The sequence below is a fragment of the Thunnus thynnus genome, chromosome 9, assembly GCF_963924715.1.
Source record: "Thunnus thynnus chromosome 9, fThuThy2.1, whole genome shotgun sequence".
Lineage (NCBI taxonomy): Eukaryota > Metazoa > Chordata > Actinopteri > Scombriformes > Scombridae > Thunnus > Thunnus thynnus.
This window is the reverse complement of record NC_089525.1, coordinates 2,598,313-2,742,491: the sequence shown is the minus strand read 5'-3', so window position 1 is coordinate 2,742,491 and position 144,179 is coordinate 2,598,313. Positions and strand designations below refer to the sequence as shown.

The 144,179-nt window shown below is 39.3% G+C and overlaps 1 protein-coding gene, 2 long non-coding RNA genes and 1 pseudogene across 7 annotated transcripts; 3 read left to right on the top strand and 1 right to left on the bottom strand.

Annotated features, from left to right (window-relative positions):
- The first annotated feature begins 66,419 nt into the window (after positions 1–66,419).
- Positions 66,420–78,415, top strand: LOC137188926 (uncharacterized). Of its 4 annotated transcripts, XR_010929554.1 has the most exons (7): positions 66,420–67,101; positions 67,263–67,380; positions 67,467–67,548; positions 67,650–67,767; positions 77,494–77,568; positions 77,801–78,033; positions 78,303–78,415. It is a non-coding gene; the product is annotated as an uncharacterized lncRNA (long non-coding RNA). The 4 variants fall into 4 exon arrangements; XR_010929553.1 differs by having other exon boundaries at positions 77,801–78,415; XR_010929555.1 differs by lacking the exon at positions 77,494–77,568 and having other exon boundaries at positions 77,801–78,415.
- A 15,067-nt stretch (positions 78,416–93,482) lies between these two features.
- On the top strand, positions 93,483–121,964 carry slc7a11 (solute carrier family 7 member 11). Of its 2 annotated transcripts, XM_067598511.1 has the most exons (13): positions 93,483–94,451; positions 97,082–97,208; positions 99,841–99,956; positions 103,034–103,159; positions 105,467–105,566; positions 105,690–105,734; positions 112,290–112,413; positions 117,157–117,260; positions 118,082–118,178; positions 118,678–118,827; positions 119,019–119,196; positions 120,422–120,479; positions 121,390–121,964. In XM_067598511.1, exons 1-12 carry the CDS (start codon positions 94,163–94,165, stop codon positions 120,475–120,477), a joined length of 1,512 nt encoding a protein of 503 aa, XP_067454612.1. In that variant the 5' UTR covers positions 93,483–94,162; the 3' UTR covers positions 120,478–120,479; positions 121,390–121,964. The 2 variants fall into 2 exon arrangements, with proteins under 2 accessions (XP_067454612.1, XP_067454611.1); XM_067598510.1 differs by lacking the exon at positions 121,390–121,964 and having other exon boundaries at positions 93,490–94,451; positions 120,422–120,688.
- LOC137188925 (uncharacterized) lies at positions 96,264–118,166 on the bottom strand. Its single transcript, XR_010929552.1, has 2 exons — positions 118,079–118,166; positions 96,264–96,559 (listed from the first exon to the last, which is right to left on the bottom strand). It is a non-coding gene; the product is annotated as an uncharacterized lncRNA (long non-coding RNA).
- A 17,070-nt stretch (positions 121,965–139,034) lies between the features above and the next one.
- LOC137188859 (ribosyldihydronicotinamide dehydrogenase [quinone] pseudogene) lies at positions 139,035–139,604 on the top strand (annotated as a pseudogene).
- The last annotated feature ends 4,575 nt before the right edge of the window (positions 139,605–144,179 follow it).

The window sequence follows — 144,179 nt, the reverse complement described above, 5'->3', positions numbered from 1 at the left end:
TGTGGAGCTCCTTGTTACTGATTTTTAACCATTTTTAAAATTATTATCATTTTTGACATCATTGTGCGTTGATTAGACAATGCCAGTAGAGATATCACAGAAAATGAGGAAGAGAGAGATGCAACAAAGTTCCCCAGCTGGACTCGGACACGGGACATTGTGGTTGATGTTCTTAAACCCTAAGAAACCAGGAAACCCCCAAGAGTAAAGTTTTTAAAATTCTAACATTCAACATATTGTAGCACATGACAGATACTGTATGGTTGAAAGCCCCATGAAATGAAAGTTAGAGTGTCTTGAGCTTCTGTACTGTGATGTATTTTCCAGTGAAACAGAATATTTTAGCTTTGTAAAGTTACAAGAGAGATTTAAATATCCTTCACATTTGATTGGACTGCTAAAAAATGGGTGGGGCTTAGAGTTTAGTGCCATACAGAGCTACAGAGCACTGTTGGCTCCACACACACCTCCCTCACCTGTTGTTAGATGAGGAGAAGGAAAATGGAGAGATGAATGAATTGGACCTCAGTCACATTGTTTTGGAACTGAAAACAAGTCTTTGACCAGTGATATCCAAACACACATCTCTTCCTATCTCTCCATATTGCTCTGTTAGCTACTATGACCCATAAACAGAGAAGTGTGGTTTTATATGACCAGTGTGGCTAGCTACTTGCCCAAAGTCACATTTGATTGGATGAACTTTTGTAAACGCCCCTGAGAGCAGGATGAATCATCAAACATTTGAAACTGTTTTACAGGAAGAGAAAAGACAGGGATTTTGATGTAAGAATACTCTGATACTGATTTTTTTGACATATTTGGCATATAACAAGAGATAGATTAACAATTAACACAGAGACAAAGGAATAAAAGTGGGTATTTCTCATTTCACATGGCCTTTAAGGTTAGCTATTTTGTGGTTAAGGCAAATAAAGTGGTTAAGAGGAAAAACACACTGGGGCAAACTGATCGATTGATATTATTTATTTAGGGACAACTTAGGTTGGCTAAATATTTATTTGCTGTATGTCTTTGTCCTTTCTGACTCTGATGAAGACACGGTAGTGTTGAAACATTGGTCTGTTTGCACTATTAAATGCTTCAGATCTTTCAGTTTGTCCCAGTCTTTTTCCTCTCAAGTATGATGGCCTTGTTCTGAGAAGCACCTGATTCAGCTAATGCTTAGAGATGCACAGAGAAGCCCTTTTCAAGCTTCCAAGCTGGCCCTGGATGTATCATATTTTAACATTCATACTTCAACAAGATGACAATGATGTAATGTAATGTAATCTACAATGTTACCCATCTCTTCATTAACACAGCTTTGCTCAAAATTCAGCGATTCTAGCATCCACAGTCTTTTCCATTGCTTTAAATTATAATAAAGAGGTTATATTCTCCTGCAGGGGGCACTGTTGCACCACAGGTAACACTCTAGTTGCTGGTACCTAGAGAGGCTCACAGAATGTCAGTGTACACACACACACATACACACACACACACACACGTTCAAACAAAGTCTTCTTGATTACCATTCAAAAGCAGTGTGGGTATGACCAATCATTTAACACCATCAAATAAACAAAACAAAGATTCAGATCAAAACACAGCCAAACAAGGAAGCCAGGTTGCAACACCCACTTCCACATGCATGTACACACACACACACACACACACAAACACACACACACACACACACACACACACACACATACACACACACAAAGCAACAACCCTTTCTGCTTGCTTGGGTAAAAGCAACAGCAAAATTAGAGCGCTGTGAGGTGCGAGAGCACACACGCATACACATTATGAAGGCTTAGTTTAAGAGGAAGGCAGCCACTGCTCTTTGGGCAAATAGCATCTCTGATGACTGACATCACTGGTGCTTAGAGATGACGCATGCTTGGGGTACAGTCGCTACAGTAACCCTGGAGGCATCCAAGAGTCACCACGGTTATCGTGATTCATTAACCCCTCAAAGCAGAGTCGCGGTGCCTGATTGGTTGGCTGAAGGCGAGGAGCATTAACAGAGGTACAGGTGGATGGGGTTGGCATAGAACACGCCTGTGTGACCGGGAGAGGTCACAGCCATTATTATGGATCAGTCTGCATTGCAAGAGGAACAAAGAAATGCTTATTGTTCTGTTTTCCCTTGATCTCAGGCAATTATTTTCAATGAGAGAGGAACAATCATAGGCACACAGCCAGGATTAGACTGATATTGTGTCCAGTCAGTGCAATCTGTTTGTGAAAGTTCCTCTTTGACCACAACTGATCAATATGTTTTGATGATTACTGTTTTTCTTTCACATGTCTGACTGGAGGTATGATTCCTGTGTAGTGTAGGAGGATTTTACTCAAGAGTCCAACAATTTTTGTAACATTTTTTGTAACTTTACAAACATTTTATGCAGTGATAGGCCAGGTGTGCAGTGGTATCAAAATAGGTAGATGTGAGAGACTGTTTAGAAGTGTACGATTATCCCCATCCCCAACTACACAGACACAGAGTTGTTGGAGAGAGATCAGGGATGCAGCATGATGCAGCCAGGAAGAGGCGATGGCTGAATCCAAATGTCTATCCTTGCGGACTGAGCCATTGCGGACCTCAGTCGTACATAGCGTGACGTGTTTACCATCATCATATCAAGTTTGCAAGGATGCCGGGCCGTGAGGGGATAAAATGCGCTCTGAGATGGGACTTAAGACCTCAAGTGTTTCCACAGAGATAAAGTGAAATTTCTGACCCTGCAACTTATTTTGAAGTGTTTTTCTGAGGAGTTCTTAAAGGTTATATTGGCAACTTAAGCATATGTGTAGGTCTGCTGCTTAACAAAGTTCAGTGAGATTTTCCCTTTACATGAACTGCTAAATGCTGCTAATGTTATATTCAGATTAAATCCTCAACAGATGTCCGTCACATTGTAGATGGACAAAACCGCTATTTTGGTGTGTTGTTATTTAGCCAATGTTTCATATGTTTTCAAGGCACATTTTGTTTGATTTGTATGTTAATTCAATAATTTATTTTATTTATTATTTATTTTATTTTCATGCAAGTTATGTTAATGTTATGCTAGATTTATAATGGGCTGGGGCTTCTAATGCATATGTGATTAAGGTTAATTACAGACTAATGTTAGTAAGTTAGCTAAACTGAGTTAATACCCTATACAAATTAACTCTGAGCCTGTTAGCTAACATTATGTAATGTAATCTACAGTTTTTGATATGGTGACCAGGTGGACAGCAGGGCACCAGACAAATGGGATTACAGGCCATATGTGGATTTTATCATGGCAGAGATTGCTTCATTCATAATTATGATGAGTTATTTTCTGATGATCAAGTTTGTTTAAAGTTTTTCTGAAAGTTTCTGATGAAATGTATGTCTTTGTTATTTTATAGTTAAGAGTTAGTTTATAGCCTACCAATGCACAGTTAATTATCAGAGGATGTTTGTCTGAATACATGATATTCCCATAACATTAGCTGTTATTAGCCCTGTCAATCATTGAAATAAAAGAGAGATGGAATGAAGAATACAGATTTTGCTGACAATATTTATTTATCCTAAATTCAATCAAGATACACTTCACTTGCAACTTCTTTTAAATTTGTCATGGTGAGCATTTTAATTTGACTTGCTATGATTGTTAAGTATGCATACAATCATTTTTGGATACAATTTGGAGACCAACAGCAAATAAACGAATACACACAATTTGAAAAATCAGTCAGTAGACAATTCTCTGAAGTGAGTTCTTTCATTTGGTAGAAGCATTTCTTCATCAAAGGTCATACGATGTAGATATGTTGGGTTTTAGTGTGTTTCTCTATGCATCTCTCTTTTTTTTTTTTTTTTTTAAATCTCAAATTCATTTTCTTAAGGTAATTGAACAAAAATAGATAACATTAATTTCCTGAATTTCTGTGCAAACTATCTCTTTTATCAAAGTTGACTTTAACCTCTGAGGCATGAATCAGGCATCTCCTTTCAGCTTCACATTTCTGACAATAAATCATTACATGATCTAGTGTTTCTTGTCCACAAAAGTTGCACCTTCCCGTATCATGTTTCCCTATTTTGTAGTGTATTATTTAGTCCAGAACCTTAATATTGTCGCCTTGCTCCTGTTTCTTCCTGTACATCTCATTTCTCCAACTTTTCTTTAAATACTGTAAAACCACTGTCTCCTCCTCTCTTCCTCCCATTGCTTTTGCCACCTTTCCTTCAGTCTCATCTTAATTATACTCTAAACTTCTGTCGATGCAGTGGAGATGCAAACAGAAATCTGCAAAAGGGAGCTTTTACTTCCTTTAAGTTCCTCAGGCTTCATAGTTACATAAAATAATGAATTCACGGTCCAGAAATTACTGTTAGCCTCAGTTAGCAGGTAGACTTACACTTAAGCAGCCAACAGTGACAGAACAGTAAGCCAGTGACAACAGCTGGACTGTGTTAGCGACCATACTGAAACACAAAGTGAACAATCCCAGAGAGCCAGAGGGGATGAACAGAGGTGTAACTTGCTGAGACCAGGGGCCAGATGTACAATCGTTTGTTTAGGTTGATAACCCACTGTACTAATGCCAATCAAAGGTGCATTTATAAACTTAATATTGATTAATTACTTTTGTGTGATCAATGTCATAATAGTTTGAATTTACATAGGAGGTGTTGTTCTATTTCACTAGTAATATTCTTTTCATTTTATCCTCAATTGTGACACCCTGTAAAGTCAGTTTCAATATGAGCTTGAAGCAGATGATGATGGTTTACAGGTCTATGTGATGAATTAATGATATGGATGCTGTAAATAGCCACAGCCATGCATAATGGTCACACAGTGACAGCTGTTCTGGCTGTTAGAGAACCTTGCTGATGCAACACAGGGGGTGAAACAGCACGTCTTCCTTCCTGTCTGTTTCAGTGACATTCTTTGGGGGGGTTGTGTCTCCCCCCCACAATATTGAGACTGTCTCTTGTTACTTCCTATTTATTTTCAATGTATTTCAATTTGTTAAGGAACACAAGTGTGTTGTACCCCAATGGTACACTTGGTTGCACCCATGGTTAGCTAGCACACAGAGCTTGGTTGTCTCATTAAGTGTGTTGTTGCTGCTATTAATGTTAACTAAAGAAGCTCAGAATCAGATCTCCTAATGTTGTAATCCACCTCACGTTGTTCTGTGCTGTGATGTAATCTGACGGGTTTTTCTGGTCAGGCAGTGGAGGAACAAATGGAGGAAGTAACATTATCTAAAAAAGTGGAGAAAGCAGCACCTGCAGCTAGACATACAAGTTTCTTTTTAGACAGTAAGTAACTAGATACCTGAACAGGTAACATTAGCTTAGTAGATGAGGCAATAGCTAATATTTCATAACTGTTACTAATGTGAATTGTACACTGTTCTTTTTATGCTTACTATATAGCTAGCTAAACAGCATGATAACATTAAAGCAAACTAATACAAGCAGAATATTCACTGTATCAAATTAAAATGATCACCAAGTCATTGTTTTTCTGGTAAAATAATAATATCTGGTCACAATGCAGGCAGCACAGAGAGACAGGGAGAGGGAGAGGCCTGCCTCCCTGGCCAGACAGGGACATGCTCTGGAGATATAGATGATCAGGTGAGAAACTGGAATCCAAGACTAAACAGCTTGATAGCAGATTTATACTAGGCTGGAGCATTTGCACCTAGTTCCATGATGACTGAGATTTATAAAACAGAACCATGTGCATGCACGACTTTATAAATCTGACAAAAAGAATGTGCCTACATATTTCTTTGTGTGCAAACAGTTTTAGTCATGAAGAGTTTTATGCACTTAGCCCAGAGTGGAACCACCAGCCATGTTCATTAAATATCATATCCATCCAACTCGACCCCTTACCAGATGGGGAATAGTTTTGGTGCTTGAGCAAATAGCAACAAAATTCTTTGTTGTAGAATTTTGAGATGTTTTTCTATGGGCTTTGGTGTTTCGGTGCAGACAGGAACAGAGAACGTACTGTATGCTGCATTTTAAAATGTATCCACATGAGGTTGAACATACTAAGCCTTCTATTTACTTTCTCTGCCTGCAGTAGAGATTCTCAGTGAATTAACCCATCTCCTCCTCCCCTACCAACTGATATCAACCTTCAAAAAGACATCTTGGTGGAACCTGCCATGCAGACACTGTTATCACCATGCAGTCTCTGTATTACAGTGTACAGTATGTGCTTCCAGGAATATAGCTTGTGTGTGTGTGTGTGTGTGTAAGTGCCTCTGGTGAATGGATTAGCGTTATTGCGTCTTTAAAACAGGGCACGGCTCAGCCCTGTGCACGCGTTAAAACTAAACGCTAACACAGCATACTGTCAGTGCTCGGCTTTGTAAAGAAATCCTTCATAGAAGACAAGAGAAGGTGGAGGAACGCGGGGATCAGAGGGAATGAGACAGGAGAGAGGAGGGAGAGGAGAGGGAGGTGTAAAATAAAATATGATATTTATTCTCACTGAGAGAGAACAGAGAACCCTGCCTATGAATTATGTATCTGCAGGAATGGGCATCTCTTTGTGAACGACAAAATGTTTATTAAAGATGAGAGCCCTTTTTTTTCTATCACACTTGCTTTACTAGCGTCTTCAGCTGTGATGTGAATGGAATGTGAAGAGGAGGAAGGAAATGAGTGGACAGAGGGAGGAGGCGAGACCATGGGGGATTTAAAGGGAATAGGAAAGAATGACAAAGTGGGAAGAAAATGAGAAAAAAGGGATTAGAAAGTAAAAGTTAGAAGATGACAAAGTTAGGGACCGCGTAAAAAGTACATACAAAATGGCAGAGTGTGTTTCAGATTTTTCCAATACAGCTGTTATTTATTTATTCTACTTGTGTAGACTGGCTTCCTTCATTTTTTGGAGGTTGGGTTAAAATAAAGTCCATGTTTTATTATTTGATTAATTTAGGTACTTGTTTTGAATATTATATCTTCTGTGCAGCTTATGTCATACGCATATTAAAGTCCAAATGAACAGAGATTTCCAGAAGTGCCAGCTGTCGGCCAAACAGCCAACTACTCATTTAAGTCCAGCTGGCCACTTTAGTATATTCATTTTTTATTCTAATAAAATATTTTTGAGTAACAAGTTGCCATTCGCTGTGTGTGTAGATTTATGACCTTTAGCCTCTGCTTCAAACCAATGTGAGCATGATGATAGAGAAATGTGTCTATTTGTCTGTATCAGTCCCACATGCTCTATATGAATGTGTGAGACGTTGTGTCCTGCCGAGCAGAGAGCGGAGAGTTGTCTTCAGTGTTAACAAATATTAGCAAAATAATTGATGACAAAACACATTAAAAACTGCATTGATTGCACAGACAGGGGACAGACAGCATATACACCACACAGAAGTTTATGGGCTTAATAAATGAATGAATGATTGAATTATCTTTATTTACACTGTGCTTTTTTACAGCATCTCTAATTACAATGCAAACACTAGAACAGGCAATACTGTCAAAGTAACAGGCCTGTGTCACATGAGGAAAATGTAGACTGTGCCTCAGCCTCACACTGAGGATGATAGTGAAGATGAAGATGATGTTGGTGAAGTTGAGTTGATTCGTAGATTCACATGATCAGAGTCAAGTGATTCACATGTTTTGTTATTGTAGAGTTATTTTGGCATAGATTTATTGTATAAATAATTGAATTTAAAACCAACACATAGGCTTGATAAGACATGGGATTAAAAACATGTTCCCTCTTAAAATAACCTTATTTCTAGTAACACAATACATTAAACATCATTGTGGCATGTATTAATAAACCTTACAGTGCAGGTGTCAATAAATAAATAAAAAATTCTTATTCTTATTCTTAATTACAAAAGTTCCAATCAGTCAGGAATAGATGGTGTTTCAAATATCAACAGCTATTAACAGACTGTGTGGGCAGAACGCACAAGAAGTCTAATTCTACTTTACGATAATTCACTACACGTTTACAACTAGGTAGGCAAACTCATTAAAATATGCAATAAGTAAGATCAGTGTATATGATGGAATGGTGGCATTAGAATGTGCCAGAGGCCACCAAAGTTGGGTTTTTACGATCAGTTTTTCTCCGGGGGGGCATACCCACGGGCCCCCCTAGCTGGCTACTTTTTCCCACTGGCCGACTACTCCATCTCCTTTTGGAAAGCCCTGGATGAAATGGCATTTCAAGAGTATCTAACTTCTGTATTTCTGAGTGAAACACAATAGACAGGCGGGACATAACACTGGGAGGAATTTGATTCAAATGTTGAAAAGTGGGCAGGCCATAGCAAACATTGAGAACTACAGTGATTCAGAGTTGGATGTTAGCCTCCATTCAAGTGTAGATGACTACTTGCCTCCTTCAACACCCAGGATTTGAAGCTGTATGCCTCAACCCATTGGTTCTTCAAGTGGAATTTGCATCCATGGTCCAGTACTATGGTGACTTTGACCAGGACCAATTCACAGAGGAGGAGTTAGTAAAAAATGTATGAATGTATGTATGTCTGTAGCCATTGTTGTCATTGTTTGTAAGTTTTATACACAGGTTCTATTGTGTAACTTACTCTATGTGGGAGCAGTCTTCACATAGTAGAGAGAATATTCTCCCTTTTCGTACTTCGGCCATCTGACCCTGACCACAGCTTCCCCATCCAAATTGCACGCCTAACCATGGTCCGCATGTGTGAATTAGCTGGGCGGGAGTCAATCTTGTGACCCTTCTGTTTCCAGGCAGTATAAGCTAGAACATAAACTAACTGGCACTGAATTTGGTGTGATCTTTACTTTCCCGATTGGATCTTAAAAAAAGGTATGTGACAAAAGCAAAGCTATTTTTAAGGTGGTAAATTGTGTGTTGCCACAAACATGAGCTGAACCTGACATTAACCATTTCCCAGAATAGACTGTATTTCACTACATCAAAGTAATAAAACAAATAATTTACAAACTTGTCTAACCTGCACAACATTCCCATGAATGGGAATACCCCATTCTTGGGAGCAAATTTCAAGATCAGGCCATAAAAACTTTTAATTGAGGAGGTCTAGTGGTGAGGACTCAGATGTGAGATGTCCTTGAGAAGTTGACCCTGCAGCATCAAGTCACAAAACTTCTCACAAGCTTTGGTGCCTGTGTATCAGATCAACCAAACAAGCAAAGACAGGACAATGAGTATGTAAATTTTGAAGTACTGGTCTAATAAGAAATAATAAAAACGTTGGTTTTATATGATTGGCAAAGAGGCATCCCAATATCAATAACATCATAGGTGCCTCATTGTTTACAATCACATTATATCCATTGTAGACTGTCAGATTATTGAAACACACTTCCTCTCATGGTCCATCGCTTAATTAACACATTTTTATTATCACTGAAAAACTATTTTCCTTTTTTGATTACGCCCATCTCATCATACACATGTACTAATCATTCATATTATTATTTAAATACGGAAATCTATGCTTACTTGGCTTCAACCATTCGTTAAGGTGTAGGTGGGCACAATCAGGAAACATCTCACTCTCATGATGGTGGCCATTCTGGACATGGTTGGTAACAGACCTCCACTTCACCACAGCTTCTCCTGTCTTGCAGGAGGAGGTGCACCAGTGGAGGTGGTTTACAGTACTCTTCCTCCAGCACCGAACCTCTCCACAGTTCCGCTCCTTCCCACAATCATCTATCTTCTTGGAGAGACATTATTCAATAAGCAGAAGAGAGAAAATGAATGAAACCTTTTAAGCATATGTTATTCCACCCCCTTGACTTCACAACACAATGGTAAAAGACATATCCTGACTTTGAAATCATAGCTACCATTTCCCCAAAACTTTGACATAAGATCATGTTTTGAGTGTGTGCTTTGACTGTAACTAGTTACAGTGTAGTTAGGCAAAGGTGAAATACCATTTATGATCAAGGTAGTTTCTTGTGTTAATGCTTAGTATGGAATATTTACAAAACAGTGAGTATTGTGTAAACCTTTGCTTTTTCCATAAACAGTTGCTATTACATGGCTACATAGCAAGTGCTGAAAAGGAAAGTACCTTTAAACACATGCCAAATGTCAAAGTAATACTGTATCTCAGGTTGCTGCTCCCTCAGGACCCAAACTTGGCACTATGTCCTAAGGGGAAAATGAAGACAGGTAAGTGAAAGGCACTGTTGCATAGGTGTGCGTTGATAAATCAATTCAAAATCAATTTACTGTACAAATAAAAGCAGAGCTGGATAAAAAAAAGCACTCTCAACCCAATTTTTAGTTGCATGCATTTATGATTTGACAGAGATGTAACAGGATTGTGTTTGTATGTTCAATCACAATATATAGTGTGATATTGCTCATATGTTACTGAATTGATTTGTATCATAGCAAAATTTATGATATCACCAGCTATGCACTCCAACACATATTCTTTACCACACTTAGCCACACTATCAAAATCTATCTCATGTTACTGAACCATAATCCATGCAGACAATACCAAATATAACTGTGTTGATACTATTTTGGTTGTAGTAAGGTTGCAATTACCCGTGTGACAGATACAAGGGTCCCAACAACAAATGTTTCAGTTTGGCAGGTGTGGGTGCATGTTGGGCACATCCTGAAGAGCTTTATTAGATTGTCCACATACATCATATACTTTCTGGTGTTGTACAATGGTAGACAAGCACCGTACAGGAAAAAGACACAAGCAGAAGTGCACACACAGACACACATTAAAGACATGACACTCTTTCTAATTAGCTTTGTTTGACCAGGTGAGAGCAGCTTAGAAGGTAGCTAAACCAAAACCTCTATTGGGTATTCCCAATAGACAAACCTTAGTTTGAACTCATTATTAGAAAATGACCTGTGTTGACTTCTATATCAACAGAACATTATCCAGTTTTGTGGCAAGATAAGCACAGTGCTATATTTGGAAGTGGGGGGAGCTCACTACTGTCTTTACTATGATTATAGTGTGTTGACAGTGCCTACATTTGCTTTATCATCCCTGCACACACACATATAGACACACACACACACACACACACACACACACACACACACACACACACACACTGCAGCCTACCTTTCATGGTCCTGTTATGTCACATCAAGCACATAGGTGGAATCCTGTGGTTCCTTTGTGCAGCAGGATTCGTTTGTGCTGGACTCAAAGGTGCTGCTGTGCTCAACACGTGGCTTTTTGACAGTGGTTAGCATGAAGAATGGTGGTTCAGGGTAGGGCGGATATTTTATTTTTAATTTTTAATTTATTCTCAACAACTATACAGCACACAGAACATCAAGAGAACCCCAATTCCTACCCTTCCTGTATAAACCCAGTTAGATAGAAAGGAAGAAAGAAAGAAAGAAAAAGGTCAGTGCATAGAATGTGATCATATTCCTATGGTGGCATCAGTGATGTGCCTATACATTCTAGGTAAGGCTGCCAAATTTTCAGAAAGGTACTGTATCCTTTTCTAAGGCTATATATAGATCTTTTCAAGAGGAATACAAAAATTAATTTTGAAAGACAAACTATCAATGAGAAAGGCATCAAATTTATTTAGAGGGGTATGAGTTCATTTTGTCTCAGGCGTGTTCTTGATGATAGTCCTATTTTCAGTTCAAGACTTCCATGAGTCTCACATCATATTTTAATAAAATTTCATCAAATCATATTTCTTCTTTTTTCCATTTTATGGTGGGTGGCAACCAGTGTTAAGGTGCATTACCAACACCTACCTTGTTGGAGTGTGAACCAGAGTTATCTACCCCCACAAACAAACACAGCGCTATCTTCTTGCTAAACTTTCAGGGGTTGGAAACCCTGGATGCAGCACGTGGGGTTGATGCTAGTGTAACATCAGTGATTGTCCAACCAATATGAATTTGGTCAGACAAGAGCATATCAACCAACCAATTGACCAATCTACCGGGAGACTACAGCCCTAATGTATTGTTAGGTGTGTGTCAGTAGCAAAAAGTGTGGGGAGTACCAGTGAGGCAGGGGTAAAGTTTCTCCACATCACTACAGACTACTAGGAGTAGTGGTACCTCCAGCTTGGTTGAGACAACAGCCAATAGAGAGCCACAATAAAACCAGGATTCCTGGGTTTGTTCCAAAAGTAATAAAACACACTGACTTTTGTAACAATGCAAATTACTAAATGCAACTTTACGCTAATGGCTAAAAACTTTAGCCTTGGAACATAATCAACAGTATGTCACGTGGTCCATTCCACATGTGATGATGTATATTTTTTTTAAAAACAACAATTATCAATTATTGCTGATAGGCCAGGGTTATGTGGCTAGTTCAGACATGGATGTAACAATAGCAGCACAGTTTTTCAGACAGCAGTGATTACCATTAAAAGCTGGAAAGTTGACATTAGAGGAGGGTGTTGGTGGATATCATGAATAAGGGAGAAACCAACTGTTATCACGAACAGGTATTTTACACACTGTTGTATAGGCTAATGGGAGCTGTAGTTTTTTGTATTCTAACAAATGAATCAGTTTAACTTTGTTCAAATCACAATGAAATCTAATTCTATTAAATGAAAGAAATCTTCAATGAGAGTTTGTAATGAGTTACAGAAACTAATAGCAGCTACTTGAAGGTGATGCCAGGACTCCAGCTCTTGACTTCCAGCATTCTGGCATTGTGCATGCTCACTCACTGACATGGCTTATTGGGACAGTTAATGAAATGGAGCCAGTGTTAGTGTATCATTCATACCGATGATTTTCTTGCTTTGAAATGTCAAAATGTCTGCTGTGGAAAGGGTCTATTTGCTGTTTTTTACTGGTGGGAAGCTGGTGAGGGCTTCCCGTCCCTGACCCCAATTGGTTGGTTGGTTGGGGTAACTGCACAGGGGGGTTGCATGAATGTTGGCCCATTAATAGCTTTCAGTAATAGAGGTAGTGACAAAAACTGCAGTGCAGAGGGAATGTGACATTCCAAACTAGTAAAGAATGGGAGTTAAAAAACTGAGTTTATGTGAGTGTGACTTCACTAGATGTGGGGACTAATGTAAATGTTTCTGCTGTTGCACATGTGAATCAGAAATACACACACACAAAAACACATAATCTGCCAAATGATGCACGCCCAGACGTCTTCACCTGTTTTTCTTTAGGGTGGCGCAGCGTCAGACTGACTGCAGCTTGGCAGTGTGGTGAGCTTCACTTCAGATGTCAGCAGCATTAGACGGGCCTGTTTATCAAGCATAGCCCACCCTTAGATCAAAGCTGACAGGTCACTGATAAGAGAATTGCTGCTTCAATGACTTGAAATATAATTGACTTGTCTGCCTCCCCAGCTGTTGAAGAGACTAACATTAAAACCATCCGTGGGGAAATGTTCCTCTCAGTGTGACAGTGGAGAGAAATGCGAGGCCATTAGGAATGTCACTGCTGCAGGATTACAACAGCAGAGGTGATTTCAGTGAGTGAAGTGTTTGGAGTGGTTTATTACAACTGTGGAGTCTTCACTGCTTCAGTTTAGTTTGTTTGTCCCTGTGAGAAAGATGACATTTGAATTCACCAAAACAACTACAGCTTTATGGGGATAAGATTGACAGTCAACAGTCCAAGACTGTTGCAAGAGCAAGTCATGACTGAGATGGAAGAGGGATGGGACAGAGTAAAGACCAGAAGTGAATGTTAGACTATAATTATTCTAGTCAGGGGATCGAAATGTACAAAATTGCCCTCTTGCTTCATTTACGTTTCTTTCTTACCCAAGAACTGATGTCAGCTTATCACGTATGCTCATAAAAGGCTGTCTGTTACACATCCTTGGTTGGTGAGGTTGTTGCTAAGGTTTTTCATGTGTTGTTTGTGTTGTCTAGTCTCATATTTCAGATCAGATTCTGGCTCAAAAATGTATGGATGTATTTGAGAAGTTGACATTTTGAGTAAGTATGAGAAAAAGTAGTGAAATCCTACTTCTGTAGTTTGTTTCATGGTTTGTTAACGTAGCCTTCAGAACTTGCGGAAGTCTGCGAAGGGGCACCTTCCAAGATCTGGCCAATCAGAACAGAGTGGGCTCATCAGGAGGGGGGCCTTAAAGAATGAGGAGTTAAAATGGCTTGTTTCAGACAGAGGCTGTAAAATATAATATTCGTATAAATATAGACCTGTAAATGTACAGAACATGCCCCCTTTAAATGGGAAAGACCATGGGCTCAAAAAAGAATGAACTTAAAATTCAGTTAAGTGACAGTGCATGCTAGTGCAGACTTGCATGACTGACTGACCATGCAACAATAAGATCATTTTGACAAAAATAACAGTATGGTGTTCACTGTGATGGATTATCTACAGTATGTTAATCGTGTTTCAAATCTCTACACGTTGACTGTATAGTAGTGAGGTGAATTGAATGGAATCCAGTGGCTGCCTGGAAGGTAGACGGTATAGGTTATGAAATGGTCGGCAGTAATATAAACTGTAGTACATGTGACTGGTGGTAAATTGAAACAGCCAGCTGATTCTATGAGTGAGTGAGAGTGAAGTACTGTGTTACATCAGGCCTGACAGAAGACATCTATACTGTATGTTCACAGTGCTGAGATGTGGTTTTACATATTGCAAGGACTGAAATGACTGAGGGCTAGACAGACAGAGTGTGTATATGTGTGCGTGTATTTAAGGTGAACAGAACATTTGCAGAGATGTGGGCTCTACTCTGCTCTGCCATGTGGAACGCTGCAGTGTCAGAGCACTGACAGGGATGGAAGAGCAGCTGGGGAATGAATAAAACTCTATGTGTGTATGTGTGTGTCATCAGGTATTAGTCTAAAGCTTTGTGTGCTATAAGGCTTTGAACATATTTGTCTCTTAATCCAGCACCAGCTTCTGCAAGGACAGAATTGACCGAGACACAAGCACACATGCTCAAATATGGCTGAAATTGTGTATTCTGTCTGTCTCATCTATTGAAGATTGTCTGCACACTTTGATGTTTTTTCGGGTAAACTGCAGTTTTTGGACAGAGTAACTATGGATATATAGGCTACAGATGACTGACGGATAGTGTCTAGTAAGGCTTAGTAAGTTAGTGTCTTAGTAAGGTCCACCATGAGCCTCCAAACGAGCTTCAGCATCATTAACCATGCTCAGAATATGATATGGAACATAACCTGGTTAATTATATCACTGTATTATGTGTATGTCCAGGTTACTGATCATTTTAGTGTCTTTGACACCTCCATAGCCCCCGACTGCCTTTTGTTGAGGTCCAGGTATTCTCAGTATGAGACTTATGGATGTCCTTACCATGTTCTATCATCCAGTACTTTAACTTAACTTAACTTTAACTTTTATAAATTCTATTTTCCCCTTCAAATTACAGTACACCTGCTAGTTCTGACTTAAAACAAGTGAAGGAGGTTCAATATGTTTTACAGATCTGCATTAAAAAACATATGATTGTGTTTCCTATACTATTTCTGTAGTGTCCTGTGGTATTTTCTATAATATCCACAGATAGTGGATGTCATTGTGGATCTATGGCAGGAAGGTCTGGTCAGACACCTCAACCAAAGCATTAATGAAATGCTGAAGTTTTTAAGCAACAACAGCACATCAAAGGTCTGATTCACTTTCAAAATATCACTGAAGCAGACACACAACAACCTCTCTGTTCATGTCATTCACTGCTGCTCACTGTCATATAATTAACTGACACTACTGACCGTGATTTTTATATATCAGTGTGTTACTCTCTCATAACACTATGTACAACGGCAATATGTATTAATGAAAATGCCTGGATTGATTCCGATCTCGATCCTGTGAATCAGCCCTGCTTCTGCTTAAGTACTAGCTAAGATGCCAGTTTCCTCCACCATCACTTAATATACTTATTGTAGTTACACACTCTCCAAGCTCTTAAAACCACTGGAGGCATGGCTCTAGGGTTGTTGATCAGTCAGTTATCCATCCCATTGGTCCAGAATGAAATCTTAACTGTTAAACCATTTGACATACAATTATATCAGACATGGTGGTTCCCATAGAATGAATCTACTGACTTTTCATCCAGCACCACCATGAGGCTAAAACTTTTTCCTGTGATATGTCTTAACCTTTAATGGATGGACTAACACACAGTTTTGTACAGATATTCATGGTTCCTATAGGGTATATCCTAATGACTTTGGTGATTCCCAAACATAATGAGCCACTTCAGGTATGTAGTCAGAATACAAAAGATAACAAAGAGGTACACTCACTCATCAGTCAGTTTAGCATATTGAGACATCTACTTCTGTCCTTACCAGTCCTCTCTGTCTGTCTGTCTGTCTGTCTGTCTGTCTCTCTGTCTGTGTGTCTGTCTGTCTCTGTGCCTCTTCAAGGCCCATTGATTCTGTGGCTCTACATCAGTTCTGCTTCCTCTCACATCAAGGGAAATGAAAATAACACACACATACACCCCGCAGAGTGTGTGCATCAGAGCTCTATAAATTGGGTTCCTGACTGGAGGTGAGATGCACTGAGGCTATTGTTTTTCTATTATCTGCATGGGTAGTGTCGGCTCTGTGAGCACTAGCACAGCACTGCTCTCTAATAAAAAACATTGTCTCTCCAAACTAAACTAAACTAAAAGCCTAATGCCCCTTTGGGGACCCCTAGAAGCTGAAATCATTATTACACCCCTTAATATGAAACTGATGGACAAAAAGACAGTATACTGGTGATTCTGTTGCTTGTAGAGCTTTACTAGCCGCGGCACTACAAATGTCCTGAGGGTGGTGCTAGAAGAAAGGTTGTGTGTTTAAAGTAAAAAGGATTATCCCCTTGGCATCGTAAATGTGCTCTGTAAATGTCATGACAATCTGCTCATTGGATTATTATCTATCTTCTCCAAAGCTGACATTTTGTCCTGAAGGTGTTGCTGAAGGAAAGCTCATGGAGTGTTCAAAATATAAATGGTTCATCCTCTGGTGGTCATGAATATACTCAGTAAATTCATGTAAAGGCAAAACATTTTACTAAAACATATTAAGAAGTTAATATGATACATCACTCAATGGTTTCACTAGCGTACCTAAATATCAAATTGTATATTGTACCTTGAGTTCTGTCCAAACAGTTTACAGGAGTACTGTGATGAACTGATCCAGTATAGACACCATAGGTGCATTAATAGAACTGGATACAGTTTTAAGTGGTTGTCACAGTAATTCTAATCAAAGTTGCTCACTGATGCACACAGCAAAAAAGTTTTTCAGGTTACTGTGTTTTTGGCTCATGGAGCCTTAAAATGAGAGTCTCCCTCTGGCTGAGCCAGGTGACTTCCTGCTGATTCCCTGCACACATGAATGCCATTAAAATAACTTACTGATATGGCTCTTCAAGACTTTTTTTTACATTTTTATTGAACATTTTTATTTTGTTGTGTGTTGGTCGGTATGTCTTACTACAGCCACAGCTGTATAGTTAACACAGTAAACATTATACCTGCTAAATTATCAGCATGTTAACATGCTAGCATGGCTGTAGACTATGTGTTCTTCCTCAAATAAAAGTCATATTTGAGCATAATAACTGGACATGGCATGGTTGTTCTGACATGCATTATTATTCTGTACTTCTTCTGCCTTTTCTCCTCTGACCCTGTATTATCACTAAAGCTCACATATCTATCTTCCTTTTTGTTGATTTTATCCTGTTTTACAGTGTTGCAAAACATGTTTCAGTAACTTCAGGCTCATCTGATCAGAATTCCTGTAATCTTCTTTTAGAAAGCTCAATCAGTTTTCAACTTATGAAAAATACAATGCACATCTAAACATTAGACACACACACACACACACACACACACACAGATCCAATATTTCACAAATCAAAGATTAGGCTGGTGTTTACTGGTGGTGTTTGCCATTCCCTCGCTGGATTTAAGTTGCCTTCACACCCACAAGGCATTCATGGAAAATGATACAGCTTGTAATCCAGTGTCACTGTTTGCGAATTGATCTCATTGATATTGGCCACACTGTTTATGGTTCATTCTCACGCAGTTGAATCAGAGCTGTATTAAGTTACTGCTAATGCTAACCCAACATTTCATACTGATGTTTTGCATTAAAAGCATTCACCTGGGGAAACATGGGTAGCATTTATTGTGAAGCGGTCACAGGAAATGTGATTGTTAAATGTTAGCACTGAGTGCAGTCCAACTCCTTTTACTGTGTCCTGCTGTTGTGTGGAAAGAACTCATGCCGTGTGCAGCATGAAATCAGGGACCTGTGCCACTAACACTGGTTTTCCTGGATAACCAGTGTCACAAAGCTGGTTATTAACTAGTTCTGTTAAATCTGGGTTTTCCACCTATGAGTGTGTTGGTGTGAAGGTGGTTGGGTTGTTAATTACAAGCAACATCATCAGAACCATGAATGAAGTACTGAGTATGATATGAAATAAAACGGTGATACCTGCAGTGATATTCAACAAGGTGACATGTAAACAATATAATCACATAACTAGAATAGAAGTTGTAGAAACACATTAGCAAATTTAACTAATTAAATTTTTTAAAACATTTTTTTAAAGAGGGTTCACTAAGTTTTAAAACTAATTACCAATTTGTTTCTTGCCAATGTTGTGTGGTAATGCAGTTGCAGCAAAGATCATTTCAACCTCTTGATGGTCTCTTCAATAATGCTGCAATTAACAAAGTTTGAGAGCAACATTTATTATTACATTGAACAATTATTTCTAGTAATTCAATTCATTTGTGATAAGATTAAGTGACGATGACATGCTTTACATTCTCGTACGTGATTTCTAACATCACTATAATATTTTAACATGTTCCTATGATATTTATGTCATCCACATTGTATTTTTACCTTGTACCTGTATCCACATTTATCTCTTCTTAACATATGTTATATTGCTGCCACACAACAATCATTTCATTATATTTTCTTGTACATCAACCAGATGATCAGAGACTGTGTGTGTGTGTGTGTGTGTGTGTGACCTATCCAGATGTGCAAACAGGAGAACACACACTGCCATGGTGTTACTGGCCATTACCACCCATTTATCATTGTGAAACTGTTGCTTTTTGGAGTTAGCATATCTAAATCACTGTAATGGCTCATTCATTCACTGTAAAGGAAATAATGGTGTGGACCCAAAAACATGACTCATCTCAGTCAGGTAAAATAGACAGTTCAAGTTTACTTGGAATCAAAAATCAGGAAAATGTCAAAACCAGGTAAGCAGTGGCGATAAGACAAACTAAGAAGGATGATCTGGCAGGGAATGGACAGAAATGGTTCGGTATATACTATTGCTAGGCTGATAGGGGGAGTGGGAACAGGTGTGCTGGTGGTGGGGAGGTCAGGTGATGGGGAATTCTGAGAACACAGAGGTTACTGAGGGACAGGTGGGAGTGGCAGGATCTGAAATGACAGGAATGTTAATATATGGAAGGCAAAAACAAGGGGGAGGCGAGGAAAATATAAGACTAAGAATTTGCAATCACGATGAGAATCAAATATTTGATCATTGAAGCCAACATTGTAAATTTCTGTAACATTACTGAACAAATTAAGAAGATGAGAGGTGTCCGCTAGTCATCCATGGGTGACCTGTGATATTTCTGTCGAGCTACTGGAATAAAATATCCATAGAATGACATTTCATATCTCCTGACCTCTGCACCTGGTTCTTTTACTGCTCATAGCTGGGTGTTGAAATGTCAAGAGGCTGGCCCAGTCAGCTGGTGATCAATATATAACATATCCCTGCTACATGGAAACTACAGTACAGACATAGTGATGAAGGGAGAAGGGGAGGAGGAAGAACTGGAGATTCAACTTCTGTCTCTCCTCTCTCCAAATGTTTGTGTCCACAATTACAGGTATTGAGAGTGGTCGTTAGATGTGAATGCTGGTGATGGGTGTGTATGCATGTGGTGGGGTTGCAAAAAATCCAATAACACACCACCAAAAGAAGAGCACTGACTGCTGATGTGTTCCCTTTCTCCATTTTATTCTCCTGACTCCCAGTCAGGGGCTTCGCTCTTAGAAACACTGTGTGTGTGTGTGTGTGTGTGTGTGTGTGTGTGTGTGTGTGTAATAAAATGGATGTGGAGGCTGCTGAGGCAGGAGGTGTTGTGGCAGTGGGATATAAAGCACATGTCAGCTTCGCACAGAACATACTCACATCACAGCTACCAGTAGTAACACCTGTTCAAGCAATCTGACCTGAACCTGAACTTCATAGCTCATGGTTATCACAAGAGTAGTTGTGGATGGAGCGCAGAGAGCTTCGCATTTACTTACTACTCAACCAATGTCATGGGACACATTTACTCAGCGGCTTGGGGCTGATGTGCTGTTATCACATGCGTGTGTACAAAAAACTCTTTTATTTCCTTTTTCAAAATGGAACACTACACACAATGGCCACAGTTTTAACATTATAGTCTGTCCCAGCCCTGATTCTAGTCTGAGTCCTTAACATTGATCTGCCGATACTGAGTCCCATCCGATACTTATATTTACATAGCAGCAGAGTAAATAAGTTGATCATTTTATTGATATGGAAGAACACGACTCATGAAATTGTCATGATGTGATTTCTAGATAGTTTTACTTGAGAACATGTATCACTCTGTTGGACTTGTTGGATCAAACTGAAACACTGCCTTAGTCATTCACTCACTACTCCCTATATAATAGACACTAAATACTTTACTCAATAGTGAGCACCAAAACAAGATTTCACACACTCACTAATCATTAGGGATGGGCGATATTTCCACTAGTTCCAGGTATTGATACATTTTTTTGGACTGCTCAGAATAGATTCAGTTACTATGGCTTACCACTATTACTTTGGCTTATTCTTTCAGTTGGATGTTTGAGCTTCATGGTGCAGAATGATGTATGTGCAGAGTTTGACACTAGAAGGCTGTTTACACAAGTTTCTCTGAGCTCACTGAAAATCTGATTTTAAGGGATGGGCCTACGAGCAGGATTTGTGACATCATAACTAGTTTGGAAGCTAAACCTGGTCCAATATTCAACTTTTAAGTATGTGAAAACCTGAATCCTCCAGTGAGAGTGGACTTTATAGTGAAGTAGGAGACATCTTGTGTCCAGAAGTTAAACTTTTGAAATGAACAATATTTGCATATTCATAGATTATGGATTTATTAATTAGGGAGAAGGAGTAGATGTCATTTTAAGAATTTTAAAGTGGTAAAATACTTTTTTTTGTGGAAAAACCATGTCAGACACACATCATTGTTCCAAGCAGAGTATTTTTTATATATCTTAATATACATCTGGTGGGGATCTTTAAATAAATCTTTTGTTAACAGTCATGTGTTGTCTTCTCCTCTTTGTGCTCCCCTTGAGTCAGGCTGTGACAACAATCATGAGTTAAACAGTAGAAATGCTCTGTTCATTTTCATTTTGCCAGTTCCCACTGCGTTCCCCTGCTGTGCCACCAGACTGTCCCCACTCAACTCTGAATGTGGTCTTAAACTGTGTTCCGTTCCACAGTGTACATAAACAGTACTCCCTACTCCCTGCTCAAGTGATGTCAGATAAGGGCACTTCCTCCATTTGTAACACCCTGCAACATCACCAATGCAGACATCACTTCTTCAGTGTGTTACCCCAGTAACGTAAACACCTCGGATATCTGTTGCTGCTACTGTGGAAATTTTACACTACTGAGATAAAATATTGAATATATGTTGAAAGAAAAACTTATACCATTACAAAATGTATTCTATTGAAATGTATGTAACTTGTGAAGAAATGTGCTTTGATGTACAGTGTCATTCCTAAAAAGACTGCAGATTATTTACAGATTATTATGTAATATTAATATTATGTCATCCTTGATAATTATAAATGGTGCATAAAATTAATGCCAGGTCTTGTGCACCCTGTTGTGGTCACCATTGTCAACCTTACACTTCTAAGGTAAAATGTGTAAAAATGCCGGAGCCTCAACTCCTTCTCACTGCTTTTAGCCTGGCATACTTCTTTCTTTTACTGGCATACATACTCTCTTTTCTTTCTTTCTAAACTACTTTGTAAGCTCCATTATTTGTTTTTGGCGCTCCAGTGGGGTGCAATGACTGATGGGTAATCTTGCTTTCAGCTTCCAGCAAACTATGAACCGTACTGTTCATTTCTTCACTACACAGTTTACAGTTCCCTTTGAACTGAGCATTTTTTGCTCCCTACACTTACTTAACATAGCTGAATACTGTGCAGTCCACTTCACAGGGAACTACTAGGCAATCGGAACACACCCTTAGTTTAACATGTTAACACCAGGTACAGCTGAGGCTGATGGGAATGGTAGTAATTTTGCCACAGCTGTGCATCATGCTCACACAAACCCTTTTCACAACAGACATTTTGACTTGTCAAATCAGGAAATGCACAGGTGGAATTTTAACATTAATGATGGCTGCATTCCATTTAGCTGAGCCAGTTCCAGGGCTCTGGCATTGTGTTTGCTCACACTGACATGGCTTACCGGGGGAATTAATGGAATGGAACCATCGTTAAGGTTAGTATTTACACCTGTGCTTCCTCCCTACATGTTACACAGTGTGCTGTCTCTGTGTTACGGGTGTATAAACAGGTAGAGGTCTGTCTGCAATGAGGCGATGAGTAAAGTTTAGTTCAGTAGTCAGGGCAGTCGTCTATGATCTGGGAGACTCCAGTTTGAGACCTGGTGTGGGGACCTCCTTCATAAGGTAGTTTATTCATGAACACTTATTGTAACACTTTAATTTTCTAAAATTAAAAGCCTAATAAAAACAAAAACAGGATTTTTTTTAAGCCTCTTTCCACATTATTCGAATACAAATAGTTTGCTGCCTCAACAAATATAGATACAAATACAAATACTGGGCTCTCTGCACATCCCTAGTACACACTTGGTAGCTCTGTTTCCATTTATGGATACATTCACACAAACTTTATATTTGCATACCATTTGTTGAAGTGTGTTGCACAATCGCCCCCCTTCTCCCATCAATGAGTTTGGTTGGCAAAACAGGGGTGTGACATTTTCCTCTCTTGTATGTTCTCACTTGCTTTCACGGCCACATGAACTTCATAATTATGTTTCTTGTTTGTAATATTAATTTTTGCCACAAATAACTTGTTATGGCCGAAGGGAAATGATTATGAAAATTTACTTGATCCTTGTTTAAAATATATTTGGGTTTAAGAAGCTGTAACTGCTTTATCTGGCATGAAAATGTGTTGGTTGTATTCTAAGTAAATAATAAGCCTAGTGGGAGGGGCTGCTGGTTTAAAAGGGGCTGCTTTGGTCCTGGTTGGAGTCAGTCTTGACTTGATTGGAGAGAAAGCAGCATCTACTGAACCTCCAGATTGCATATTGGAGTGTATTTTTTTTGAGTTTTTTCATCTTTTTGCACTTTTTTTTGTAGATATTCACAGTATTTGCACTTTGGGGAGGCCAGCAAAATGAATCACACCATCATAATATTTTCCGACTACGCCTGTGTTTTTCCAATTTTTGAGGAGTTTTGAATAGAGCCCTGTGACACACGTCAGATACACAGTCTGTATCAGCACACCATGGCTTTCCCATCGTCACATGGAAATAATACAAGCAAAACACACACACACACACTCACAAATAAGAACACTATCTACTTTCCCCCATCCCCTGCTCTTCTTGTTCTCTTGTCACTTCTCTCCCTCATGTAGCTGGCTTTCCATCCAATTAGTTTTATGCAAATTCTGATGTGCACAAAACATCTGACTCAATGAAAATGTCACTTTTACATCTAAAAAAAACAGATTAAATTTGCAGTGTTTTTAGACTTGCTTGAGGCTGACATTTTCCCAGAAATACTAATGAGATTACATCTGTTGATTAAACGCAGGCTTCACATGAGTGCTGCACAACAGCTAACAACATGTCTATAAGTTATCTATACACCATGATCTCCAGAAAAGCACAGAATTTTAACCTGTACAGCGATAATGACAAACTCCATACTGATCAATTACACCCTGTTTCACACTTTATTTGTGTATTATTTCAAAAGTTCTCTAAAATGTGCAGCCTCTCGGATGGAAACAGCTACTCTTCTTGTCTCTGTGGCTCCATTTTGTCCCTTAAATTGTTCCTTATTTTGGAAGGGTATTATTAGCATATTATCTTTTACTCGAGGCGGGTCATTTCAGCTGTGTCTGACATGCTGTCAGGGCCCTATCATGCTGATGATGGAGTCTGTCAGTCATCCTCTCAACAAAATTAGACGCTCCAGTTTGGGTATTATGTTTTGTGTGTGTGTCCGAGTGTGCAGGTGCGTGTGTGTGTGTGTCAAGGTGTATTACAGGCCAATGCTCAGTTCAATTTCAGTGAAATCAAGGCAGAAGGTGGATTTCCTCTATGTTGGAAATGAGAGTTCTGTTATTGGCAAATAGATTGAACTTTATTTCCACTTTGTCTGATCAGGACTGATCAAATTGACCCCCCGCTGTGGTGTGTTTGAGTGACACTGAACAGTGTGGAAGTCAGTGGAAAGTCAGACCAAGCGTTATGCTGTATTGTCAGGTGGGAGTCACTTCTGCCTGGAGACGAAGCTCAATTCTTCAAGGTGCTGAAAACAAAACTGCACAAACCTCCTTATCATATGCATATGGTCATACAAACAGATAAAAACACTGATAATATATCAAAATCCATATACCACTCCACTGCTTAATAGCCCAACACAGTTTTTCGGTGTAGAGCACAACACACACTGAAAGCAGACTACTTAGCAGTAGAGCTGAAACGATTAGCTGATTCATCGATTAGTTGCCAACTGCTAAATTAACCACCATTTGGAGGCATTCTTTAAGAAAAAACAAATGATTCCAACTTTTCATGTGAATATTTTCTGGTTTCTATGACAGTAAGCTGGATATCTTTGGGTTGTGGACTGTTGATTGGGATAAAAGGAGACATCTGAGGACGTCATCTTGGGCTTTGAGATAAATGATCAACATTATTCACCATTTTCTGACATTTTATGGACCAAACACTAATTGATTAATCAAGTAATAATCGACAGATTAATCATTAATGAAAATAATTGTTAGTTGCAATTACTCAACCCTCCCTACTCAACAGTGTCAGCCTCTCAGAGAAGAAGTAATGTGGCAAGCTGTATCAAAGCTTCAGTAAACTCGCCAAGAGTCACATGACCACCACCACAAGCCAAGCCTTGTTGTGTAAGGCTTCTCAGTTTAAAACAATATTTCATTGCAGAGCTACAGTCTCTGTTTGAAAGTGTCAGTGTTTTGTTTTTATTAAACTTTTCCAGTGCACAAATTATACAAAAAACCCAGAATGGAAAGAAGTAACTAAATACATTACAATACATTACATAGTGTCAGTGTTTTCTTATAATCTTCATTAAATGAGATGTTAACAAGGACATGCCTGATACCACTTATTGCCACATATTTTAACTCACTGTTCACCATGAGGTTTTGCATTTATTACTTCCATACCAATGTAATACCACAGGTTACCCAGATGTCATTATATTATCTATATCAATTGCGTAGAAATAAATATTTTTAGCACAATCACCTCACACTTGTTCAGTGCTCTGAAACCTTTGTTTTCCCCATAACCGCTGCTAGGTTCTGTTACATAGAAGTTTTAAATATTAATACAGTGTTCTTTGTTTGAGCCAGGCCACCAGTATCCTCAAACAGAAATCGTTGGATGGGTAAACAATGTCTGAAACCGCCTCCCTCCACACTTTTCTGATGTCAAAATTGGGGGACTGTGTCCAATAATTTCTGTAACATTCCATAACTGACAGTCCAACATTCACACACACTTCATGCTGAGATTTGCCAGTTGTGTGGAGGTGAGAAACTAACCTGCATTTAAACTTCTCTCTCTAGCTCTCTTTTTTCAGTTTTTACTCAACCATCTCTGTCACTTTTTATGTGAACAAATGACTGCAACATTAGGAATACCTTCCAGGAGAGACTGTCTGAAAATGTGTGCCATTATCCCTGTATTTAAACAATCATGGCATCTCTCCCTGTCTATCTAACAACTATTACACTTAAGCCTTCTGATGCGGTTGGACAACACACATTATGAACTAGTTCTTTTCTAGCACAACCCAGCCCTTATTCTTGTTTATTAGTAACCACAATGAAATATGAACCACATAAAGTCAAGTTTTGGTGTCTGTTTAGTTTCACTGATATGCTAGTAGTATTCAGATCCTTCACTTCAGTAAAAGTACCAATACAGCAATATAAAAATACTTCATTACAAGTAAAAGTCCTGCATGAAAAATCCTACTACAGTAAAAGCACATAAGTATTATGAGCTTGATTTAGTTAAAGTATTGCAGTAAAAGTACATAAGTATTATGAGCTTGATGTAGTTAAAGTATTGCAGTAAAAGTACATAAGTATTATGAGCTTGATGTAGTTAAAGTATTGCAGTAAAAGTACATAAGTATTATGAGCTTGATGTAGTTAAAGTATTGCAGTAAAAGTAGTGGTTTGGTCCCTCTGACTGATATATTATTATATACGACATCATTAGATTATTAATAGTGAAGCATCAGTGTTAGAGCAGCATGTTACTGTTGTAGCTGTTGGAGGTGGAGCTAGTTTCAACTACTTTATATACAGTTAGCTAGTTTAGTCAAGTGGTTCCCAACCTAGGGGTCGGGCCCCTCCAAAGGGTCAGCAAATAAATCTGAGGGGTCGTGAGATGATTAATGGGAGAGGAAAGAAGAAAAAACAAAGTTCTGATACATAAATCTGTTTTCAGTTTTTGGACTTTTTCTCTAATCTTTGATTTTTGCTGAAATATTGGATCGTTTGAATATTTATTGAAATGAAAGCATGTGAGAAGTTTAGAGGGAAAAATCACTATTTGGTGGAGCTGTTAACAACTCATAGACATGTGAAATGTGACCCCGACTACACACTGCTTTTTGTAAGGCGTCAAAAGCCAAAAAGGTTGGAAACCACTGGTTTCATCTTTAACAATGTGTTGTATTTTAAAAGCTTGTTATATTATCCATTGTGTCAAATCTTCATCTGAAAAGTAACTAAAGCTGTCAAATAAATGCAGTGGAGTAGAAAGTACAATATTTCCCTCTGAAATGTAGTGGAGTGGATATAAAGTAGCATAAAATGGAAATACACAAGTAAAGTACAAGTACCTCAAAATTGTACTTGTAAATGTTACTTTCCACCACCAAGCGCTCTCTCTCCCCTTTTTTCTCTCTTTTTCTGTCTCTAAGTCATTTTCTAACAACTGTCAGGATGGTTTGTTTGTGTGTGTAAATATAGCAGTAGATTGTGTCTGAACCAAAGAATATAATGATTCGTGAATGGATGTGAACCCGCAAAAAGATAAACATCTTGTAATGTGTGACCAAGTGCCATAACTTTAAACTTCTATTAGTGTGCATACTGTTCCTGTGAACAGTACTTAGGCACTTAGGTACACTATGGTTTCTGAAAAATCATTGTCAAATGAGGCTGCCTTTAGCTACATCACATCTCTGAACTATGGAGTCACCAAGGCGGAAATGACAAACCATTCCTTAAATGACATCCTATTCATTCTAATATTCTACTGGTGATGCTGTATTTTATGAGTCTGTACATTTTTCTAGGAAGTTGTCTGGAAAAAACTATGTAATATATCTCTAGGTGTTTTGGTAAAATACAGGGAGTGTTCAGCTATGGCATTATATTTTTGTCTAAGTCCTGAGTGTGCATTGGGACACCAATATAACTCCATATATCCAGAAATCAACAACCTTATGAAAACTTATGGACTAACTACAATAACAGCCTCAAGAATTTGTCTCAATTTTCCCTGCAATTATTTTTTCCAGGAGACCTTCAAGAAATGATTAGGAAATGAGAGACCCAACAGCATCACACCTGTGTCAGATGTGACACTGTTCTACCTGGTGAGCTGGATACTAAAGATATGTTTTTATTGACTTCATTGAAAACTGAGGGATGGCTGGCGTGTCAGAGAGTGAGAAAAACAGAGATGCAGGGGGTAGGGAGACAGAGAGAGAGACAGCGGAAATCTAGATGATGAAATTGCTCTCGATCAATGGGCCGTCCATCCCTCGGTCCGAGAGCACACGTCTCCATTGATTAAACCTGCAGAGTCGTGTCGCTGCCTCTCTGATACGAGTTTTAATAAGAGTCATGACAAATGCTTGACACCTGCATGCTTTTAAAGCAGCGTACAGTCAAGCCTCCATGCAGGCGCACATCAATAAGACAGCACTACAGAGTGTGTCTCATTTTTCATTCTGTTTAGAAGGGCAGAGATCAACAATAAGTACATCAGGACAGCTGCAAAGGTTAAATTCCATATGTAGTCTTATTGTTAAAGTTAAAAGCTGTGGTTAAACCTTTGTTGTCATGCATTGGATTAGTGGAACATTATTTCAAGACCAACAGAATACGTAATCTTACTTATGTTTTTATCACAGATCTGTAATCTCACACGTTTACATCCACACTAATAATCTCATCATGATGCAATTAAGGCAGTAATGTGAGAAAGGTGGAGCACATGAACGCACCATACTCTGAATATGTGTGTGTGTTGTATTATTGAGGGTTATAGAGAGAGCCTATAGAAACTCCAATCAACTGTCAGAGGTTTCGACCACTTTCAGCAGCTGACATGGCAACCCAACCATTTGACAAAACATGATGCAAGATGTTTAACTGGTGAGACTCTTACACTATTTCGTCATTTCGTCAAACACACCCAGAGATGCAAGCAAACTTGCTGAGCCTCTAGTGGTGCTACTGGTCAATTAGAGACCCTCCCTCCCTCTTTTGTCTTCCATCAATATTAAAGTCTGTGTAGAGGTGTTGGTGAAAAAAATAGTATAAAGCCTTTTGTGGCCACAGAGGGAGAATCAACATGGGTTGGGGCTGAAGACTACATGTTTGAAAATGAAAGTGAGGTTAACAGACCTCTGTAGCCTGCTCCTCATCTCTGCTGGAGACTAGCAGCTCCAATCCACATTAGCTGCTACTAACATAACACAACTGAATCTCTGACAATCTGCCTGTGGTTAAGTTGCATTGTGGGTTATGTAGGAACCGGGTTTTGAATGTGTGGAGTAAAAACAATGCCATTTTTAGTTCTGCTGCATCGAATTTGATCCTTTTTAAGAAAATAACTGGCCATTGTCTAACAATCTTATACTGTAGGGGTGGAATGCTAATTCAGGTCACTGGGAGGTCCTCTTACTAGCTAGACTTTTCAACCGCATCTTGCATTTATCATTAGTGAATGGATCAGCCCAGCATCCCTCAGAATTACTAATCAAAGTAATGCATTGTACTTATTTTTAGACCCCATTAGATTAGTATATGCATGTAAATGTAGTCAGTGTTGCTATCACATTATTTCTCATTTCATACATGTCTGGTTATGTGATGATGGGCCCTGACTGATGCTTTAAAGGCCACACATCCTTTTTACAGCCTTCTATACTCACAAACTAGGTTGTACAACCAACCATGTCCAAAGGCAGTTTATACCTTTCAAATTGGTCATGATTGAGGACAAGGCAAAAAAAGCTGTTACAGAGAGGGGTGAAATGCAGTAAATTGTGCAAATGTGATTACGGGGCACACTTTCGGACACTCTGTCCTGGAAGGCCTTCATGGTGTTGCACTTGATTGTATGCACGAAAAGAGATGAAAGTAGTTTGCGAAGAATGAAAAGAGAGAGACTGAGAGAGGAGTTCAAGCCCTGCATACTTTTTCACCTCTGCACACCTGGCCAATGATTGCATCAAGTGTGTGTGATTGTCAAATTGTTGGTTCCTCTGCCAAAGGAAAGAGATTTAAGATGCTATTAGGTGATCTGACAAGTACTTTATTTGGAGCATACTGAGGCCTTTAGGGGGCCCCTAACCCCTGGGACCAGTTGGCCTTTCCTTTCAATTGACTTTGGCTCCACTCTTTTAAAGTATGTTTGTTACATGTCTACTGCATGCTAAGTATGTTTTGTTTATTCATTAAACTATCTTAAACAATTCTACTGTAAAATGTGGACAATCAATAAATCTCTATGGAAGGGTGAATAGAAGGTTTGCCCCACTACAGCATTTGCTAAGTTCAGTATCTTTTTGGACCATTTATATATCAGGACCATATATTTGGTGTTACATGCATAAAAACATATTTTTCACATATCATATGTTTTTTTAGGAACAGGGTTGGAAATATCAATATCTTGTGGCCTTCAAATGAAACATTCTGACAAGGAAAAATTTCTCTTTGGTTAAACTGCTCATAATTCATGTCCACACTAAGGCCTTATGATTTGTGATGAGAGGTCACAAACTGACCCCTTAAATTGTGTTATTAAGGGGTCACAAGCCAGAAAGGTTGGAATCCATTGCCCTTGAATTTGTGAACTTCAGTACCCAGAAATTTGGAATTTGGTGTCAAATGCTCAATACCACAGTAACATGGCTACCTGCAGCTGTCCAGGTGAGAAGAATGTGTACACTGATATTCAGGAGACACCTGTATTTTTAGTAAGTAAGTGGGATGGTATGACCTTCTCTGCTGCTGCCCCGCTTAGTGATTAAGACTGATAAAGCAGATGTGTTTTTACATTAAAAAAGAATCTCACCCCAGAGCAGCTGGGAGTTTCATTATTAGAAAAGGAAAAGACTAGATCACAAAACTATATGTAAAGGTGACCTTTAGAATGCTAATTACTGGTGTGAGCAAAACCAGAGCAGGTGCAGCTTCCTATGCTTTTATACCTGTTTTATATACTCCATTTATGAAAACTGTTGAGGCTCAGTGACACACTACTGCAGACTGATTCCTCACATAGACTGAGGATGGGAGAAGAAAAGTTGAGACTGTCCTCCCATGAAAAACCATACAACAGGTAGTAATGTCAGTCGCCCAAAAACAACTTATAGTTACGTTTGAGGGACAGATGCCATCAAGCAGCCATAGTAATTATAACCCAGAGCAGTGGCACTTTTCAGATGGCGTATACAGTATATATGTCTACATATGTCCTCATTTGGAGAAAGACGGATGGATGGATGCATTAACCCAACAGGAGACCGCTGTTCATTGATTAACTTTAAGGTAGTAGTAACTTTAAGCCACAAGGTTTTCTAACCTTTTTCTAACCAAGTGATCATTTGAACCCAAACCATGATCTTTCCCTACTCCTAACCAAGTGGTTTTTGTGCCTAAACCTAACCAGACTTTAACCACAGCACTGTCACATCATAAAACATCATTATTTTTTAACAGTGATTTGTAACAGTTTTGGAAATCACAGACAAATCAGGGTTTTCCTGGCCCACAATCAGGTGGCGGAGGTTCCTCATAGTTTTAAAACTGTTTGTGCGTGCCAGTCTTCCAACACTGATAGTTGGTCGTTGACACCTGTGTTTGTCAGTTTCTCTTTAATCTGCTTAAACATTTCAAGGAGCACAGTTTCAATTTGGCTACATAACCTCCAAGTGATGTAGCTACCACTAGTGCTGCATTTAGCCTTAATGGTTTACATTGTTTACAACTCCACAATCAAACTTTTGATTTAAACAGCAAATACAGGTGATGGTGGATTTGAAATGATCTCCAAAAGATGTTCAGCTCATTTGAAAAGATGATGCCACTGTAGGCCTCACTCTTGAAACTATAAAAGCTTAACCATTGCCAAAATAACATCTGTTGGGTCTGGGGGTAATACAACTGTTGTTCTCACTATATGTTTGAGATTACATTAAATGGTATGATAAATAACATCATGCAGGGCTCCAGACTAACTTTTTTCATCACTGTCCCAAAGTGAATGTAAACCGTCTCAAAATCAAACTGTTGTTTCTTTACCGACAAATCACTAAATCTGACCCTATTGATGTTTGAGTGTTTTCTTTGATGATTTCATTTAAAGATTAGAGATGCTGCTTTCAGTAGGCCTGAATTATAAATGTTTCCATGGTGAACTGTGCCTTTGCAATACAGTTTCATATTTATGTAGCCTACTATGTCTGATAACCTATGCAGTCTGGAAAGATTGCTGCATGCTGACTGCACCGATTTCTCCAGCAATCTCTCTTGTATAATTGTAGAAATAATTGTTATTAGTGTCTGTATATTTCTTAGTATCCACGTTGTTAGTTTGCTTAGTTGTGAGACAATAATTTGTGCCAGCAGCGGACCGCAGCGGACCACAGCTCTGCAGCTCTGCTTCTGCTATGTTCACATTTCAGAAAATGTTAATATAATATATATGTTAATATAATGTTAATATAAAATAATATTTTCCTCATTAATGATGTAATATTTCACCACCCGCAACCCATCCGCTATTGATCAGAATGTAAATTTTCATGACCTGAAGTGTTTAAGGCTTAGATTATAACAAAAAAAGACCATAATAATATATTGAAATCATCTAAATGCTTTAGCTAATATACTCAAAAAGCAGGGCAGTGCTGTGTTTTCTTTCACCAGCACAACATATTTGCGAGGTCCTGCCCGCAAACTGTTTGAGAATGAGAGGATAGATGGATGGGTACCATGGGAACATTTCAGGTCTCACGCTGAGTAGCCAGTCAGTGACTGTAACTAGAGTAACAGCATGAGAAGACGCACTCCATTGTAGTCAGTGCTTGGTTCAGTTTGTCATTTGCTAAGCGATAAATAATAGATGATAAATAATAAATAAAAAATAATAAATTAAAAAATTATATATAACATCCCTTTCATCCTGGAGGTGTCCCGGGGAAGATGTCCGAACACATTTTCTACCGTTCCTGGGATGACGGGACGCTGTTAGTCTCCAGCCCTCAGGCAGATATGGCTGAAAATGAACATAGCTGCTTGAACAGTAGAGGGGTGCAAACAGTGACAGTCCTCTTTACATAGGCCTACTTCTGTTTTCCCCCTTTAAAATCTTCATAGAGTAACTTAGAGACTACACAGTGTCTCAGTGTAGTGCTATAGAATCACAATCATTTATAATTAGAACAGCTGTTTAGTCAATTACATTTCTATCAAACCATGGAGTGCTATAACTTGTTGATATTTTGACTCTTCTACATCATAACTACAGGGCACTACAGGACTAGATAAAATATGCTAATGTGACTGTTAATACAAAAGCTGTTTGCAGGCTGAAGGATAGCAATAGGAGGAGAAGGGAGTGGCATTTTTTAGGGAACACATGTTTTAAGTAAATGCAGGAAGGAGAGCAGAAGATGACTGTAGGAAGAGGGGGAACAGGGGTAGACACCCACATGAGTAAAGGCAAATAAGTATCTCACTATTCACAGGATTAAACAGTTCAGCAGCAGTGAGTTCTGCACCAAGCCTTTGATTCACCATAAAATCCAACCACGACCATTAGAAAAGAAAGAATCACATTACAAATACATACCATGCTTTAACAGCAAGATAAACTGTAATTCTTTCACTCACCACTTCAAAGCTCGCTTGAAGAGAAACAAGGCACGGCAGTTCTTCCTCTGGACAAACTTTTCAATGACTCTGGCGTTAAAAACCTGCAGCTGCCATTTGTATGTGCAGTCACTATGGGAAACGTTAGCTACGTTTGCTTGGTTGAGCAAGCCCAACTTTACTGCACTGTCTAGAAGACTCCCGCTGCTTTCATGTTTGGTAATCCTTTTGGAAAGATGCTTGAGATCCTTAAAACCTGCTCTTGAAAGCTAGCAGTTAGCCATTTTTTCTAGGAGAACCATTCCACATTAAATCTGCAATTATTTTTGCCTGCAGTTTGGTTTATAACAATGTCCTGCGGCTGGTGGGCACGGAGGTGTTTAAAAGACAGAGTTTCAGATTTTAGTTCTAAAACATAATCCACTTGGTTCATGATGGCAAGTGGAGTTATTACTCAGTTACTCAGCAAAAATATCCAATCAAACAGGCCATCAGGCCCATTTGGCATCAAGTTTATGCCACCTGCTTTTATTGCCAAAGGCTTTGGGCATGCGTAGTTTTCCCGTACCATCATTTGATGTTGTGAGAGTGAGGCTATCCCCACATAGTGGCTCCTGGAGTCAAACGCAGTTAAAAACACCCTTTTAAAACTACTGTATCAAGCCACTGACCTCAAATTTAGAATAAAAATAAATAACAGCAGCAAGCAAGTATTTTATGTTATTCATCAATATGGAATAATAAGTAGTTCATTTCTAAATTACTGAGTGCCACTGAAACCACTTTTTTCTGCACCCAGTAGGTGCCCCAAATGACCCGTCGCCTCTGATGATACTAATTGTATTTGTCTGCTGGTGGACACAAACATGATTTCAAATTAAGGCTAATGTTGCTCTGTAGGCAACTGTTTGCTAACTTGATTGCCATATCATCCTTATAAAGTGATAATATACAGAGGTGGAACAAAGTAATTGTTTTTCTAGTCACATGTAAGTCTCAAATCTTGGCTATGAAATTCCAAGGTACTCTAAGTGTCAAGCCAAAACCAGTATGTTATTCAAAGTCCTAAACAGTGGTTTTGAGTTTTAAACTAAACACTTCCTGTGCAGTCAGACTGTGATTGTGATGTCAGGAAAACTGCACCATTGCACAGTTTTTATAACATAAGTTTCAATATTTTTTGCTAATGTCAAGTTATTCCAAGTCAAAAGTCAAAAAAGTCCCAGTGAAGTTGTGAGTCAGTGGTGTTTAAGCTAAAGTCTCGATGCAGTTTTTATCAAGGTGAATTCTAAAATAAGTCTCAAAGTGACTCAAGTCCAAGTCATGTGACAATAGTCCTCACCTCTGATAATATGTCAGATTGTGTTTTCAGCTTGTTCTGCTGATCTCAAGTGGCCAAAAAAAGTCATGCAGCTTTAATGTATCTGTGGTGCTGTATGTCTCACTGCACATACAGTATATTTATAAAGAGCAATATAAAAACACTGATAAATAATTAAGCATGTACTGTATGTGTATCACACATGTATTATATTGTGTTGGCAGGCATTAGGGACATTTCCTACAGTATAAAGGGATTCTCTGGTGTAATTGTGTCTCTGCTAATCTCCTCTCCAACTACATTATATCCTGAAGTCTGCTGGGGGGAGAGAGTTGAAGCAGCCTGAAAAAGATCAGAGATCAGCTTGGCTTAAGCCATGTTTCATTAGACAACAACAAGAATTCAATACTTAAAGTTTAGACCATAAAACCGAAACATTCTCCTCTGAAAAATAAAAGTAATATTTATCCTCCTCCTCATCATCATTATCATCAACATCATCAATATGCTATTAGAATAAAGAATCCTTTAAGAAGTTGTCTTATTAAATGATGTCACCACTCAGCCTGTTTCAGCCATAACATATGGAAAAATTCAAACCTTCCTTTTGTCTTTGCTCTCCAAATGTTCCAAATGCAACTCCAAACATTCTGTTACTGTGGTACTTCTTTCTCAACACTCTGACTGGATTCTTTTATACTCAGGGGATAACATTAACAAATGCAGGGAGAAAGTGCAAGGAAGTACAGTGTATAAAGATGCCTTGGGCTGTCAGGAGGAACAGAAGAAGACAGTGAAATGCAAGTTGTGAACAAAAGGCTCCATGTTGAACCTTTTTTTAATGGTATGAGGGTAAATGTCTAAGGCCCCGTTGCACCCCAAAAATCTGAACATTTGGCGGAGAATGAGCAGCATACTGATGAATTTATTTTATGCATTGTGTAAAAGTTTTCTCTAAGGGTAGTGTTAGTGGAAAGTGTCATTATATGTTCAAAATGTAAAGGGTTCACCCTCTGGAGAGTGTGGATGTGCTCTAATAAGTCCCTAGATGACAAAATGCATTGTTTGTCACTGGTTTTAAAACAATCCATATGAACATTTTGTGATCTGATGCCTATCTGCAGGATGACATTGTGTTACGATTACGAGAGCCTTCCAAAGGACATTACATTTTCTGATCCTCTATGGTTCATGTTTGGTTACGTTTAGGCAACTAAAACTACTTGGTTAAGGTAAGGAAAAGATCATTATTATTGTTTAAAGAACTAGGTGTAATATTATGTTCATGGAAAGATTGTGATCGTGTTTAAAAGGAACTAATGTTGACTACTGGTAGGAGACAGCATGTGGACAGTGGAGTCCAGTGTCAAAATGGAACACGTCATGCACCCAACCATCCGACCCAACCAAATAAATGGATGCACAGTTTTCTGCCATTTGTTTGTCTGTTGTTTTCTGACTTAGCTGCCATGTTAATGAATGAGCAGTGTCTACGATTTGGTTTCACAAATCATTGTTCTTTTAACGGTCCCGCTAGCCGGTTAAATACACGCTGAGAAACCAAAGACTGCATGATCACTTTTTCTTCCACTTTTGTTAATTCGCTCTCATTGGTTTTCTCTCGCACTGCGTCAGAGGACGTTTGCATAAAGTTGAGCCTTTCTCAACTTTACTCTGTAGTGTAGCTTGGCGCTGAATCTCTATAGCTCAACTGGGGGCACAGGGCTGCAAAGCGCATGTAACAGATGGATCTGCTGCCAGCAGGGACAAAAATCCCCACTCAGGTATCTTAGTCTATCTCAGTCAGTGATGGAGGGATCTGCAGGCCTGTATCACCTTCACTGTCCACTGAGAAAGACGTGAACATTCATCTTAGGTTTGCAGAAAGTGCCTGGTTCACTCTTTTTGGGGCAACTTCCCATCTAGACAGTTTGAGTTAGGAGTGGAACATTTTGACAGAGTCCATCAGACACCACTATTACACACCATTACTGATGGATCCAAGGTAAATTCTTCTGAGATATCAGACAATCTGGTTGGAAGCTGAATTACAGGTGGACAGTCAGTATTCTAATATTATGGTTATGTACTGTATATGGTATATATAGTTAAAAGCTCTGATAAAGTTAGTAAGTGGACATTGAGTTCATCAAAAATGAATGTCCATGCTTGAATCCAGATTTAATAGAACCTGGTGTTTGATAAGAAAATTTATTTATAATTTAATGTATTGATTTTCAAAAGAAATCTCAAACTCTCTGTGCCTCTGTCTACACATGCTTCACTGAACATGTATAAAGTTTACAAAATGGCAGCGTAGAGCTTAATAAAAACCAGCAGATGTACGGATTATTGTAATCACTGATTGCAAACAAGTTCATGCAAGTAGGAAGGCTATCTACCATGATAAAGCATTACCTGCTTTCTTTGGGGGAGTCCTGACCGCCAGGCCCCTGATCTAAACAATACCCAACTCTATATGTATCAAGGTGTGCATTAGCGCACTCCAGGTACCTCTATCAGATAATAAGCTTGTTGAACATGACAATATTGACCATCCAAACCTCACAGTGTAATGACATAACAGTAACATTTGACATTTGTGTGTGAGCAGAGTTCTCTAGAAGAAGTAAATTCCCACACTGAAAGCAAATGCCAAGAACATCCACTTCTTTCTTCTGATAACCAGCTCTGAGCCAAAGCACTGCACTGTGAAATGTCAAAAATAAACAGGAATCACCTGAGAAAAATCGATGGCTTTGTCTTTTCAGAGCAATGGTCTCATCCTGTGTGGTGTCCCATTTGCTACAGCTGCTTTATAATGGATGACTATTAATTTGATTTGTAAATAAATGAGCTTGAAATACTATTGGATTCCCTGAATGATTGATCTTGTGAAATGCTCTCGGATTCTGTGAAAGATTGATCTCGCCTGGCTGGCACAATGGAAATAATTGAATTGAAACAAAAGCACACACACATACACACACACACTGGGAGGCAGGGAGTGCGGTAGGGTGAGACGCTGGTGATTTAAACAGCTCCTGGTGCTGGGAGTATTTATTAGCCTCCTACTAAAATATGCTGACATTCAGCTTACTGTGGGGTGGCAGGTGTGTGTGTGATTGTGTGTGTGTACATGTGTTTGTTAAGTAATGTGCATGTGTTCACACGCAAGACTGGATGCTTTGTTATGTGCCTCTGCGGCAATGTGTGCATGTTTGTTATTAGGGAGGTCCTGGTGTCACTTGGACTGCACCGTGTAAATCTGTTTCATATGCACTTCTCATTTTAGCCACTTGGGGGCACTTAAACACCAGAAACATGAAGCTTTGCTAACACTCAGCATGCAACAACTACCTATGGAGAATCAGTCCACATATTCACACTTGTAGGCACATACACACAGATACACTAGACACTGGGAAGGACACATTTTTCATTGTGTTTGTGTGTGAACAGCAGTGTTAATGTGCAATAAAGCAGCCAGGAACAAAGGAAGTGCAGCTGAATGAGAAAAACCAAGAAAGATTAACATCCTCGAGTGTAAGAAATCAGGTTGTTGTGATGTTGTGTGTACTTTGTGAGTGTGAGTGTGCGTGTGTCCAGAAGTCACAAGTACCAAACACACACACACATACTGCCTGCTGAATGATTTTCCAGGAGAATTCACATGACCTCTGCCTGTTAGCTGTCACTCAATATACAGCAGGCGAGAGCTGCATAACTTACACACATGCACACACACTTCCTGGCATCTATCCAAAGGTGATAGTGCGTAAGCATTGATTGATCACCACAGCAACCAAAAGTACAAGATTTGTTTTGGTGCTTGTGTTGCGGTGGGAGTGAAATTACTTTGCATTATGAGGAAATGCTAGTGCGTACTGGTTGCTGCTCCTCTTTTCTAAATAGACAATTGACTCTGAACTTCACTGCTCATGTGATTATCATGGCCTTTCGGTTTTCTGTCTGCGTGTTTTGATCACTCCTGAGTTGGAATACATTCTATTGAACTGATGGACTTGGGATTAACTTAAGTAACGTACTGCCTATCTTCTCTACTGGGATTTACAGATTTTGGAACACTCAACAAAAAGTGCTTCCTACCTTCTCTACTGGGATTTGTAGATTTTTGGATTATTCAATGTAAAGTGCTTCCAACCTTCTCTACTGGGATTTGTGGATTTTTGGATTATTCAACATGAAGTGCTTCCTACCTGCCCTACTGGGATCCCTTTTCTCCAGAGGGCAGTGGCTGTCTCTTCCTCCAGCCTGTTGGTTCTGGTGTGCCACAAAGCCCCGTCCAGCTCCCCTGCATTCAGTGTGGAAATCACCCAGAGCTGCGCTGTCACTGATGGACTAGTTACTGGGGTTTTTCTTCAACCAGAGCTCCCCTCACATTTGCTGTAATGATCTCCACTGTGTCACTGTGACTGTGGATGTTACCAATGCTGCCATTCTGCCCAAATGATGGAGTATGTACAGAGTTTACGCAGCTTCCTAATTACAACCAACAAGGGGTGTTCAACCTGCTGCCAAGAGTTTGGGATTTTAAGAAAAAGATCTTGCTACAACCATAGAGACTCGCGTGGTGGTTAGAGGCCCGCGCTATGGTTTCAGTGTGGAATATGGAAGCAAAATAAACTTGGGTGTCATAGTGGAAACATCGCGAGACTACCCTATACCAAGAGTGTACTGTGGAGTTTGCAGAGACTTCCATCCTCAGCTCTGTCTGCTTAATGAGGCCTGTCCTCCTGGTCATAGTTACATGGAAAAAGCCTACAGCTCTGGCCATAGTGGCCATATCTTTCTTCTATTGAATGCCTTGCTCTAAAATGTAAACCTCCATACGTAACCTAACTCCACTCTATGTCAACCAACATTGTAAGTGTTAGTGATATGAACATATTGACAACCTCACCTGTCATTTTGCAGTGGGGTTCCTGAGTCTGATTGAGTGTTTTGGCCTGAACCAGCATGTTGATGTCCCTTCTTACACCAGGGGGCACACTTGACCTGGTCATCACTGACTCCACCCCCATCAATAGTGAAGATTACGACATTGTAACCCTAGTGCTATAAGCACAGGCAGAGCCCTCTACTGGACATTATGACTATATGGGTAATACTCTGCTACAATCATATGCAAGCAATCGCCCGCTGAAATTTGCATGTTTGTAACCGGCCAATCAGGATGCGCCCACTGATTATGTGTGTTTTGCACAGTATTTAGGGTAGCGCTTCGCTGCCACTCTCATCTAGAAACCACTTCAGCATACGGCGTAAGAGCAGCAGTGTCCATAGGTAGAGGGCCCTGCCTGTACTCATAGAACTAGGGTTACAATATTGAAACCTTAGTTTTATCTCACAAAAGCTCCACTCTTTACTGGACTCTATGGTTACAGTAGATAGAGCCCAATGAATGTTGTGGGGTGGGGCTGTACATCAAAACTGCAAGCCCAAGCCCTTCTGCAGCCTTGTAACACCTCAGCACCTGTCTTAAGGATATAAAGGCCTGGATGAGCTCTTTTTTTTCTTCTCCAGCTAAACAGCAGCAAAACTGAAGGTCTCCTTATTGGCACTCCACACCAGTCATCCCCCATACCTCATCTCACCTTTCACAGCCAGGACATTTCCTCGTTGAAACAGGGTTCTCCACTTCCAACAAAAGCAGCTGAATTAGGTGCTTCTCAGTTTTAGGACAGCAGACTTCAAAAAACAGAAGGAACTGGAGCATACTGATTAATTTGCAGCCTTTAATTGTGCAAACAGACTAATGTTTCTGTTGTGGATATTTCTGAGCGATGGTCAACACTTCGGTGGAGAGAAGCACACACGAGCCTTTGATGTCTTTATGCTGAGAATGTTTATTGAAGTTACTTGATCAAGGAGAACCGTAAACAGCGAACATCCAAGTTGGTGTAACTTGGATGCTGTCTCTTCCCGTTCTGTCTTCTGAGAGTCTGAATTTTTAGTCTTTAACCCAAGCAGATCGACCTACAATATGAAAAATTAGTCTAATTGGTTCACTAGTTTCTAAACAAAGGACTGCACTTTACCTGTGACATCTTAAGTCACTTTGCATTGAGCCTCAGGTCATTGTCAACACATTTTGGCTACACATTCCACCTATCTGTGTTGTCTAGAAGGGTCCTCTCTGGCCTTGGTTTACCATGGCAATGCTGATGTACTCTTTATCAGATAGGTTTCTGCTTTCACCAAAACATCACAGACAGCTGAAGCCTTGAGGAGAGATTATGAATTACAGTATGACTTCAAGGCTCAGTTTTGACCCAACTTGTAACTCAATTTGTAACCCCTAGAGATGGAAAATTCCACAGTTCTACAGTTTCAACACTACTGTGTCTTCATCAGAGAGAGACATCCCCCTTTCCTCCTCAGTCACTAATCTGGGTATTACCCTCAGCTTACTTTTGATGACCATATAAGACATCTATGTAAAACCTCTTTCTACCAACTCAAAAACTCTGCCAGTCTCGAACCCTGTCAGATGCAGAGAAACGTGTCCATGCCTTTATCTCCTCAAAACTGGACTATTGCAATGCGCTTTTCACAGGGATCCCTGGCAGGAGCATCCAGAAACTCCAGTGCATTCGGAGCAGCGCTGCCAGGATCCTGATGAGAGAGCAAAAACACGAACATACAACACCAATTCTGTTTTCATTGCAATGGCTCCCTGTCTCCTTTGACCACATAGTCCTGCTACTCACATACATATCTATCAACAAACATGCACCTCCCTACCTACCAGAACTGATCATACCACAGACGCCCACCCGCACCCTCAGATCTGCCAGCAGCTTGATCCTCTGGGCCCTCAGTATTAAGCTCCACACCATGGAGGATTGAGCCTTCTGCTCTGCTGCACCACGCTTTAGGAACATTCTTCCTAACGATCTGAGGGCAGCACAGACCCTAGACTCCTTTTTTAAAAAAGCCTAAAAACCTTTCTATTCAGGAAGACTTTTTTATCCTAACTCTTATTACTATTTTCTTTATGTGTTCTATATTTCACTGTGAATGAAAAGTGTGGTACAAATCAAATGTATTATTATTTATTTTTATTATTAAGCTGCATCATGTGTCCACTTGACTGCTGTTTTGTTGAAGTCTTTTGCTATTGCTACTATGGTCTTATTGACATAGATGTTTGTGGTCTCTACTGGTCCTCTTGACTCCTAGCCCTGTCTGGGACCATCTCATCCACTGTGTGGGAGTCCCAGACAAAGCAAACACTTTGTCTTTTTTAAGTCTTTTCTCTTGTAAAGCCGATACATGCTGCTTAAAAATGCGTCCAATACAACAAATCTCACCTTTGCTAGTTTGTCAAAGTTTGCTTTAGAATGTGGCAGAAATAGGAAAACACTTGTCCATTTTCCACTGCCCACATTAGCCAAAGCTCATTCTAAAGTCATTGTGGTTTACCAGATGAAGGGTAAGAGGACTTCATTGGAGAAATCACCTGTAGGTGAGTTTTTGCGCTTTGTCATTTACTGGTTCACGTTTATTTTCAGCTGTGACTGGAATGGTTTCACTGCTGCCCCTTGTGGCCAATTAGGGAAAAGATGCTAGTTGCAGTGCATGTTTTCCCCCACTGGCAGAAGATTTTGAAAATGCTCTCCAGAGAAGACACAGTATATTGAAAAATCATATGTGGATATGTAGACGGCAAGACAGAGTCTTTTGAAAACAATGATGTTAGGACCAAGCCAACTGGAAAATCAATGCAGGCTTCACATGTAATACTAATATTTTTCCATGTGTATCCGTGTGTGTGTGTGTGTGTGTGTGTGCATTGTATCTACGCTCATCTGGCTGGTGTTTTGATAGTAGAGTAAACTAAAGCAGGTTTGCCAGGAGGATATTGCTAGTACTTAGATGGTAAACATGTCACCCTGCAGGACACCAAACAGCCTCAATATACTCTCAGAAAAAGATCAACAACTGCTCCATCCTCATATACCTCACATGCATACATTTGAAAGTGAACAACACTATGTGTGTGTGTGTGTGTGCGCCTGTGTGTGTAAATGTGTGTTTCAGAGCAAACTAAAATCCAAGTTGACGTGGTCTTATTGATTTGTGTGGAAAAGGCTGCCGAGGGATAAGAGCTGTGATGCTTTTGGCATAAACAAATAAAAAGTCGCTGTCAGCTAGTGGTACACAATGAGGATTGAGATGTAGGGTAAAGACCAGTGCTTTTAACCAGCCGGCACCTGCACCAAAATCAATACCCTCTCACTGTGATGGGCAAATACACACACACACACACACACACACACACACACACACACATATATATTTTACAGGGGCAGCTCATCCCAGCTCCCCACCTGTCAACAGTAATCCTGAGCTGAATATTGGACATGCTACCAGTGTGACACAGTCTCCACAGGGACCTGGGATGAGGAACACAAGTGTATATATATTTTTTTATTCTGTTTTTATGAGAACCAAATATCCTCACAAAGATAGAAATTCAAGAAAATTCTCCAGGAAAATTCTTCAAGATTCATAATAAAATACTATGACTGTATTTTACATTTTTAATCTTAATAATGTGTTTGGTTATATCAAAGGACATTCCACTCCTCAGTAACATATCAGACTGGCAGATTTTCCATATGAAGCCTGCACCATGTGACAAAATACTGTACAAGCAGTGGTAAAAGATGAAAACAAATGTGATATGACACTGTACACATTCCTACATATTCATTATAACCTGATTCCTCTTTATCCGATGAAGAGCCAATTTGGGCTCAAAACGTTTACTTTTTCTAAATGTAATAAAGAAAAATGTTGTTGCAAGTACTTGCAGAGCAGAAATCACCTAGAGTTTTTTGGCATCCCAACAAGAAAGGTGTGCATATGTTCTACACACTGAATACAGTACATTATAATCCGCCCTGCTGGAGTTGGCTGATCGAACTATGTATAGGTTGAGAAATACTGGAATTTTCCTTTAACCAAGTCTCATTCTCAGTGTGTGTTGAGGCTCAACACTAAATCAAATTTTGCTTTGTTTTTGTACCTCTATTGTTTCCACTGCACAAACATTAGCTGTAGCTAGCTGGCAATGTTAGCACCAGCAGTGCATTAGAGTGTAAATACATTAGGCCTGATTATGTTTTTACCAACATAATGAGGAAAGGTGTTGAATGATTACATCCCCAAAGTAGCAAAATGTTCAAACTGAATGCATTTGTTCATTGTCAACATATTTCATTTGTCATCCTATACCCACGCATGGCAACTAAAGCATGATTAACACTTTTATTATGTTTAGGCCACTTACAGCACTTGGTTAAGGTTAGGGAAAGATCAAAAATAGAAAAAGTTAACATTGATTTAAAGCACGAGTGAGGATTTGCTTTGCATTCAGTCACATCCTAATCTATCCATTACAAATAGGGATTAACCTTGTACTACAACTCTATCTCCTAGAAATCACGTTCACATACAACTAAATTGCAACCGTAAATACGTTTTGCCAGAAAGGTAATGCTGGCTGAATTACGTTTTCTCTCCACATAATGAGAAAATGTTGTAAAGTAACATGTGGCAAGTTGCAAAAATGTTGATACTGAACGTATGAGTGAAATGTTCACAGACAATGTACCTAGTTCTTTTTTCCCCACCAAAATATGCGATCTTGCAGTACAATATCCACGAGTAGAAAAAACAGCAATATTAAACTTCTTAAGGTTATGTTTAGGCACAGGCAGCACTTGGTTAAGATTAGGGAAAGATCTTGGTCTTGGTTTAATATAGAAACCTAAACACATGCGGGACTCAGGATGCAAATCTGGGTCTGTGGTGTCAGGGGTCTGCATAGTAAACATTCCCCATCCACCCTCACCTCCCCCTCTGCCCTCAGAGCAATATATAAATGTAGAGCTTCATTTATTCGAAATATTGTTACCTGTGAACATAATCCTGGCAGTGATTACATTTGTCAACACAACATAATTAGGAAAACAGTTTATTAGTATACAAACGTAATTTCTAGGAGACAGGGTTGGTACTGCCCACCTCCACTGTGGAGATTAGGGAGTCGTGGACAAGAAAGACACCGGTTGGGGCAAACAGCACAAGCCTTCAACAGCCTCCCAAAGTTCAGTTTAACTTCAATTAGGAGAAAAAACACAGTCTTGTCTTAGAGTCTGACCAAAAGTAAACCCCTGGAACACCCAGGTCGACAAATACTGAATATTGCCCTTTGAGGTGTTGGAAGGCTTTCAGTGACAAACATAGGTAAGAAATCTAATATTCACAATATTTTCTTATATTTAACATATATAATATATAACCTTACATAACTTTAAATCACTCTTGTGACAGTACAACATTAAAATCCATATATGATAACACCTTTAAATCAAATGGAAATATTCTCTTGTACATCATTATATAATGATGGTATATAAAATAATACTACAGTATAATTCATATAGTTCAGTGTTCAGCTATGGAAAAATTGGGTTTTGGTGTAAATCTCTCCAGAATCAAAGAGTGAGGACTTTTCTATGATAGACACACCCAGTGTTCACCAGCTAGTCTTTCTAGCAATTATAAGCCCGTAAAGTACAGGCACATTTGATTGAAAGCAACAAGCTGCCCTCTGAGGGTTGTCAAAAGGCTCTCAAAGAATAGAAGCAATCACTGCTTACCTGCAGCTGAAGAAGACAAGCTAGTTTGAAGGTAAGTGGTCACACCAACAAAGACAATCACAACATTTCATCACAAAAAGAACTCCTGAAGATCACGAATACTTGGTGCTTTTCTAAAAGAGGTCTCCTTAACGTTAGGATTATGATGAAACATACGATGCAGATGAATATTAATAACCTGCTGTATTGGGAAAACAACTACTGCTTGTCTATTTAAGTGAAAACACTTTGAAGGTTTCAGAGCTTGCTAATTAAGAAAATAACTGTGAGTGCTTCATAGATGATGACAGCCGATTTTATTACTATCAAATGAGAACACTGTAGCAGTGTTTCCATTAACCTATTTTTATGTGCATTTTGAAGTATCACATTAGAAAAGCTTAATGGAAACGCCAAAAATTTGAAAAAACTTCTCAATTTTGCAAAAAAGTTTTTACGCTCGCTTGAGGTGGATTTTGGAAATGTTGAAAAAGAGTTTATGTGCAAAATAGTAAATGGAAACGCATTTGTTGCATTTGTAAATAATGATGTAGCGAACGTTTAACTCACAATGACTTATCTGCTGTTTCCACTCTCGGCGTCTTCTGACATTCTGAAATGTTGCAGTCAAAGGCTGTGAAATGTGTGTCCACTACTGTCTTTCCCTTGCTGCAGCCATTAGAATCATTACATTTTTTCGTCTTCGTCTCCAGATAGCATGAAGCATGGCCAATACTAGCTGACATGAAAGAACAATTACAACTTCCTTTCAAATTCCTGAAGACCTCTCTCCATTTTTCTCTCGTCAAGGCAATATAACTATTTGTTTTGTTTCTGGTTGGCAACCTCAACTTCTTCTACTCTGCTTACTGGTGGATTATTTAAGTCTATACCGCCATCTTCTGATGAAACTATGTGTTGTGTCGATTATTTGCTTCAAAGCAGTTGATGGAAACTCACCTAATTTGCATTTTTATTTTTGCAACATTTCAAAAGTTCACTTAAAATTCTGTTGTGAATCTAATGGAAACATGGCTTGTGGCCACTTCTGGTATGTGCTAATAACTTCTCAAGGTAGGGTTGGTATAAATATGTGACCCTAACTTCACTGGAGGTCTCACTCAGCCATATCAAGCAATTGAGACTCATTTGCAAATGCTAAGGTTCATTATTGCAATAAAGACTTTTACAGACAACAAGCTGTTTGTGAATTCTCTATTACAGAAAAAATTCCACAACACCTGCTTTACTCTTTTTCATATTTCACTGTTTTATGACTGGGAAAAAAGAAACTGAATAAGAAACTTTAATGTCAAAGTGAAATTAATCTAAATTGTTATGACATGCATAAATCATCACTGGTTCACCCAGTTATTTTAGAATTCATATTCAAGCTAAATTGAGATCACACGTGTTATAGAGGTACGACAGGTGTTAGTCAATTTCTTACCAAAAACTACATCATGAAGACAAATAAACATTCAAAACAAATCTGAAACATGTCTACTAAACTGTAATAATCAGGGTAAGGATACAACAATATTTCCAAGGCATAAAAAACGTAAAGAATATGGTACCGCTGTAAATATGCCTAAAGCAGGCCATCCTCGAAGGAGCTACATGATTCTGGTGTGTGACTGATGTAGCAGACACTGTACATACAAACTATTAGCCACCTCATTTACCAGTTGCAGCTTTATGACTGTTGAAAAATCTGCACAACATCTCAGCAGATGTTTGTCAGAGGGTACGTGGTACAGACTGAAATAAAGTGGAAGAAAATTCTATGGTCCTCTGAAACCAAAGTTGAGCTTTTTGTTCATCAACTAAATCTATATTGGGTGTATGCTGAACTCTGCACATCATAATGAATACACAATTCACACCACAAATTACTGTGGTGTCACACATACAGTGGGGATCAGGTTTTCAGGAACAATACACATCTGTATGGCAATTTTGGTGTGGCGGCCATGTGATTCACTTTGGCTCAACCATAATCTGGATTAACTGTTTCCAAACTGTCTGATCATGTGACTGCTTGTGTTTCTTGACCTGTTGGGCCTATTGTAAGGGAAGAGTGAAATCGTGCCTTGTCTGACCTATTTTGGGTGATGTTGCTGTCTTCAGAAATATCACCCAAAATTACTTTGATAAGTTCACTGTTATCATAACTGATGTAACTGATGGCCTGAGCTACACAAAGAAAACCCAAGGTGTGATAAACCATAGTTTTAATGACTCTCTTGTGCTCATATTTTTTTCTTGCTAACTCTTCCCAGTACCAGTACCATCTTTGTCTACCTTTGCCTCTTGTTAGCAATTCATTGGTTGACCATAAATTACATATTGTTCCTCTTTTTTTTATTTCTCTTTTACAATTCTGTGTAGATGTGGTAGAGCAGGTATATAATGTTTCATTAACTGTAACAAAAAGTCTCAATCTAGGAAGGGGAGTGGGGACTTGGTAAAAGACAGAAAGTGCAGGGAAAAGACTCCAGTGAATGGCAAAAGAGAACAAAACAGCAACAGAGAGAGAAAGACAGACAAGTAAAGCTGAACCCAAGGGACCGAGTTGGAGGTAAATGGACAACAAACGACAGTACGTGTGGGGTGAGAGAGACTGAAAGAGAGTGGAAAAAGTTAAGAATAACATGAGGTTTAGCTTCTAGGAGACACCAGGGAGTTTTATTATTGCATCCCTTCACCTCCCCCAACACCTCCCTCGCTACCCTTGGCTATTTTCTAGCAATCCTGACCTGTCACTGCACTGAACCTCCCAGGACCTCCTGCAATTAAATACACAGAGAGAAATGGACTGAAAGAGAGACAGACACAGATATCAAATCCATCTCTGTCTGTGGAGGGAAGAGTGTGTATGTGTGCCATGAAGGATGATGAGGAATGGCTAGCCTGATGCTATTAGCATTGACAGGCTTTCCTTAATGTAAATGCCAATAGAACATTTGTCTCTGTCTGATGCATTCGTTCCTCACCAGTGACTCCCCCTCAGTGTGAAGGTAGCCCACCATTCTCCAAGTGGCCATTGATAGACATGGATTAGTTGTCACAGTTGAAGGAAGCAGACAGGAAAACTCGATTGGAGCACCAACGACACCAACCTTCCTTTTCTTGGTCAATTGAATCAATGGAAAGCTGTTTTGAAGTCAGTCGTGGTGAGACACAGAAGTGAAATGAAACTTTGTTTGGCTTCAAAATCCTTTATATCTTCATTATAAAGATTGACTTTGGTGATCAATAACAGAAATGGAGGTGAAAGGGCCTGAATGTTGGTGATGACAGTAAATCTTCAGGGTGACCGAAGCAGGTTATCACTATCTTCAAGGAAAAATTCCTCTTCTTCAGGTGCCTTCAAGTGTTACTGCAGTCTAGTAGGGTTGCTTGTGCCAATACAGGAAGTAGTATGGCCATTTTGTAGTGAGGTGGAAAGTTAAGGTAGTGCGTCCAACTTTCATGTGGGGGAGCAAAACCTGGCTCCTACATTACCCACAATGCAACTCAATCACAGAGAGTTCTGTCAGGGATTCAGGTAAGTTATGTTAGCAGTAGCTAATGTAGCCTGGAACTGCTAGCCTCCAGCAAAGATGAGGAGTGGGCTACAGAGGTCTGGAAACCTCACTTCTTTCAGAATTTCGTTTTCAAACTTGTAGTCTTCAGACCCGGTGCTGACTCAAGTGACATCACTTGAAGCAATTTATCAGATTTCACACACAGCTCCCTCTTGAGACACAAAAGGCATAACACTTTTTACACATGCAGTAGTACTCCCCAATGCCTGGAAACTAGGGATGTTGATTCTCACGTTTTCCATAGATCGAGTGTAACATACTTGATTCCAGATTACAGAGATGACATCTAACAAATTGGCCTGAATATTAGATATGTATTCTGGAAACCTGGATACCGTGTTGAAAGATAGCGCCCATTCCTTATGCCTCTACGTTTTTGGGCCAATAGGGCATGCGCACTAGAGTCTGAGACTTCCAGTTTGGCTCCTTGCTCACTTGAATGGGGATAAAATTATTTAATCATGCAGCTTTTTTAGATTTTCCAAATGTTATTGGACCAAATGGATCCAATTCTGACATTAAAATGACACATTTTGCATGGGTTGTGACCCTCAGAAGAATTTTTTTTTCTTTTTTTCTTTTCTGAGGGTTTTACAGCTGCACCTTTTCCAGTGATTGTGAGTGGGAAAAAAATTATTTTTGGGCCAGTGTGCAAAATGTGACAGACCTGGAAGTTGTAATTACAATGTTTCGTTACCATGTCAAATTAGCTTCACAGGCTGCCGCGATTCCTGGGGACTTGGTGCAATTGAGTGAATTGATTCACTTGCATTGCGGGTAATGTAGGCACGACGTTTTGGCAAGGAGGAAGAATGCATAGAAAAGAAAAATACTATATCTCCAGTTCTGCTGCATTGATTTTGATAGTTATTTTAAAACTATCGATTGTGAGTCTGACTATATTATAGGAGTGCAATGCTTAAACAGTGGGGTTCTGTTTTGGGGGGGTAGAATTCACACTTATAGTAAACAACCAGTTTGATCAAAATGTTTTCAGAGGTAACCCATTTATTTCATATCCATCTGTCAAAACACATAAAAATCAACTATTTTCATTCTGTTATTATGATGACATTTTCTTTTTGCAGCAATGATGTTTTAACGTGAAAACATTTTGCTCCTTCTCACTTTAGCACATGCCACTCATGATGTGACAGAGGAGATAGCACTGTGGAAGTTAACAGTTTGGGTATGTAGGCTTAGTAATTATTTATGTATACAAATGTGGCTGTCTGTTTGTGTGAGGCAGCCAGCTCTGACATGGGAGTAAATGGATGTGCCGTGAGCTATAATAGATGGCTATAAGAGGAAGAGGGCCGTGCATGTGAATCAAGTGTTTGGCTTCCTCACTGGCAGCCACAGAGAGACTCTATATGGAAGCCACTCTCTGCTCTGCCTGACAGTCAATCTGCTGCTATGTTTTATTCATGCCTTGTCCTTCCCTCTATCTAACTCACTAGCAAACACTCTCCCTTTCACTCTTACTTTTTCTTTGCAGCTCACTCTTAAGCTATCTCATATCTACATTTCTCTCTGGAAACTCTGGTTCAACTGATAGGGAGTTTTGCAGGTTTATACTGAGTTTTAGGCCCCTGATAGCTTATACTGTATTTTGTGGCAATATTTTGGGTCTTACATTCTAAAACCTACCCCCTTATGGCACTTGAGGAGTCACATACCAACAAGATTTAAACTTTTTGTACCTTTTTATGCATGAAAACAAGCAGGGCAATATATTAGTAAAATATTGACCATGGTCTGAACATCCACAGACGTTTGGAAGTGGTTTCAACAAGATGTCTAGTAGTGAGCTTCTCATGAAGGTCCATAGATGATCAGAAGTGGTCTTGGCTGGATGTGTAATAGTGAGCCTATCATAGACGTCCACTGATTTTCAGAAGTGATCTTGAAAGGATTTTTAAGCCTCTTCTGAAGGCCCGTATCAGTATGTATGGAACAATACAAATCATCTGTCTTGACAAACATAGCATCTTCAACCATTGTTCTACTTAGTGAGCCGTTTTCACCATGTGTCACTGTGTTTAGCAAAGCTATTTTAAAACTTGCTCACAATCTGTCAAACCTTTGTATGCAACCGTATGTGCTAACCATATACTGTATATGCATGAATATCGTGCTTGCATGCATCCTGATGGCACCAACATGAGAACAGCAGGTAAAACAACTTCACAACAGAAGGGAAACAGAGAAAAGAGAAAAAAACAAGCCTCTCTCCTGAGTTCACAAACAATTCAGACTACCCTACGTTTACCAACCGACCATTTAAATACACTATTACAACATTATTGATTAAAGCAGTCATCTTTCTCAGTGCAAACTGTTCCAAGACACGTGGTCTGTGAACACATGGTGTCACATACAGTACATTCTACATGGTATTTCTGCACCGAAGCTGCTGATTGCTGATGTGATGTGGGGGACAATGAGAGCTCGACTGCTCTACTGATAAGAGACTGACAGCCACAGCTCCAGCTGCACGGCTGAAAACTGCATTCATTTATTTGAGGAGAGACCTGTGTCGGTGCACACCTTCAAGGTTCGCTGTGGAGTTTTCTTGTTAACAAAGCAATGTTTATAATCAGTGCTGCTCACCAAAGCATTTTGTGTATTCTGGAGGTCTAACAAATGTCTTGAATGCATTTACTTCTTCATAAAACATTTACAAAGCGGTATTTTAAATACCGCATTGTTTCCTACACATTCACGTGTATCCTCCTGCGTATACACAAGACACACAAAATGGGGACTGACTCATAGAAAAACTACTGCTACCTTTTGGACCAGAACTCCACAGGCTCCCTTTAATGGCTCTCTTTAGGTGCTTGGATTCAACTGATAGCGGGTTGTCCATCACTATACCCAGTGCTGCACAAACTGAATGATGAATTACGTGCCACATGTTTTTAACTTGTGGGTGTATGAGTGATATGCAGGAATAGTAAGATGAATGTGCATACAATGGCAGCATAGAAGTACAAAATATTGCAATTTGGTCTAAATCTTATAATGCAGAACATGGAAATGACATGAAAAATGTTTTGCCTACCTTCTGATAAAGAGTTACATAAATAATATCATGGCAGACACTGACATGTCATAACAAGCAACGTGTGATTAATATCATTAATAATGGCTAAATTACATTAAAATGTGCAAGTTCCAGCTTTTTCTTTATTGAAAAAGACCAAAATATGAAAGTCAGGACAGCCACAGAACACAAAGTGGGTGCTTAAAAAAACTAGACAACAATGACAACTGAAATGGGCACTCCCATGATTTAGTATTTCATTTTTTTCAGGACTCATGAGAGATGGACTAAAAAAAGAATGGTCAAAATCCAAGGAGCGGAGTCCAAGATATGCTTCTAAGATATGCTATTCAGTGTGTTTTCAGTTCATGAAAGTTAATTATAACATTTTTTTCACCTAAAAAATCTTGTTTAGCATTTGGTTGTACTAAAAGACCCTCTAAGGAGTCGGGTGTTCAGTTTTGCCAGTAAGTACATTTTGTTTTAATGGGTTTAAGCCTGTTTTCCACTAGCAAAAATTAGCATTAGCATTATCACAGTTAGCCATAAACTGTAAATGCACTGTGCTAACCAAGCTAGCAGTGAGACTCAGCTCCACCCTCTTGTCCAAATATAGTCACTTCTCATCACTTCTGGCTCCAAAAATCCAAGATGGTGATTGTCCACAAACCAATGGGTCACAGTGGCTACCTCCATTATTTTTTATAAAGTCTATGGTCTTTCATTAGAGCCTATGTGCCTGGTAAACACCCCCTCTGTCAAATTCCACACCCCCAGTTTGTAACACTTTTTGCAGTAAATATGAAGTCTCGAAAACCAAGCTAAAATAACCTAGATGACATCACTATGACATCATGAAGGTTATTTTCTCAGACATTGCAGTTGGTGGCTCTGGAAGGACACATAAAAAATGATACAACTGTTTTCACAGGGTAAGTAGTACTTTCCAAATAAACAGAACTTGAAATGTAAAATCAGTGGAGTGCCCCTTTGATAAATACATTAACATAGAAAAGAGTTAATGAATAAAAATGTAACTAAATTTTGAAAAAAAATTATGACTTTTATAATTGCATTGCAACAAAATATATCATTTATGAGTGCATATAATTTGATTCGAATGTAGGGGTGGTTTGGTGCTTTTTTACAAGGATAATATGTTTTTCTTCTTGGTCCTTTACTTGGATGTTTGAGCTTCACTATGCAGAATGATGTATGTGCAGACTTTGACACTAAAAGGCTGTTTTCACATATATCTGTTTAAGTGGGAAAGTTTCTCTGTGCTCATTGACAATCTCAGTTTAAGTAAGGTGTAAACCTAAGAGCATGATTTGTGACATCACAACTATGTTGGAGCCATTCATTGTTCAGTATGTTACTTATACAGGTGTGATGTGGAAACTTGAAGCCTACATTGCACATACACTGAGAATGGACTTTACAGTGAAGTAGAAGACATCTTGTGTCCAGCAGTTAAAGTTTTGAAATGAACAATATTTCCATATTAATAGATTCTGAATGAATAAATAGACATTTTAAAGTTTCTAACAAGATTTTTGTGGAAAAACCAAATCAGAAACAAATTATCATTCAAAGCAGAGTATTTTTTATATTTCTTTAAACATGCCTGGAGGGGATCTTTGAGGAATTTTAAAAAGTAATAAAAGTCTACCAAAACTAGTGTATAATTTGGCCTGGATGCATTATTCTTGACTTATGAATGTGGAAGTTAAGAAGAATCAGAAGATTGATGGTATCATCTATTACAGAGTTTTCAGTATTACAATCTGAAAACAAGACAGCTAATTACTGAAGTTCTTAACTTCTGGTGAAAGTGGGCCATTTAAAGAATAAAGTGGAGCAAATATGTGTTGCATGAGTATCTACAGCCTGGTCACCAGAATAAACGTTGGCAGTTTACGTTTCTGCAAACCACAGAAACGTTGAATATCTATGTTTCAACACGTGAAATACGTAGCATATTAACATTTCAACAAGATGTATCATATCAACATTTCTACAAAATGTATTATGTCAACATTTCCAAAATACATATTATGTCAACATTTCTAAAGTGAGGTAGTTCACATACGATCTATATGAGCTGATCTTTCCTATTAAGAGTAGGAGGGGATGTTTAGTAAGTTTCTTGGCAGCAAGTTGGAAGTCAGCAGAGTACGGTTCAAGACCACCTCGAAATCAACGTCCACTTCCCATTTCAACCGACAAAAGCGGGTGTTTTTAGCGAGACATCGGCCGTTTTTATTTTATTTATTTGTTTTTTTTTTTAACCCAAACCACAATCTTTCCCTAACCCTACCCAAGTGGTCTTTGTGCCTGAACCTAACCAGACCTTAAACACAGTGTTGTCACACCATAAAACATCATTATTCAATGGATAGAAATATTAATAAGCTATGTAGAAAATGTTGATATGATACGTATTTCACGTGTTGAAATGTATATATTCAACGTTTCTGTGATTTGCAGAAACGTTCAATGCCAATGTTTTCTTCTGGTGATTGGGTTGATATCTGTGTAATCTAATATGTATTTCTTTGACTTTATTTTGTAAAACAAATTTGAGGATCACAAAAGTATAGCAAATGACACTGAAGAGCACTTCAATCAAACAGACATCATTATCATTAGCTACACCTGTGACTTCTTTGATGTTACTAGTCGAAATGTCTGCCAAGAACAATTCTTCCGCAAGTAAGCACCATATTAACTAGAACACTTATAACATTTGCTACAGGATCATAACAGCAGCTACAATGCAGCTAGCACAGGGTGACAGACATTCTGCTTAGGCCAGCTGTCCGCTAGCACGCTAGCTTAAATTGTGCCTTACCATTGAAATTCTGCTGTATACTTTTAGATGACTTTAATTACAGTGTAGTTATTTTTGTGTCTGTGCTTTGTTTGAACTGTTGCAGCTTCTAAGTAATGTTTGTTGTGCCTGTGTGGCTACTGCCATCTACTGGCAGCAACTGAACTCCTGCTCTACTTCAGGGCTAGTCGGTGTTTCATTAGCCTGAACCACAAAATGTAATGTTTCAGTGTGGGTTTTTTTAAAAAATTTTTTTATGTTCCTGAAAAGTTGAGCTGGAGTATATTTAAGCTGAATGGCATGTTGTAGACTACTTACTAGCATTCCACGACAAGTATTTCCATGAGTCTAACAAACAATTGCCTCATCAAAATGCTAATATAGTGCGGGAAAAGCAGTTTTGAATGTTAAAAATGTATTTAATAATATCTGGCATTTTTTATGTGCAGCTTTGAGACACAGCCTTGAAGCTTTCGCCCTTCCTGCTTGGTTGTTGTATTATCCGGTGCTTGACTGACATCTTTCTCAGTCTGCTGGGTTGTTTTTTTTTTTGTACCTTTTTAAAAGCCACATCTACAGCTACCATTTTATAGTGATGCATTTAGTGACATGCGTGGGAGATTCTACACTATGCACACAGTTTCATCTGTCTTTTCCATTATGTACAACTTGATGAAATGGTTCACTTATTGAATCTACAAGACTCTTGTTCTGACTCAGTTGAATGCTCTGAGGATTGCTGTAATTACTGATCTGACGTCAGTTCATTTCATCTCTGTGGGCAGTAAAAGAGGCAAAGCCATGCTGTGAAGACAAGATACTGTTGTGATGGATGCTCCGATACTGAACCTGCCCAGATTACTACACAGAGAATATTGAGCCAGTAATCAGAGCTGAAGGAAGCTGGAATTGTGAAGTCCGTAGCCCCATCATTCTCAACTGACCCCTGGCTTACCTCCTGCACACACGCAGACATGCATGAATCATGAGGGGAAACACACGCACATTGGCACAGGAGCACTGTTGCACAAAGAACATAGTCAAACATGAACTGATACATAGAGGCAACATTCAACTGCAGAAGAGAGAGAGAAAGAAGGGAGAGAAAACAATATTTTTTAGAAAGTGTGTAATTCTTATAGAATGATCAGTTAACACTCCACACACACAAATAACTAGAGGATCAGGTTTGGCTGGCTGAGTCGCTGTGTTAAAGTCAGCTGGGGTGATATAGCAGTATCTACGTCCCCATAGGGCTTTGTGTCCTCCTGCTGCTACTGATGATAAGAGAGGCCGACTTGTAGATTGCACTCACCCTGCTCACACACAAACACCTCAGCAGGAGACAGTATGTGTTTCTGGCTGGGAGATACTGCAGGTAGTATGAGGTACCTTGGGATGTAAAAACCACAGAGTGCACAAAGGAAGACCAGCTTTTACTCAGGTGCCTTTTCATTTAAAATCTCCACTGTTATTTCAGCTGAGTACAGAATGTGGATCAGAATAGAAACATTGTCTAGATATTTGCAAATTAGTTATATTTGTTCTGTTTTGCACAACAGAATAAAGGAACAAATTCACTTTCCATAAGAGCCATTTACCAGAATAGATTTCAGTTATGACAAAGTATATGACGCTTTTACACAGAGACAACTGGGTGATTACTTCCAATGCCAGCAGGTGCTCATGAGAATTAGATCTTGGACTACAAGCACATCCTGTATAAATAGAAAGTATTACCACTGAGTGCAAGAAAAGATAAACATGAGATTTATTTTAAAATTATTCATAAAAGGTTATAAGATCCAGGCATGCTGCTGAGTTCATCCAAATATTTACATGTATTTTGAGGGATGTTTATACAGTTTATTTCTGAGTGAAATGAGAAGATCACTATCAACCTCATCTTTTTGATTTAAGGAAATGAGTTAGCCTAGCTTAGCATAAAGATGGAGCTGGAAGCAGGGGGAAACAGCTGGCCTGGCTCTGTCCAAAGTTAAAAAATATACCTACCAACACCTCTCTGTACGTTGTTTATGTAACTGGTATCCAAATAGAACAGTGAAATCATAGTGAGGTTGTCAGGTTTGGTGCCATTGTGCTTATACAGAGACTAAATCCAAAACTTGTCTTCACCAACCTTATGTGGCAAACCACACTGTGATGAAGAAACTGCACAGAGGGCAGAAGGATAAACTGTTCATCAAGACATAGTTCCATTCAGAACTCTTCCCTAAAACCACAAATTATTATTGTTATATGTTTGTGTGATTAAAGCTTTAGCGATGTTAGTAGTCCTATTGTTTTGAGTCAAGTTTGTGTGCTAGCTTCAGGTCTTTATGCTAAGCTAAGCTAACCATTCTCCAGTTCTGCTTGAAAAATATATGTATTTAAACCTAAGCTAAAGTGTACAAAGAAGGTTAAGCAGGCCATTGACGGAAAATGTGCTGTTTTATTTGTGATCGATATTTTAAGGCCTTGCACATCCACACAGGTGTTTTGAGTTATTCTGGCTAATTAGACCTCTTCTCAGGGAGAGTTGGGTGATGATATGCTGGGAAAGAGGCCGAGGCATTTGTGGAACTTTGTGTCTACCAGTATCTTTGCCCTGTCAGAAAGAACATTCTCCACCTTCAAACAACTGAAACCTGGCCGTGAAGTAACACAAGCCACAATAGATTGACAGATCTGGCTGTGATGCAGGTGCATAGCAACATTCTAGACAGACAGGGTATACCACCTTTGTTAGGAGCTTTATTAGCAACACACCAGAATGCAAGGCCATGTTTGATGCCCTCTAAATCCACGTAAGACACGATTTTATTCATAACTCTGCCATCATGCATTTACTGCTTGTTTATTAATTTCAGTCACTTTGCATGTGTGTAGGAGTTTGCCTGTGTGTGTGTGCACCTTGAATATTGTATATGAAGATATAAAGTAGAATCTCATAACTAAAATAGAATGGAAAAAATGTTTAACTTTGCTAGGCGGCATTTCTCTAAGCCACTCATCAAGAGGAAATAATTTGTCTGTTATTTACTGTGGAAAGGCAATTTGATGCAGAATTATAGGTTACAAAAACAATCTTCTTCAATCAAACACGGTGCAAGGGGGAGAGCCAGTGAAGTGAAAGGCACGGAATGGGGATGGCTGATCCTAAATGCATTCTGGATGGACTGGCACCCAATTGCACCAATACAGTCTCCACCTACCTGGACCTGAAAAGGGAAACACACAAACAAAGCAGCCCGGAGCAAGAGACATGCTGTGTTCTGAATCACATACTTCTTCTTTGTACATTCAGTATGTGCTGCAGCTGCCCTTACAAAGTATGTACTCTTGCATGCACTGTGCATGCAATTAGGACATACTACTTCATCTGTCATTGGGGCTTCTGTCGTTGCATTGGCTTCCGTCATTGGTCTGTGCTCTCTCGGCGGCTTGATCGATATGACGTATCTTCTGCTATGCAGAGGATTGTGGGTCAGAATAGCCAGAAAACCATGCTGGCTTGCATGCTGCAATATGCAACCGGATGCAGGAGGACATCCTGGCACTTTTGGCATACTGCATTTGACATTCTATGTATTGGGACATACTAAATCTTATTCTGGTGTACGAAATAGTATGGTAGTATGGGTATTGGAACGCACCTACAAGCCTAAGGACCACGGCAAAGCCAGAGGGCCATCACAATAATGTCAACTGAATGTCTGATTGAGTGGTAATAAAAAGGGTAAAGGTTAAAGTAAAGAAGTTCCTAAATTATTAGGATGTATGAAAATAATGGGTGATAAAAATGGACCAGAGATTTGTAATCGGTTACAGTTGTAGATTAAGAACTGTGAGTTCCCTGAAACAGCAGTTTTGGTTCCAGTCAAAGTGAGAAATTACCAAAAGGACTTGAAGAATGTGAACATAAAAAAAGGGAAAAAAAAGTAAGGGTTGGATTGGAAAGCATTTTCTCTGTGGAAAAACAAGGAACCAACTGACCTACTTTACACAGCCAGGATGAGCGAAAAAGGGGAAACAGATTTTGAAAAGAGTTGGTTCAAGACAGGACAGGAAAGTGATTTGTTAAACAGTAATATGTTATATAAGAGTGATGAACTGTGTACATTGTCAGTAAACATGACCACTGCGGCCACTACACTTGATGTCCACTGGTCACACTCACATGTGTCACTGGCCAAATCTCCTCTATTGGAATAATCGTCAGAACTCAAATGGATAAACAAGGGAGAAGTAGTGCAATACTCAACCTTGCTAAAAACATACAGACACCCATTTGTGAAGTCATTCACTGGGGTGAAATCTGTACATTTAAGTCAGAGTTATAACCTAAAATTCAAATCTGTGTTTTTCCAGCTGAGAATATATTCACAAGAACTAAAAAAATGTACAAAACAGTCTGGGCTGACGGTAAATATGCCCTCTAACGAACACCTAAAAGCACTTATCAACCATGTCAACAACAATACCCACTGAAACTGGAAGCTGTTGAGGGATTCACATGCTATCAGCAGGAGTGATTGTGCCATGTTCTGACTCACCTGTCAGAAACTCTATTTTTCCACTCAAAAAGGTACAACAGGAGGGTCCGAGTTTACCTGCATGTAGTGTTTTGACACAGTATGTAGATGACCTAGTTATGTGTTCACCTACCCCGGAAGCATGCAAACATGAACTTAATCTTAAAACTAATAGTTTTTAAAACTTTGTTTAGATGCCGTTGAAGGTTTATTTGGATCAGAGATGTTGTAAACAAACTGAAAAACTGATCAAAACACTTTAGTAAATTAATCATATTTCAAAAGTTGTTGAGAACCACTGTACATCACAAACATCTCGAAATTGTATATTATTGCATAATACTTATACAACAGAATTGATGATGATGTTGCAAATCTCTTTTTATTTTAAAGTGCTGCAAATGACTGCTTAAAATAACTAAGTATAGCCAATTTAAGAGCTCACCTTGTCTAATATCTCCAGTAACATGAGCATGATTCACACTCTGTGGCTGTTTTTCAAACTGAAATTCTTCTTCATTTATCAACAAGCTAACTATTATAATTGGCAGCCCCAACAGCTACTTTCCCTCTGATCCTTCTTTTCTATTCTGATATCCTGATTTTACTTTTTTTAAAAGTGACATGATAGTTTCAACTTTGCCTGAACTCCTTAGCATTAGCTCCTCTTGCCTTCCTTACAGAAGTAGCAGAAGCCCAAAGCCATGCCTCTGACACAGAGAAGACAGCTTGGAAAAAAGCTAACTGTACTGCTTCTTCTTTCAGCTGCTCCTATTAGGGGTCGCCACAGCAGATCATCCATTTCCATCTCTTCCTGTCCTCTGCATCTTCCGCTGTCATGCCAGCCACCTGCATGTCTTCCCTCACCATATCCATAAACCTCCTCTTTGGCCTTCCTCTTTATCTCTTGCCTGGCAGCTCCATCTTCAGCATTCTTCTGCCAATATAACCAGCATCTCTCCTTTGCACATGTCCAAACCATCTCAATCTCGCCTCTCTGGCTTTGTCTCCAAACCGTCCAACCTGAGCTGTGCCTATAATATACTCATTCTTAATCCTGCCCATCCTCATCACTCCCAATGAAAATCCCTGCCCCCTGTCTTTTCGTCAGTGCCTCTGCCCCCAAACCATCCAACATGACTGGTCTCGCCACGCTCTTGTAAACCTTCCCTTTCACTCTTGCTGGTACCCTTCTGCCACAATGTCAGAAAAAAGCTAACTGTACATATGTGAATAATGTGTGGCAATCTCAGGATGGACGGTCCATTTCCCTTCTATGCTAGGTTGGCACATGGGAATGTTTCATGAACGGTAATGGCGGATGCAGAAAACAAACACTGGTTCACTAGAGGCTTCACAAAATATGCAAAAAAATTTGCATATTTTGGCTCACAATGTAATAAGAGAACATGAAACACAAGCCTCCCATCATCCTGTGGCTGACCAACCATCTGATCACTTGTAAATGGATTTAATTGAACTAACACTATGCAAAGGGAATAAATATTGTCTTGTAATGGTTGACATGTTCTCAATAATGGCTTGAAGTTTCCCCACAACATAAAGCTTTGAGCCCAGAACTAACGGAAGATGTTTTGTTTAATTACTGTGTGCAATCGAGGAGCCTCTACACAATCTCCAACTGGGAGACTGGATTGTGGTAAAAGATCTGAGAAGGAGAAACTGGAAGAGACCCGGGTGGACATGACCACATCAGATTCTGCTGACCACATCTGCAGCCATCACGGTACAGAGATGAAACAGCTGGATCTACGCCAAACATTGCAGGAAGGTGCCATTGCTGGAGGAGGAAGGAGGGGATGAGAGACCAGCTTCTCCCAGAGCAGACCAGGAAGAGAAGAAGTTAATAAGGTGCGACAGACACCCACCTACATAACCTAGGACGAGAAGCAGACGTGGCCTGTTCCCACTGAGGTTTAAAAACCTAAAGGGACAAATACATTATTCGGCAAAGCACAAATAGTGGGTTTTTAGGAACGCAAGGGCCTCCTTCCTGACCGTATCACTGTCATGCCAACAATGACGGTAAAGCACACGTTTTATGTGCCACTCCATGCAAAACTTGCATTTTTGGAGGAGCACCCAATTGAATTGGGATGGAAATGTATGCAGTACACTGAGGTGAGAATACATCCATATCTAGTGAGGCTTCCTCTCTCTGCCCAGGTGTTTCCAAACAGCTCTCTGACAGCAACAGGCAATTATACACATGCCAAAAAGTTGCAAACAACTTGAGAAATGTTTCCCAGGGAAACCTGTGGTTTGTCAGTTTGTGTTTAAAAGTCAAAGCAGCAAATTCTGAAGACGGATACCAGAATCACAGTGATTCATTTTTTCTATTAAGTTATATTTAAGCTTGAATTCTGATGCATTTTCTTCTTTTTGGCTGTAAGGTAGAGAGTTTTTCTTCCCTTTTTGATTTCAGCATTTCATATTCAGAGAAATGGCCTTACTCTTCAGTGTATTTTGTGTTGCGGTGTGCTGGGTTTTGTTGTGCCAGCCAGTGCTGCTGAACAAATGGAAGAGATTCTCAGTGAAAGATGAAAGGACAGGCATCAAGCATTTTGATCTAAAATTGTGAATAAAAACATCTCATCAAAAACCTCCCTTTTGGGCCAAATAGCAGAATGATGACTACAAATCAATGAGGACTACAAATTATAGAATGTTAATTAAAATCTTTTTTTTTTTAATCAGTATGACTGTTTTAGTGCTTTTTTGTAAGACAGATATGAGGAAGTCAAATTCCAACTGATGTAACTTTGTCAAATTACATTGAGTAATTTATGATTCGGTATTTATTTATTGATGATGTAGAATCTACAGCCTCTTTTTCACACTGAGTGCAGATCAACAGCACTCTGTCTTGAGGATTTTTCATCTACTTTCTGTGTGTATGTGTTGCATTCTTATGGCAATATAATATTCCATTTTTAAAACAATGTTAAATACAAACGCTGATTATTATTTATTCCTTTCTAAAGCCTGCTATAAATTGCAGTAAAACTAAGGACAGAGTGTCTTTGAAAAGGTGCACATGCAGTTCTATGCACTATTGTAGATTGCAACAGTCATGCTAGCAGCTCTGTGAGGCTGGAGGTACAGCAGTTCAGATTTTTTTTAAACACTAAATCTGCAAAACATCAGAATGTTAGCATTCTCATTGTGAAGATGTTAGCCAGAGACATTAAGCTATTTATTCAGTCACTCATCCAAGTTAGCAAATTCCAGCACAGGGTTAGGGTTCAAACAGATGCTGTCAAATAATAATAATAATAATAATAATAATAATAATAATAATAGTAATAATGATGATTTACAAAGTTACAAAGTGCTTAAGAGTAAAACAGAAATACTTAAATAATTAGATTACATGAAGAATTGAATAAATGAAGAAAAGATTGAATGAAGAAAACCTAATAAAACAATAAAACAATGAGGGACATAGAAAAATAAAACCAAAACAAGATGTAAAGATAGTTACAATAAAAGAAAAGTCTTTGCAAATGAAAAAAGAAAAGGCTTTGCAAGCGAGTTTTAAGAAGTGATTTAAAGGAAGCTACAGAATTGCCACGGAGCTCAAAAGCTGCAGGTGATATAAGTATCCCTCAACTCTACAATGGCTGTTAAAAGAATCTAGCTAAATGAAAAAGCTCAACAGCTCCAGATGATGTCCTAATACACTCCAGGCCAGAGGCCTTGGCAATTACTGAAACTAGCAGAGAAAGAATGAAAACAGAAGAAGAAAGCACAACAGAGAATGATAAGTGAGTGCGGTCGCTCCGCCACTTATGAGATGCGTAGAAAATTAGATTTGCAGTTTCCCTCTGAATGCTGTTGCGGTAGACTTGGAGCCGTGGGCTTAATAAATGACCTTGGTGTTAATGCATCTGTGACTCTCTTCCACTCCGTCACATCCTCAGAGTATTGACTTTTTCCTTCACTGTGTTTATTTGAATTTCTCATTATCTCGATATTTTCAGAGAGGCTCGTCTTGGTTTATTGAAATCCTTTGCTTCTGTGACTCATGGAGTCATGCTTGGAGTGAGGAGAAATCTTGTGTGAGGAGAAGAAAATGCTGTCAGACGCCCCAGGACCTCAGCAGCTCTGACAGTGAATTATAGTATTTAGCCTGAAAAAGCTTTGTTTGTAATTTTGCACAGTATAATATGAAACATTCAATCATTGTGAGGAATGTCAATGTAAAATAGTGATTATTTGTTTCATAGTTTTTATTTGAGCTTCAGTTTATATAGTAGTCTTTTCTAATTCACTGAAGTATATAGAAAAGAGGGAGGACTGCAGAGGACAGAAAAGTGCAGCAGTTTTTACTAAAATCTTGTAGAAGAGAAAATATGATGAACATTGACCCATCCAAAAAGCATTAGGCCACCAGATAAACAGGAGACACCTGGAAATATTAGGAGAGGGGGAGCAAAGTACACCACACACACACACAGCAGAAATGAAGAAATGTCCAAATGGCGCAGAGACATCTACACCCATTGGTCAAAGTCAAAGTGATCATTTTTCTTACGAAAGTGCCAAAAACATAGGCAGGAAGTCACGTCCACTTTTGGTATTAATAGGTGTGAAATTGAAGGGGGGCTGCATTGATGATTTTCTGAGTTCTGTATGTTCGTGTGTAATGAAATAAACTCCCGTTGGTTGTCTGCTCATCTCTCTGGTCTCAGCGTTTGGTGTGAACATCTTTAATACAGCCTAATTTGAAACCCCAATAATCTCAATCAGAATCAAGTTTATTGCGTATGTGGAATTTGATTAACAACAAACAACACCATCCTCACACTGAGGTTTCAGTACCAGCATCAGTCCAGGAGCTGATAGAGGAGGATGAGTCAGATGCTGAGTACATATGTACATTTGTACTTTTTAAAAATATCTGGCATGATTTATATTTTATGGTTGTTTAGTCACTCACAGCACTTGGTTAAGCTTTAGGAATCATGTGGATCTTGGTTAAATAGTAATAAAAAAATTAACTAGGCAGCAGAATAAAAATTCTGAAGGCAAAAAGGCATGGATATGTTTAGGAGAGGTGACAGTGAAGCTCTTAACTAGATTGTTTAACACAATCTTTTCAATTTTCAAAAATATATAAAAACATAAATAAGCGTGACGTGCAGAGCTGTGGTAACTACAGAGGTATAAAGATGATCGGCCACAGAGGTGATTAGTGAGCAGCAGTATAGTTTCATGCCAGGAAAGAACACAAGAGATGTGATGTTTGCTTTGAGAGTGTTGATGGAAAAGTATAGAGAAGGTCAGAAGGATCTGCATGGTGCCTTTGTGGATCTAGAGAAAGCAAATGACAGGGTGCAAAGAGGAGGTGTGGTGTTGTATGAGGAAGTCGGGAGTGGCAGAGAAGTATGTAAGAGTGGTGCAGGATATGTATGAGGGCAGTGTGACAGTGGTGAGGTGTGCAGTTGGAGTGACAGATGGGTTCTGGGTGGAGGTGATCAGCTCTGACCCCTTTCTTGTTTGCAATGGTGATGGACAGGTAGACAGATGAGATCAGGCAGGAGTCTCCGTGGACTATGATGTTCGCAGATGACATTGTGATCTGTACTGAGAGTAGGGAGCAGGTTGAGGAGAGCCTGGAAAGGTGGAGGTATGCACTGGAGAGAAAAGGAATGAAAGTCAGTAGGAGCAAGATGGAATGCATATAGACGGAATAGACGCTGTGGCGACTCCTAATGGGAGCAGCCGCAAGGAGAGGAAGAATATACACTATCCTAATTTGGCAGACAACCCAGCAATTTCAGTGTAATTAGATACTGAAAATGCATGTGACTGCACTGAATGGTCATGCAAAGAGCACCTAACTACTAGAGCCGTTAGCGCAAATTTACAGAGTACACGTTGTAGTTAGATGGAGGTCAGATCACGTTCCCACCGCCATTTGTGATCAGACTGAGACCATTTCCTTTAAAGGATCTTCAAATATAATTCAGATCTGCCCAAAGAGATCTGCCGTTAGTCCCATGACTTTTTATCTAGCACCATCATCAGGTCAGAATTTAGATTTATCCTATACTGTGGCTTTAACATTCCAACCAACCTCAGCATTTCTTTGTGTTTCGTGCTAATCAGCAAATAATAGCATGCTAACACGCTAACCTGTAGTGAAAATCGACATTAATTTCCATTAGTGTGCATCAGAATGTCACTGTGTTAGCAAGAAACATGTTAATTGCATTTCCAACTCAGAGTCATGGTAACTCATGAAATAATCACGACATTTAATCTATTGATTTGTGTTTTCGTGACACTCAGCATGACTTACAAACTACTGTATTTGAGTGGAAAGTACCTTTCATGCCTGCAGCATGTATTTCTTTCTGGACTTGGGAGCATGGATGTATTGTTTTTTCTCTCAACCATTCACAATGTGCAGATGGTACGAAGTGTTGTAAAACGTTTATTAAGTGTGTGGTAAATGTGTATTAATTATCTTGTTTATTTACTTTTTTGTTCCAAGGGCATTATGACTTGCATCAGCCACTACATATATCATCAGTGGAACCCTGACATAAAGGACCTTCTTAGGAGTGGATATTGGCCGACCTCTGTCAACACTTCCAGCCTTTACACATCAGACCTCCTTAGCTCCTTTCAGGAACTCAAGGTCATCAAGTCTGGATTCTCCAGACAGGTGTTTGCAAAGCTGCTGGAGCATCATACGAAGTGTTGAGGACGTAAGTGTAATTGTTCACCATATTATAAAATTTATTACCATAAGCAAACAACATCCCAAAAACTATTGAATTCTATATATTTTCCAGTATGGATATATCAATTGTGATGCAATTGATCCCTGTCGGGCTGCAGCCTGACCTCTAAAGGGGCTCCGCCCAAAACTGCCAGCCCCCTGCCCGGCCTCCTGAAGGGTTTCACCGTCGCCGCCAGCCTGCACTCCGACTTCCAAAGGATTTCTGCCTTTGCTGCCGGCCTGCAACCCAACCACCAGAGCGACTGCGCCCTGGTCGCCCTCCAGAGCGACTTCTGCCATCTGTCTTGCGCATCGGTCACCCTCCAGAGCAGCTTCAGCCATTGCCCCTGCCCTCAGGCGGCTCATCTGAGACCTTTTTCTGTGCCCCTGTGCAGCCCCCAAGCTGTTCGCCTGGGGCTCCTAGCTCTGCCTCTGTCTGGGCCCCTGGCTGTCCACCTAAACTCATGTGCTCTGCCCCTGTCCGACCTCAGGCTGCCCACCTGAGTGCCGCCTCCCTGGTTCCCAGTGTCCTGGCCGCCTGCCTGTGCGCCACCTTCCTGGTTTTCCACACCCTGCACCACCTCCCCTTTATCATGGCTTGTGGACTGTCAGTTTTGGCCTCCTCCTCTCCTCATCTTGCGTCAGCCATCCATCCTGTGTCCCTTGGTGGCGTTTGTGGGACGTCTGGGATCCGTCCTTAAATGGGGGGGGGTTCTGATCCTGCCTGCCTGCCATCATCTGCGTTTGGGTCCACCTGCTCCACACACCTTCATGACAATGCTACTGTCAGGTATGTGTTTTTTATCATATGTAACTATAATCAAAAATGAAGTAAATATGATGAAATATTTAAATTTTACAAGCACAATAATAATATGAAATTGAAGTTAATGTCTAAACTATAATATGTAGCCTTTTTGTGTTACCATTCCACCCACATTTTACTAAAAGATTAAATGGAGTGGTAGGAACCAGGAGGAAGCAGGGACTACCACCGGTGAGGGAGTGGACCAAGTGAACAGCTAGCTCTCCCGTTGTGCCCTGACAACAAAATATATGTTGAAAGCAGGTGATCAGAGTTTTTTCCATTTCTTGTATGCATACTTTTTTTTTTTTTAGATTGCATGTCATAACCTCGTTATTTGCTTTAAACAGCACAGGTGGACATGCTTACATCGCATACAATGGCATGGAACCAACAAAAAGTCATCAGGCACTTTCCACAAAATATGTGAAGGTAAGTATCCTTTTAATGGTTTTGTTGTGTCCTTTGTTTGCACTTGGCCTGTTAATCATACAAAGTTTTAATACTGAGTATTCTATAACACTGCTTGTCAGACTTGCCAGAGACTCCTGGATGAGACTGCAAGGCTGGTTGAAGTAAAAACAGAGCCACATTGCTCAGATGAAATGGAGTCACAGTGGATTTCTGATGTGACGGAATGGGCAGCTGGTGGTAAGCATGACCAGATAACAGAAAACAACATATTTCCTTTCCCCCTATTATTATAATTTTCAGGTTTGATATTAAAGAGCAGCCAAAGACAGTAGATCTTTACTGGTTGGTAATAAGACCATCTATGGATGTTGAGTTTATTGTTAACAATATTTCTGGTTATTTCGTTAGCCCAAGTGTGCAATGCTCAGTGTTCCCAGTAAGATAGCGTTAGCTTGGATCCGATGTAGCGGGGTGTGTTTTCAGAGCATGAAAGGCAACACCCCGCTGTCCTTATTTGAAAGGTCTTGGCTCCAAACAGAAAAAATTATGCCTACCATAAGTTGCAACATCTGGGTTTCAAACTGGATCCAATGCAAACCAACAGATGATGTCACACCTCGTTATGTCCAGATTTATATATGGTCTATAGGTAAAAATAATTGCTTTTTCATATTTGTGGCTGTCACCTTATTGTGATCATCAACCATACATTACCCTCCTTTTAAATCACCATTACATCGCTGTCATGTCTAATAGCCACTGTGATAAAGCCACAAGTGTACCCACTGGTCCCATTTGGATAAAAGCCAAAGAACAGGGAGCGAGAAGGAGCGATATTAAATAAATAAAAGTAGCAGCTTTAATTAAAGTGGGATCAGTAAAGCCATGTCAGTCAGCCTTCCACAGGATTAGTTGTACGCTCCTCTGTCACTGAGGACTTGCCACGCTGTCACACTGTGATGGCTGATTTCTGTTTTTCTGTTTCTCTTACTCGCACATTCATACTTTTCTTGGTAACACTTATAAGTTAGCTTTTAAGTTATCAGCCCAAAAAAGCCTAGTTAATATGTCCTTGTGAGAGAAGGTGTTGGCCAGTATAAAAAAATCCTATACTATATTTACATGGTGTGTCTTGAGTAATTAATGAAATGTTTTCTGTAACTTGCCCAACATTGATGAGGAACAGCCTCACCTGTCAGAAGATGTGTCCCATTTCATTTGCATTGATTTCATTAGTGTTTGTCCAAAATCATTCAAAATTAAAATCAATCAAATAGACACTTATTAGTGCACTCTATACTGAGCAGTACAGAGAACTTTCTGATATATCTGACTGATTCAGTCATTGTTTTTCATCAGCACTGACAGGTTAGTGTAGCACCTGCAATGTTTGCCTGCATGGACACTACTTTCTAGCATTCCATGTTAACTTGTGGCACTAATGTTATGTTAAAGGACTCCTCCCTCCATCCATTCATGACGCTTTTCACTAGAAATGAGTGTGGAGCTCTGGAAACCAAACAACCGTGAACTGTGAAATGAAAACTTAAAATGCATGAATGCTGTTTTCTCACTCATCCACTTGTATTCTGAAGCAACTTACCGCCCCATACTCTGCTGTCAAGTTTTATGGTGTGTTCAGTCAGAATGTTAGCAAAGTTTCACCTTGTGTCATTTACACATATTTGCACACTGGACTGATGTTTATTCAGCCAAAATGCCAACTGTACATTAGCTGTTAACTAGCTGGCAACATACCATGTCTGTGGGACTGTGTCTGTTATTACTGCTATTTACTTATTATTGATAATTGCATTTTTGTTGTGGAATTGTAGTAGTTCTGAAGTTATGAAATGTAAAGTTTGAGAGAAGTCTATTTCCCAACCATAAAATGGTTACATGAAATACATGGTGGTCTGTGGCTGCCAGTATTGTGATCAATTCAATTGTTTAAAATTAAATATTCTTTTTATGCAATGTATGACAAAATTAAAAGTAAAATTGTTAAATCATTTTCATGTTTGAAAATGCTTACTTGCTGCCAAAATGCAAATCCAAAAGAAAACTCTTCTGACAAAGAATCTTCAGTGTACCCCTGAGCGTGATGCTATAATAAGCACCTTGGCAGTCCCTTTTGTGTATCTTTTTTTATTGAAAAAATACACCAAGGAAATGCTAATGTGAAAATTGAATTTAAATTTTAAATAAAGGCCTCTTTTATGAAATCTGTCCAAGGTGAACCATTCTGACACTGGTCGTGCTGTCCTCTGTATGTGAGGTATTTTGACAGCTGGATAAACTCCTTACTTTCACTAAGACTCTATAGACAGAATCATATTTTGCCCACAGGTCTATTGGCTAAGGAAGTTTAAAACTGAAAACAGATGCAGAAAGTATGATTACTTAAACTGCATTGCATTTGACAACAAACTATCATGTGCCTAGCTTATAAAGTAATCTTTTTAACTAAATTGTCTTTTTAGTACTTAATGAATATAAACATGAATTATGATAATGATGGAGCAATTAAATCTCAAGATTACTGTACATAGATCTATGACCTAGAGAAAACATAGCATGTAGCTAGCACTGTGCATGAACTAATACAGAATATACAACATATTTTATACACTCTCAAAATGATGAGGATACACAAAATGAAACTGTAGAAATACAATTAAGCATAAAAGGCAAAGATACATACTGACAATACTGCCAAACACATAAGGTGTATGCAGATGGATGTGGATTAACTAACTACAGGTCTGTATGTAAACAATACTGTCCTCCATGAGGCTGAACATTGAATTCCTATTTTCTGTATCTAATCACATGACATGGAATGAAGGTTACGATATTGTAACCCTACTTCTATAAGCACAGGCAGAGCCCTCAACTGGACTCTATGGGTAATACTCTCCTCCAATCACATGCATGCAATCGCCCACTGAAATCTGCGTGTACGTAGCCAGCCAATCAGGATGTGCCTTGCTATTACGTGTATCTCACACAGTGTAAAAAGCAGTGTCTTGCTGCTACTCTCATCCCGAAACCACTCAAGTGGACAATATAGGAGCGGTAGGGTCCATAGGTAGAGGGCTAACCCTGTGCTTATAGAACCAGGGTTACAATATTGTAACCTTCATTCTTTCTCATACATGTCATCAGACTGCCTCACTGAGCCAGACCGGCTATAGGTTAGTCGCCACAGCCCTCCTACTACTCTATAATCCAAGCCGATTAAGTGTAGCAGTAGGGGGCCCAACCCAGGCCTCAGGGGGTCCTTACATGCCTGTCTGTAGGTTTGGGAGACTTACAAAGCCAAATACCAAGGTGCTTCTTGGATAGGACTTTACCGGCCACTCCCTCTGCATACACTTTAACAGTGGCATGAGACAGCCCCTTTTCCACCAAATACTGTAGACAGGAGAGAACCTGTTGCCCTGCACGACAGGGTTTCAATCACCTTTCCCTGCACCAGCATTGGAATCCCGACCACTTTGCTTTGTAGCAAACAATGGCAGATCCTGCTCTCGCTGCCTGGATGGTCAGCACCACTTGTGCAGACAGTCCAGCCGGCATCAGCCCGTCCCCCTCAGCAGCCAGTGCTGGAGAGGTTGGCCCAATGTGGGAAGTGCATCTATCCAGCCCACGTCTTGGGACAGAGGCCCCTAAACTTGGGGAATGGACAAGGGCTGGGCCGCCAACATCTGGGTGATCTCTGCTTACCACCGTGCTGAAAGGTGGTCCAGGGTTTATCAGGATAATCGATAGTGGCTCTTGTCTCACTCTCCTCAGCAGAGAAAGAATGAGACGAAGAGGAGGAAAGGCTTAAAGCAGCCTCCTTGGCCAAGGCATGTGTGGATTGTCTTGCGGCATCATGGAGAACCAGAGCAGACAGTGAGTGTTGATGCAGTACCCACCTGACCGATACTGAAAGGGCCAAGTTGAGTAGCTGTGTATGCTTTCCCATGTAGGGAAGTGGCATAAACAGCAGGAGACAGTACTTACACTACACAAACATGAATTGTCCTCTCCCTGGACAATGTGTGGGTGCAGGCATTATTCCTTAGTGATGATATAATAACATAGTGCTCAAGAGTTCAGTGCTGAGCTTTTTCTGGCTAGCACAGCCTGCAGCTGCATGAATGCTTTGTGCATGATGCAGCTTCTGTGACCAGCTGGATGAGGCAGGTTGGGCTGCTATCATCCCAGCGTCACGGAGGACTGGAGAGGTGGGGAGGGTGGACAATTGGCTCAGCGGCGCCTTCTCCTCTTCCAGCCTCTTGAAGTGCTGAGTAACAGAAGAAATGGATCCGAAAAGCCCATCCAGAGCCATGGCAGTTACCTGTGTAGGGTGGTGAGTCCCAACCACATGTGACGTGAGCCCACTGTGGCAAGTGACAGCGAAGCCCAACACTCCCAGATTGTTAGCTGCAACAGCCAGCTGTACGCCCAGCTGGAATCTTTTCTCAAAAATATTCCCGCATGTCGCCATTCCTGCACCAGTGGAGACTGCGGCTTCCTGCTCACCACCCAGCCACCCCGATTAGGAATAAGGAGGGCTGCAAGGGCCTCTTCCAGGGGTGGCACACTGGGACAGCCTGTCTCCGTATGGCCCTGCACTCTCAAGAAGGAAATCAGTCCCACGACTGGTGACATTGTTTTCAGTGGCTCCTTCCAGGACACTTCAACACACTGCCAAGTGTCCAGGAGACGAGGCGAAACAAAGGCAGGTTGAGCCGGATGAGCTGGGCTGTAAAAGCCTTCACATAGCTGGCTGACTGGTATGGGCAAGATAGGCAGGGGCAGTGGAAGCCCTACATGCTCCCCCGCCATGGCCATAACCTTTGGGAAATCATGGCAGACTGAAGTCGGCGGGGGATTTTGGAAGGTCAGCAGTGTTGCAGACACAGATGAGAGGTTGTCGTCGTCGTCCATTAGCAAAGCTGCTGGGATAGTCTCGGCAGAGGCATCTGGCGGTGGCAATGGAGGTCCGGACGGAGCGGGGGACTCATCCTTGATGCGGAGACTCATCCTCAATGCAGAGATCAATCTCACGTTCCAGTTCACTTGCCACAGCAGAGTCAGTCACACAGCCGAAAATGGTCCCACCATTACCAGCACTGAGGTAAAGAAAGTCCTCAGCAGTGCATGCATGGTTGTGGCTGCATCATACCGTTCTCTGCATGGTTCCATCTGAGGTAGCAGATGTGATGCCTGCTGGCAGCAGCAATGAGACCAGGGCACAACGGGCAGGAATGAGCTTAGAGAGGTGACTCCATCCATGGAGATCAGTGAGCTGAATTTGCCATCGCTGAAGTGATATATTTTTATCTTTGAAATTGTATCCTTTTATATTTCTTTTTTCCAATCCTTATTTTATATATACTTTTATTCTAATTGTTATTTTTGCACATTAGCCTTTCAGTACATTCTCTAGAGTATGCTATCTTTGCATTTTACTGCACATATTGAAAATATGAGCATGTGACAAATAAATCTTTGAATCTTAAATGTGTGGTGTTAGGGGTAATACTGCCTATTTGACCTATATCCTTTTCATTTCACTTTTAATTTTGGCAGCAAGTATGCATTTTCCAAATGAATCATTTTTTTTAGTTTAAGTGACTGATTTCACTTTAACATTGGCAACCACAGACATGAGACATGACAAACAGTGGTATGGTGAAGGAGGAGATGGGGAAACAAAACAACAAACATGGTTTTCTTGGACAAAGTTAACTATTAGATAATCATTTCATCAGAAAATATGTGAAAGTCTCTTCATTCTGTCATTCAGAAGGAACATAATGATCACTATTGGTCTCCAGAACATGTAATTTGTCTTTCAGAGATTGTGCCCATTTCACTAAATTGTAAGACTGTGTTGGCTGAACACTGTGTTGTCTCATTCCAAATTACAGCCATTGTCTTCCCTCTCTGCTTGGCCATGGCGCTACAGAAGCCAGGCCTCTGTGTGAAGCCCTAAGCAGTAATTTATATTTCATAGAATAGGTGAAATTGCGGTGGTGCCAGCAGGACTTACCTCAGGACTAACCACACTCTTGGCAGAGAATATTGGATTAATAGCTAATAATACAAAAAAGGAGCCTGAAGCTGGTGGCCAACAAGCTGCAAACTCAACAACATTCTCACATTCTTTTTCTTGCTTCCTTTCTCTTCCCTCAGTTTGCTGAAGCAGCAGGTTAATAGATTATGAATCCCCACTGATTAGAGCATCAAAAATGCATGGCTCACTGTAGCAGCATGTGCTGTCTTCTTGGTATGTCTGTGAAACTGGAAGCAGAGTGAGCTCAGACCAGTTTGTGTGGCTGAGACTGGCCTTTTATTATAAATGTCCTATCAGTCAGGCACTATGCCTCACCTCAGATATGACAGGAGATTCTAGAAACAGCCCAATTTTGAAACTGTATTAAAGACATTAAATATGCTAAATAGTGCTAAGGAAAACATTGGTCATAAATCTATAGCTTTAAGTATAAAAAGACCTGCAAACTTGATGCCTTTTGGCAAATTTGCAGTTTTCAATTAAATGAGTTAAATTAACTATGAAGAACAGGTTTTTGTTTTTCGGGCAGCATGGGCTTACCACTGCAATCCTATCACCAGACCAAAATTCTGCAAAATCCAGTAATACTGTATATTTATTAATTAATGACAAGTTGTTTTTTTTATGTTCTCTGACAGTGTTTTTAAAACTGCTCACTTTCTACAATATTTGCAAATTGCAGCTATGGTATGATTAAGGTTGGGGAAAGATTGTGGTTATGGTTAATATATAGGTGAACATTAATTGCAGGTGACATTATGCAAACTCCAGCGTGCATGAAAGCGAGACATGCTACTTGCCCATCCACCACCCTGACCTCCGCACCTTCACTATTCCCCTCATTACGTAAATAACACACTTCCGGGCACAGTACAGTAGTCCTATGGAACTATACTGGGCTGGGCTACCTCTACATGTAAATATCTGGTCGTTTCCCTCCACCTAGGCAAATCACAGAAACATCTGTACTTGATGCAGGATACTGCGTCACCACATGTTTAGCTACTCAGCTAATAATGCAAACTGTGGTAAGCTCCACTTTTGGCTGGTGCTTATTAACTAAGCTACAGTAACTTGTCCTGAGTAAGCTAACTTACCTTTGTTTTGCCCAGTGACAGCAATGTTAACTATGGGTGAAAACCCACTGAAACAGGAGTGTTGCAAAGCAAAAAAGTGATTTACTTCTCTGGGGGAACCATGGCCGTTGCCTGGCATTCCAGCCTGTAGGCCCAAAGACTTTTTCTTTAGCCCCGAATAATTCTCCACTGAGCGGTTTGTCAGTAAAGAAGATGTTGTAATTTTGTATCTTCAATGAACGCAACGGAGGCAAGACCAGTCAGAGAGGGTTTACAGAAGAATACGTGAACATGCTGTCTAATTGGCTGTCTGTCAATTCTTCAGTTGATGGGATTACTATGCCAAACACTAGCTCACACAGCCAGTCAGTGTGAGGAAAAAATGGATATACGAAGAATTTTACTGGTAAAGAGGTTGAAGCTGAAGCAGTGGCACAAACATCCTCTCATGCAGAGCCAGGAAAACACTGACAGCTTAGTTGTGCCTCCCTTTAGCTAGGGACACCAAACTAGCCCAGTCTTGTCTTAGAGAGCCAAAAAGGTTTTATATTTTATTGGTCTGGTAGTCCGACAAACAGTGATAACACCCGAAGCGAGTTTTATGATCAATCCAACTTTTTTTTGATCGTGTCATACACTGACAGCTAAGTTACCACAACTTCCATAAAACAAAATTTTAGGCTACTAGCTGAGCTGATAACGTTAGTCACTTTAAAAAGTTGGCTCACTCACGAGAGATGTCAGATTAAATAAACACTTAATCTAAATGATTTAGATATGTCACACACACATCACTGTAGGTCAGTGTCAAGTGTAATTATATTATATTGTGTAATCATATATTGTAGTTCATATTAAGTAGGTCCATCAACAATGATTTTGAAATCAAATTATGAAAGTTTACTCAGTCACTCAGTCAGTGAGTCAGCTCTCGTTTGTGAAATTGACATTGTACTTTGGGTTTTGGGGATTTTCCATCATGTAAGCCCAGTAATAATGGTACTAGGTATCTGATATGACGCTTATTTTGGTTTAAGACATTCGAGTGGCTGGAATGTGCAGATTATACAGTAAATCAAATCCAAACCCTTCCTTCCTTCTCTAATTTTCACATTTTTAAGCAAAGCCCTCACATGCAAGAAAAAAATGCATGGAAACAGTCTATTTAGGGGTGTTTTTAAAAATGTTTTGATTATATAGTAAATCAAATCCAAACCCTTCCTGCCTTCTCTAATTTTCACATTTTGCCCCTAGTCTAAACACCTGTGGTTATTTTGTTCACTGTAGAATCCCATACACCAGCATGTGTGATGCTATGTGTGTATGTGCACTAAAAGGGACAGAGTTTCACTGCTAATCATTCATAAGTGCAGTACAAAGAACAAAAGAAGTGGTTAAGGAAGAAAAATTGGCAAGAAAGAGGCAGATGGCTAGCAGCAGTCACAATCACTAGTAAACAAACAAACAATGGTTTAATCTAAAAATGTCACATAGCTGTGAAAAATGCTCATCAAAATTACAGAGAGCACAAAAGCACAAGGTTGTCTTTAAATGATTTGTTTTGTCAAATATATTCAATTTATAATCTAACCAAACAGAAAACAGCATAGTCACATTAGAGAGGCTGGAATCAGGTAAGTAATTGAAAATGTTATTTAATTTGCCATTGACTGACTAATCAATTCAGCACTAAAAAAAGTTGCTAAAATGAGACATCATGCAGTTAAACTGAATTACTGGCAAGGTAACACAGCAGTTGTAATTTATGATGATAAACGTGGACATGTTCTCCTTCTATTCTTATCTCAAAGTACACCAGAATGCTCCATTTATGTGTTACAAATTGAAAACATTTTCTTCCATTTGGGGATATCCCTGACTCCCTTACAGTGGTTTGATTTTGGAATCTGCACTATTTTCATTCCACTTGAATTTCAGGCCTGATAAAGGCTTCAAAACCCCACATTGAAGTCCCAGAGTGTCACCATGTGTGTGCAGCCTGCAGAGAACAGATCAGACCACAGGATGTGTGGGGGTACAGCTCGCATTGGAAAAGCTGACTGCTTTAATCAATAATGTTGTAATGTTGTGTTTAATTGCTTGTTGCCCACAGTTTGGGCCATCATTTTCTCTTTTGTTAATTAAATTTAGCACTCGAGGCTTGTTCCCATAAATTTATCAAGTAGCTGAGGCTAGCAGGAACAGCCACAAGAAATAAAACATAGCCATTGCCTCTTTTCTAATGCATGCTGGGATAGACTCCAGCTCTCACCCCCTGCAACCCTGAACAGGATCAGCAGGTAGAAAAGGCACAAATGGATTTATCACCAATAAATCACATTCTGGAATGTATGTAAAGAATGTACGTACAGTTCATCAATCCGAATTAATCAGTTAAACAGTTCAGTCACTAGTTTGTTCATTGTTTATTAACCGTTGGCCCCTGGCTGGCCTGTAGACTGCTATTCTTTGTATTATCAGATTATAACTCACATTTCAGTTGCTTTCATCTCTTACTCATTAAATAACTTAAATGTTAGTTCAACTTCCTTCAGCGCTTGCTCATTCAACTGCTTTCATCTCCTCAGCAGACAGTTAATTGTTAGTTTGTGTGTAAGTACTGAAAGTAGTTGAACTCAAGTCTCTCTTAATACAATACTGAAGTGCTCAATATGTATGTGGAAATGGGTTTTGGTCGCTGTAACAATGCCTACTCTCCATGCTGACCCTGAAGCTTTTCATCTGGAACGAGACTACACTGTAAGAAATGGAGGACAAATCTCATCTTCATCTTAAATCTTTTTGTTTCCTCAGACTGAAATGAGCTGAAATAACATAACAGCTCAGATAACGACACAACACAAAGACAGTGATTCAAACAACATGCAAGTATGTGGTTTCAGCAAAAGCAACGTCCATAGCAACCACCATAGCAACGATAGACAGCCTGAAAGAATCTCCACAATAACTGACAAACTAAACATTATATACAATCACTGAACTGAAGATTATGAAAATAAAATGCACATTTCTCACGCATTTTAATGCAGAAACTATCTTATAATATTACATTTTCCACTGAGAATAAAAGGGATGTCAGCCATTTTGTTTGTTTTCGCAGAGAAACTGGACAGTCACATGACAGCACATGCCTGATAACAGGCCTCCTGTGCCTACTGGGCTCCACCAACATTGGCTCAGTGAAATAATTGGATAACAGCCTCCTGAACCTACTAGTTGGTTTAGTAGGCCTCTACTAGCCCAAATATCTGGGACAGATAACACCTATTCAATAGGCTGATAACAATCAAACTGGGTCCATCACCCGCTGAGCTGAAAATAGCTGATGAAGTGGTAAGTATAAAATATATAGACACATCTCAGTGCTTGAACAATTTACATTGCAGCTTCCCATACATGCAAAACACTAAACATTTAAAGACATTTTAATTCTAGTTTACAGTGTTTGTACCTGCAATTTTCAGTGTAAGCAAGGACATCTCAATTTTCTAGTAAATTACTGTATGTATTGGTATATTTATTCTGTAAATGTGTTTTTGTACATGTGGCATCCCTCCCTCTCTGCCTGCTACTTGTGTGGTTGGTTTTGCTTCCTGGCTCAGGAACCTACAGGCAGAGAAGTGAAGGACATTTGCAAAACAACCTACACCTAAGTAGTTCGGGTCATTACCTATTTACCTGGTATTGTTGTTATTGTATTTGTAGTAGAATAAAAGTGGAAATAGACAAAATATCCAGTTTTTATTTTTATTATGCTTTTAATTGTAGGATATTAAAGTGTTAAAATAAGCGCTTAAGAATAAACTATCTTATGAAAGAGGTCCCCATGCCGGGTCTTGAAGGTGAGTCTTCCAGATCATAGGTGACTGCACTGACTACTGAGCTAAACTGAATGCATCACCAATGTATGCAGACAGACCTCTATTTATACACCCATAGAATGACATATCTTCATCAGTTTGGTTACATATTTGAATCAACTTCAACTGTTATGTGTTTTATATTTTAGGCTATTATTAATTATGAAATGCACGTGGGACAAACAAGGTGTAGGTATAGACCAGGCCCGTCTAATATTAGCATTCACTGATATGTAGTTCAAGAGAAAACAGTCATCCAAAAACAATCTGAAGACTTGCAATCAGCAGTGAAAATACTGTTTAAATTCAAACTTCCAACTGAAGAACACTACCTGGAAATGCTCTCTTGTGCCTGTCAGGTGCTTGCTAGGATTATACCAACTTAATGTTAGCAAAAATTAAACATAGTCACTTACTGGGTAACCAGATGCACAAATGTTATTCTATTTTCTGATACTGACCTTTTGGTTTGCTATTGTGGTGGCAAAAATGAAAATACTGTATTTTACCATCAAATCTTACAGTAGACTACTCCAAAAAGCATCAAAATTGACAGTATTTTACCGTATTTAGAAATAACAGTACCTTACTGTTAGAATTCGGCTGTATTTTTACAGCAGTTTATTACAGTGTACAGTTAGACCATAAAACAATATAAAACAGCTATCAGCAGGTGTCCTAACTCCCTGCAGAAACAAAAAGGTTGTTGTTCCTTTTCCACTGCAGCAACTAAACTGTTTCAGGGTGCAGGTTGCCAAGCCCAACATCCACCAAAGCAAGCACAACATTGGAATCTGTGTTGAAGTGGTATCAGACATGTTTTCAGGTCTTGATTTTATAAATGGATGCAGGTAGCATCTGTGGATAGTTTCTACTGCCACACAACTAAATAGTTTCAGTAATAGTTTCCACAGCAAGACAACTAAACTCTGTCAGTAATAGTTTCCACTGCAGCAAAACTAAACTATTTCAGTAATAGTTAGGCCAATGAGCCATTGTTTGATGTTTCCATTTTTCAAAATAAAAGACCTTTTTTTTTTTTTTTTTCTGCTGCAGACCAAGGTAGATACTGAACACCAAGATCAGAGAGCCATGGCAGTAAAATGAAAAAACTGTGTCGGGTCTTGGTTCTTCTGAACTGAGTTGACCCCTTCATTCCAGAGAGTTAGATCAACACAGAACGAGAGAGAGAATGTAAGAGTAAAGGGTGTGTGTGTTTGTGTGTATTGTAGCTCTGGCTAACTGGTTATGACATTGTTATCTTTGCTACTGCTTTACTCCACATTCCATACACATAACTCCTATTACAACAAGTGCTGTGCTATGATCACACACACACAACAGATGGCTGATGGCTGTTTTCTTTGAAGGTTTTTTCTTTGACCTATGCCAGGTTTCTAAACCCATGGCAGAGCTGTAGAACGGTTTTGTTGTTATTTTTACTCAGTGAAACACATCACTTAAATTATTATTTGTTGTTGGGTAGCAAGGGAATTAAGAGATCATCAGAAACAACTAATACTGAATCATCACTATAGAATAATACCCATCCTGTAATCCTGCAGAAAGCAGGAATCAACACAGCAGTCATTGTTTTTCATTTTAATTTAATTTCACTGCAGGTTGCTTAGAAACCATTCCACCATGTTGTTATTTAATCATCTGGGAAGTTAAAATGGTGACTGACATTGGCCTATCATTACCATGAGTGACGGCTTTCACATTAAACATGATCATATGATCCATTGTTAACATAGAAATATAAATGGCTGCAGCTTTAAACGCTTATCCAGTAATTATGAAAGTAATGGGAATCAAATTATTTATATGGGTAACTATGAGCAAGAAAGAAAAAGATCTTAGACAGTGCTGTACACTTAGTAAACAAATTTGAATTCCTGTAGTTTTTCATAAATCTCCTCCTATCTGTATGCTTATGCCCTGTATTGGTAATGTTGAACTAGAATTTTCAGCTTTCATGAAGGGCCAACTTGAATTCTGTTGTAAACATTTTGATTGATCACTATCATTGCCGCCGTCACTGTCCTCCACTGGGGAAAAACACGCAGCCAGTCTGTGCTTGCTAGGTGATCCAGCTGTGTGTTCCCACTCTGTGGGAATGCTGGAGAGTCTGGGTGGCTGGGGCTCTTCTGCAGAGATGTCTACATGGATTCATTAGCTCAGGCAAGGGCGAGAATGGTACTGCATGTTTGTGTCGGGCAGTTTGTGCGGGAGACTCTGCCAGAGGTGACTGTGTCCTTGGCTTGCTCTGTCTTCACATTCAACATTTTTGTGGGAGGGCTGTCAAACTCAAAATGTATTGAAGTCTTTGTGTGTCTCTGCCTCTCTTTTGTCTCTCTCCTGCCTTTAAACACTTGTACTGACAAGAGTATTTAGCTGGAGGGGGAAGCGTATCAAATCTGCAAAGAGATTTTTCATCCCACACAGAGAGAACAAAAGAGAGAAAACCCTTTTTATCTCACCCTTTTTTTCCCTCAGTCCTTCTCTTTCTGTTGTTTGTCACCAGCGGCGGTTATACTTTGTCGACTACCATGAGCAGCTCACCCGATACAAACACAATTACTGAAACACTTATGCTTTGCCACAAACCTACTGCCTGGTGGTGACTTAAGGGAACATGAAACAGCTTTGCTGGAATCCTTTAGAAAAAAAGGTGTCAAGTTGACACTATGCTATATCAACTATAAAGACAGAAGTAATAAACTTCTGGTGCACTTTTCAAGAATGAAGCTAAATACTCATCAATAGAGAAACTGACCCTTCACTAAGCTTAGTTACTCTTGCTATACCTGTTAGGGGTTCCTTTCTAGCATTGCATACACACCATTTTTCAATGAGTCCATAGCTGTGTCTCAAATCACATACTTCTGTTAGTACACTTATATGTAGTACACTGTGTACACTATATATTACTGGCATAGTGCGTGAATTTTGACAGGGTAGTGTTGTCTCAAATCAAACACAGCCGTTGTGCACTTACTGGAAATGACGATCGCAAATTAGCATTAGCTAGCGTTAGCATTCGCGTTATCGCATTGCATTTCCTATACTTCTCAGTGTGAACACACTTATGCACTCAAAATGTTAAGTGTAAGTACAGAAGTATGTGATTTGAGACACAGCACATGATTTCTCCATTTTGCTAATGATTTAACAAGTTTCGCTGGCAAATTTGAGCAGCCATAGTTAGCTGGTTAACTAACATAAACTCCGTGAGCTTGTTCAAATCTCTCTCTGGCTGAGTTACTAATGTGCCTAACTGACCTGCTTGAAAATGAGAACCTTGCAAGACGGTATTATGTTAATTTAATTACTTATAATTACTACATATATAATATGTACAATACTAACTCAGCAGTGTGTAATGATGCAAAAAAAATGCAAAGCTAAAGCTAAAGGGGATAGGGATGAGGTTGGGTTCAGATTAGAGGCCTATCTGAAACCCCTTCCTCCCAGACATCTTTCCAATGAGGGAATTGGTGGGATGTCCTCTCAAGCTCTTGAGATTTCATGTGTACAACAGAGTGCAACACAGCGAATTCCTTCCCATAGACTTTACAAAAGTGTGCATGATTATCCCAATTTTTACAATGCTTTTAGCCCCAAGTGCAGCCATTCGGAACAGCCATAAACACTTTTTCCTTTAAAGATGGCCAGATGACACATCATAAGTTTCAAGCATACTTTCAAGCATCAAGGCCCTTAAGGTAAGAAGAAACACAAATTGGTGGGGAAACAGACCTCAAAACAACACTGGACTGGTGCCTTCCAGTAAACGAGGCTTCCTGTAATGTCACCTGTAACCCTGCTCAATAATGTAGTTAGCTAATGATATGCTAACTCTAGGCCTTAGCAGTAATAAAGCTAATGTTAGATTACTACTGTAGGTGATTACCTAGTTAGCTAGGCATGCTAACATAAGTGGTTTGTTTAAAGCAGACAAACAGTGTACATTTATTCTTTATGCTCAACTAGGTTTGGGTTTGGGAAGGCAAAATCCCCCCCCAAAAAACAAAAGAAGTCACCACCCTCCAAACTATTTGGAGACTTAGTATCTTTCTTACTACAGCCCCATGCACACCACTTCAACATGTTCAGAAATCCAAAGCTTGACAGACCTGCCGTTTCTGGTTGCTAAGCTATGATTGGACCATCTCTGTCTGTTTGAGAGAGGAGAGTTGTCACCCAGCAACGTGAAGTGTGCATTTTGCCAAGCACAACACTGGATTCTGTGTTGAAGTGGTATCAGACATGTTTTCAGGTCTTGATTTTATAAATGGATGCAGGTTGTTTCTGTGGATGTCATCTCAGCTCTCGTTTTGGAGCAATAATAATACCCATGTTCAGAGTGATGGTGAGAGCTATTCAACCTATGTCCAAATGATTGCTGGGAAGGAGTTTGGAGGTGGTTTGGAGGCGAGGTGACATGTTTTACAGTGTGATTTGGTTATTTGTAATTTGTCCAAAAGTAAAATCAAGAAACATGGACAGAGAGGTTACAATCTGTCATGAATGAGGGATGCATGATTGATTGAGTGATCAATCTTGGATGCCAAAACAATATGGTGCATTCAACATGTGTGTGTTGTGGAATACGCTGAAATGCCAGGAAGTGTCAGAGTCTGATTCCAGTCGTTTGTTCTCCTGCAGTCCTAAAACATGCAGCTGTGAGATTAGAGAGCCCAGCTGATTCTACAAGCTGTTTCTGCTGCTGTGGCTAAAACATCAGTGATAAGAGAGATACAGCGTATCAAAGAAAACCCCAAAATGTAATCTGGATATACAACACACAGTGGGAAAACTGTTTGCAGAAACATTCATCACCCTTATCATTGCAACTTTTTGTAAGAAACAAATTTACAAAATATGTGACAATAATTACACAGCAGCTTCACTACAAGCACTCCACTGTTGCACCATTTTCCTGAAAATTTCAGAACATTCTGTTGTGTAAAGAACTCAGTCTTTATCACTGTGTGGGTGTCCGGGAATCTCCAGTATGTCTTTATACAGAGATGAGGACTTTGGCCTTAAATTCCATCCAGTGTCTTTATCTCAAATTTGGTTTGGCAAACTGTATGGCCTGTTTCCACCCAAGCCGCAGGCTGTTACACTTTTTTTCACAAAAGACTTTACTACTACTCTCTTGTGGGAGGAGAGGAATGTGCAGAGGCTGATATGTGCTTGCCCTTCAGCAGTGTGTAGTATAACCTGACTTTCAATTGCATAAAGGAACATAATAAGGGTTCCCACATGCCTTAAAATAACACTGGAAACTAGAGAATAGTTCCTCAGTTCTAAAAAAGCACCTGTATATTGACAGAAAAAACTCTCTTCGTAAAGTATTTCCATATTTGCTACCAACAGCTGAAGTGTAGTCAAGACCATGGTATTAAGTAATTTTTGACCAAAATACAAAAATACTAAGAGTCTACAGCCATGCTAGCAGCTATACTGTACTAGCAATGCTTTAAGCTAAATGCTAAAGCCAGCATGCTAACATGTTCACAATGAGAGTGAGAGGAGCAGTATATTGTGCATGGAATCTGTGTTCATATTCTGTGTTTTGGTGTTTTGTTTACTCCATATGTGTGTGCTTTTTATTGTATTGTTGTGGACAATTTTATGGACTACTGCATGACATGTAAAGTGAAAGTTAGATTGCATGCTGTTTAATGTGACTCAGAGCACAGCCCCTGCACCTCATTGTACTGCCTCCCCACTGATTGCTGCTGGGACATGATTCACAAACCTACAATGGTTACTATCTTTGCTTAGTATTTTAGAATGCTAATATTAGCTTATTACACTAAACACAAAGTGTAGCTAAACTGTTGGGAATTAGTTTTTCAAGTATTTGGTCATAAACCAGTATATATGTCCAAAGTATTGGACAAGACATACTTTGACATTTCAGTCTAAATAAAAAATGTCAAGCTGCTGGTGGCACTGGAGGAAAAGTCAGGGGATCACCAAAGTCAGTAGAATCCATTGTCTGGAACCATGAATGGCATGAATTTAGTGGCAGTCTGTACAGCAGATGTTGATATATTTCACTGGATAATTGAAAACTTTCTAATGTTGCTATCAAAATTATCACTAAAAGGGAACTTCAACAACATTACATGCGGGATCAGTTTCTTCACTTTGGTTATTTACTCAGCCTGCAAAAACATTTGTATAATGCTTTCTGTTGGTCTGGATACGCTTTTTCAAGTCTTCCAACATAACCATAGTGGCATCAGAGTTATCTGGGATTGGTTTGGAAATGACTTATTTTTAGCAGAGTTCCAGTGTCTCACATGGCAGGAGGAGAAAGACATGAAGGATGCTATCAAGTTGTATGATGGTACTATATACCAGGGATGCGTCTCAACCTCATTTGGATTTGTCTCTGACTCAAGTGGTCTTAAAAGGACAGGTTCACAATTTTTCAGGTCTGTCCTAAAACAACAGTTAGGAGTCAAATGAAATGAGTCAAATGAACACTGACACAAGTTTTTCTTGCCATAATCATTCCTCCTATTCACACTGACCATTAGAAGATCCCTTCATAATGCACTCACTTACAATACAAGTGATCAGGGACAAAATCCACAGTCCTGTGAAAAAAAATGTATTTAAAAGTTTATCTGATGCTAATATGAGGATGCTGCAGTGGCCCTGAGGTGCGAAACACAATATTTCAGGGAACATGACAAGAAAACACAACAACATTTCACAAAAATCATATCATTTTTTGTTAAGTGTTGTGTTTTTTGTTTTTTTGTTGTGTTTTGTGAAATATTGTCGTCCTTTGCACCTCAGGGCCACCGTGGAATTCAGCTGTCTGAGTTAGTCAAATCAAGTGGATATCTTTCTTTCTAACAGTCAGTATGAACAGGAGAAATGATTACAGCAAGCAACAACCTGTTTCAATGTTCATTTGGGAACCTGACAAATGTTTTAAGACAGACTTGAGAAATTGTGAACCTGTCCTTTAACTGCAGCTCTGCTCACTTCATCATCTGTTTGACCATTTTTAAAATCTGTCTGTTGTAAATCCCCTAAACTTAACTTAATGGAAGTGCAATATTAAATGTAGATATTATAGTCACTGTTGTCTCATAATGATAAGGACTTATGTTTGCCCAATTCAGTTTTAAGGCTTTAAAAGAGCCTTGTTCATTTCGACTCATAGTAGAAAAAACACAGGTGTAACTAGTAACATTAATGACTCCACTCAGGTGTCACATTTAGCCATGACAATGAGCAAACACTATTACACCTATGCTTTTCCTGCTGTGACATGTTAAAACTGTCAAATGCTCTATTTTCCCTGTGCTTTGTATTAGGTCACTAAGTGCAAACTTAGAATTAGGTTATCTTCTGTTGAGGACTTCATTAAACCCTACCAAAATACTTTAATTCAACTCGCTACATTCATGCTGAAACATGCCGATGTCCCGTCTGAGCTGCTGAAGGCTAATTTCATCAGTGGTGTTCATACATGCTACGCTAGGCAGGTTATAATCTCTGTCTCATCACTGTGTTTGGTTGCAGGGCAAGTTTATCCTGCGACTGTAGGAGGCCCCAGGACAAAAATGAGCTGTGGGCCCCTGTTGTCCTCTTCCTCTCTGTGTGCTGTGTATGTATCCTGTTGCTTCAAGTACCCATCATGTGCAGATCACACTGCAGACTACACAAAACAGCTCCATTATATTTTACCCAGAGCCCCAGAAACCAACCAGTGCCCCTATACTGGTATACTACCCTGCCACAGTTCGTTTGTGGTAACCTGATTAAACACAAATCATTTCATGAATATGCACCATGTAAGAATAATATAAAATTAAATAATAAAAGGTATTTGTATAATGAGGGAGAAGGGACACCATGGAGTAAGGTAAACGACAACAGTTTACTGAGTTACCTGGAAGTCACTTACATTGACTTATGGGTACATACACTTAGGAACAGTGTTATATCTTTGTCAAGTCCTTTTGTTTCTTCCCTATTTGAACTTAGGTTTCATTCACTTTTCCTTATAAACAGAGTCTCTCAGGAGCCCTTGAAACTCTGCCTGATCTAGTGCCTGGTGGTTGTTCAGGAGGATTCCCTGTGGCTCTAAGGTGGATTCTGTTTCTCCTTAGAATGCCCCTGTCAGTCTCTACCAAGTATGACCTTGGCATGTTGGCAGTTCTTAATACAGTTTGTGGAGCTTCGTCTGTGGTGATCCATACTTTCTGTCCAGAGATGAGCTCTGGGAGTGTTCTCGACCGGTGGTGGAGGTTATAGTGTGCAGCTTGCTTACACCTCCCTTCCTTATCCTTCCTGCAAAAAGCCTGCAAGTTTGGCCATTTAGGATCCAGCTTACTTGAAAGTTGGGGTAGCGGCTCTGTATGCCAGTAGTGCTCTGATTTAGTCAGTGTCTTTTTTTCATAGACTCTTGACAGTCTTAACAGCACGTTCAACGTCCAGGACTGTGGTCTGGATCAGTGGCCCTCTGTACTGTGTTCTGTGTTTCTGGTGGTTCAAGTGGTTCCGCTCACTTTTCTCTCTCAGTGGGTCTTTGAGTGGCATGGTGACCGTAGCCAACTGTGGCACAAACTTAGCAAGACAGTTTGCCATGCCCATAAGGCGTCGCATGTCATATACAGATGTTGGCTCTGGCATCTGTAGGATTGCTTTAACTTTGTTTGGATCTGGCTCAATGTCTTTTGCGGAAACCTTGTGACTGATGAAGATCATGTGCTACACTTCTCGTTTAGAGTGAGACCTTCATCCTGCATCTTCTGTAGCACACGATGTAGTCTTTGGTCATGTTCTCTTCTGTTCCGTCCATACATTAACACATCATCTACATGACGTAACACGCCCTAAAAAACTCTTGAACATCTGCAACATCCTTTGAAAATGTTCAGGAGCTGATGCAATGCCAAAGGGTAGGCGGTTGAGGAGGTATCTCCCAAGAGGACTGATGAAGATAGTCAGGAGTTGGGATTCGCCAAAATCCAGGTCGAGCATCCAGTTTTATGTAAACTTTTGCATCTGGCATCATTGCAAGTATTTGGTCAACAGCCAGTAATATGTGGTGTTCTCTCTTCACTGCCACATTCAGTGGTGTGAGATCCACACAGATCCTGAGTTTGTCTTTCATTGGTTTTGGAGCAGCAACCATTCAGGAACACCAGACTGTTGGTTCAGCTACTTTTGATATGACTCCCATGTTTTCCATTCTATCTAGCTGCTCACATACTTTCTCTCTCAGAGGTAGAGGAACCTGTCTAGGCGTTGAGAGGGCGTAGGTTGTAGCCCCCTCTTCCAGCTCTATGTGGTATGACTCTTTCAGCTTACCAGGCCCTTGGAACACTGCTGGATATGCTGTTTTGAAGTCTGTCTCAGTCTGTGTCACTGTCACTTCATCAGCCCTGTGTACCAGTCCCACTGCCTCTACTGCTGGTAGGCCCAACAGTGGTAGTGTCAATCCTGCCACAAAATGCACATATTGATCTGGAGAGTGCCCTTTGGCCATCATTTTGTTCTGGAAGCAGCCTTTTATGATCAGGAGATTGTGACCTGGTCTGAACAGTCTTTTAAGTGGTCTTCGCAGCTTACTATCTTGCTCTGACTTGAAGACAATTTCTGGTATGGATGTGATGTCTGCCAATTAATGGCTCCCCATTCAGACTAAATTTTTCTCCATCCATAGCCTTGTAGTTTGTGAATCCACTTCGCCTAAGAACATGTAGTCCTGAGTACCACTGTCTGATGGGCCTGTGTATTGCTTGACCACTGCAACATGCTACAGCATAATGTCCCTTTTTGTGACACTTTCAACATTCATCGTCTTTAGCTGGACAGTCTTTCCATGCATGTTTGCGTCCTTTTCTGCATTAGGCCCTCTCCTTTTTACCTTGAGCATCTGACTTTTGGTCTTCATTTTGTCCTGTGTGCTGGAACACAGTATTCTTTTTTCATGTTTGTCTTAACGGCATCAACATTTGTTTTGCGGTCTCCTCCCACTGCAATGCTGTGCAGTATTGTATGTTGTCTCTTAACAGTCTCACTTTTTCTATTGCCTTTGCAAGGGTTAATTCTGAGTCCACTTGCAGCTGTTCTGACAACCTCCTGTCTTTTATCCCAACCACAATTCAGTCTCTTATGAGTTCATCTTTAAGCACTCCAAAACCGCAATGTTCTGCTAACTTGTGCACTGCTATGATGACTGCTTCTGCACTTTCTCCCTCTTGTTGAGATCTCATGTTAAACTGAGCACTTTTAAAAAATTGCATTGTGTTTCCCTACACATTGTTGTTAAAATGCAGCTCTCACTGCAACATATTTATTTTTATTTTCATCAATCACTGGCAAAACTCCCAAAATATCTTCTGCTGCATCCCCCATTGCATATAGGAGTGAATTCACCTGATACTCTTCGGGTTTTTCCTTTAATCCTGATGTGACATGAAATCTCTCAAATCATCTGATCCAACTTTGCCATTCTGACAGAAATGAGAAGTCAAAGGGCTCTGGATGTGATTTTTGTACAACTGCCACTGCCATTTCATCTTTCCCCCCATTTGTTTTATGTTCAGAAAAACTTTTATGCCGCGTCATTGTTTCTCCTCTTCTCTCCGCTGTGTTTGTATTTGGTCAGGCTCTGTTGCTTAGCACCTCACAGACTCAAGCAGACTCACTGGCTTTCTTTGCCTTTGAGAACATGCATCATTTGTTGCTGTTTTCTGCACATATTTCACTACTAAGCTGCTCCCCAAGTGTCTGCTCACTGAGAAAAACATCCGCAGCTTATAGCAGAGCACGAAGGCTTTTGAGTTCTTTTTCCCTCACACCATGTATAATGAAGTAGACAGGACACCATGGAGTTAGGTGACTGACATCAGTTTACTGAGTTACCCGGAAGTCAGTTAGTTTGCATTATGGGTACTGTAGTCTCTACCGCTACAGTATGAAAACTACATTTTGACTAAGGGCTCCTGTGTAAGATTAAGGGCCCTGTTTTAATCACACAAGCACAGACTGTGTGTTGGTCTTCAACCTGTTATTTGGGTTCATTCCTGCACAGCAGCACAAAGTCGTAAATTGTTGGCAGTTTTTCAGTCTGCATCAGTGTGGAAAGGCTTGTAAAACATCACAAACTACAGAAGACCACACGCCCCAGCTGATGCAAACAAAGACCTGGCTGACGATCTGAATTTCCTTTACTGCATGTTTAAGGCATATAATATTCAGACCAAATCAGGAGGTGCGGCATTCAGCCGCAGGGTCGAGCGGAGGTGTGTGGGGGTCTGTGGGCCTGTTTATTTGTGCTTTAGAACGTAACCACTGAGAAACAATCAGAAAATAACGTTTTATTGATCTGATTCACTGGCTTTCTTGCTACCAGTTCAGTTTCATTCACTGTCTAGTTTGCTCGACCACAGCTGCTCTCTTTCTCTCTCTCTCTCTCTCTCTCTCTCTCTCTCTCTCTCCCGCTGGTGCTCTCAGCTCTCTCTCTCTCTTTTTCTCTCATCGGGAAGCAGACAGCAAAGTCTAACTTTACTTTTAACGTTATCAAACGAAGAGAAATGTCCTCTCCTCATCCTAGTAATGTCTTTATACTCCCTCATGGCAGAGTTAACAGCTCTGATCAGTTTGATCTCTGGCTGTGATTGGTCAACGCAGATTTTAGCCTCAGTGATGTCGGGTTGCATCTCTCCAAAAGTTGACTCTGGTTCAACTTTCCAGCCGCAGTCCAGTATGGCGCCGCATTGACCAAAACAGCCGCAGCCAAAACACAGGAGCAGTTTGTTTCTTATGCCATCACCCTCATAAATAGCTGACCAGGGGCCATATTCATAAAGCTTCCTAGTGATGAAATTCTAAGAAAATTCTTAGAATTGTGATGAGTATGGAGGAGGACTTCTAAGAGTCTTAAGAGTTTCTTAAGCAGAGGAGAAATTGGCAGAAAGACAAAGAGGCAGGAGAAATATTCTCCAAACACTGAATGACAGTAAATTAATGAAACGCCACAGATTAGATCATGCAAGGATAATATTTGTGGTCGATCTCATCTCAAGATATTTGGCAACTAGAAAAATTTGGAATTTGCTGGAACCTGGAAAAAATAGATTTATACACTAACCAACGCTACTACTTATCTAGACAGACCAGTAATCACAGAAATTGATGAAAGCTGAGCCGTTTTTCCCCTGTTAATATCAAATAGATTAAATACTAAAATGACCAGCAGGGTAAATATATGTAAGAAAATAGATATAACTATCAGCATGTGAATAGGCTACTGCGCAAGTAGGCCTGTGTTTTCAAACATTTCATAGGCTACTTTTAAAGTGTGGCTTATAATTTATTCAACAGAGATGTTCATTACATAAAATAGTATTTATAATTACACCATGTCTTAATAGAGACTAAATTCTATGATTAGGCCTATTGATTCCACTCTCCATTCTATGTCCATTATCACTAAGAGTGCATTTTTATTTCTTTTCTTTTTTTTTTTTTTTTTCCAATCACACCTTTTAAAAGAATGAGTCATACCTAGCAACGGGGTCCACCACACCTCCTCACTAAGGTAAAAGTTTCTGTCCCTTCCTTGCTCAGAATTGCTCTGAGAATTTTCCTAAATCACGCCTCAGATAGGACTCCTGACTAGAAATGTTCAGGCTAAGTTAAGAGCTCTCAGAGAGCATTCTCAGAATGTTTATGAATATGGCCTCAGTATCATCTGCTATGCCATAGCTACACTTAGTTCTTGGTACAAATACTCATACATCCCAATTTCATTCCCATATGTGATACACATTATTCTTGTTGCAATACCACACTCTTGCACTTTATGTATAGTGTCTGTCTTTTATATAATCTGTACAGAGCTTATATATTGTGTATTGTCTGTAAATAGTATGTACATTGTCTGAATATCGCTTTTCAGACACCAGCAAATAAATCTGATTCTGACTTTGAAAGTGCAAAAGAGCTAGATGAAGGTGAATATAGATCAACAGGTGTGGTGATCAATAAATACACTCTCAGCCAGTCACATCATTGGTCTCGTAGCTCTGAAACAGCTAAGCCAATCACACAATGACGCTATTTCAGTTTTAATCCTACTGTATCTCATGTATGCTCATATCATATTGTAAGACAGCTCTGTGATGTATTCAAGGAAGAAAACATGACATGCCACTTTTGCTAAAAAAAAAAGAAACTTGGAATGGAGGTAGTGATGCACAGAATTAATGAGCTCAGTAATGTGATGTTTCCAACATATAAAGAATATTGAGTTATGGCCGTATTCAGACTAAATCAGGCGTTGCGGTGTACCTCTGCAGGGTTGTGTGAGTCTGATGTGTGTAGAGTTGTGTCTGGTTATTCTGCAACAGCCTGGCATCGTTTTCAAGTGATTTAATGAAAGTAAACACAGTGAACAACCGTGTGAAATGGCAATAATATAATGTTATTGCTGCGTGTTTGTAGTGACGTCATGCCAGAAACAGTTAGTAGTTCTGAGTCATCTAATCTCAGCAAAATATCAAAGACCCACTGTCCACCAAAATACCAATCACAGGGTCAGGAAAATACCTGGCAGCATTCACTGGGAAGAGGTCAAAGGTCATGGACCAAGCGTCAGTGGATGGCTGGAGAGAGATCAAGGAGGACATTCACATGTGACGACAGAGACCGTTTTTGAACAGAAAAACCCAACATACAACCTCCTGTTAGCACCTGACTGAATCTCTATATTTTTGTCAAGTGATGACCAAATCTGCTGAAGTAAATGTAAATGTCAGGCAATTGAGATTGAGATGTTCCTCTAAATTACACAAATAACAGTGGGGATTTCCTGTTAAACTTACAAAAAAACACCCTCATATTTGATACCAGGAACAAAGACACATGAATCCAGGAATGAACAATACACCTATTGTCAACAGTTTGTCCCAAAGTGCGTCATGAAATGTCTTTGTGTATTATATGTAAAAAAGGCTTCTCTTTCCCATGGTTTTGGGGTAGTGAAAGACCGTCACAAGCAAAAATCTCAAAACCACAGAAAAATCTGAAACTATCAGGGACAGAAAGGGAAATTTGTGTGTGTTTCACAGTCTGATATATCTTATTCCTCTGTGCTGTAGAGCTCCACTGTTGTTCAAAAACTATTAAAGACAAACACTAGTTGATTTTGACTCATTCCTACTTACACTGTCATCCTGCTGAAAAGACTACAGCACCAAAGGGGATTAGTTAGTTTTTTTTTGTTTTTTGTTTTTTAAATCCCCACTAGCATTGCAATGGAGCAATATTTTCATGAGTAGATCACCACTATGTTTGCATCATTACTGGCATCAAGGCAACAACTACTGGAATATGGACCCTCAGTTCATATTCAAATAATATTTAAATGGTTTGACAAGTAAAACAAAACTCATTTCAGTTCATCAAAACACACATATTGCAAAGAAATGAGAGTAAACCTATTTTTCTTTCTTCTTAAGACCTGACTTCAAAACAATAAAGCTGTTTTGAAACTATTTCTTAAAGTTAAAAGAATACATCTTAACCTGTCTTCAACCTTCAGCTATGTGAGATCAGCATTCATTTTGATCTCTACTGCTCTCACTGAACAGCAGAGTGCAGTTTAAGTGCAGTTTAAGTTTAGATGTGTTAATATGAATGATATTAGAGGGAGTGGAAAGTTTTGTGTGTGTATGTGTGTGTGTGTGTGTGTGTGTGTGTGTGAGAGAGAGAGAGAGAGAGAGAGAGAGAAAGAGTGTCTGTATTTGTGTGTGTGTGCAGTGTATCAGTTCCAAGTAAAGCCCCGGAGGGTTTGCAAACACTTTCCTGGTTTCTGTTCCTTTTAACATATTGTACCACACCCCTCTGCAACACACAACAGTAATAGTCTGTCAGAAAGTGTGTGCTGTCCTATCACGGCTTGTTCCTGCTGGTTGTCATTGATGTATCTATTCCGGGACAAACACAGAGGCGGATAATGAATGAAAACAGGAAAACAGACAGAAGATAAACCGGAGAGCCGGCAGAGACGCGGAAGTAGGTGAGGTGTGTTTGAAAACCCTCTCTGCAATGTCATCATTACATCGCACCAAAGGAGTGCAACAGCTCACCTCAGTGACGCACAGCTGGTTTTAGAGGCAGAACTACAGAGATAATTAAAACAGAGAGAGAGGGAGGGACTTCAGAAGTAAGTAAACCAAACTCAGGATAACACGTCAATACAGACGAGAGTAACAGACAAAGAGGCACTGGAAAGTTTGGTAAAGTTAGAGAGGTGAAGAGCATGCACCCGGGGCTGTAGAGGGAGATTAGTGAGCGGGGCATGAATGACAATAAGAGAGAAAGGGAGGACAGAGAGAGAGAAAGAGAGGGAGCCTGAGGAGGACTTTCCCCCCCTGGAATCTAGTTTTACTTCCACTGTTGTAACTTTGCCTGCCCCAGTCACACCGGCAGACAGCAGAGGGACCAGTCACAGGTGAAACACACTTTGAGTCCATTCTAAGAAAAAGAGAGACTGTGTGTGTGTATGTGTGTGTGTGTGTGTGTATTAGACAGTGTTTAAAAAGATGACCAAAAGGTCTACATCTAGTCAAAAAGATGGAGGAGTCTCAGCAAACGGACACAAAGTTTCCCAAAACGGGAGACAGTCAGATCCCAGCGGGCAACTCCTGGAGAAGGACGATAAAAAGGTGGGACTGGGGAAGAAGGTGACCCTTCTCCGAGGGATCTCAGTCATCATCGGGACCATCATCGGAGCGGGCATCTTCATCTCTCCAAAGGGAATCCTTAAGAACTCGGGCAGTGTGGGAATGTCTTTGATAGTGTGGATCGCTTGCGGTGTGCTGTCGCTCTTCGGTGAGTTGGTTAACAGGTGTGTCAGTGAATGGCTAAGCTGTCCTTTCTGCTGTCAGAAGAGCTACAATGAATGAGATGATGCTGTAGTGGAGTCTTTTTAACATGTATATTGTCTGTACACAGGCTAAATAACTCGTTACAGCAAATAAAGTAAATAATACACACAAGTCCAAATGTATAGTAGTTTGACAGTGTGGCAGATATCTTCTTCCAGGAGAGAGTGCTTACCAAAAACATTAACATATGAACATAACTAACATTGTCATACATAAAGGGCATCTATCCAGTAACTACCCAGAATGAAGTTTAGCTTGTATTTGTGTCCAACTTATGCATAAAAACAGTTTATTATCTAAAAGCAAAGGTCAAGCTTGGTGTTTATATGCAACCTATATCTCCTTTATTACTAGTAACAAATATTATGCTTGGCTTATATGTGCAACTTATGTGGAAAAAATAATGGTTTAGTTTAACAAAATCCTTTCACCTCTAAATTGTTCACTATCTAATAAAATCCCACATAACATATTTTAGAAAAAAAGGCTTGTATATATATACTGAATTAACTAAAAGCAAATGCTGAGCTTTTTTAATGTGCAACCTATTAAAATGCTTTATTTACTCAAACCAAGGTTGTACTTGGAATTTATATGCAAATAATAGGTTTTATTACTAAAAACCATCTGAGGAGTTACTGCTTTCTCCTTTTGACTGGATTTTTTTCTATATACACACATATATACAGGTATACTGAGATGAGAGTATCACTGTCAGTCAGTGCAGTTATAAATCTAAAGTTAAAATGAAAACCCCCTCTGAGTTTATAATGTCCTGCTTTATTTGTTTTGAGACAGCCTAACATGACTGAATAACCTGACATGGATACTTTTTACAGTGTGTGAACACACACTTGCTGCCACTCTACAGAAATGTAAATATTAGCATTGTCGTCTAACAACTGTTAACGGCTGTAAGAAAGCAGTGATGTAATTGTGTGTCACCCAGTACAACTCCACTCCGGGGCCTGCACTCTGTCTTCTCTTAGTCACACTAAAGTTGCTTAAGATTATGATTTTGAAATAAATATTTTTTTCATGAACACAAATAAATCAAACCTCTCACTTATAATAATCTGGGTCACTATTACATTGGGCTAACATTCAGGTCTTCCTTTCCAAAACACCCACATATCCCCATAGTGTGTCATTTGACATTTAGAGGCTTGATGATCTAAAAGTCAAAGAACCTGCGGGCAGATAGTGATCCAAACTCAAGTCAAACTGATCCAAAAGCAACAGACTGGACAGATTTGTGTTCACAAGCACATGTTTACTTTGTGCCCTGATCAGTGTGTTTCTGTGCCAAGGTCTTACAAACATTTTGAATCACCTTTTGTGTCAAATCCATGTAACGTGATGTTTAAGGAGATTTAAGATAAAACCAAACAACTGAACAGATTCATAAATTACAGTTACTGTCAAAGTACTGTCATGTCACTTCCTAAAAGGTTATTCCAGGCTACTTGTTCCTGTCAGGATCATGGATCTTTGAAATCTGAAACAACCACTACATTACACCAGTAGCTCTCTGAACCCTCCTGGTGTCCTAAAAGTCAAAAGGACATGTTAACCTAAATACATTTTTCATCATGAAATTGGATGACCTTTTTCTGAACTGATATAGCCATTTTTCTTTTAAAACCTTTTTTTTTTTTTTTTTTAACAAAAGCTGCCCATCATCAGGGTACAAAGATTGTCTTGGGGTCTGTTTTGACCTAGCAACAATCTACAGATGAAATTAAGTATTAATTGATGATTTATAGCATTTATAGCATAGTTAAGAACACACACACACAATTTATTATTTATCACTATATATATAAGGATAATAATTATAACAAAAATGATAATGTAATAACAGCAATGCGTCTTAGTACTCCTATTCCTGTCTTTTGATGGATGAGTAAAGCAGGTAATGACTGGAGGCTTCAGACATCCATGTTCACCGTCTGTCAGTTGCCAAACAGCAGATTTGTGCCACGGGGCCCCAAACAGGTTATTCCGGTCATTGCATTCAAGGAACAGATTTTAGTCCCACTCCACCCGAGGCTGCAAAATAAATACATAAATGACTATTGTGTACTTATTCTCCAAATTGTTGAGCAGCAGATGTTTCTTTGGCAAATCTAGTCCTGCATGGCATGCACTGATTCAATATAAAACCTAAAGACACATCCAAATACCGGTGCTGCAGGAAGGGGTGCTGAGGCCGTGTTGTGCGCACTGTAGCATATATTGTTGCAGTATCCTTAAATCCTTTCGTTTTGTGGTGTAATGAAAGGTCCAAGCACATTATCCTTTAATACTCTTCCTTAACCCCTTTCCTGCTTCCCTTAATTCCTAGTCCCTAAACTTGTAATTAAAATTCGTCCATCTAAATCTTCCTCTCTTAAGTTATGGGTTGAGACCCAGAGAGGCTCCCACAGTAATATATTTTGGTGATCATGGGGCCCAGGGAGGGACTGTACATGTCTATAGATGTGGCTTAGACAGTTTAACAGCCCTGGGACTGTTCTGTGCCTACTTTCTTGTATTGAAGCCAGAGCTAATCTGTCACCTCTGTCATTGCAGGAGCCCTGTCTTACGCTGAGCTGGGGACTTGTATTAAGAAATCTGGTGGACACTACACATATATACTGGAAGCTTTTGGACCACAGATGGCTTTCATAAGACTATGGGCTGACCTCATTGCTATAAGGTAATGGATGTCTCCTTAACTCAAGTTTACTGTACCTTACCTCAAACTTAAAGCTGCACTGATAACTATTTTTACATGAATAGTTGATCTAAAGAGGTCAAACCCACAGAGAATTATCACAAACTCAGCAGTTCCCCTCAGCTCTACAGAGCTTTTTAGCGTCTTTCAGCCCATTGTTTTGGTTTCACGGCCCAAAACTTAACTGTTTTGTTTAAGTCTCGCTGCTTTCCTCAACCAGATTTCAAGCAGATGGCTGTTTTCAGTGAGAAAGAAAACTCACTGTACATGACCTGCTCAGTACCAAACGGCAGACAGACTCAGTTGCCAGATATTTTTCTCAGGAGTTGGTGGAGACCAAAACATTTCCCTACTGTGAATAAATCCCATGTGCAGCGCATAGGGGCCAAAAGAAAAGAATGCTGCTTTAACCCACATTACTTTGCCCACCCTTATATTGTGAACTCAGTTTTAAAGGCTCTGTCACACCAGTCTTTATAACAGCTAAATTTCAGACCAAATTTTTAATTCATTTCAAACAGAATCCCTGCCAACAGTGGATTTGCTTGCAGAGATAAAGTAAATCCAAATGGATCTTTCTGTGGGGATTCAGCTTTGGTGAACTCTACCACAAGTTCAAACCCTCAAACCTTTCTGATAGACATTATCTTTGAGGGTATGGACACCCAGAGAGTTCAAAATGGAAAAAGCTATGGACTGCTCCACAAGTAAGGCACGTTTTGCAGTCAGTTGAGATACAGGAGTCAAATGGACAAATACATTGAACTGTGAGAATTTCTTGTTCTGTTTGTGACCTGTTTTACAACAATGTAACAGAATGAAAATTAAGTTCACTTTCTGGTCTGACTGGGAACAAACTCTGCTAAATGGACATTAATATACAATATATTAAACAGAATCAGCAGTTACAAAATAACTTCTCAATCCACTTCTGCAGCCCAATTTTCTCCAGTGTAGATGTTCAGTGTATTCCAAACACTTAGTTTCTCCACAAGAGAGCTGAATACACTGCTTCTGCTACTTTGAGTGTTGATGTGATTATCAATCTATCGCATTTATTTGCATCAAGTAGTTGCAAATCATTACAGTTTAGAAACATAACCCTTAGATTACCAGGATCTGTTTTTCACAGCTCCTGTTTAATTTGTTAGAGTGTGCTGGGTGACACAGACCAATAAAACAGGCAAATAAAGGCCCTGGCTGGCTGTGACCTTGTGAGATACTGAGTGTAGTTTAGAGCAGTGAGGTGAGAAAAACCTCCATATGCAGCTGTGTGTACACAGCAAAGGCGAAGCAGTATAAACAGTCTCGTGGCTATCCTGAGCTGCACAATTTTATGCTGGCCTCAGGCTAGTGGGACTCAATGGAAACCATGGGAAATGAACAGAGACAGAGAATGAAAACAAGAATGAGTGAGACAAAGAGAGATTTCCCTGGCTGCAGCAGCTCAGTGGCTGTTGTGGGAAATGAAGAGGGAAATACTGATGAGCCATAGGATGAACATGTGGGACCGGCCAGTCTTATTTGATTCTTATTGAAGGCAAGCCTATAGACAGTCAGAACACTGTCCACCACATGAGGATATGATTATGGGAACAGCTTACCTAGGTTGGTGCCCATCAGATACCACACACACACACACACACACACACACACACACACACACACATATCTGCTGATTATAAAATGGCCCAAAAAAAATCTGAAATGGCCAGGATTGGGGTCATGTCAGGCTGAAGGGGTGGCTAGTTCATCACCAGCTTGAAAATTGGGTTCAGTATGTTCCCTGAACTTTATTCACATTCTTTGATGGTTTAATAAGATAATGCAGATATGTTATCATTACATTATTACTTATCACGTAGTAATATTAGCAGTAGTTATCTCTTCATTACTTTGCCTCCAGTACTGAGCATCAAATTTCATTCTTGACTTTGAAAATGGTAGTTACTACTACCTACTGCTACTACTACTACTAGTAATGATACAATTAATATGTTAGCATACAGTTAAACAGACACAGAGCAACATTATCATTCATGTGTTTCTGTCCACCAACTCCTGAGGGAAATATCCTCAGGAGTAGTCTACAGCTATCTGTGTCTGTCTGCTGTTTGGTGCTGAGCAGGTCACTATGAGTGACCCCATAAATATTCCACATAGTCATTTGACTAAATGTTTTTTTTTTTTTTAAATTATGCATAAATGCATTTTTTATATACATTTAAGTTTGTCTTAAAACAACAGTCAGGTGTCCATATGAACAGTGAAAGAGGTTTTCCTCACTGTAATCATTCCGCCTGTTCATACTGGTTATCAAAAGATCCCCTTCAAATGTGCTTTCAATATAAGTGATGGAGGCCAAATTCCACAGTGTGTCCACACAGTCATTTAAAAGTTGATGTGAAGTTTATATTCAGCTTCAGCAGTCTGAGTTAGTCATATCAAGTGGATATCTGACACATTTACGGTCTTTTTAGCATCAAATTCCCTCTTTGTGTTTCCTTGGACAGTGTTTCCTTGATTGTGAACATATCAATTAATGTAGTATTGTATATGTTTGTACTAAAACCTGCTGTATGTAATGGTATGTTTGTGTGTGTGTGTCATCCAGGCCTGCAGCAATGGCAGTCATCTCTCTGGCCTTTGGTCAGTACATCCTGGAGCCTCTGTTCATGCCCTGTGATATTCCCCCTGTCGCTGTCAAACTGGCCACCGCCATCGGCATCAGTATGTACCAAGACCACTGCTAGACTAATGCATCAGTCTGATAATACATCACAATGATATTGTCTCTTTGACCCATTGTAACCTGGTCTGTAAATGACAGGAGGTTTAAGTGTGTGTGATAACAGGCATTGAAGTGTGGAGTTAGTGGCAGGAGGAGGATGATGGAGATGATGATGTCAGCTGTCCACATGACAAAAAGACCCAGGATTGTCTTTATCTTACCCAAACCTGTGCATTAAATAAAACACAGATCACATCACAAACAGACGCTACAGCAGCTTTGCAAAGACGTATAATAGGGAATATGACTGCTTTCAGCACAAAATGCAATGCTCTTAAAGCAACAGGCACAATTCATGAATACTTTTTAATGTAGGTTGGTAAACACGCAGCATGTGTCACATTTGCTCAGCTCCTCTCGGATCCTGCTGGGGTCTGTCTGTCTACACAGTGATGGAACAGATACAAGACGGCGCCATACATGAACAAGACATATATTCCTTTTCTGTGGCAGTGAACACAACACATGGCCATGCTGATAATGGTATTTAAAGGATCACAATTTTTCAAGTCTGTCTTAAAACAACAGTCAGGAGCCCAAATGAACATTGAAACATGTTTTTCTTACTGTAATCATTCCTCCTGTTCATTCTGACCATTAGAAGATCCCTTCATAATGCAATTATATGGAGCCCGGAAGGAAAAAAAAATATTAAGGCCATGTTTTACTGCATTGAGTGCTAGAAATGCTATTGTGTGAGCACGAGATACAATTTGTTCCTATGTTTTGGTAAATTTGTGTGCACAATATAATTGCATATACAGAGAGCCAGCACAACAGAGCAGCCTTTCTCCCCATTGCATGAACTGCAGTGAGAGTACTTCAACTGTCTGGTGTCAGACTGTGGCTGCCCACTGCTCCTAAATAATTAGGGTTGGTATATAGTATAACAATATAATAGGATGGGTAGGGATAGGATGCAGAGTATAAATTCCTGGTAAATAAAATATTTAAGTAAGATTTTGAATGCAAGACTTTTAATTATTAAGGAGTATTTTGATATTTTGGTATTGCTACTTTTTGAGTTAATGCAGGCCCAGTGCCAGGATGAAGTGACTGAGGAGGCTGTTAAAAATTTCAAGGGGGCAATTTTATTCATAAGATAAAATTAATTGATTTAACCATGCAATGGCCTTAGAAAGGCAAACAACATGAGGCTATTGTTTCAAAGTCAAAGAATACACTTCTTAATCAGGGAAGAGGGCTAAATATTTTTTGAATTATTGGATGATTCTCTGTCAAAATCAGCAGGGGGAGACGCATGGAAACTGTTTGGCTGTTTGTGGTGCACATACGCCCACACACAAGCCCTCTTAAGACCCCTCGTGGCACTGAGCCTGAGTAAAAGGTGTCAGTACTTTTTCCAAAAGGTTCACCCGATGTGAAGTCACAAACCTCTTGTCTCACCTGTGATTCAGTGTTCCAACTCCGTGTTCACATTTACCGATCTGATGGGTAATGTGTCTAGTCAGACAGTCTTGGACTGCTTGTTGACACTTGACAGAAATCCATTCATCATCCAGTTCCAATCAGAATCTCTTTATTTTCCAAGTACACTTTATATACCAGGAGTTTATACTCTGCATCCTATCTTTACCCATCCCATTATACTATTATACTATATATCCATCCTAACTATTAAGTAGCAGTGAGCAGCCACAGTCTGACACCCAATAGTTGAAGCAGTCTTACTGCACTTCATGCATTGAGGAGAAAGGCTGGTCTGTTGTGATGGCTCTCTGTATATATACTTATCTCGTGTTCACAAATTGTATCTCGTGCACATGCAATAGCATTTTGAGTGAACGATGTAGAAAAAAGTGGCCTCAATATATATATATATATATATATATATTGTATCCAAAGAGGGAATTTGATGCTAAAAAGATTGTAAACGTGGCAAATTTTTGTACAATATGACTTTTGGGATTTTGGCCTCCATCACTTACACTGGAAGCATATTTGAAGGGGATCTTTTAACAGTCAGTATGAACAGGAGGAATGATTACAGTGAGGAAAATCTCTTTCACTGTTCATATGGACACCTGACTGTTGTTTTAAAACACTCAGTTAAGGTTAAGTAGAGATCATAGTTATGGTTAAAAATAAGCAAACATTAACTGTTTTTGACGGGACACAAATTCTGGTCTTCAAATTAAAGTCAGACATAGTTACACACACAAATCCAACACCCTGACCTCCACGTCCTTACTACTTCCTTTGCTTCATAAAGAACACTCTACAGTACTTCCTGCATTGCACTGGACGTTGGCTCCTACTGTGCTGCCCAGCAGGAACATAATTGTGAGGGGAATCTGGGCCTAGAGTGCTGTTATATTACTGCACTTTTATCCACTTGATGCAATATATCTGATGTGCATTTAATGTGTATACAACAAAGCAGTTGTCATGGTAAAATCTTCAGAAGGGCCAATAAATCTTCAGGTCACCCACAACTTAGCATTAAACTCAACACATATAAGAGAAAGACTCAAAGAAATACACTGGAAGCTGGTAGAGTTCAATGTGAATAGGTTTACTCTGCATAAAGAGCAATACAAAGCAAACCGAGACCTTGATCCCGGGATAAAGAACCTAATGCAAAATCATAAAACAATTAAATTATATACCTCTCATAACCCCTCCTAATGCAGAGCTTCTTTTCTAAACTCCACCTCCCTTGACCTTGACACTTTAGTAATGATCCAGAAATGATTCATCTAAAAAAAAAAAAAAATGGTGTCTCAAACTTCTCTGACAGCAATTGTATCTGGCATTTTTCACATTTCTCACAATACACATGGCCTAATGGCCTTCAATCATTACACGGAAAATCAAAATGTGACATTACTGATCATCCCCTTCCAAATTTGGGAACTGTCTGAAACTGTAAGAGAAAGAAATGAACACAGTGTACTGAATGTAACGAGATAACTTGAAGGTTTAGAAACACATTAACTGTAACACATCCACTGTTCCAGGATGACGTAACATGACTGTCTGTCTGTCCCTGTAGCTTCTGTTATGTACCTGAACAGTATGAGTGTGACGTGGACAGCCAGGATTCAAATCTTTCTCACCTTCAGCAAGCTTCTGGCCATTGGCATCATCATAGTGCCTGGAATGTATCAGCTCTTCAAAGGTAAGACACCTTCATCTCCACCATCATCACTACCATTAACACAACCATCATCATCATTACCATCATCACCTCTAATAGCCTCTATTAGCACTATACTAGAGCTTCAAATACCCCTAGAGGGCATTTAGTGTTGCATCATCATGGTTGTATTTGTTGTTCAGAACATTCCCTGACTTCACACAGTGTTCTCAGCTGCATCAATTAACATGGCTTCCTTTTATTTCACAACATGTGCACTGTAAATATAACCTTAAACCTTGCAGGCCATGATTCACAGCTGCTCACAGCAAGCAATACCCGATGTGTTTCACAATGTCCGGCCAGCAGGTGTTCATTGGGCTCTGAATCACAGCATCTGGACTCACTGTCCTCCCCTCAGCTATGGACCTCACTTTAAAATCTGGTTATTTGTATATAAAGCATCATTGTATAAGCAGTACTAGAGATGTTCACTGGTCCATGTCCTCTCATAATGATCATTAACATTTCTTGAACTACACACCCACTGAATCTAATAACGCTACTAGAGCCTGATGATTGCAGCGATTCATCTTCTAACCCTGCGGTGTAGAATGGATAACAGTACAAAATGGTTTGTATTATAATTCTGAAAAGCAGCTAATGCCCATATAGGATTCCACATGGGTCTGAGTTTAGAGGTAGGACTGGATCTGGGCTCCTTTCTTAAAACTTCAGCAACAAGTTCAAATATATATTTGAGAAATCTTAACATCATAAAAAAAAATCCTAAATCAAGGTCCATCCACTAGCTTATTTTTGAGCTTTAAACCATATTGTCCTCAGTGGGGTTGCTCAGATTTTGTTGTAATGGTTGGGTTGTAGTTGATCTTTGGTCAACCAACAAACAAAAAATATTTGTTAATTGTAGCCTGGCAGCAATTGATGATTAAACTGCAGATAATCTCTGAAGGCAAAATCTGTATTTTGTACGTTTTCATAAACTGTACTCATGAATTAGTTTTTGTTTGATTTTTAACCCATAAATTCATTCTACTTTGGGTTTTGGCTCATGTGACATTCCTTAAACACATTTGACATGATAACATTGTCTTTATTCTGGAAAGTCGTGAGAACACAAAAAATCATTAAGTAATTTGGGGGAATTAATTAGTAATTAAAACAGAGAAGTGAATTATTTGTTTTACTTTGAGGGCACAGATGACTCATCGCTGCACACAGATTATCAAAAACTGGACTCCGGATACCTGCTGGGCTGAAGAAACCACAAATTACAGACTCTAATTTCATTTTAACAGAGCTTAATAAAACTCTAAGCTTGTAACACTGATTAGGAATGGTATTAATTACTGTAATTATACATTTCGTATTTTATTGTATTATCCAGGACTGGAATACCAATTAGAAAAGTATGATTCTGCTCCAGGGCCTCAAACTCCTTATAGCCTTAAAAGCCCCATATTCAGTGTGTCAGTTGGTTTGTGGTAATTTGACTGATTGTAAATTTGGGAGTATGTGCCACAAAAATACAATAAACTCAAATGTTAGGGGCCTCAAGCAGAGTCCTGCAAACCTACCTTTCTTGCCAAAATTTACATACATTCTTCAATAAATTTGCATTTAACCAAATTAAGGTTAATCTGACCCTGGTAATATCTATGTTCATCTTTGCAAGTCTTCACAAAGTGAGCAGTAAATACAATTGTTTGAGCCCATTAATGTTTGAGCAGCTTTTGTTCCTAAATAACTAAAGCAACTGATTTAATCTTGGCTGAAGTACCTGTGTGATACAGTATAATCTATTTCTCCAAGCTAATAAGGCAGATTACTGCTCCATTCATGTGTCTTACGGTTAAAACTACTTTTATTATTATTATTGTTATTATTGACTCCGCCAGGCATAATCCTGGAGGGGATCATGTGTTTGGTAATGTGTGTGCGTGTGTGTATCTGTCTGCAGCTAATCTCACATACTACTGGACCCATCAACCTAATATTTTTTGTGTACATTTATGACTGTATGCTCAAAGACCTTTTGTGGTTGCAGTGAAAAACCTATTTTATAACGCCATACCCAATGTGTTATGATCCACTTAAGTTAGACATGATAAGACATGAATAAATCCCTGTTTCTGTTATTGGTGCCACCATCTTGACTGTACAGACCTGCCGGAGATCTGCACTCTACTGAGTGCACTCCTCTAGTTATGGCTATGAATGCTCCTGGTCCTGTGTAAAAACAGTTTGTACAGATCATTCCACTGCTGCAACAATCCCTTCTCATGTGTGTGCATGTTTGTGCATGTACTTGTGTGTGTGTGTTTGCAGGGGAGACCAGACATTTTCAGAATGCCTTTGATCTGAACAATGTAAAGCTGTCTGGTATGCCACTGGCCTTCTACTCTGGGATGTATGCATACGCTGGGTGGTAGGTATGGTCCTCACACACACACATACACACACACACACACACACGCAGTCTGAAATATTATCCATTAGTCAGTGGAGCTATAAAGGATATAATAGGGAATATATCTATTTTGTTTTCCAGGTTCTACCTGAACTTTGTGACAGAGGAGGTAGAAAACCCTGAGAGGTGAGTTTAATCCATGTGATGGCTTCAAATAAAAATAATGATTTTTATTTATATAGCACTTTTCAAAAGCAAGTTTACAAAGTGCTTTACAGAAATAAAATCAGAAAATACACAGTGCAATTACAAATCAGAATAAGTTGCAATCAAGAAATAGAAAGACAATGAATAAAAACCTAGCAAAAAATCAAGAACAAAAATAAAAATCAACAAAAATTAAAAGCCTGTTTGTAAAAAAATGAGTCTTTAAATGTTTTTTAAAAGAGGACACTGAGGTTGCTTGTCTGATTTCCAGTGGAAGGTTATTCCACAGTTACGTAAATAAAGTAAGTTAAGTTTATTTAGTATAGCACCTTTCACCGAGCAAAGTCACAAAGTGCTTCACAAGAGTAAAATTATTAAAAATAAGACCACAAAAAGCAGTAGAGAAAGAAAAACAAACAATAAAATATGCTCAACAGGAAAACATTAGAAAAATAAAATTACAAACACTAGATAGTGTGAGGCGAGACAAAGGCCTGTTTCAATAAATGAGTGTTCAGCTGCTTTTTAAAGAAGTCAACAGAGACTGCAGATCATATGTCTATAGGAAGAGTGTTCCACAGTGTTGGAGCCAAAACTTCAAAGGTACGATCACCTTTTGTTTTCAGTTGAGTGTGAGGGACAACCAGTAAGTCCTGGTCAGAAGACCTAAGTGACCTACTGGTGATATAAGGATGGAGAAGGTCAGAGATGTACACAGGTGCCTGACAATGCAGGGCTCTATATGTGAAAACAAGAACCTTAAAATTATTCCTAATCTTGATGGGAAGCCAGTGTAAAGAATAGGGATGTGCAGAGAGCCAAGTATTTGTATTTGCATCTATATTTGTTGAGGCAACAAAATTATTTGTATTTGTATTGAAATAAAAGTGGAAAGAGGCTTGAAAATCCTGTTTTTGTTTTTATTGGGCTTTTAATTTTAGAAAATTAAAGTGTTACAATAAGTGTTTATGAATAAACTACCTTATGAGGGAGGTCCCCACACTGGGTCTCAAACTGGAGTCTCCCAGATCATAGATGACTGTGCTGACTACTGAACTAAAACTTTACTCATCGCCTCATTGCAGACAGACCTCTACCTATTTATACACCCATAACACAGATACAGCACACCGTGTAACATGTAAAGAAGAACTTCAGAGGCAATTCTTGCTTTGCACTTTTCATTTTTTGCCTATTTTTCACAACCTAATTTTGTAGAAAGGAGAAGGGGAACAACAGGTTATGGAGAGTCCCTTGGGAGCACTTCGCATGTGTCAGTAGCTCAGCTTTATCTCTGGGAAACACCCCCAACTCTGCAGTAATGTCCAAATTAGGAAATGTGCATTATGTAGCAGGTGGATGGGACTCCCCTCATTGAGACCTGTTGATAGACGTAACAGCAGAGCAGAGGAGAGAGACTGAGATAGTGATGTAACTGACCTGCGTGCCGATATTTGACATGGTTTTTTTTCTTCCTGAAAACAAATAATTTTTAAAATATTTGTATGAAACTAATTCGTAAAAAAACCCACTACTTGTGCTTTGCCGAATAATGTATTTGGGCACACCCCTAGTAAAGAAGATAATATGGGTGTGATGTGAGTCATCCTGCTGGACCTGGTCAGCAGCCTTGCAGCAGTGTTCTGGACCTTTTGTAGACAGTCCAGGAATGACTTGCTGAAGCAGGTGAAAAGAGTATTGCAGTAGTCTAGTCTAGTCCTTTATGGCAGTCAGACAATTTTGCAAAATAGTCAGTTTATCAGTCTCATCAGGCTTAAGAGAGACATACAGCTGAATATCAGTGTAACAGTGAAACGAGATACCTTTAAATTTGATAATAATATGACTTAGGGGAAGCATATATAGAGCAAATAGTATAGGACCCAAGACAGAACCCTGGGGTACACCACAGCAAAGAACCACAGTTTCACACATGTAGGGACCAAGCAACACAGAAAAACTGCTATCTGAGAGACTGGAGGAGAACCAGTCCAAGGCGCTCTTAGAGACACCCACCCAATGCCTAAACCTTTCAGTCAGGATGCTGTGATCGACAGAACCGAAAGCTATGTTAAGATCCAGCAGCACCAAAACAGAACATTCACCCACATCAGAAGACATCATTAAGTCATTGGAGACTCTGAAAAGAGCTGTGTCAGTGGAATGCTTCTGACAGAAACCAGATTGGAATTTATCCAAAATGTTGTGTGTAGTCAAGACAGCAGTGAGCTGAGTGGCGAAAACTTTCTCTAAAATTTTTGAGATAAAAGGAAGCTTAGATATAGGCCTATAGTTTATGGGAAGGGATGGATCAAAGCTATTTTTCTTCAGAAAAGGCTGAACAACTGCATGTTTAAAATAGGCTGAGACACAACCAGATTGCAGGGAGCTTTTTATTATAGCGATTTGTTTAGGGGGCGTATTCCAAGCTCCTCTGCCAAGTCTCAGTCAGAAACAGAAAATCTTTTGAGATGAAAAAAATGAGTTCAGTACGAAGGACTTATTTGCAATGGAGTGAGCATTTATCTGCGCCATCCTGAGGGGCACAGACCCAGTGCTAAGCCCAGCAGAGCCCAAGTCAAGGGTTGCAGGTAATGAGGGTCTTATCCACTGTGTACAGTTGAACATTTCACCAGGGGGAGGTCCTATGTGTAACAATGGTCTGAATAAGGAAATGAACAGGTGAATGTGTTAAATTTAAACCGGAGAAAAAGAGGGAGGTTCCAGGGGAGGTGTGTAGAGTGTAAACATTCAGTCATGTGGAGAGGACTGCACCGCATGCTGTAAGTTAGCATTCGTGAGCCCGGTTTGTTTTGGTGGACTCCATCAGTCCTGAAGAGGGAGAAACAATCCCAAAACAGATTAAAATTGTCAATAAAACCTATTTTGTGAGCTCTGCAGGCAGACTGGAGCCAGGTATGGAGTTCGTATAGCCCCACTACCCTCTGTCTCAAGCCTTGCCCTGGGGGCTGAGAGCAACAGCTGGTCTGCAGATCTGAGTGTACGAGCAGGGGTGTAAGGGGTGAGAAGGTCGATAATGTAAGATGGGGCAAGGCTGCTTAGGGATTTAAAAACAAGTAATAAAATTTTAAAGTCAATTCTGAACACCACGGGTAACCAGTGCAAGGAGGCTAGAACAGGGGAGGTATAGTTATCTAGATGGCTGGAGACAAAAGCATGATTTGGAGTCTGTGCATGGCTGAATGGAAGAAACAATTTAATCTTGGCAATATTCCTAATTTGACAGATACTGGACTTGGTGACATTGCTAAAATGTTCAGGTCTGAATCAAAGATTACTCTCAGATTTATGGCCTCATGAGTACACTGCAAACCCTGGGGAACTAGAATCTGACTTATACAATCCCTGTGTGCTTTGGGTCCAAAGCAGGTTTGAGTAACATTTGCTAAAATCTATCGTGTCTGTGTTTAAAATATAGATATATATATAATATATTACAAGTGAAGGCATGCATGAATGTACACCTGAGGACCTAGGAAGAAGAGAAAAAACAGTACTAGAGAAAAGAGATACAAATAAATGTGGATACTTTATCTCATCTGTTATTTCATGCCACATTTATTGCAGACTGAATTTCACCAGACACACTGAATAACATCACTTTAAAATCACTGACAACAACAGTTACAATTGCAATCAAGATTAACCAGAGTATCATGGCAACTTTATCATAGTCCTTTTGGACTATAACAAATCATACATTACATGAAGAATCTACTGAAGATGCATATGATCACTCCTCAGCACTCTGACAGTGAGGTAACAAAGTAGAAAGTAGGAAAGTGGAGGTTGGGTGGATGGATGGGTTGATATATTGCACTCATGCCTTTGCATCTATTGGTTCTTACTGAGTAGCTATTTGTTAATTTTATTTGAATTGCTTACACAAGTAACCCTATCTCACAGCTCTTTAGCTAAGTGTCACAGCTTCTGTCTTTACCTTGTGATAAATACACAGTATTTAAGAATGGCAAACAAACACCTGTGTCAGAGATGTCTTGTTACTTAAGGTTAATCTACACCGTCTAGCCTATCAGAATCAATAATTCTTAATGACCATGCTATAAACTGCAATTTGTCATATTTTAATGAACAGTTTGAATGTTCTCAGGGGGTTGTGTAACTAGTTCACTGTATCATGGCAACAGTCAATTTTGTTGATGCACAGTGGGGTCTAAAAGTCCGAGACCACATTGAAAATCTCTAATATTTTCCATGTTAACCTGGAAAAAATCAAGTTTGAGGATTCAGAAACATTTAAAAACACAAGATGTCTTGACATGTCAAATGAAGAAGAAATATTTAAGATTCTGCACTATTTCTGTCAACAAATTTAGGCAAATTTGTGGCATTGACCAACTTAGCTTCTTTGTACAAAAGGTCAGATTTCCTTGAGTTGTTTTCCTTCCACTGAATCATGCCTCCAGATGATGCTCAGGTGAGTTTGATCTACTCATCAGAGGTTTGTTAAGTAACTCGACTTGCAGTCAATGTTCACCTGTTATAAATATGGCTGTGCCAGTTTCCAGCAGATCCTTGCTTACTAAGTAGCATTGTGATAGTGGGATACATGGTATCAGAACTAAGAGTAAGTGTCAGAAGTCTAATTGTTATTCTAGGCAAAGAGGGGCTCTCTCAGTGTCAAATCATGGCTAGACTAAAGGTTTCTAAGGGGGCAGTGAATGGAACTCTAAAACGCTTTGCAGAAACTGGATCAGTTGTACCCAAAGCACGATCAGGCAGACCAGAAGTGACCACACCATCAGGAGATCAATACATCAAGCTTAGTTCCCTTAGAGATAGAAAAGCAATGTCATCATAGATACAGATTTGCTAAATAAAGAATGCAAGACTCCAATCAGCAAAAGCACTGTCAAAAGAAGGCTGTCTTGTAGTGGTCTCAGAGGACGAGTAGCAGTTTCTAAACCACTTCTCAGGAGGAGAAACAAGGCCAAACAAAGAAATACCAGCATTTCACAGTGGATAACTGGAGTAACAGAAAGGTGTATGTAAGGAGAGAGAATTATACCACAGTGTTTCAAACCCACAGTCTAACATGGTGGTGGCAATATTCAAGTCTGGGGGTGTTTTGCCTAATCTGGAGTTGGACACCTGCACTGAATGACTACACCCTGACCAAGGAGAAGTACCACTCCATTCTTCAGAGACATGCTGTACCCTCTGGTTTGCATCTTTGTGGAGAAGGATTCATACTGCAGCAGGATAATGACCCAAAACACACCTCAAAGTTTTGCAAGAACTACTTGAAGACCAAAGAAGACCAAGGAGTCCTGACTGTCATAGACTTTCCTCCACAGTCACCTGACATCAACCCTACTGAACATTCATGGGGGCACTTGAGGACTGAGAAAGCTAAGCATTCTGTGACATAACAAGAAGCTCTTTGGAACATTGTCAAATAATGCTGGGATAACATAGGTCATCAGGTTTTGCACAAACTTGTGGAGTCCATACCAGCTCAAGTGTATGCTGTCATTAAAAAGGGGGACATACCAAATACTATGATATTCTGAAATTCATTGACACTTTTCAAAGATTCAACTTTTCACTCAAATTGATAAGCTGATATTATCATTTGTAATGAAAAAAACAGTATTACATTTGAACCAAATGATAAATAGAAGTATCTTGGTTAGTGGTCTCAGACTTTTGGACCCCGCTTTAAACATATCCGATCAACCGAATAATGCTCCATTATGGGCAAAGTCATAGCCAGGATTTAGAAATTTTAGAAATGAGTCATGAGTTCCTTCAGTGCACTCCCCACGACCCTCAGTAAACTGAGGAAGAAGGAAAAAAGGTCTAGATTATATTGCATTATCTTTTAGCTAATTTGTTAACACATATTATACTTACTTACTATTTATTTTATTTCCCAACATGAAGATCTAGATTGTGTTTCAGAGCCTTCTCCATATTGCCAGGAATACAAATTTTGAAGGAGAAATGCTGAGGCCTGTATTTATTTATTATTTTGTTGGCCTATAATCCAATCACACTTATAAACAAGAATAAGAGTCTACAGTCAGGATACAGCAGTGCTTTCAGATAAATGCTAACGGCAGCATGCTAACATGCTCTTAATGACAACGCTAACATGATGATGCTAAGCAGGTTTAATGTTTACTATGTTCATCACCTTAATTTAGCATGTTTTTTTTTTAAAGATTTGATAATACACTTTGCGTCTGGAGGTAATTAGTGCATTATCTAGTATGGATTATCTTTTACTTAATGTTTTCTTTCCACATCACTGTTATTGTCAAGCCCCTCGAGCAGCTCTTGGAAAGGGAATATCAAGATATTTGGACCATGCGCTTTTGAAATCTCTTGCTTCAGTGCCTTTATAGCTGACATCAGCAGCAGAGTGGCCTCCCACTGTTTTATTTCTATGAAGAACACACAGACAAAAAAAAATAATAAAGGCAGAGGTCAAAACAGGGGAGAAATGGAGGTGAATGACAGTGTACGCCTTCTGTTATTATCCCCCAGGACTGTGCCATTAGCTATCTGCATCTCCATGGTGATTGTGACTTCCTGCTATGTTCTGACCAATGTGGCGTACTACACCGTGATGTCAGCTGAGGAGCTCCTGGCCTCAGAGGCTGTCGCTGTGGTGAGTAATACTAATACCTTCTAAGAGAGAAAAAGCAATCAAAATACTGTACCTAAATAAAAATATTATTCACCATCATGTTTTTCAACAGCAAGTACACACCAAAATTGGTTACAAAATCTAACTATTATATTTACCTGGTAAAATCTGGGGTTTACACAGTTAAATACATGTACGTGCAAAGTATAAAACATTAAATAAAATATAATATAACATGATACAAATGAATAGCAGCTGCTCGATAATTCCAGGGGAATACTACAGTTGTTAGAATCATCTGCTTCATCACTCTTTGATCCTGTCAGTAATGAAGGTTTGTATTTGCATCAAGGAAAAGCAAACTGAGCTCTGTAATTTCTATGAACATGCAGTATGTAATGCTTGTTTTTATGGAATGGCTGGCCTCCTACCATATATTTTCAAACTGTTGATTATCCTTGAGAATGAAAATGTATTCTTGACCTGGGTAACCCTAACTGACAATTACACACTAGCTTTTTCTGGAGCTTTTAACCAGATTTCCTGGTTTTCCTCAGTGGGTGGCGTTTGCTCAGATGATATGGAGATAAATAATACATTTCACTGATGCAAAAGAAGATGTTTGTCCAGGAGTTGCAATGTTGTCCCCACATCCAACCACCTGTTATCATGTGACTGTTATAAGATACTTAGGTCACGTGATGACCTATGTGTCTCCATGACAACTGAGCAAACTGCATCTGCTGAGGAAAATCATGAGATTGAAAGCTTGAGAAAAAGCAAGTAAGTGTACCTTTGGTAAGAATTTTTTTTTGTAAAACTGTTGATTTTCCTGCTTAACTCCTTGGAGAAAAACCTGAAGGTCATTTACAGTTCTAAGTAAACTATGCCAGTTATGTCACAATGTCAACTAAAAATAGACTGTTTTCTTCTTTGTTATTTGATTGCTTTTCCATTCCATTCCATTTTCCATTCCATTTTCCATTTTGTTCCATTGAGTTATAGACTATGTACATGCATCATGTGTCCTTGGCAAAGGACCCAAATAGACTGCAACAAAGAACTGTTACTTTACAACCTGGGATTTGTTGTCTTTATTTTGGCTAATATCTCTATACCATGTTGTAGTAAACACTGCATTCATTGTAGAGAATGTGGATGCAACAGCCTTACAACTCATTCCTCATTCATCATTTCCTATTTTGACTGATCTCACTTTTGTCATCAGTGCTGCTATCTTAATTTACAGGTGTGATTTACAGAAAATGGTGCAACAGAGGGAGTGAATTACCATGGTGAGAGCATTTAATGATCACCTTCCCTCACACCTCAAAATAGTTTGAACAAATCTTTTTATGGCTTTGGTTGCCATTAACTAAGTGCTCTGTTCAAAACCTGTCTGAGCTTTACCTCTTTCCCCATTGAAATATATTTTAAAGATGCTAGCAGAGAACGTGTATTCACATTCTGTATGACAGTAGTGGGTGCAATGATGTGCTAATCTGTAGCATATTTGCCAAAACTATGACAGAAGGAATTTTCTTGAAAGTAAAATCAATGAATGATTACAGCAACAGTGTAGCCTGACTCTTATTTCTACTAGCTGTCAGCAGATTTTTGATGTTGAGTTGTTCAGAGTTTGAGCTGGCCTTGGCTCTCCAGCAGTAGGAAGGTGTCTGCCACTTCAAAGCATTTAGTTGAGGTCTCACCTCTCTGCTGTAAGTGATGTTTACTCCCAATGTGAGCACCATAGTTGCCTTCCTGCACTTAACATGCCAAGTGTCTCTGACAGTTTAGCTTCCCAGCAGCTGTTAATGTAATTGTTTCAGCCCAGCCCAGTTAATGCTAATCACATCACAGACATTCCCTAATAACAGCCACCACTGCTTGTTAGACTGAGGACTGCAATCAGTGCTACTGTAAGCCTGTAGCTGGGGAAGACTCATTCACTAAAAGATCTCTGATCTTTTCTAATGCAGTTACTTTTATTGCCCTGTGCACAATGAGTGATGGGAGCGCCTTAAGAAAGGTGTTAAGAGCATTTATCTGTTCTTAGAAGGCTGCGATGGGATAAAAGAATTACACTCTGTTCTTCCTCTCTCACAGACAGTGGGCAAAAGTTTACATCTCAAACTTAATTACGGCGTTTAACTCATGTCTAGAACTTGTCTCGAGGAAGCTGGCCTCAAGGCCCAATTAGTAATTTTAGATCTGATATATTAAAGGGGTATTCACATAATGTAAGAGTCTGAAGAACACAGTAGACGGAAAGTGAAGAGCTAATATGGTTACATATAGATAACTTTTCTTTTGTGTGTATCTCAAGACATTATAAATTAGCCACCACTTAAGTTTGAGGTGTATTGTCATTTTTAATCCAAGAGTTTGACATAGATGCAAAATGAGTAGTTTGTCTATTTCAATCAAAACAATGTTGCCACAGCAGAAAACATGAATAACTTACATTTGATTGTTTGGTGCTGGTTGGTCTATGAAAATCAATCACTTTGAAAGTGAAAGCAGATACCAATCCAATTTTATATGGTGTTGGTGGAACTACCCTTTAGTTGACATTTTGATAAGACATTGTGCACATCATTATCACATTAAAAGCATTATTTAATAAATGCAATGCTACAATAATTACATTTTACATTGCATCATAGTTAATCATGTTTATAAGGTTGATCAACCTGTAAGAGTGACAAGTGCTGCAGCATAGATTTATCTCTCACTGGCTTCCTGCCATCACTGCCAGTTGTGTTTTGGGTTTTTTCCACTGGCACTTTTGGCTGTGCGGAGTCAAACCATGCTGCACTGATTTGCGTTTCCATTACCAGTTTACGGTTGCACGGAGTTGTGCTGAGTCACGCCCGAGATGGACCATTTGCGGAGTCGGGCCAAAGTGCGCTCGACCCGCCTCCAAGCAGGTTGTGGTGATGTCTTGCCAAATGCAGCAAACCAGTGATGTCCCTCTCAAACAAGCATGTGCTGTGCAGCGAGATTCAACTCACGTCTGTGCTGGAGACCAGAGATAAAGCTGTTTTTAAAAGTCTCTGTGTGTTCAGCTCTGACTACTGAAACTGAATCTCTATGGTTTGAAGTTTAATTTCTCTCTTGTCTTTCTGTTTGTACTTTCAGATATCTGCTTTGTTTTACCGTTAAATTAATACAGATGAACACATTTCCTGCTGCTGCTGCTTCATGTGAAAAGCTTTTAAATAACAAAATCATGGGGGACTTTTATTGTGAAGAATTGAAAGGAAATTAAATGTGTTTATCAATCCTTTTACAGCCACGACATTGACCAGTAGTCACAGCTATGATGTATACAGCCTGCTGCTTTTCCACTCAAGACAAGTGCGTCATCAGTTAAAGACACACCTTCAAGCAGGTAGCCTTATTGTAATGGACATGCTAATCCCTGCTGTGCTGGGCTCACGCACTGAGTCAAACCGAGTCAGGCAAAGCCAGCATATGTGTATGGAAAAGGCCTATTTCACAGGGCCAAACTATAAGCACGGTAAGTACTGGGATTTGATCCCAGTACTTTCTGAAGCTGAGTCATCAATTATGTTTGACAGGGCCAAATTAAAAGTGCCACTAGCGGGAATTGAATTGGATTCTTTTCCATCCATACCTAAAGCAATGAGAAAGAAAGTTCAGACATTTCAATATGACACAATGAGCTCATGACAGCTTCCTTCTGCAGCCTTTTCTACCACCGATGAACTTTATAGGGGGTAAACATAATATTGTTTGCAAGGTAACAGGTAAGGACCAACCCCAGAATCTATCAAAATACAGTATCTTGTAGTGTGTCTAATGTGAGGCTACATGACTAAATTAGCTAAATAATAATAATAATAGTAAATAAATAAATAAATACAAGGTTGTACTAGATGACGTTTAACTAACATAAATGTTAGTTAAACCATGTGTCAATATCATTGAATAAAACAGGAAACATACAGTAAACCTCTCTTGTATTGTCAATGTAACTGTTGGGTTTTATTTAACTTGCTTCATGTGTCATACCACCATCTTCAAAACGAATTATAACACAAAATTTAAAAGTATGTATTTTAAAGTTTTTCTAACCATTGCATCTCAGGATGAGAAGGTAAAAGTACTGCAAATTCCATGACAAACACAGTTTCACCTTATGCACCAAGCTAATCTTTAACAGCACATAAACTGACTAACATTTAGTAGCATTTAGCATTAAGATCCTACTCTATTGTTTTCTCATAGTGTCGATCTGGGCTGCAGTAGGCAGCTGTACACTACCTGCTCAGCTCCAAATGGCAAACAGACACAGTTAGCTGTAGACTAGCTGGTGAACATAGTGGAGCATTTAGCAGCTAAAGAGCCAGATATTTCCCTCAGGAGTTGGTAGAGAGTAAAAACAGAACTAAAAGAGAGTGAATATTAGACTTACAATCACCAGGTGGACAGACACACGACTCCGAATGAATGATAATGTTGCTACATAACTGCTGGATGTGGAAATAAGCAACTGTTTGCTAACAAGTTCAACATTTCAACATAAAATGTGATGATATGTCAGTGTTATGTTCACTACTTGTTTTTCCTGCCACAAAGTGGCCAAAAAAAAAAAGTCTCTGATACGTCTTCAAAAACAATGAAATCAGATGAGCTCATTTTGTGCTATGTTATTATACCTACTGCATCTATAAAACAACAAATACTATGCTCACTTTTCTCCCTTACTGTTTGTGCCTGTCCCCATCATATCCTCAGACTTTTGCAGACAAGCTGTTGGGGAATTTTTCAATAGCAGTGCCTGTGTTTGTGGCCTTGTCCTGCTACGGCTCCATGAATGGCTGCCTGTTTGCCTTGTCAAGGTACAGATTCTTTCACTTGGTGGCCTTGGTCTCACACCTGTGTACATTCAAATGACAATAACAAAACACTTAACGTGTTTATTTTACATTCACAGTGGCATATTTTCCTCTTGATTACATTGTACTAATTCCATCAGTACAACAACAGAGTTGTATTTTATTCCCGATTGCTGTTAAGCTACCGTCAATGAAAATGAAGACTCCCAGCTGATTTTTCATTTGAAAAGCCTCTCAGAAAGTAGAGGGAGTATTACCTTTAAGCCTTCCAATGTGAAACATTTGCTCAGGAAGTGTTGAGTTTCATTTATGGTAACAGCGATCCAAAAACAGCAAACTGGAGGAGAAACAGTGATGCTGCAAAATATGACAGAATATCAAACTGAGAAAGTAAGGAAAGGTCCATCTGACTCTTACTCTAGGCCTGTTTCACATGAAGGCCTGCAGTTGAGGCAAATAAAGCCACTATGTAAGAACTTAAGGTATGTACACTAATGAAAGCAAGTCACACTAGTATGTTTGACTCTTGTGTACCGCCTCTGTTTGGAATTCTATCTTCCATAGTGTGCAAGCTCTATCTTAATAGCCTTTGAACTACACACCTGAGACAGTCTTGACAGTCTTACATCATGCTGTTTGCATTGCATAACATTACTGGGTAGCAAAGCTCATTCTCTGTTGGTACAGCAAATCATCTGATAATGTCAACATAAAGTGAATTTGATCCAAGATTAAATCAATTCAATGTTAACTCCGATTTTATTATCATTCTTATTCACACTTCTGTATGTGTGTGTGCCCATGTATATGTGTGTGTTTACCAGGATGTTCTTTGTGGCATCGCGTGAAGGACAACTCCCCGAGGTTTTGTCCATGATCCACGTCCGCAGACACACTCCACTGGCTGCTGTCCTCATACTGGTCAGTTTACTGCAGTAATAATAATGATGATAGCAATCAATCACTGTTAATTAGACAATACCGACAATAATAGATATCACTGATACCTACATTTGCAATAACAATCATTGAAAATACCAGGAATTACCATTAGAGTTGAACAAAAATCAATAATGTCAATATAAACATAAATGTTGAAACAAATACTACTCACCGTGTTACATGCTAATTATTGTTTTGTGTTGGGAAGCATAAGTTAGAAGTATACGTATTGTTGCTATGGTTACCTGCGTATACCTTGCACGCTTACATAGAAGGGTGGATAAACAATTGACCTCTGACCTACGTTTGAGGTGTTCTGATAATGGATTTTAATGTACACCTGCCAGCCAATCAGAAACAAGAATAATTTCTGCAGCCATGGTATGAATAAGAATGTCTACACAAACCACATAAACTACAACATCAGTTACAAAGCCTTGTCTTGACTGTGCATGTGTGTGTTTGTATGTGAGTGCAGTACCCAATGACCATGCTCCAGCTGTTTGTGGGAGATATCTACAGCCTGTTGAACTTCATGAGCTTCCTGCGGTGGCTGTTCATCGGTGTGGTAGTACTGGGTTTGATCTACCTCCGATACACCCAGCCTGACCTCCCCCGCCCCTTTAAGGTCAGTGTCTTCACACCTGTACACACCTGTAGCCGTACTGAATCCTACCTGGACTGGTGTCACAACATTTACCACGTTACAGATCACACACCCTCCATGTATCCTACAGTGTCCCACTTTGTTCTTATGAGCTATGTTTCAATCTAGCAAACTCTTTGTGATAACATACCTCACTCCCAACTTCTCCGCAGGTACCGCTCTTCATCCCAGTGGTGTTTTGTCTCACATGCTTCTTCATGGTCTTCCTGTCTCTGTACTCGGACCCAGTCAACACAGGGATTGGATTTGCCATTTCCCTTACTGGCATCCCCGCCTACTATATCTTCATTTACTTCGACCACAGACCAAAGTGGCTTCAGAGGGCTTTAGGTAACTCATAACTATCAGTCACTAATACAATGGATCTTTACATTCATCTGCACATACGACATTGGGATAGATAGATAGATCATTCTGGGGACACAAGGTCTTGCTGTACTTTTTCTTTCATGTTACCCAGGATCAAATTCATCATGTTTCAATTTTAATTATTTTTTCAGTTTTACAAAATTGTTACTTATTTTTACCCTGAAGTACCCTGATAAATATGTAAAGACATTTGGAAAATAATGCTGGAATGTTTCAGGAGCAGTTGCTAAACACACTATACATGGAGCAAAATGCAAGTTACCTTGCTGCCTCACAGCAGTTTGGGACAGCACTCTCAGAAAAAGAAAATGCAAAGTTGAAACCTAGAAGGTTCTTTGACTTGTTGAGAACCCTTTTCAAGATTACTTAAAAGTGTTCTCGGATGGGGAACTGAACTGTAACTGTATCTAAGGCTTCCACCTAGCATATCTGAGTGGAACATTTCTGTAAGGGGTTCACTTAGTAAACTATGACAGTTATTCAAAAAAAAAATCAACTATATTAAATATGGACATTTTATGGATATTTTTGAAGAAATTAAAGCTGAAAAACTACACCCAGTTAAAAAAAAAATCATATTGTCACCTTCCACCTTGGTTTGATGCCGTTCTTACTTTGGCCTGGTGAAGGCTCTGACTACAATATTAAAAACATTTTCTTTAAACCCAGGTTCTTTACAGACAAATGGTTCTTTGTGTTTGCCTTTCAAATAACATTTACAAAAGCTAGTGAAAAGAAAAAAAAATCTCCTAAGGTTATGGTCTTAGGTAGAGCTCTATCTGTGGAGAACCCTTATGAAATCCTTTTTTTGATTGTATAATGTCATTTTAAAACCAGATTATACTGAATTCTGTCCTATTTGATGGACTTAAAATAGAGACTTAAATAGTTCAGCTCACTCTGCCTAAGAATTCAAAGATAATCATGGAAGGAGAGCAAGCTGGCAAACCCTCAGCTAACAAAGCATGTTCATTTTGCAATGCTAATAAGCTCTGGCTAATGTGCTAATTGCACACTTTTGCTAATAGTATCTTATTTCTGTTGTAGCTTAAAATGTGCACATTCCCAGGTTATCTTTTTCCTTGTTTGTTTTCCAACCAAACAATCTCATTAGGTTAACATGTGTCAAGCAGTTTTCCTTATATAAAATGAGAGATGACATCATTATGTTTTTTTCTGTCCTCAGATTCCTTCAACAGAACCTTACAGATCCTCCTGGAGGTCGTTCCTGCTGAGCAGTAATGGCACGTACACACCACATCACCTCTTTGCTCTCTTCAGATCACATATATACTGAGCTGAAGTCAGAAAAGTGAAACTGGTTCCTCATTTTACTGCTAAAACTGCTACTGCTACTACAGAGAGTGGAAATTAAATACTGTATGTCTGTGCTAAATGTGAGTTTACATAATGTGTTTTGATAAAAAATTTTCATGTTGAAAGAAGTGAAAATTATTTTTTATCCACGTAGTTATTTTTTGTGACCATTTGTGATTATTTATGTATCAGTAAATGCTCACCTGATTACCATTCTCTTCTCAACAACCCACACTAACTGTGTGACCTGAAAGAGCAAATCACTGGACATGATATGAACACTAGGCCTTATGCAAGAAACACTCATACAAACAGATTTGTGCTTTTAAGAAAATTTGTGGCATTCATCAATTTTTTCATACTAAGAATTTTCTTAAGGGTATAAATGGGATTTAGGAGTGCTCCAGACTTGTCATACGAGTCCTGATCAGACAGTCACTGATGTCTTTACAGGGGAGCAACACTTGTAGTTTAAATATGATACCAAAATCATCTAAATAAAATAGCCTATATAACTAAAACTAAATTCACCATATTATTATAATGGCATATTTTGGCGCAGCAACTTCTACATTTCAGTAGTTGCTTCTCTCTGCATCTTTCTGCATGTCTCTGTCCAGTAGGATCATCTTCTGTTGCAGCTGATAGTATAAGATTAACTGTAATATTCTCTTGTCTAAAATCTCTGGGACTCACATCCCCTGACCACCTCCCATCATGAGCGCTTTGCTTTAGAAAGACATATATAGGCATTCATGTCAAAGCATTCCCTCTTTATTTCTGTCCCACTACAGTGCTGCTCTATATCGTTGTATTAATATTTTCTAATTGTTTCAGGTCCCCTACTGACGCTCCTAAACTTATTATGTTTTTGTCTGCTGATATCTGGAAACAGAACTGGAAACGGTGTGAAATTCTTGTTTTTACTCTTTGGTAACATTTCTGTGAATGAAACTTGCCAACAAACAGAAGCTGAACATGAAGCCTTACATTTTAGAGGCATTGATTAAGCTAACGATCACATCTCATGAACGTTCATCTCCTCATAAACAGGTGACATTCATCAGGCAGAAATGAGAGATTTTCAACAAGTTCAGACACTTAAGAGAGTCTGTTGAATCCAACTTGGAGTACTTTTATGAGCAAACCTCACATAAAAAAGTCAGAGAGTTTTAGGATAAGAATATGAAAATGTTCTTGCATGAGACTGTCTGGATGAATGTGGTTTATTATAGAGTATGACACTGATTGTTTTTAGAGAGGCTTGTCCCGAGTTACCACTGTTTTCTTGAATTATAAGCTACTACAAACTCAAAGGTGCACCAGTCACGGAAAGATGTTAAATAAGCATCATGTCTTAAATTTGAAATGTCATGCCTTATCAATAAAAACTAAGCAAAAAAAATTGCAAATTCCCAGTGTGTGTAGCTCTGTTTTAGTCTGCAGCAACTCTTCAGAAAAATATCTGCTGCTAAATGCTCCACTGTGTTCACCACAGGGTGTCTGCACACTTTTTCACATCAAATTTATGCTAAGACCTTTTTCAGTAAATGCAATAACCTTTTCACAGCTGAATGTATGTATGTTTGGGCTGGATGATATGTTTTAATTTGATATGTTTTATTGATATGTATCTCCACATAACAAAGATATGCAAAATCACATATAAAAGTTTAAAAATATAATAATCAAAATGTTTAATGCAATAAACTGTGAGGTATTTCATCATAAAACCCTGCATTTGTCTAAAACAAAACCTCACACAACTCATTTTAGCTTTTATTACAATTTACTTGTGAATCCTATTGGACAACAGACATTTGTAAAATGATAAAGCAATATGAATTAAATATGATACAACATGATATAATTAATAAACTTAAGGCAATGCAGGAAGGTCAGGTTGAGGAAACCATCGGTGTAATCTTTTCTGCAGCTGTAGTGGGATGTTTATGAAAATGTTGTGATAATGTACAATCAGTCTGGTGATCATCTTCTGGATCCAGCTGACCATGTAGTGCGTGCTGCCACCAGTTGAAACATGAATGACTTATTGCCTGATTGGTATGATTTTCCTATACTTTCCTATACTGAGCCACCAGAGTCTAAATATTTACTGTATGTCACACATTTATGTATCTGTCAAGCTAAAACACTTCAGAGCATTCAAAGAAATGAACTTTATAGAAATAAAAGCATAGTCCAGGCTCAACTTGCACTAATAATTACATGCATCTCAAACATAAAGTAAGGTTACATCATGACAAAATATTAAGTGGATCATCATGACAGAGGACACTACACATCAGCCAGTCAGCATCTCTCACACACAGTACAACAACTACACAAGCACGCTACACAAGTTCCTCTGAGTACAAACTCCCCGTCTCTCTTTTGTCTGCTCAGTAAAACTTACTTTGTTATTAATGTTGGCCTCAGCAGTTCTAGACGTATTTGTGCTCACCTTTTGTCCATTTTAACATTGTTAGATGATCCAGTCCTAACATTAGGACCTTTGCCATTCGACACAATCATTATTATGACTTTCCATCACCTCTCTGACCTTATGTGGACTCTCTGCTCCCCTGGTAGTCCACTCACATTTCACATTAGCCAGTCAGACTACATCAGCACCACACTCTTACCTCCTGCATCAGGAGTGAAGTAGCTTGGCCCTATGTGGCCTGGTGTGGTTATAGACTTACTCCAAGCTGTGTGTGTGTGTGTGTGTGTGTGTGTGTGTGTGTGTGTGTGTGTGTGTTTGGCATGCAGTCTGCTGATGTGGCTGCTCTCCATTCCCCCTGGGTGGGATTTACAGGTAATCTGTCTGTGTAACCGCTGCCCTGTGGCACACTGCATTCCCTCTCAGCTCTCTGTCCTGTAAATGGAGGGCTTTTACTGCTGATGAGAGGATGGCAGGATGGAGACAAAATGCCCGGGAGCTTTCACTTTAGCGCTGAGCCATAAAAAAGCTGGCTTAAACTCAACTAGCAGAAGTCTTTATGTGAGCAAAGCCAACTGTGCCCACACTGCAGGCACATGGACCTGTACCACACTGCTGACGGTTCACAGGCTGTCAATGCTCAGGTTACGTCAACTTTTATTTTAATGTGTTCACATGAGCCTTAATTAACATTTAATATTAAAGGGGCAACCTGATTTCATAATACTTTACATCCACCTCTTCACGTTCCAGTGCATGTTACTCTGTGGCAGTCTGCATCGCTTCATCACAGGAGTCTCCTAACATCTGTAGTAGTAATAGCAGTCTAATTCAGGGTCTCATATGGGAAAATAAGGTCTCAGCTGGGATTTTAAGACAGATCATTTACATTAACCAATTGTCATTCACATATTTTATTTGTGCAGGAAAAAAATCTGGGAGGAAATGGATGAAATTAAAAAAAAAAAAGTAGAAGCTTAAATAGCGTCAAATTGTTACGCTTGGCGAAGGTGGAAAAGTTTACGTGTCAAGAAAGAGAAGAGGACAGTGATTTTTCTTCATAATCTTCAATATATTTGCACGAAGGGAGTTGATAGAAAATGCAATGATTCCCATTTTGCCAACATTTAGAAATTTGATTTCAAGTTTGATGAATGTGGTCATAATGCCATTTTCTGTGATATTTTTGGCAACAGTAATGGAGGCGTGAAAATTTGGCAGATACCTCTTAACAAGATATCTCATATCTGATATGTTAAAAAGATTACAATGGTTGTGAAAATTCTAAATGAATGACTCAGAAAGTACATTTTTACAGGACTACAGTGATGGCCCTCTGGCTTTGCTATGGCCTTCAGGTTTGTGTGGTGCCCTGGGCTGCTGCAGGGGTTTTGTGTTTTGTGTCCAGGTAGCCAGAGACTGTATTAGTGCCACTGGGTGCACCTGGCCAGTCCAAACAGAATGCATTTAAGATCAGCCATCCCCATTCCTTCCCTCTCTTTCTGCATCACACTTTTTTTTGGTTTGTTTGGTTGTTTTGTTGCCCTTATCATATATTTACACCATACAACACTACACATTCACACACCCACTCACCAGCACTACTGACTGACCATTTCATACATTTGATAAGCACATTTTATTGCAATTTGTTCTTTCAAAAGTAAACATAGTTGATTGACTTTTCAATACAACTGTGTGCATTACTCTTATTTTGTCATGGCCTAAGAGCTGGGTCATAACACTATTGAAATAATTTTGGTCCACTGAATACAGCTGCTCCAGCATTAAATATGGAACTACAACCTGAAGCATTGATACAAGTACTAGTCTGTCCAAGCATTAAAAAATTGAGGGACAGGCTCCCATCAAAGTGAAGCTACAGTCGGGTACGCTGTCCCTTGTGTCCCCTAAAAACTTAAAAGTTGACATATTTCTGTACTTGCAGGAGTTGGCACTGTGAGCACTAAGACCACATTCAGCTGAATTCTGAGGGGAAGCACACAACAATGCATCCTCTCCACACCAAACAACAGAGAGAAGTGAGCACTGTAAAAACACAGGCTCCCAGTGGATGAGCAGTCTCAGTCTCTGTTCAGTACGAACATATACACACATCACCATATCTGAGCACCTCATTAACGCCAGCACACAGGGGTTGAGACACTCTATTTTTATACCTCAACAGCTTGTTTTTTTTAATTTAAAAACACTGAAGAAAAGAGAAATCTGTAATTAAATGCTTTGATACATTTGAGTCAAGAGGTGCGACCTTTTGATTTGACCTCTGAGCAACATGAAGGAGATAATTCACACGAACTAAAGAATTTAGGTTCCAGGTGCAAGATGAAAAAAAAAGATCAATCCACCCATGTGTCATCACATGTATGCATGTGTGTATATATGTGTGTGTGCACATGATGAAATGTTTCTATTACCACACTGTGTCAGCTCAAGGAACATTCATGCTGGTAGCTAAGAGATAACACGCGCACAAGTGCACACATACACACATACACACACCAGCTCTGACACAGAGAAAATGCCAGAAGTTGGCGCAGTGACAAAGGCTAAGGCTCACACACACGCACACACACACGCGAGTGAACAATGTGCCACAGTCCTGCTTGCAGGCCGAGAGAGACCGAGAAAGAGAAAGAGAGAGAGAGAGAGAGAAACAGAGAATCAGAGAGAGAAAGAGATGGAGAAGAAGAAAAGAGCTGGATAACATTTTGAGGAGGCATCCAAGGAAATGCACCAACCTGCATTCACAGCCAGTATACAGTATGTTCTATGGTATCCAACTGAGACACAAAACACACACAGCTGATAATGTGTTTAGTATCAAAAAGAGCAGGGAATACCATTTGATCACTAATTCCAGTTTGAAAGATAATTCTGCTTTCATACAACTTATATTCAGTTTCTATTGGTAATGTCATTGTACTCACAAGAGTTATTGTTATGCATTGCTAAAAAATAAGTCTGACAGGAGAAACAAACATGAGCAGTCAGATGACAACCCTGTCTCCTAGCAATGGTGTTTACATGCTACTAATTTGCAACATCAAATATGTTTTGAAGGAAATGCAATGCTGCTCCAGTGATGTTATCTGTCACACACTCACCCTCTTTCTACTGAGTAGGAAGGAAAAAGACAGAACCCACGTTCACCGCCCAGTGTTCCTAGTTCACTTTCCCTCAGAAAACCCTGATCACATTCAGAAACACTTGTCGTTGGTGTTGTCAGATGGAACACTCAAGTTGGTCCCCGGCACTTCCTTCTTGATCCTTCTTGATGACTTTTATACATAAGTGAAGTCATGAATGCAAGCTCTGATTGGTTCAACATGTGTTCTGCACCACCTTTCAGCCAAGTCATAGCAAGAAAGTCTTTCTTTCCTAATCTGAAACAGTGACCATCTGAAACCACAAACATGGTGTACAGTCTGATCCCAACATAAACTGTCAACACTATTGCTCACATTTGCTTAAGCAACACTACAGACAGTTTAGTGCTGCTTTAAAATGACATTTCTCATTTTTCCAACGTCTTTGCCAGACAGATGTTACATTTACATAACATCTCTTCTAGCAAAAAAACAAACAAACTATTGAACCATCTATTAGCCATTTACAGTCGGTCTCACTGCTACATGTGAGTCACAATATACAGTATGCTTCATGAGACTTGTGGTATTAACAGTGTATTTTTGGATTCATTCTTATTGTGTTTCTCCTCTCCTTTCTCCTCCTCTCCTCTCCTGTGCTCTTTCCTCTCGTCTCCTCTCCTCCCTTCTCCTCTCCCCTCCCCTCCCCTCCTCTCTTCTTCTCTCCTTCTTTCTTTCTCCTCTCTTCTCCTCTCCTCCATTGTTCTCCTCTTCATCTTCTCAGTATGCGCCTCCATCCCCAGGACTTCCTGCCTGACCTTTCACTGTATTATCCAACAACACACATGCGCGCGCGCACACACACACACACACACACACACACACACACACACACACACACACACACACAACACACACACACACACACACACACACACGCACACACACACAGAGTCTCAGTTTTCTGATACGTTGACATGCAGTTCCATAGACAGACACATGGGGGTGCTGCAGTGCTTCATAACACTTCTGGACATTTGCTATTGAAATGAGCTGAAGCACAGAACAGAACTAAGCAAAGACAGACATCACCACTAACACACTCCAACACCTCACATAACACATGAACACAGCAAACAGAGATATTATTGAGCTGCTATATGGTGCAGAGGAAGCAGGCTTTTATGTGTATGCTACAAAGAGGAAGAAGGAACGAGAGAATTATTACCAAAATTCTTAAACTTTGCCTCCTGTGTATTATAAACTAAACTAGCAATAGAATAAAAAGACATATTTAATAATGAAATGTTTCTAACTCAAAGTCAAAACCGTGAACTGCAGCACTTGATGAATGTCTTTCAAACAGTTCCAGAGCTCACAGGAACTTCCCTCCTTCAGTCAATAGACAGAACATTTCAGAGATTCAACAGTGAATGGTAAATGGTGAATGAACTGCATTTATATAGTGCCTTTCTAGTCTTCCGACCACTCAAAGCGCTTTACACTGCATGTCACACACACATTCATACACTGATCATCAGGAGATCTAATCTAAGACTCATTCACACACACTCATACACCGATGGCACAGCCTTTGGGAGCAATTTGGGGTTGATTATCTTGCCCAAGAACTGGAGGGACCAGGTACTGAACCACCGATCTTCCGATTAGTGGACGACCTGCTGTACCTCCTGAACCACAGCTGCCCCCACAATGCAGGTTTTTAAATCGACAGAAATGTTTCTTATGCTTCCTGCAAACTGAGTTACTGAATGTGTGAGGAATGGATTATTTTCAATTCAAGGATGAAAACATACAGAGAGACAGAGTGAGAGAAATTGAGAGCTGAGAGAGATATTCACGTGTCATATGTGTCTTTCTGTGTTAGTTTGTCCTGCTACCTCTCTCCAACACATCTGAAGGCTTGGTGGCAATCAGCTGTCTTTGTGATTATTACGATATAACTGAGACAGAATCATTAACTAAGTTGATACATATTCACTGTTTTTATCAACCCCTTAATGTCCAGTTTCCCCCTTTTGTTAACAACAGGCAAAGACAACAGGCAGTTTACATTCCACAAACAACCATTAAAAACACATTAGTGAGCCACACTGTTGCACTGGGTGACATGTTCCTTCATTACCATGAACACATACACTGTAGTTTATTTGACTCAATCACACACACACTGTCCTGCTGCTAGAAATACTCACTAGAGCACCAAATGTGGATTCTTCCGCAGCTGAAAATAGTCCCCAACAAACGTACAATTTCCTCCTGTTTGAGGTACGTTTCTTAAAACTACAGTGACCAGCTGTTTCAGAAAATTATTATTTGTGGGTAGTTTTAGAAAGTTTTACGTGTTCAGTGGGAGCCAATGTGCTCGGGGCTGCAAGTATTGAGTCAGAAAGTATAGACAGATGGATTAATACATTATTTGACAATAGAAACACCAGCCCCATCTTTTTAATTTCTGCATTTGAAAACTAAATAGACAAACTGAAAAGCATGCCCAGGTTCCTGAAAAGTTGCCCATTGTGACAATGTGCGTGATAACGTGTGCAATTTGGAGCTTCTACAAACTATTATACTAATTATAACTACTACTATAATCGTCATGCTATCACTACCTGTCATCATGTCACTCTGCCCTACATCTACAGAAAGCAATAACTACACACACCATAAAGTTGAGGTTTTGTTTTTTTTAAATATGGCCAGTAAAACTACTTAAAAGATCATATATTATTTTAAATTTGATTTTATGCCATTTTATTTTACTCAAACAAGTCATTGTCATAGCGCCTGCATAATGCCTAAAAACTGCAGATACTGCACTCTGCCTTCCTCAGGGAATGTGACGGGAAAATGCAGGATCTACAGAAAAAAAATGTGATGTCAGCTTTCTTGTCTATTTTAAATAAACAGTGTAAGAAAAAATAACTTTGATTTTAGTATTTACAGTTCATCATTCAAAAGTAACTGTTTTGCTGTGTGTCTGTCTGCTATTACAGTTCTTTTTTTATGATCGGTCACATGCATGCTTCAATACTGAGTCCACATCTTCAAAATTCTTCATGCAGTCAACTTTACCAGACCACTGCTGGACACAGCAGCTCATTTTACACACAAGAGCAAATCCTTCCAGCAGACATGAACACAACTACTCACGTGTCAATCAGATAAAAACACTAACAGGCAACACATGATCTTTTTATGGCAGTCTGTGAAGTATGATCTCTGTTTTTTTTTATTTTGTATGCATTGCTTTTCAATTATGGATAATGTGAGAAATGTGTATATTGTTGTAAACAAACTTTTCATTTGTAGCTCTCTGTAGAATGTACAGCAGTGTATTTTACAGGAACAAGTCATAGAAATGCAGCAGGAAAGCTTTATTTTTGATAGTTTGTTTTTGGTGGGGGTTTGGTTGAATATAGGTGTATATCAGTGTGCTTATGATTTGGCAGATCGCTTTCCATATAAATATATGTTTGAAGTGAGGATGTAAATGAGTAAAATGTGCTGCAGATCCACAGACTTTTGTTGGTTGTTTGTGTTTGAGTGAAAATTCAGGAAATTTGAAGGCTGTAGTCAGCAGAGATGTGCAGAGGCCCCAGTATTTGTATTTGTATTCGAATAAAAGTGGGAAAAGGCTTAAAAATGTTTTTGTTAAAATGTTAAAAATGTTCATCATGTAGCAGGTGGATGTGACTCCCCTTGTTGAGACCTGCTGATAGACGTAACAGCAGAGCAGAGGAGAGACACTGAGATAGTGATGTAACTGAACTGTGCACTGGTATTTGACATGTTTTTTTTCCCCAAATACATATAATTTTTAAAATATTTGTATGAAACAAATATTCGTAAAAAATATCTCACTATTTGTGCTTTGCAGAATAACGTATTTGTATTCGGGCACACCCCTAGCAGTCACTGAATACTTTTGTGTGAAAACAGTGCAAATGTGTCACAGCTTAGTCCATACTGAAATATCTCAACAATTATTAGATTGATGGCAAATTTGTACAAACATTTATGTTCCTCTGAGGATGAATCCCTAATGACTTTGGTGATCCTCTGACTTTTCCTCTATCACCACCAGCAGATCAAACTTTTTACTTATCCTGTCTAACATCTTAACATCTACTTGATGGATTGCTATGAAATTTTGTACATCTATCAATGATGCCCAGACAATGAATCCTAATGATTTTGGTGATTCCCTGACTATCCTCTTGCACCACTAGGAGGTTCACATTTGTGGTTTTTAATGAAATCATATTCCCATCAGCCTCAGTTCAGCAGTAAACATATACCTGCTAAACATCAACATGTTAATCATTATGAGTATGATTGCATGTTGCGTTTAGCTCAAAGCTCTGTTGTGTAAGTACAGCCGACAGAGCTGGTTGGCTTTAGCCAAGATGTGGCTATCTCACCATCTAACACTTGATATGGCTGTCATTAGCTTTTGCTGTCTAGTTACTGAAGAACAACTGAAGAATGAACAGGCTCTGCATCCACTCTGCTCAGTGTGTAGGTACATGTGTGTGCATATGTTGAGTGTGTTTTGTTTGTGTGTAAATGCAATGAAGCCTGAAGGGGTGGGGCCACCAGCAATGCAGGAAATGCTGGAGGGTGAAAACTGCTAACCTGATGCAAAGAGTAAGGGGCTCATTGACAAAGAGACCCTGAGGGCAGGGTCAGAGGTCAAATCTGAAAGGAAGTTAGTTAAACATTAGCGAGGAGGTCAAAACTATAAAAAATGATTGTTTTCATGACTGTGCGTGTGTATGTGTGTAAGAGAGAAAGAGAAAGAGGTTGCTATACTAGGGCTGTGACTCAACCTAGTGAGAGGAGGGGGTGATCCCTCTGGCAAAGTGTAACTAATGGGGCGTGTGTGTGTCTATGTGTGTGTGCGCGTGCGTGTGTGTGTGCACGCACACGTGTGCGTGGTGGATCCTGAGGTTCCAGGGTTGTCCCCATTAACAAGAAGAAGCGGACCCCCCCAGGTAAGAGGGGTCTACCCATAGGGTTACTCATGGCCCAAATGGATGTGACAAGATTGTGTGTGTATGCATGTGTATGTGGTGTGTGTGTGTGTGTGTTATTACCTTCATATTAGCAGAGATGGATGAATGGATGCATGTTCTGAAGAACTTTGGAAGCTGTTTGTTTCTGCATGTAAATGTGTAGCAGAGGAAGCTGACTGGCCCGAGGCTGCTGCTGTCAGAGAGGCTGACACACACACACACACACACACACACACACACACACATACATACAATGAGTGGCACAGCACTGTGAGTCTGTGCTTGTGTGTGTGTGTGTGTGACTCAGGTCCAGTGAGCAATACTACACACAGGAGTCAGTGAGGTATGGAGACGCACACAGTAGTCTGATGAGACAAAGCCACTAATTCAAAGTGACCACAGCCCGCCTCCAGAGACTGCCATCATTACTGAAGGATACGCACACACACACACGCACACACACACGCACACACACACACGCATGCACACACACACATGAGCGCAATATGTATTTTTCTTCTAACAAGAAGAACTGTCTTTTATTTTTGGTTTTTATTTCATCTTTATTTATTTTATAATAATAAATAATACATTATTATTATTTAAAAATAGATTAAAAATTATAAAAATAACATCCAGGTGACATTTATTTTGAATATAGCAAAGGTGAAAATTCAATTAAAAAATACAATGACAATGAAAATGTTAACATGCTGATGTTTAGTGGTCAGTGTTTACCAAGTTTATCATTGAATTTTAGGATGTTAGCATGCTAACATTTGCTATATAGCCCTAAACATAAAGTAGTAATGTCACTGGTTTTGCAGGTATTTGGTCAAAAACCAAGTTCCTGAATGCACTGTGACCTGATGATAGAGCTATAGGAAAAGTCAGGAGAAATATCTCTGAATACCATTTTTATGCAGATGATGAAATTTTGTATACAGTAGCTTTTTCTTAATGGACAGGTTTACATTTTTTCAAGTTGGTCTTAAAACAACAGTCAGGTGTCCATATGAACAATGAAAGAGGTTTTCCTCGCTGTAATCATTCCTCCTGTTCATACTGGATGTTAAAAGATCCGAAATCCACCGTGTGTCCACACAGTCATTTAGTGCAAAAATGCATTTAAAAGTTGATGTGAAGCTTATATGAGGCTTCAGCAGCCTGAGTTTGTCACACCCTGCCTGGACAGTGTGTTTTTTGGTCTTTTTATGTTCTTGTGTTCTTTGGGGTTTCCTGGTTTGCACTTCTGTTTAGTCCTTCTGGTCTTATGGGTTTTCTTGTTATATTTGGGTGGTGTGTTTGGACTGCCTTTTGTTGTTTAGCCTGGTGTGTTGTCATACTTTTGGTTCATGGCGGTTCTTGGATAGGTTGGTGTGGGTAGTATTTAGAGTATTGTGTTTTCTGGGTTTTTGTTTTGTTACTGTGTTTCCCTTGTGTGTTCATGTACTCCTCCTCATCTGCCCTGCTTCACCCTTGTTAGCCCTGCTCTGCTCTGTGTCTTCCCCACACCTGCCCTGTATCAGTCTCGTCAGCCCTGCCCTGCTTCCTGTGTTTCCCTCAGCCAATCACTCCCAGCCTGTCCTTGTGTCTCATCACCTGTTCCCCATTCCCTGATTAGTTTAGTCTGTATTTAAGGTCTGGTTTTGAGTTGAGTCTTTGTTGGATCATTTGTTTTGTTCAGCTTGTTCTGTGTGGTTCTGTTTTTGCCCAGTCCTGACCAGTCCTGACCACCCCTGACCACCTCAAGATTAAAGGTTTTCATCTACTCTGCAATCTCTGCATGCTGGTCTCTGCAATTGCGTCCATTCCTGCTACTCAACCTGACAGAGTTAGTCATATCAAGTGGTTATCTGACACATTTACAGTCTTTTTAGCATCAAATTCCCTCTTTGTGTTTCCTCGGACAGTGTTTCCCTGTTGAGCTGTGGTGGAAGTATAGTAACAAAAAGAGGGACTTTGGCACTAAAAAGACTGTAACGAGTGAAAGATATCTACTTGATTTGACTCATCTGGACGCTGAAGCTTCATATTAGCTTCAGGTAAACTTTTCCATACATTTTTGCACAGAAGGAGGACTGTGGATTTTGTCCCCCATCACTTATACTGTAAGTGCATTATGAAGGGATCTTCTAATGGTCAGTATGAACGGGAGGAATAGAAAGAAAAACATGTTTCAATGTCTATTTGGGCTCCTGACTGATGTTTTAAGACAGATTTGAAAATTGTGAACCCATCTTTTGAATTATGCCTCTCTAAGGATACACAAACATACCTGTGACCCTTACACAGATAAATGCATTATGGGTAACTGGAGGTCACACAGGAGCCAACATGCACTACTTCCAAACCTTAAGAATGTGTAGTGTGGACCTGAGTGTCTAGCAGGTTGGAGGCTGTATTCCAAAGTTGTTTGGACGTGGGTCAGAAATGGAGATGAAAACAAACATAAACATGTATAGAAGTATGATAGAAACAGCCACATAAATGTTTCAGAGTGACGCCTGTCCACATTCACGTACACGCAACCCAGAGATACATAATCTCAGCCTTAGTCAATCTACAAGCTCATTTTCAGGTCTTACAACTTATAACTCTTATTTATCTCAATCTGGTATTAAATGCAAAAAAGCAGTTCCCCACATATGTACATATATGGCTTGGATGGTTCACAGATTGATAGATGCACTGTTACAGCAGCCAAGTCACACACAATAATCATAAAACAAACAATGAGGACACTGTGAGGTAGATGAAAAAAGTAATAAAATATAAATAAAAAATGTTAACTAGAAACTGAACTAGAACTATATAATCTGGGACCTAAAATCTCTATATATACAGTAACAGTGCTTGGTAATATTCTGTACATGGCTAATAAGACCTTGTAAATATTGTATGTTGTCTTGTATTTTTATGACAGTGTGCCTCATTGGAATGACAAAGATGATACAGAGATACTCAAAATCTGAACTTTCTGCACACACTCTCACGCAGCCAGCAACAGTTAAGTACAATCTTGACTACGGTGATATTTATAAGCCACCATCTACACTTCACTCTCTACTATCACAGCGCTCTGTAATTCTTATCTGGAGATGTCTTTAGAACTCAGGAGTGTTGGCCCTCTCTGTGGACAGAAGAGACCTGAAGTCCTTCATATATATCCATACAGCACTTGTAGGAAAACAGCCTGTATGTTACATCACCGTATAGACACACTCACTGCTTTTCGATTCGATTACTACTACTCGATCACTGTAAACTGAGGTCATCAGTGTCCTCTTGCAATGAGAAAAAAGTAAGGAAAAAGAAGAAAGACATACACGTTTTTTTTTTTATTTCAGGGATCGTAAAATCTTGGAGATAATCAGTTTAAACTTATGCACTTCTTTTAAATAAATGAAATCTTTATGAAAATTGGTAAAAACTCAAAAACAGTCAGATCGTGGATAGCCTAGCTTAGCATAAAGACTGGAAGCAGGGGGAAACAGCTAGCCTGGCAAGTCCAAAAATATGCCTACTTCCAGCTCTAGATCATACACACTTTGAGACAAGGTGATTAATAGTTGACAATGAAATTAGATGAAATTTGATATGATTTGATGATGTAATGAAATGGGATGATGTATCATTATATGCTATATCGTCATTATCATTATGTATTATATCAATTGTAATTAGTATACTCTCATTTCTTAGAAGTAGCATCTGCTCTCTGTTGTCTGCCTGTTTTCACTGTCTGCATCATGCTGTGGTGTAGGACCACTCAGCATCAGCCAGTTAACGTTTCACACACTCTTTCAGGTGTTTTCAGTCTCAAACACACAGTGGCTGCTTTAGCTGCTTGTTGCTTGGCAAAAGAAAATGCTTTTTTCCTAAGAGGACCCTCTGACCAGCCTCTCCATTGGCTGCACGAGTCCCACAATGGGACTCACTGTTGCCATAGTGTAGCTCCTTTGATGCAGACAAGATGGGATGCAAGTGATGGAGGAGAGGAACAAGAGGTGACAGAGAGATGAGGACTGAAAAGATGGAGATGGAGATAGAAACATGTCTGTCTGCACTGCAATCACAAAGACTAAACATAAAATATGCATTTTCTTTCACACAGTCTTCCTGTCACAGTGTTTCCAAAAGTTCGATTAATAATTGGCAAATGATGCATCCCACATCTGTGTTTTTGCACTGTGGGAAAACTTTAGAGATTGGCTTGCCAGGAGTGCTACCGTTATAGGTCAAAGCAAGGTGGTGTATTTGTTACTGATTAGCTTGGAACCAGCATCATTAATGGAAGGTGGCATATTTATTGTTGACTGATTTTAATCCATGTTAGTGACATGGCTCTAGGGATGGCAAAGTCGGTCTACCGGTCAGTCCACAACTTTGCTGTGATATACTGTATGTAAACATCCACTTCATGGATTGACGCAAAACTTGGTACAAACATTTATGGGGAATTTCAAGAGTTTAAGACTTTGGTGATTCCCTGACTTTTCCTCTAGTGACACCACGAGATTTACTTTTTAGTTCTTTAATAAAATATCTTAACTATCAGATTAATTACTGTGACATTTGGTAAAGACATTCATGGTTCCCAGAGAATGGATTATAATAACATTGATCTGCTAACCATCTAGCACCATCATCTGATCAACATTTCATTCTGTCCAAAACCAAATTTATGATCAAATACCTGCAAAACTACTGACATTCCCATCAGCCTTCAGCTGTACTTTGTGTTTAACTTTAATTAGCACATATTAGCCTGGTAACATGCTAACCATATTAGCATGCCGATGTGAGCAAGCCCCCAGGAAGTGTGCTGGTCTTTGGTCTTTGGCAGAAGTTGACATAGTGGCCAAACCATGGAATTACAACTTCTGGGTCCGTCATGTGATGCCATTAGGTCCAAAAAGACATTTTCCCTCACACAATCATTGAAAAAGGAGCAGCTGTGAAACAGTGGATACGTTTTTTTTAGCGCCAAAACCCATATGAAATGATTAGTTTCCCTATCAGAATTCGATCCATTTGATCCGAAAACATTTAGAAAGTCTTGAAGAGCCAAACAACTGAATTATTTTATCCCCATTCAAGTCAGTGGACGGCTAAACCAGAAATTAGCTGGCTTGGTTGGCAGAAGTCTCTGGTGTGCATGCTCTATGGGCCTAACGATCAGGAAGCATCAGCAACATCTGAGTTATTTCTTTACAGTGGGAAGTGGCTTTTTTAGCTTCATGCGCCACTGAGCAACTTTCATGGGAATGAACAGAGCCCCACCTCCAACGCTGTATCCAGTTCTCTTAATACATCCATGGATGTGAGCTGTAGACTCTTAGGCTTGTATGTAATTAAGAGCAATTCTGGGAAGCAAAGGAAATCAGTAACCGAGGGATTTACATGACGGGTTGAAGGAAAGCGGACAAATGAAAAAAATGCTAATTATAACACGTCATCACAAAATATCTCTTGGAACACGGAACATCAGTGTGTTTAAACCAGCAATGAATAACACACAGACATGATATTGATCAATAATATTGATATTGTTCTTCTCATCTCACTCTTGGAAAGAAAAAGAATATATGTATCTCCCAGATGTTGAACTAGTCCTTTAAGCAGAAGCAGTGAATTCAGTTTAACATGATTCAGGCTCTGCCAGTTTGCAACATCAGTGTTAGTAGAGCATGCAATGAACATTTTGCAGTCCTGCAACATCTACCTGCACTATCCTGATGTAAATTATTGATTATAATAATGATTTTAATAATAGTTAACATTGTTCTTTTACTGTATATACAGCAACCTTCTGCCCCTCTTTAATCCCAATCCTACTGTTGTGCCAACACAAGCACAGACCCTTCAGCAGCTGGAGTTTAGCCTGCAGGTACAGAATCACACAGCCCTGCTAGAGGCTCCACTGCCTCTTTATCCACTACAGTGACCAAGCTAACAGGCAAATACTGAAGAGAAACATTATGAGTCACTAACAGATACATAGAGAGCCCCCTGTTAACCCAGTTACTGCACTGAACTGGTTTGTGGTTGACATACAGCATGTAGACATCCTGAACGAACCTGTTCAGCTCCTTGTTTGATGATGATGAAGCTGCTTCAGATGTTTGGTCTCTTCTTATATTAAACAGTCTACCAGGGCAAATGAACATCCCGTTGCTGTCACTTCACATGTTCACTCATAAAGCATTATGGGTACATTTTGATGTCAACACAAACGTGTGATGACGATGAGTAGTTTTATGATATATTATGTAATAGCACTGCTACTGCTAGGATACAGAAATCTGCTATATAGCCGTACATGTAAATCATATAGTACATATACTACATTTCAATGTGTCTCTCACCAATATACAAAACATTTAAGTCACATACAGTACCAGTCAAACATCTGGACACATGTATATCCACATATATACCATATTTTTTCATCTATGAATATTTTCCTTTTAAATATTTACAGTATACATGTATTTTATCAAATAAACACTGATATATGAGTTTTCTTGTATATGGATGTATTCAAAACTGATTGACTTCATAATTTTTTTTTTTTTTTCAAGTTTTCGTAATAAATCAGGGGTCTTTGGTTTGATACCTTACTTTTGATTTAAATGCTGCAGGTTCCTAAAAACAAACAAACAAACAAACAAATAAACAAAAAAATCCCCTCTGTCTGTGTACCCTCCGCCCAAAGCTGTGTTCAACCTGTTTGATAACAGGATAAACAAATATACAATGCATTATTTTTGTTTTTCCATTTTTCATGTGAATCAAAAAAATGGAAATCCACATGCTTTTCCCATTTTCGTCTTCAAATCCCCAATTGGAATAGAAATTAAACCAAAACCAGAAAACAACTTGTTGCTGCTTTTATCTATATTATCTGCCCCTCCTATACAGACAGATAGATAGATAGATAGATAGATAGATAGATAGATAGCTGTGGAAACATGATTTAAAAAAAAAGTGGAGCCAAAAAAAGTTTTTGAGTATATTAAATACCTACAGTGTTCCCTCACAGCAGAAATGGCGTGTCTGGAAATTTAAATAATCAATGAAGTTAGGCTGCTGTGCCTCTTGCGTAAATGGATGCAGCATGTCTCTTAATGGGGAGATGCACTTATGGGGGGATGGGGAGGTCTGCAGGTTTTTAATGAACTCAAACGTACATCTTTCAAAGTTACAGTATTTTTAATACCAAATTCCCTCTTTTTGTTATGATCCTTCCACTGTAGCTCAACAGGGAAACACTGTACATGGAAACAAAAAGAGGGAAGCAGCGTTACTTCATTGATTATTTAAATCTCCAGACATGACTCAGGACTGGTCAGGATCTTATGGTAATTAATGTTAATTAATAGTGTTTCCCTGTTGAGCTGCATTGGAAGTATCACAACAAAAAGAGGGAATTTGGCAATATAAAAAAGACTGTAACGTTGAAAGATATCTGTTGAGTTTATTAAATACCTGCAGCAATCCTCCTGCAGCAGAAACAATAAGTGTGTTTCCCCCTTAAGAGAGACAGTGTGCACATTTAGGCACGAGGCACAGCAGTGGGACTTCATTTATTATTTAAATCTCCAGACACACCGTCTCTGCTGCAGGGGGATTACTGCCGGTATTTAATAAACTAAAAAAAGATGTTTTGTCTTTTTTTGAGGGGGGGCTTATAGTCAGCACCCCCAACTATGATCATGTTCCCGTGGCTATTCTATGCTATAGGGGTGGGCCTGAATATAAATACGTTATTCGGCAAAGAACAAATAGTGTTTTGGTTTTTTTTACGAATATTTATTTCATACAAATATTTTAAAAATTATTTGTTTTCAGGAAGAAAAAAAACATGTCAAATACCAGCATGCAGGTCAGTTACATTGCTATCTCAGGAATGGCAAAGACAGTGTTGATCATGTATGCACACCAGAGTGCTGGCTCATTCAATGCTGCAGCCAAAGATGCTGCTGTGGAGGTTTTAACTGCTCAGAGCTGCATGGTGGAAGTTTCTGACCTTTACGCCATGAAGTTTAAAGCCACTGCTACTGCACTGGACATCACCGGAGAAATTAAGAATGCTGAACACTTCCGTTACGCACAGGAGACAAAATTGGCATGGGAGGCAGGAAAACTGTCTGCTTACATCACTGAAGAATAATGTAAACTAATGATGGCAGACTTAATCATCTTTCATTTCCCCATGTACTGGTTCACTGTTCCTGCAATCAGGGCTGGATTGAGCGGGTGCTCACACTGGGCTTTGTCTACTCACAAGAGAAGTGATACACCCAGGGCATCTTCAAGGACAAGAGAGCCATGCTGTCCTTCACCGCTTGGTCTCATGAGCCCATGTTCAGTGCAAATGGCATCATGATGCACATTTCCTTATTTGGACATCACTCTGACACACGCAAAGTGCTCTCAAGGGACTCTCGATAACCTGTTGTTCCGCTTCTCCTTTCCACAAAGTTAGGTTGTAAAAAATTGGCAATAAATGAAGTAGCAAAGCAATAAGTTCTTCCCTTTATGTTCAGTCTGGTCGCCAGAATAAAATGTTGGCATTGTACGTTTCTGCAAACTACAGAAATGTTGAATATCTACGTTTAAACATGTGTAATACGTAGCATATTAACATGTCAACAAAACATATCATATCAACATTTCTACAAAACGTAACATATTAATATTTCAACAATACGTATCATATCAAAATTTCAACAAAACATATCTCAACATTTCTACAAGATGTAGCATATCAACATTTACAAAATATGTATCATCTCAATATTTCTAAAGTGACGTAGTTCACATGCGATTTATATGAGCTGACTTTCCTATTAGGTGGAGGGGTCGGTGAATGGTTGGTAAGTTTCTTGGCAGCAAGTTGGAAATCAGCAGAGATACGGTTTGAGACCACCTTGAAACCAACGCCTGCTCCCTGTTTCAACCAACAAAAGCGAGTGGGTGTTTTTGGAGAGACGTCAGTACATTTGCAGCCGTTTTTTCTAGCGAGAAAACCAGGTGTTCTCAGTGAGACATCGGGACATTTATTTTATTTTTTATTTTATTTGAACCCAAACCATAATCTTTCCCTAACCCTAACCAAGTGGTCTTTGTGCCTAAACCTAACCAGACCTTAACCACAGCGTTGTCACACCATAAAACATAATATGCTACGTTTGTAGAAATGTTTGATATATATACAGAGTGGGGGTATTTGAATGTCAAATACATTCAAATTCTGTATTTGAAATGTGTGATTATATTATGTTCATAACATATGTGCATATGGCAATACATTACATGAATAAAGTTTCATTTAGTTTAACAAAAAAAAAAAAGAAAAGAAAATGATCTGACAATCTGTGATGAAAGAGGAACGGGGGGGTCTGTATACCCTCCCTCCAAAACTGAGTTCAACCTGTTTGATAACAGGATAAACAAATATACACTGCATTATTTTGTTTTTCCATTTTTTGTGCAAATTAAAAAAAACAACAACAACAACAACAGAAATTCACATGCTTTTCCAGTTTTCATCTTCAAATTGGCAACTGGAATAGAAATTAAACCAAAACCAGAAAACAACTTGTTTTTCGCTTTTATTGTTATATCTATATTATCTGCCCCTACTGCATCTCAAAACATTGTCATTGGCTATGCTTGCTATAGCATAGTAGAACGCATAGTAGGGATGTGCAGAGAGCTCAGTATTTGTATTTGTATCTGTATTTGTTGAGGCAGCAAAATTACTTGTATTTAAATAAAAGTAGAAAGAGGCTTAAAAATAAAAGCTAAAATTTTACTCATCGCCTTATTGCAGACAGACAGTATGGAATAAATCTTCATAAAAAACCTACTATTTGTGCTAAATAATGTATTTGTATCAGGCACACCTCTAGCAGGTACATATGGGCACAATAGCTCACAAATGTCTATTTGAACAATAATAAAAATACATGCAACGCCGACATAAATATTATGTAGTCCTGCGACATATAGATGTCAATATATGTGCACAAACAGACACAGGATTAAAATATTTGTCCATATATGAAAATATACTGTATGTAATCCATTATAGAATAATATGAATTATGTGTTCATATAGAACAGGGGAGGTTTTGTTCACTGGATTATTCATAGTAACTGGAAGACTCAGTCACAGGCTGCAAAGGTTCAGATGAGCACATTAACCTGAATTAGAGCTTAATCACAGTCACTCTGAGCTTAGAAATGTAGCCCCCGTCCCAGTGGAGCTGCTCTGTCTCCGGCTTTCATTTGAATTTCTATGTAAAAAATAATATTACATAACACATTGCAGCTGAAACACGACTTTAAACATCTGAGGACACTAGATGTGCATAGTTCACCGGTTAAAAGCTGTAGGAAAGAAACTCATCAAATCATCTGATATTTCTCTTCTCATAAAAGTAAATTTGTGTAGCCATGGTAACTGCAGGCGGAAATGAGAGACAATGAATTGAGCAAGCAGGAGGGAATAAGGCCTGATCTGTTTTCAGCATATTGCGTGGGGAGTTTGCTGTGTTTGGATGAACAATGTGCAGATGTTTCTCAGCCTGTATCAGTTTCATTGTGTGGGCTGCTGCATGTAGAACAAGTGCGCTGCTCTGTGCCAATCTGACTTCGAAAAAAAAAACACACACACCAGGCTCATTTTGTTTGGCTGATTGGATTCCCCCCAGTGTCTAATTCACTGCCACTGTCGCCTCGACACATCAGACAAGTTTGATCAAGTTTTGATGTGATCCGCCGATTTCAATATTTGCCCAATGACTACGGTCGTTTCTCTCCCCTGAACGGCGCTCGGCAAAGCTCGCTGTTGTCTCAATTTAATTGCTTCGAAAATCAAAGCAGGCACAGAGAAAAGGACGAGTTTGAAAGTTGAAAAAAGAAAAGAAGCTTCGAGGGACGCTCTGCCTGTGATCCCGGGCTTGTAATTGTTTCAGACTTTTTGGCTGAGAAATCGGAGGAGGCTCCCATTCTTTCAGTGATGTTTTTCGGGGAAATCAGTGAGGGCTGCAGATAGGATTCTTTGGCATCTTTCTTTCTCCCTCTATTGTTAATTCATTCTAGATCCTCGGGCTGAATCTCGTTGTTTTAGGATTTTAATGCCTCTCCACCCACTGTTCATTAGACTTACCAGCACACAGTGGCATTAATCTGCTTTTTGTGAATAATGAAGACCTCTATAATACTCTCTGTGCTCTCACTGTACATTACATCCATCTGTTATTCTAACTAATGACTTACTACACGCTGCAGTCATGCCTTACAGTAGAGATCACACACAAACATGCATCAGTCATCCGTACAGTGTAACTCAACACATGACAATGATAAGTGTTGTTTGGACACCAGTTCCCACAAGGCACTGGGAGAGTTGATGAGGCTGAACCAGGAAAAGACAATAGATCATTGTGTCTTTGCTTACCCGAGGCTAAGAGAAGATGTCCTGCTAACATCAGAGGACAAGAAAATCATCACAACATCTGATTTACATAAAAAAACAAAGGCATGAAAGTCAAGAGGGTTCTGGATGACATTTCAGAATCATCAGCCCACATTACTTTACTCTGCAATTTTTCTTTTCTGACATCCCCCCTCCTTTTTTTTACTTTTTGTTGAAGTGCAATCAAAAGACGGATGTTGAGTGGGAAACCTCAAAAGCCTGTCAGCTTGAGGGCAACTGACTACACACTTTATGATGATCCATGGGTTTAAAAGTTTGCACAGTTACATGATTGAACCATGAGGGAAATGTAGTTTGAGAAAGAAAATAAGTAATACTGTAAATTACATTCCCACTTGATATTTTAACTGAATGAACATACTTCTTTTTTTTTTATAGCTGAACTAATCAATCATTTTATATTAACATTGAATCAAATGTGTAATTTTATCTTCTGATATGCTACCTGCTGAGCACCAAACAGCAGACAGACACAGTTAGAGACTAGCCGGTGAACATAGTGGAGCGTTTAGCAGCTATTTTCTCAGGAAAAGGTGGAGAACAAAACAGAGATAAAAGGAGTGTGCTGCTTGGTGTGAAAATAAGCCATAATAATAATAATAATAATAATAATAATAATATGTTGAAGTAAGCTTCACTTTGAGGGTTTTCAAAAGACTGAAGATGAAAAAAATCCTGACATAAGAGAAACCTTTATCAAGATCAAACTATATATAATGTTATTGTGATTTAAAAAATGTAATTGTTAAGTTTTAGTTACGGTAATAGAGTTGTGATGTGTTAGGAGATATCTAGTTCTTTGATAAACAGTTGAAGGTAGTGTGGACATAAAAACGTAAAATGAAATTTTACTGTAAGAAAACATCCAATCACAGAACTGTGCTACATGTGCGCTGAAGCTAAAGATTACACTGCTGAGGAAGCAACTAATACAATCTGCAGCTTCAATGAATTCAGCAGCTGTGAGGTTTTGTTCACGAATGCAACAACAAAGCATTTTGAATTCGCAACACCAGGTGATTCACACCTGTGGCTGATTTCTCCTCTTTAGCAATAATGGCTCAGGCTCATGGGTATTGTAGTTTTTAGAGCCACCCACCATGCCAAACTGAAATTTCTTTATCAGAAATGAAGTTGAAATAATTAAGTGTTGGTGGAACATAAACCTGCAAGATTACCTGCAAGAAACAAAAGGAAATAGGATTCAGAGTGGGTAGAGTACTTTGACTCTATACCATAACGATAACTTTTTAGTAGCCAGCTTCCATATAGCTTGTGTTTTAGCACCCCAAATCCCCAAATGTCCTCTTATTCCACTGTCGATGTTTTGAAACTTAAATGTGAAATGTGATGAGTTTGACTGAGATGCAAATTTATTTATCACACTGACACATTGAGAATAATGATGTCAGCCATCAGTTGTTGGCCTTCCTAGTTCCCAGTTTATTCCACGGCACAGTCTTTTGAAGTTTAGAAACTGGACTTTGTTAAAGCTGATGAATTATTGAATGGACACTTGG

Bases quoted from the DNA above. Each gene is read 5' to 3' on its own strand.
- slc7a11 (XM_067598511.1), top strand. From the start codon at position 94,163: ATGACCAAAAGGTCTACATCTAGTCAAAAAGATGGAGGAGTCTCAGCA. The intron at 97,209-99,840 runs GTAATGGATGTC...TGTGTCATCCAG, and splicing joins GCTGACCTCATTGCTATAAG to GCCTGCAGCAATGGCAGTCA. The intron at 105,567-105,689 runs GTAGGTATGGTC...TTTGTTTTCCAG, and splicing joins ATGTATGCATACGCTGGGTG to GTTCTACCTGAACTTTGTGA.